The 113,357-nt window shown below is 43.4% G+C and overlaps 5 protein-coding genes across 10 annotated transcripts in view; 2 read left to right on the top strand and 3 right to left on the bottom strand.

The window, feature by feature from the left end:
- Positions 1-29,929: 29,929 nt before the first annotated feature.
- Positions 29,930-56,601, bottom strand: FBXW2 (F-box and WD repeat domain containing 2). Of its 5 annotated transcripts, none has more exons than XM_054726734.1 (8): positions 56,547-56,601; positions 56,067-56,440; positions 51,150-51,567; positions 44,866-45,060; positions 42,644-42,777; positions 40,281-40,367; positions 39,290-39,459; positions 34,248-34,936 (listed from the first exon to the last, which is right to left on the bottom strand). In XM_054726734.1, exons 2-8 carry the CDS (start codon positions 56,130-56,132, stop codon positions 34,648-34,650), a joined length of 1,359 nt encoding a protein of 452 aa, XP_054582709.1. In that variant the 5' UTR covers positions 56,133-56,440; positions 56,547-56,601; the 3' UTR covers positions 34,248-34,647. The 5 variants fall into 5 exon arrangements, with proteins under 5 accessions (XP_028017235.2, XP_054582710.1, XP_054582709.1 ...); XM_028161432.2 differs by having other exon boundaries at positions 56,332-56,440; positions 56,547-56,595; XM_028161434.2 differs by lacking the exon at positions 56,547-56,601 and having other exon boundaries at positions 29,930-34,936; positions 51,150-51,659; positions 56,067-56,135.
- Positions 56,602-60,763: 4,162 nt separating this feature from the next.
- On the top strand, positions 60,764-61,867 carry B3GALT9 (beta-1,3-galactosyltransferase 9). The gene has a single exon (XM_008152155.3). The coding sequence runs from the start codon at positions 60,893-60,895 to the stop codon at positions 61,865-61,867; it is 975 nt and encodes a 324-aa protein (XP_008150377.2). The 5' UTR covers positions 60,764-60,892.
- A 1,737-nt stretch (positions 61,868-63,604) lies between these two features.
- Positions 63,605-79,361, bottom strand: PSMD5 (proteasome 26S subunit, non-ATPase 5). The gene is made up of 10 exons (XM_008152124.3): positions 79,122-79,361; positions 76,364-76,508; positions 75,211-75,324; positions 74,665-74,793; positions 73,880-73,989; positions 71,757-71,899; positions 69,252-69,443; positions 66,931-67,040; positions 66,402-66,542; positions 63,605-64,054 (listed from the first exon to the last, which is right to left on the bottom strand). The coding sequence occupies exons 1-10, from the start codon at positions 79,295-79,297 to the stop codon at positions 63,797-63,799; spliced, it is 1,518 nt and encodes a 505-aa protein (XP_008150346.1). The 5' UTR covers positions 79,298-79,361; the 3' UTR covers positions 63,605-63,796.
- Positions 79,362-83,365: 4,004 nt separating this feature from the next.
- Positions 83,366-98,171, top strand: LOC114235349 (protein CutA homolog). Of its 2 annotated transcripts, XM_028161442.2 has the most exons (6): positions 83,366-83,472; positions 87,568-87,716; positions 91,336-91,395; positions 93,160-93,205; positions 93,466-93,515; positions 96,274-98,171. In XM_028161442.2, exons 1-6 carry the CDS (start codon positions 83,404-83,406, stop codon positions 96,374-96,376), a joined length of 477 nt encoding a protein of 158 aa, XP_028017243.1. In that variant the 5' UTR covers positions 83,366-83,403; the 3' UTR covers positions 96,377-98,171. The 2 variants fall into 2 exon arrangements, with proteins under 2 accessions (XP_028017243.1, XP_054583506.1); XM_054727531.1 differs by lacking the exon at positions 91,336-91,395.
- Positions 98,172-101,839: 3,668 nt separating this feature from the next.
- The window catches only part of PHF19 (PHD finger protein 19), a 13,751-nt gene continuing 2,233 nt past the window's right edge, over positions 101,840-113,357 (bottom strand). Inside the window, exons 3-14 of the mRNA XM_008152126.3 lie at positions 112,027-112,122; positions 111,425-111,525; positions 110,824-110,972; positions 109,728-109,823; positions 108,954-109,022; positions 108,658-108,778; positions 107,027-107,094; positions 105,662-105,823; positions 104,993-105,080; positions 104,241-104,326; positions 103,828-103,923; positions 101,840-102,216 (exon numbers count right to left, since the gene is read on the bottom strand). Of these exons, the coding sequence (XP_008150348.1) occupies positions 101,874-102,216; positions 103,828-103,923; positions 104,241-104,326; positions 104,993-105,080; positions 105,662-105,823; positions 107,027-107,094; positions 108,658-108,778; positions 108,954-109,022; positions 109,728-109,823; positions 110,824-110,972; positions 111,425-111,525; positions 112,027-112,122 (1,475 nt within the window). The 3' untranslated portion in view covers positions 101,840-101,873. The remainder of the gene's footprint in view (positions 102,217-103,827; positions 103,924-104,240; positions 104,327-104,992; positions 105,081-105,661; positions 105,824-107,026; positions 107,095-108,657; positions 108,779-108,953; positions 109,023-109,727; positions 109,824-110,823; positions 110,973-111,424; positions 111,526-112,026; positions 112,123-113,357) is intronic.

The following is a 113,357-nucleotide window of genomic DNA, read 5'->3' as shown; positions in this document are numbered from 1 at the left end:
AGAGGATATGTACATACCTGTGTATAAAAGCATAAACAGCCTTGTGAGTCTTCGTGTATGAATATTATATGTAATTTGTGTGAGCTTATGATATGGAGGCCATTATCTATTTGTGTATGTTGTGTACTAGTATGTGTTTTATGTGTATTTTCTGTGTTTGTTTCATTTGTGAGTATGAATGTTTTGGTGGGTCGTCTGTGTATGTAAGGGTGGGAGGGCAAGATGAGGGAGGTGGGTGTGGGTATTCTGGTTTCAGAGCAATATTTAGCAAACACAAATCAGGATTGTTTTTACCTCTCTCAGGACAAACACAACATGCCCCTCCCAATATTCTCTAGCTGATTCTTCCTCTTCCTCAAACCTCAGCCAAAGTACCATATCCTCCAAGACTTTTGTGGTTCTCTGAGTGAGAATTAGTCTCTCCATCCCCGTTTTCCCACTGTCCTTTGTTTATTCATTGATTACAACCCTGATCTATCAGTCTATCTCTCCCCTGCCTCTTCCTGAAAGGATTAAGGATGGCTTTCAGAAATACACAAGATAAATTGAACTTCTCACATGGCTTTATTACTTCTCACAGGCATGCATCTGCCTACTACTAAAACTACTAGAACTTGGGACTTAGGTCTGTCTCTGTTATTAGGCTACTCTCTCTGTTCTCAGTCTAGCAGGGGTAATACATACATGTGAGTGTTAATCCATGTTGGTTAAATTGATTTAAACTGAAAAGTAATCCAGTGTGCTATGGGAAGAGCTTGTATCAGACAGATCTGGGTCATGACTCTGCCAGCTGTGCAACCTTAGAAGAAACTTTACACCTCTCAGTTTCCTCATCTATAAAATGGGACCAATAAATTCTGTCTTACTTAGCTGAGTTAAGTAAGGATGGTAGAGGATGTTTTTATAGAGCCTGGCACATGGAAGATGCTAGATCCGTGTAGGTTCGTCTTCCAGTGCTGACTTTGAGCCTTGCTGGCTGAAGAACCACAGCAGAATCCCTGTCCCGTAACTTCCCCATCAGGAGACGTGACTTGACAGTTGCCCTACCAGGTAGTCCCAAGGGATAGCTGAAAATGCCGGGTTGACCTTCAGCTGTGCTACATCCAAGATTCTCTGGCAGAAGGAGAGAATTGCTGATGCAGCTTCTTTGCCTGGAGAAAGACTAGAAGACCTTGCCGAAGTGATCCAGGCCAGCTCTGGGCCTCACACAGGGATCATCCATACTTCTACCATGGGTTAATTACTGTGTAATGTGTGCAGAGATATTAATTTCTTTTGAAAGGCAACTTAAGTGTATTAATGTTATTCATTCAACATTTAATTCTTAAATTTCTTGCTCTGCCTTTAACTCTAAACTGCAAGATGATTTTTAACAATTTTCTTAGGGATAATATTTTACTCTGTTTTAAAATCAGAAATACCTTAAATATCCAACATCAGAAAAAAGTATTGTATCTTCAATTTAATCATATAAAGTCATTGTAAGAGTGGCTAAGAAGGCCATATAGCAACTAGTAATACTAGATCATTGATCTCTTACTAGGTGCTAATCATTAAACTAAGAGATACACATGAAATATTTTGTTGAATTCTAAGAAAAACCCCAGGAAGTAGATACTGTTATTATTCCTGTTTCACAGATAGAGAAAATAGGGCACAGAAAGGTTAAGCCACTTGCCCAAGCTCACTTAGTAAGGATGGCTGGCTCTAGCGGTTCCCTTAACAACTGTCCTATAAAAGAAAAATGCTTATGATACGATGTTAAGAAGAAAAGAGAAAATAAAAATTATAGTCGTGACTCTGTGTAACTAAATGTTGCCTGGCACTTCCTGTTGCTCCAGAATTGCAGCTAAGGCTCAGGCCTCTAAAGAGAGCTGTCAACCCACCCACGACACGTGGGCCCAGGACTTAATGAGCGGCCACAGAACAGCAGGGGTCAGGGAGGGCCTTGTCGGAGTCCATGAGCAGCCTGACCTTTTCTCCTGTAAGGCAAAGGGCCCCATCTGATTCCTCTTTGTACACTCAGCACCTAGCACCGTGTCAAATACACAGAAGTGGCTCAAGAATTGTTTATTGAACTAAATGGAATCGTATGATGGGACAGACACTGTTCCAGGAATTTTGCATTGGTAAAGCATTTATTCCCCAAAGGGAGGGCTATCACCGGTACTTAAAAGAAAAGGAAACCGAGCTTCGGAAAGGTTAAGGGACTTGCCCAAGATCTGCCCAACTTCAAAGCCCAGGCTCTTCTCTAGACCCCACAGTCCTTTCATGTGGCCACTGTGCAGCACAGAGTAGGGGGCTGATGAACACATACTGAAAGAAAGGATCCATGCACACCAACTCTAGCTCTCCTGCTAGAGCAGAATGGAAGAAAAGAGAAGCTTGGGGAGTAAGAAAGGAAGGCATAATAATATAATAGATGTGGCTCAGCAAAATAACTTCATCTCTCAGATTCCAGTAAAACACGAAAACTTTGCCCCTTCTGGTTTCATTGAGACAGCAGTGCTGACATGGACTATTTCTAATCCTGCCGGAGCCCAGCCACATATCAGATGTGGCTAAATTCAAGGTTTGGCATCAACCTTAGGATTATTAGGGCCACTATTAACAAAGTCTGCCCGGAAAAGGACACTAACAGACAACTCACAGGGAAATTCGAAGCATGAAATACCTGTACTGTACATTCAACTTAAGTAATCAGAGATTTGCAGGTTGAGATAACGAGTTATCATTGTTTAACCTATTGGTTTGGCAAACATTTAAAACAACTGGTAATACTTGTTGCTGGCAAGGGAGTGCCTCACGCTGTTGGTAGGAATGTAAAGCGATAGAACCTTCCCAGACTAGAAGACCTTGCCAAAGTGATCTAGGCCAGCTCTGGGCCTCACACAGGATCATCCACGCTTCTACTGTGGGTCCTGAAAAATGCTTGTACTCTTTTGACTCACTTCCACTTTCAAGAATATATCCAAGGGAAATAAATAAGCAGGTGTAAATAAAGATTTATGTACAAAAATGTGCATCGAAATGTTATTGATAATAGTGAATATTAGAAAAAATCTAAACTGATAATAAGGGATAGGTTAAATACTTTGTGGCCTATGGACTCCCTAGGTTGGACTACTATACGTCTATAAAAAATGATACCCACGAAGGGAACTCTTTGTGAAAAAATGGGTTACACTATACATCTCTTTGAATGATCAAAATCTGGACACACTGCACCCAAGGAGGACCAGTATGTAGAGCAACAGGAACTCTTATTTATAACTTGTGGAAAGGCAAAATGCCACACTACTTTGGAAGACTCACCATATGATCCAGTAGTTATGCTCCTTGGTACTTACCTAAAGGAGCTGAAAATGTATGTGCACGCCAAAACCTGCACACAGATGTTTACAGCAACTTTATTCATAATTGCCAAAACTTGGAAGCAGTCAAGATGTTCATTAGTAGGTGAATGGATAAATAAACTGTGGCACATCCAGACAACAGAATATTATTTAATACTAAAAAAAAAAAAAATTAGCTGGCCTGGCCATTGTGGCTCAGTGGTTGAGGGTCGGCCCATGAACCAGGAGGTCACGGTTTGATTCCTGTTCAGGCAGGGCACATGCCCTGGTGGTAGACCTCAAGTCCAGAGCAGGGGTGTGGGAGGCGGCTGATTGATGTTTCTATCTCTCTATTCCTCTCCCTCCCTCTCTCTAAAATAAATAAAAATATATTTTAAAAACAATTAGCTATCAAGCCATGAAAAGACATGGTCTTAAATGTATATCACTGAGTGAAAGAAGCCAATTTGAAAAGGCTGCATACTGTATGATTCCAATTATATGACATTCTGAAAAAGGCAAAAACTATGGAGACAATAAACAGATCAGTGGTTGCCAGTTTTTGTGGGAGGGGGCAGGGAAGGATGAATAGGTGGGACACTGAGGAATTTTAGGGCAGTGAAAATGCTCTGAATAATATTATAATGATGGATATGTGTATTATACATTTGTCTAAACCCACAGAATGTACAGCACCAAGAGTGAACCATATCGACTTTGGGTGAATATGATGTTTCAATATAGGTTCATTAATTGTAACAAATGTACTCTCTGATGAGGATGTTGATGATGAGTAAGGCTATGCATGTTTTGGGGCAAGGGGGTATATGTACTTTCCTCTCTTTTTGCTATGTACATAAAACTACTCTAAATTTAAAAATAGGTTACATGACTGTGTATTATGTAAAACAATGTGTGACTATATATCCTATATAATAAAGGCCTAATATGCAAATCGACCAAACAGCAGAACGACCAGCGGAATGACCGGTCACTATGATGCACACTGACCACAAGGAGGCAGATGCTCAATGCAGGAGCTGCCCCCAGCCCATAGGTCCCAGGCTAGCCAAGGCAGGTGCCAACGGGGGGCCCCCCCAATTGCCCCACCAGTTGCCCTGCAGAGGGAGGCGATCGGTGGCAGCAGCAGGGGGCAGGGCTGGCAAGCAGGTGGCGCCAGGCTGGCCAAAGCAGGTGCCAGCAGGGGCCCCCCTATCACCCCACCTGTTGCCCCACAGGTCGGCCCTGATAGCTGGCCAGGCCTAGGGACCCTACCCATTCACGAATTTCATGCATTGGGCCTCTCTAGTCTTATATAATAAAAGGCTAATATGCAAATTGTCCCCTGGACTGGGAGTTCGACCAGGGGGTGGGGCCAGCCGGCCAACTGTTCACGGCCCCTCCCCCCAGCCAGCCCAGTTCAATGGGCCGCCCCACCCCCCATCAGGGCAGGCTGGCTGGACTCCTCCTGTGCATGAATTCATGCACCGGGCCTCTAGTATTAAATAGAAGACCAAAAGAAAATACACCAAAATATTAACAATCTTGTCTCTGAATGATTGCATTTATGGGTATTTGCATGTTTTTTCCCTTCATACTTGTTTGTTTGCATTTTCCAATTTTTTTTACAATGACTGCATATTGTTTCAAGAATCAGGAATAAACAACAACATAACTCTTAGGTCTGGAGGTAAGTCTGCCAACTACACAATTGATCTACCTCCATGGTACCTTTTTAAGATGATGAGGAAGAGAAAGCCTTAAGTCATAAATTCACATTAATCACAAATAGCCTTCCCCAAACAATAAAGCTAAATATTAGAATCCTCCTTCAGAGACCTTCTGGTCTAAAAATAAGCTCAGAAAAGCATCTGTTGCAGTTTTTGGAGATCTGCTGTAGGACGTCATTCACAGTGGGCACCCAGTCAAACCCTTGCTCGTCATCAGTGTTGGCTGCAAATCAAAGAATTTTAACCATTGAGGGGAGGAATGGAGCCAGAGCTTCACAAATAACTCTCTCCCTTAGGTTGCTATAATTGTAACAAAGGGGATTTACTGATAGGTGCAAAAGACACGGAGGTTTCCCAACCATTATCTCAGCTAAGCTTTGCAACCACTCTGGGGGGAAGGTAGTAATAACAATAATCGTGACTAACATTTACTGAGCACTTGTTATATGCCAGGCACCAATGCTAAATAATTCATGCACATTATCCCCTTTACTTTTATAATATAAAGTAGAAGGAATGATTGCCTCCACTTCATATGTTAACACACTGCCACTCAAATAAGTCCAATGATTTGCCCAAGATCGCCAAATAAATGAAAGAACTAGAATTCATAGACATTTATTTAGACCTCAAGTCCAGAGAAATGTCCACAACTGCTTACTGAACTTCTTCAACTTTTTTTTTAATTCACTAAGACCAGTCTTCACTTGTGGTCTTTTTTTTTTTCTTTTTTATGTTTTTATTGATTTCAGAGAGAGAGAGGGATAGAAACATCAATGATGATAGAGAATCATTGATCAGCTGTCTCCTGCATGCCCCCCACTGGAGATCGAGCCCACAGCCCCAGCATGTGCCCTGACCAGGAATCAAACCATGACCTCCTAGTTCAAGGGTTGACGCTCAACCACTGAGACACACCGGCCAAGCTGAACTTCTGCAACTTTTATTATTTTTATTGTTATGCTTATTAGGAGTTTAACAATAGAGTACTGTGTTCAACCGTGGTCTTTCTAGCTGTATAACCTTGGACAAGTCACTTAGCTTTGTGTCTCTACTTTCTGTCTCCTCTGTATAATGAAGGTCATAATATCTATCTCATAGGACTCAAGGTCAAACAAAACAATGTATATAAAGTGATGAGCCAAAGCCTGCCCCACAGTAAATGCTCAAAAGACATTGGGACATGCCTGATTTTCCTAAACCTCGTCTTCTGATAAGGCCAGGAAAGTACTATGTCCTTGGGGTTCAGTGCTCAGAACTTCTAGATTCTCAGAGGAGCACCACTCCTCAACCTGCTTCCCTGACTTTGCCCTCTTGAAGAGCCTCCTTCATTGGAGTGGGTACCTGTCATTGAAATGTGTACCCAGCTTCTAGGGCTGTGACAGGAATGGCCACTCGACTCCTCGAGTGCCCCTGAGAAATCCGGGCCTTTAGGTCTAAGATGCTCTTTGTAGAACTGTTTTGAAGTAGCCATGCTGATTTCATGCTAGCTTCCTAGGGCTGGAGGGTATAGAAACCCAGTCCTAAAGGGGAAATTGTTTCTCTGGAAAAGGCACAGAAAGAGGAAATATCAGAGCTGGATTCAAACCTGTCCTTATGCAGATGACAAACCAAGACCCAAAGAAAAGGGCCTTGACAAGGTCCTCACCACACATCAGCAGCAGACCTGACATCAGATGCAAACCCTCTGACTCGAGGGCCACCATCAGAACCAAATCACGCCCTACAGAGGAGACAGGTGAGGGTCAGCAAGGGACCTACAGTCGGCTAGCTGGAAATCCAAGGGCCTGTCTTCCCAGCCACAACACTGCCCTCTGACTTCCCAACCTGGATTCTCATGTCACCGGGCTCCCTCTCCAGGAACTTGCCTCCTGAACTCACAGAAATGGTGTCTCGCTGCCAGCTTTTGATCAATGGCCAAGGCAGTATTTTAAATGATGGCAATAATCAGGGTCTGCTCTCGGGCATCAGTCAGGAACTCCGGAATGGCAAAATCTTCCAAATTAGGCCACATTAGTGTAAGGGAACTAGAAACAACATCTTTCCCATTCCATTAGGCCTAAATTAGAACAGCCCTGAAGAGGGTCCTGGGAGAGCAAGCCTGCTCTCAGGCCTGTGGGTCTGATTTCCTTTTTCACACAATCGCTGCACTTTTCTTACGGCCGTTGGGTGTTTATTGGGTGTGTGCAGTGCCTCAAGTGCAGCCCAGAATTTGTAATTGGATGTAATCCTGAGCCACATACTGGCAGCACTACTTCTTTCTTTATTTTTTAAAGATATATTTTCATTGATTTCAGAGAGGAGAGAGAGAGGGAGAGAGAGAGAGAAACATCAATGAGGAGAATCATTGATTGACTGCCTCCTGTGCGCCCCCCACCGGGTATCAATCAACCCTGCAACCCAGGCATGTGCCATTGACCGGAATCGAACCTGGGACCCTTCAGTCTGCAGGGCGACTGAATGACTACTGAGTCAACCCAGCTCGGAAAGCACTAATTGTTTAGAGACAAGAACCTTGGGATGTCTGCCATCTGCCTACATGTTGGATAATTAGTCTATGAATCAGCTAAGCCGGGCTTCCAACCCCGAGTCTGTCTCCCTTCAAGGTGAAATGGTCTTATGGGAAAAGTCCATGATCTAGTGGGCCTGGTGCCCTACTTCCAGCCTATGTGACCGAAGGCAGCAATCAACCTCTCTAAACTTCCGTTTTGCCAGCTATAAAGCGTGCATACTTGTTTGGGCTACTCGTTCTGTGCTAGGAGGAGTCATTCACTCATCGGAAATGTATTAAGCACCGATCTAGAAATACTCTGGTGAACAAGACAAAAAGAAATGCAGAAGAAGAAAAAAAGAGAAGTGTATCCTGAACTTGTGCTCACAATGTATTGAGTGGGAAAATCAATTCACATATTAATGGGTGAACAAGCAAGGTATTTACCGATTATGGTAAATGTTACAAAGGAGATTAAAAGGGTGTTGTGACACAGAATAACTGGGAGACGTTCCCTTAGGGTGATCAGGGAAAGCCTCTTTGAGGATGTAACATTAAACTTGAAATCAGAAGAAGCTGGCTCTGCAAAGACCAGAGGAAGAGCCAGTTCGGGACTATGAGGCAGGAAAGAACTGGAAGGGAGACCAGAGCGGAGGAAGTGTACCAATGATGGAGAGAATGGTGCCGGATAGGGTAGGAGCTAGTTATGCAGAGCTCTAGAGCCAATGTCAGTAGGCTAGATTTTCTTCTAACAGCAATGAGATGTCAAGGGAGGGTTCTTGGGAGGGGATGAAGGTGGATCACAGGGCGGCAGGACCGGAGCATGGGAACCAGTGAGAAGGCCAGGTTGTTCAGGTGTGAGAAGATGGTGGCCTAGACTGGCCTAGAGGCAGACTGAGGATGTATTTTAGACGTAGAATTGTCAAAACTTCCTCTTGGATTGGGTGTGGGTGATGGAAGGAAAGAAATCAAGAATGATTCCTAGATTGGTGCATCAATGGGATCACTCATTCATTCAACAAACATCAATTAAGCACATATATGTTGCAGATAAATAAGGGGATGAAGTTCAAAGCTTAGTCATGGGGAGAAACCAGAAAATAGGCAAATTTCTACATTTAAATAGGAGCAGTCAATGTTAGAAAACATCTACCTCTGTTCAGGGAAAGGGATCAAAGAACTCTTCCTAGGGGAGGGGAATTTTAACTGAGTCTTGAAGGAGGGACAGGAAGAAGGAAAAGGCTTTGGACCACAGAACAGAGTTCTGAAATAACAACAATAATAATAATATAGTCATGGTAGGAGCTGAGATTTGTGAAGTCCTAACAATGTGCTAGGTATTGTTGTGAGCACACACTAACTCATGTAATCCTCACGTGGGAACTCAGAGGCACAGTTAACCTCTGTCACAAGATTTGCCAAAGGCCACACAATCTTGCTCCAGGCTTCAGTCTCGGGCAGTTTGGCTCCAGAGGCCACACTCTAACCATCCCACAGCCTGCTTCTCCGTGGGAGAGATGTGCACCTTAAGGGTTGGACAAGGGCAGAAAGTGTAGGGTGTAGGAGGGTAGAAGTTGATGAAGGTGAGATAAATGACATGAAAGTATTTTTCAAACTATAAAGTACCGCCCCCAAGCAGATTATCATCACTATTATTAAATAACCACCTTGCCCTCTGTGGGAAACAGGTTTCTCAGCAGTGTCTCTGGATGTTTGGCCTTGGAGGACAGTGGCTGCTTGGGGGGAGAGGGGAGGAGACAGGGGGACATCTCAGGAGAGGATGGGTTAAAGTGAGTCGGACTGTGACTTGGGAAGCAGCAAGTGTGGGTTCCAGCCTAGCTCTGCCCTAACTTATTACCTGGTCTTGGGCGAGTCTTTTCTCCAGCCCGGTCTTCCCTCTCCAGAAGATGGAAGGAGGGAGGAGTGGGGATTCTAAGGGCTTGTCCAGCCTTCACATTTTGAACAGTTGCTGCTGCTATTAGTGCTCTGCTTCTCCGCTAGACAGAAAAGGAATGTCTGTTTGGGGTCCTTTACCAAAGCAAAATGCCACCTTGGATGGAAGTGGCACCTTCCAGAAGCAAGACCCTGTCTGGATGGGCAGCCGATGGCTTATGTCGCCTGAATCCACGGATCTCCAAGTTAAACACCTCTCAGCCCTCCTATCCCTGCCAGGACACTGGTCTGTCTCCAGGCCCCTTAACGCCAGCCCTTCCTGTCCCTTTCAGTTCTCCAGGGGGAGTCTGAGCAGCACAGCCTTCTAGACATGATGCAGTCAGAAGATGCATGTGCTGTGCACATCCTAGTGGGTCCTGTTTTGGGTTTTCTGTGAACCAAAACCCTCGGCTTTCTCACATGCACTGCTTCATCTTGTGCCATTGGTTTTGGATCCACTGCCCAAGAAAAAAGGTGTTCACTTGTGATGCGGCATTGAATCTTTCTCCTCGTCTCGTAGGATCTCCACAGTGAGAGGAGACTCCTGGGCCTGCAAGAGAACCTCTTCCAACAGAGCACTGCTATCCAAACTCATTGGTGACATAGAACTTTACAAACTGGAAAGCACTTTCAGACATTATTAATTCACATATTATTCCTGTTGCACATCATAAAGTCCCTGAACTAGTTTGGACAGAGGTAGGGTTGCCAGATAAAGTACAAGATGCCAGTAAAATTTGAATTTCAGATACACAGTGAAGAATTTTTAAGTATAAGTACGTCCCAAATATTCCATGGGACATACTCATACTTAAACCATTATACCTTGCATATCTGAAATTCAAATTTAACTAAGTATCATGTACTTTTATTCGCTCCATCTAACAACCCTAGACAGGGAACATTAACTCCATTTTGCAGAACTAGGGCTCAGAGGGTAAAAAGATTTATGCAAACTCTCTGAGAACAGGGACCATGTCTGATTCATTTTTTTTTTTTTTTTACTTTTAGTATTTATTCTTTATTTTTTAAACAAGTATATTCCCTTAAAGCCAGTGTATCCATCCTTACAGTGGTATCTACAAGATTTGTTTCATGAAAAGCCTATTCACCTGAGAATCTATACCGTGTGTTTGTGTAGGTATATATATATATATTGCACAGAGCATTAAAAAGCTAATGGTTCATTTTTAATTCCTGATTCCCAACCTGGAGTTAGCACAGAGACGATGCTTGAGAAATGTTTATTCAGCTATTGGACTTTCTGAGTCTTTCGTTCCTACAGGAACTCTACAGAGTGAAAGAAAAAGCTGGCTCGGGAGAGTGGCCCCAGGAACTCAGTCTTAGGCTTCCTGTTCTTCCTGTGTGGTCGTGCCTCAGGTTAATTCAGAGGAGTTTCAGGAAAGCAGCGTGGAACTACTATAAACATCATGCAATTATCACAGGGCATCATGGAGAGGCTCCTTTTCATCGCAGGGAGGTCTGCCCAGGGCTGCCACATCCAGGGAGGTCTTGGCCAAGATGCTTGCTGCCCACGGGGTGTCCACATGGTCAAAGTCAGAGGCAAAAAGTCCCTCTCCTGACCTCCAGATGAGCAGACCAGTCTGGGTGCTGGTGGGACCGCCTCCAGGTGACTCTGGACTAGATTCAGCTCACCTCTCTCATGATGGACATCTCCAGCTCTGTCCACTGACAGGTCACAAACTGATGTCACCTGCCCAGCCAGAGCTGCGAATAAACACAGACACTCCAGAAGACTTGGACTGTTGATGGGGGCCAGGGGTCTTGGTTCCTTGCTGGGCTGTCAACTAAGAAGGATGACCTGCTGAAGAATCCTTGGAGCTTGGGCACGAGCACTAGGATTTTCACACCTGAGGTTCACTGGTAGAATCCTAGAATGCTAATGTTAGAAGAGAGGCCCTTAAGCCTTGGCCAGTGTGGCTCAGTTGGTTGGAGTGTCATCCTGTACACTGAACGGTCCCAGTTTCAATTCCCGGTCAGGGCACATACCCAGGTTTCAGGTTTGATCTGGGTCTGGGCATGTATAGGAGGCAACCAATTGATGTTTCTCTCTCACATGGGTTCTTTCTGTCTCTCTCTCTTTCTCTTTCTCTTGGCCATCCTCTCTCTTAGCATATCCTCAGGTGGGGATTAAGAAAACAAAACAAAAAAAAAAACACAAGGCTCAGAGAAGGAAAGGTCTTAGTCAAGCCCATGCGTAACCCGGCAGCAGACGCAGCCTGGAGCTCATATTTCCCCTAGGTGCTGCATTCCTGATTCAGACCGTCAGCTTTCAGTTCAAAGCAAAGAGCAGGTGGGTCAGATGTGGTTACTAGCCGGTGTACTGGCCTGTGAGTCACTGAGCATTAACGCTGGCATGCCATTAGCATCTTAACCCAATCTGTCACCCTCCACTCCCTGGAGGCCCTGCTGTCCACAGGCTGCAGATTAGAAATGAACTGCTCTCGGCCAAGCCCCTGAAACTGGAGATGAAATGGCCCACACAGATCATCTGATCGAGTTCCCCAGCGTCTGTGCTGGAAAATAGGCCCAGGAGCCAGTGAGCTCAGTGAGCCAGCAGGTTGGTGGGCAGGCCCCCTGGAGGCAGAGGGTAGGGAGCAGGCCACAGAGGGATGGACAAGGTGTGGAGCTGGCACAGGTGAACAGCAGCACTGCCCTTCTGTCTCCCGTCAGCTCTGTTCAAAAGTTCTCTTCATATAGAAGTAAAGACTTTCTCTATGAGCTTCTGCCCACTGGGTCCAGTCTGCTCCACCCGCAGACTTGGGTAGGAGGTGGTCCAGGTTACAGCACAGGTAAAACTGCTGAGTTGGGCAGGAACCCCAATCTGCATGCAGCCCAGCCAGGGCTCCCTCTGCTGTCAAGCCCATATGCACATCCCACTGAGGAGCCGAATGAAGACCAGGGAGGGCCACACACACAGATGCTGGCGTCCTTCTCAGCTCTGAGCAGAGAACAGAACAGCCCTTGTCACTGTCCTCTTGGAACTTATGTTCTAGTTAAGGAGTCAGACAATATCTGGGTAAATAAGATCATTTTTGGAAATGACAGTGCTAAGAAGAAAACACAGGCTGATAAGGGGATAGCAAATGACTCAGCGGAATGACCTCTTGGGAAAAGGTGCCCATCAAACTGAGGCCTGAATGAGAACCAGGGGATACATGGGAAGATCCAAGGACAGGGACCCACACATGGCGAGTCTCTCACATAGGAACCAGCTTAGTGTGTTTGAGGAAGAGAAAAGGCAGGATGGGTAGAAGATAGGGAATGAGGGGAAGAAGGAAGGAGACAGTGGTCTGAGCCGCACTGGGTTTGGCTAAAGAATGAATCGTAGTGATGAGTCCAGGAGACAGGAGAGCCACACAGGAGTCACGGGTCATGTGTGATGTGAGCTACGCAGACCAGGGGCTCACACACAATGTGGCTGGGGTAGGGTCACTGGGCAAATCCACGGGAATATGTGGCCAGTTCTCAAAGCTGACAGGAAACATCCATCCCAGGTTTCTGTCCAGGCCAAACAACCTCAGGAAGGCTCTGTGCACTCCCGGGAGAGCTCCCCCACCACTCCCCCACCTCCCGCCCCGGCCCGGGTCCGAGGCGACTAGAGAAGGAAGCCTAGGTGCTGAGTTTTTGTGAAAGGCTAGACTGAGCTGCACCTCCTTCTTGGGGCTCGTTCCCTGCTTTCAGAGTTTTCATGGGGCCCTTCACCTCCTCCCCCACACAGGCCTGTTCACCCTGGGTATGAACGCACCATGCCCTGTCCCTGGTGGCCTGCATGGTATCGAGTCAATGTCCCTGGTCAAAGGAATGCATCTAGAATTGTGAAATGTCAGTAATGTGCCACCCCTGTGACTGTGACAGGGAGGGCCTGCTGAGTCATCTGTGTGACGGCAGGGCCCTGCCTGGAGCCAGGTCTCCTAAATCCAGGGTCAATGTAGAGCTCCCTCCACCAGGCTGTCTTACCTGGTTCAGGTATAACATTTACTCCCACCCACCACAGGCACTTGACTCTTGAGAATTTGTGGGAGATTCTAGAGAACACCCATTCTATACCGACTGCCAGGATACAATTCCTGCCGAGGCGCTTGAGGCTGGGGTGGAGTGGCCCTGAATAAGCTGACAGAGCACTGGGATTTCAGTTGACGGCATTCTCACAGAGAAGCCCAGCCCTTCCACCCGCTTCCAGAAAATTCTGCCTGGCTCAGCTAATTGTGTTGTCATCTCATTGGCACTGCTTCCATATTCCTTGCCCATTTCAGAACAGGAGAGAACACGTGTGAGTTGGTTTTATCTTTCTTGAGGATGATCTAACCTTAAATAACAAGGCCAAGGAACTCTATTCTTACCTGTTGACCCCTCAGTCTGCTTCTAGGGATTTGTTCTAAAGAAATATTTCTAAAGATATATAATAGCAGAAAATTGGAGCTACCCAAGTGCCAAATGAAGGGTGGAGGGGCAAACCCTGCCCCATTCACTTGAAGGAATACTATGACCAGCTTAAAAATGACAAATATAGGCCCTGGCCGGGTAGCTCAGTTGGATGGAGCATCATCCCAACACGTCAAGGCTGTGGGTTCAATCCCTGGCCATATACAAGAAGTAACCAAAGAATGCATAAATAAGTGGAACAACAAATCAGTCTCTCTCTCTCTCTCTCTCTCTCTCTCTCTCTCTCTCTCACACACACACACAACAATCATTATATTTTTAATGACAAATATAAATCTAGTCAAGACATGGAAAAATCTATATGAAAGAATGTCCAGCGAAAATATTAGAAACCAAAACTGCACAAGGCTATCTATCTGCTTCTTTCCTGGAGTCCTCTACATGAAAACTGGAAGAGCTCAAGAAAGACTCAATACACAATGGAATACTATGCAGCTGCAAAAAAGAGGGATCTCTTACCCTTTGGGACAGCAATGGATGGACCTGGAGACTATTATGCTAAGTGAAATAAGCCAATCTGAGAAAGACAAATATCACTGACCTCACTTATTTGTGGAAACTAATGAACAAAATGAATTGGCCAACAAAATAATACCTGAAGCGTGGAGGTAGGAACAGACCGACATACCTCCATGTCGGGGTGGGAGGACAAGGAGAGATAAACCAAAGAACTTATATACTTATATGCATAGCCCATGGACACAGGCAATAGGGTAGTGAAGACTTGGGGAGGGGGGCATGGTGAGGGGTAGGTAGGAGCTGGGTTGAGGAGGGTAAAGTGAGGGGAAATGGGAGACATCTGTAGTACTGTCAACAACAAAATAAAATTAAAAAAGACTCAAATAAGATTTTTATAAAGCCCATCTTTTTTGTGGATATTTGTGTGCCCAGATAATATTAATAAAATCATCCTTGTGAAATGCTTTCTAACTTTTAAATATTGTTCAATATCCAATTATGCACTTTCTTCAGAAAAACAACACAATCCTGCCCAGCCAGCGTAGCTCAGTGGTTGAGCCTCGACCTATGAACCAGGAGGTCATGGTTCGATTCCCGGTCAGGGCACATGCCCGGGTTGCAGGCTCGATCCCCAGTGGGGAGCATGTAGGAGGCGCTGATCAATGATTCTATCTCATCATTGATGTTTCTATTTTTCTCTCTCTCCCTTCTTCTCTGAAATCAATAAAAATTAAAAAATATTAATAACACAATCCTGTGTTGGTGGTTGGGATGGAGAAATGATTATGTGTTACCTGGGATTCAGAAGAGTGGGCATAGTGTCTTGACCAGGCCTCTCCGTTCTCAAGGTTACTCCAGAAATTGAGACCCAAAGGAGAACAGCACATGCGCACACACAAAGTTTGGCATGCCCCAGGGTCAAGGGCAGAGAAGCGGTGCAAGGGGTCAGTTTCTCAGACAGTACTTGTCCTGGACCAGGGGAAACCATCCATCTGTCCCAAGTGACCTGTCTTCCTAGAAAACTTCTCTGCTCCCCCAACCAATGGCATTAACTGTATGTCAGGGTTCTTAGCTGCAAACAACAAAAATCTGCTAGGGATAGTTTAATAATTATTGTTGTCATCATCATTAGTGTCACTGTTGTATGTGGGCACTGTGCTAGGTGTGGTGGTCAGGGTTTTGTATGCATTATATCTTTTTTATCTAGAACTCTGAAAACGAGACAATTATTCCCTGGTGAAAAATGAAGTAACTCGGGTTTAGGAAGATGGAGAAACTTGCCCCAAGGTCAGACTTCACAGGCGGCAAAGGTGGTTTTCAAAGCTAAAACTGACTGCAAAGCTGCATGTCTCAACCACCAGGTCCTGCTGCCTCTACAGTGAAGCCTCGGCAGGGCTTTGGCAAGAATCCAACAAGCTGGCGATGGGGCCTCCATCCTCCGTGGGCCTCTCTGGCCTTCATATTTCAGGGTAATTTCCAGATTGCTGGCTAGAGTCGCTTGTTGACATTTAAGAGCAGGGCCACGAAGCCGGCTTTCCCGGCAGCTCACATGAACTGGCAAGCAGCAGAAATGCTCTCATGGCCTCAGGAAACATCTGCAAGTCCTCAAGGAGGCACAGCCTGCCCCTGTATCGCCTTCTAGGACAGATAGCAGGCCTGTCCCTTCAGCAGGGAGAGGACAAACATACTGCTTTTACTTTCCAGGCTGGGTCCCTGCAAGTGGAACAATCCACTCCTGCTGAACTTTAGGATCAGGCTCTGGGGAGCAGAACCTCTACTGGGCAGAAGGTCGCAGTCCTGAAATCAGAGCCATCACCTGCCTCGGGCAACGGTGAAGACAGAGAACCGCAGCATCTGCAACTCAAGGTGACTGGTGCAGGAGAGGCATGTGGTGCAAGGGGAAAAGTCTGAACTTTGGAGTCAGAAAGATCTGTTGCTTCACATCCTGGTTGTGTGACTTGAGGCAAATTTCCTAACCTCGCTAGGTGGTTTCTTCATCTGTAAGAAATGTAAATAATTATACTTCTATTGCATAACTCCCATGAGAATTAAAAGGAATGAATATATCAATACTTAAAATTGCCTAGTACACAGTGGGTGCCCACTAAATGATAACTACTAGTATTAATATTACTAGCATTATTATAAAGATGCTAATAGGGCCATTTAGAAATGGTGTTGCTAAGGAGAAAAGAACAGAAGGCACATATGAGCTGGGTTTTGACAGGTGAGTAGGAGTTTGTTGGGAGGCTGATGGGCAGAAAGTGTTTTCTAGTTAAAAACAACAGCAAGGGCAGCTTTGTGAAGAAGTGAGGAATGTTCAAGCAGCATGAGTAGACCAGGTAGGAACTACTGGAGTATTCTCATCATACCCTCAGGGACTAGCTGGCCCTTAGTTAGATGACTCTCTGAAATCCCCATCCTTGTGTCCTCAAATAAAGGATTGTAAAGGACCTCTCAGCATAAAGCATAAGCCAGCATTCTTGTAAGCTATGCTCACTGAGGTGAAGCCGCCTCCACGCCCCTACCCGGCCAGTCCACAGCGAACAAATGAAGCTGAGGACGAGCCTCCAGGTGCCCAGGCCTCTGACTCATCTTCCCTGGAGTTAGGTAGACTTGGTTTTGACTTTCCTGGCTGAATAACCTTGGCAAGCCACTTGTCTCTCTTATCTTTCAGTTTTGCATCTGAAACTACATTACATAGAAGTCATTGTACATGATCTCAGCACCCAGCACATAGTAGGTGCTCTCTGCTGTCCAACCAAAGAGGCAGAGTGAGGATGGGACCAATGTATTCCTGGGGAGGCCTCACAATCTCAACCACCAAAAACAGAAAAAAACACTTTCACCAAAATGGTATATTTTAGATATTGCTTTTCACTTTGCTGTTTTTCAATGAATGACAAATCATGTCAATATAGATTCCTCATTCTTTTTTTTTATTCACATACCCTAAAGTGTACCATTCAGTATTTTGTTTTGTTTTTTTGTATATTCACTACTAGCTAGTGCCAGAGCAATTTTATCACCCCAAAAAGAAACCTCATAGCCATTAGCAATCATTTCCCATTCCTCCCTCCCACCACCCCCAGTACTACCTATTTCCTGTCTCTATGGATTTGCCTAGTCTAGATATTTCATAAAAATGGAATCACATTACATGAGGCTTTCTGGATCTGACTTCTTTCACTTAGTATAATGTTTTCAAGGTTCATCTATGTTGTAGCATGGATTAGAGCTTCATTCTTTTTATGGTTAAATGATATTCCATTGCATGGATATTACACCATATTTTGCTTATCTATTCATTGGTTGGTGGACATTTGGATTGTTTCTACTTTTGGGCTACTATGAATAATCCTCATTCTTTTTAATGGTTGCATTGTATTCCATTGATTGGATGGAGCATAATTTATTTAAGTACTTCCTACTGAAGGATATTTCTGCTTTTTTCCATTTTTTGCTCATGCAAAATGCTAACACAAAAGAGTTTGCCACAATATCCTTCTAGTTTTCCATAAGATGCAGTCAAAACTTACCCCATTTCCTGAGGCAATTATCCATCCAATGAAAAAAGTTCTATTGACAAAGATATTAATTACAGCAATTTTTACAACACAAAATTGGAACTACTAAATCAGGAGCTAGTTAGATAAATTCTATTATGTGATGAAGTAATATACAGTCAGTACAAATAATTATGAAGGCAATGCAGCATCAAGTGAATTGCTAATGATGGTTTTAAATGAAAAAACAACAAACAAACAACAACAACAACAAAAAACACCAACAACAAAATGTAAACTGGCATCACTCACCCACACTGGTCCTCACAATAGTAAGATGTGGAGGGGGAAAGCACACCCAGATCCCCTGTCCTCGAGTGTCCCATCTCTGCCATGTCACTGTGAGCAACAGAAGCTGGGCTTCCTCTACGGGGTGGGCTGGGGATCACTGCCAGACTGTACTGCTGAGGGGGCCATGTGAGGATCCACTCAGAGGAGGAGAGAGGGCTCTCCTCCCAAGTGACAAGGAGAAGCAGCAGTCTCATTGCAACTCCTTCGGTGCTCAGAGGGTGGGTCGCAGCTGGGCTATGTAACTGTGATGAGAATCACGGACCAAGGTCATCATGAGGCCATGGATCCAGTCATTCATGAAGGCAATGGGTGACCTGTGGGATGGGTATCCTCTGCACTTGCTTGTGTGCCTTGCTCAAATCTCTTGCCAGCATTCAGCATCTTGGACGAAGGCTGACTTCTTCGAGTACTGCCTGATACTGCACTTCCCAGAGTAGAGGAGCAATGTGAATGCATTCAATTGAACCAATCATGTGAAACATTTTCTTTAATGTATGCTTTCTATTGTTCTACTACAACCATTGTCATTCAAAATGCACAGTGCAGCAAAACCAATGATGAACATGCAACCTTTAAATATTAATGGGACAGTCAGCCCCAATGAAGGATGTTGGTCATATGCCTGTAATTGTGATTCTTGTGTTGGGTTCTATCAATACACTTAGATGACATTATACATACATAATATAAAAATATAATATAATAAATAGAATATAAGTCATAATAAATAATAATTTAGATTATATGTATTATTTCCAAATATCCTAAAGTTAAAATGTATAATTTTTGTTAAATCAACACTTATAGGAAGGAATAATAAAGGCCAGTATTCTATGCTGTTCTGTGAAGAGCACAGTGACTCCCAAGTGCTGTGCCCCCAGAGCCTAACCAGCCCCATGAAGTGTGAAATGGTATTCAAAGTGTCCCCAATCTTACAGAGAAGTCTGCGGTTGTAGTTGTTGGGTAACAGCTAAGCTGCTGTCACAAAAAAAAACCTCTAAAAATATAGAGGGCCAAACATCATCCTCATCAATTAATTTCTCTCTTAAAAAATGGAACAGCCAGGCCAAGTTGGTGAAGTGACTGCTATGAACAGGAACCAGGCTCCCTGCTGCTCTGCCATCCCCTGGGGTGTCCTCATTTGCTTAATTAAAGTTGGGTAGCTACTCCTGGGAAAGAGGAAAGAACCAACATCCAACAGAAAGAACTTAAGTTAGAGATGACCCAGAACGTGTGCACATCACTTCCTTTTATACCCTATTAGTCCACCCCTAACCACATGGCCAGATGCTGCTGCAAGGGAGGCGAGGCAATGTGGTCTCCACTCTGCCCAGGAAGAGGAAGAGGAGGGAATAGGGGGGACAGGCAGCCATTGGCTACAAAGAGTGTTTTTTACTTTAAGAAAATGTGTAACAACAGAATTATATCAGTCACATTAAACAACTACTGACAATTCTGTATGGCCCCTCCCACATTCAATATGTACATGTATTTTTACAAAGATGTAAAAATATGTGTATGCAATTTTATCTACTACTAGAGCCTAACTAGTATGAAAATTACATTAGATTAAAACAATGATGTACTATTTTTCACCTATGACATTAAACCACAGTAGCCAACAGGAGGTAGTGGAGAAATGGTCATTTTCAAATGTTACTAATGAGGGTGTCCATTTGTACAACTTTTCTGGAGGGCAGTTTGGTAACAGATCTCAAAAGCTTTACAAATTTAACTCATGGAGGGGGAGGGAATTCAGAGATGTGAGTACAGATTTGCATAAAAGGCTAGCCAACAAAGCCTTATCTGTAACAGTAAAATAATGGAACCAACCTAAACATCCAACAACAGGGAATTGTTTAAATGAATTGTAACCCATCCATCCATACAACAGATGACTACTACACATCCATGAGAATCAGCTTTGGAAGAATATTAATTACATAAGAATTCTGATAATATACTAAGTGAGAAAAGCACATTGCAAAGCAGTATATATGTTCTGATTCCAATGTATTGCTTAACATTATTCAGAGATATAAGAAGGATTTGAATATTCACCCGAATGTTAACAGTGGTTCTTCTGGGTGAGTGGTATTAAGAGTGGTTTTTATTTCCTTATTTTTCTTAGCATTTTCAAAATTTTTTGCCATGAATATATTACTTTTATAATAAAGGGATTATTTAAAACTTTGAATTTGACTTACAGAATCCTATCACATTAGGGCAGAATGGATTCTCTGCAAAAACTCCCTTATATTCCAAATGGGGAAAGTGAGGTTCAGAGAGGGTGAGTTGCCTAAAGGAATACCATTAGTCAGAACTACTTGTCAGAACTGGGATTTGCACAGGTCTTCTGTCTGCAGGGCTAGTATTCTTTTCATGATGCCATACTAGAAAAAAGGTTCCTAAAAACAACTTGGCCCCTGGCAACTTAGTGGTGTTAAGGTATATGCAAAACAAAATGTGCCTGGAAGTCTCTGGAGGACTTAAAACACACACACACACACACACACACACACACACACACACACCCCAAACTTCTGAAACAACCAGTGCCAATAAGGAAATGCACATTGGGAATACAAACATTCACCCCAATAGAGATAGGCTATGAGAACTTCATTCATTCATTAAAAAAAAAAATTATTGAGCACCTACTATATGACATTTTCGAGGCACTATATCCTGGTCATCAATGGTGAGCAGACATGATTTTTTTTTTTTTTGGTGCTTGCAGTATTTAAATTCTGCTAATGGTTGTTGAGCATCTATTTTATACTCTACATTTTCAGACCTTTTTGTCTGTTGTCTTACACCAATCGTATTAACCCCCAGTTAATTGAGTTCGAGTCTGTTACGCACTGTAACTAGGCACTATTCCCAATCTTACAACAACTCTATGAGAGAGCTATCATTCACCTCGTTTTACAAAGGAGAGAACTGAGAGTCAGAGAGGTTAAGTGAATTTCCCAAGGTTACACAGATACTAAGTGGCAGAGATGTTTTCCAATGCATGTCTCTCTGCACAGCAACTTCACCCGCCAATACCCACTCATCACAAAACCTAAATAAAGACCTAATCTCAATAAATTTGGACCACCCACACTTACTGAACTTGCTGGGATGGTGTTCAGGAATCTTCTGTTCTTAATAAGATCCCCAGATACTTTACATATATGCTAACATTTAGGAACCACTGTCTTAATTTGTCACCTGGAATCCTACAGTTCAATCTTCCAAGAAAGGAACTATACCCAGGCCCCAGGTTGCAAGTATCAATCCTCACATTCCACTAGGGAGCAGTATAAGCCAATGTGTCTAGAGAAGCAGTACTACATTGTTGAAGGGAGTGGAATGAATAAGTGATGACATTCATTCATTCACAGGCCCAATAGCGAGAGCCTGCCAGGTGCTGGGCCCTGGGCTGGGCCATGGTGGAGAATTCCTATAATTCTGCTGTTTACAAACGAGGAAAGCTGCTTTGCAGCAATGTGTAGATGAGAAAACAGGTTATAATATTTTGCAGGTGAAGTTTATTTCCCTGCCCCTTGATTCTCTGTTGGCCTTCTGACTCGCTTTACCAAGAGAACCTGGTGGAAGCAACTTGTGGAGTTCTGGAGCCTGGACCTTAAAGCCTTGCTGCTTATACCTTTGGCCTCTTGGAAGGTCTCTGTCATCAAGAAGCCCAGGTTGAAAGACCATGCGGAGAGACCCAGCTGCCCCTGCTCAGGTCCCAGATGTGTGGGTGAGGGAGGCCATCTATGACCATGCATCAGCAGACCAGCCACAAGCGACTGCAGCAGCCCACCAAGCCCAGGGGAGCCCCACCGACCCAGTTAACCCACTGAAGTAATAAATGTTGGCACAAAGACCCCAAAGCAGGAAAAATCTTGGTACACTCAGAATACAGCCTGGATGCAGTGGCATTGGCTGAATGCAACATGTTCTAGTTTGAGATCACATTTTAACTTATTTAGAATTCTTTACAGTTCAGTTTTCCCACCACTCAGAATAGGGTAATGCCAGCCACTCACATTCACTAAACACTAACTCCAAAGAATATAGTCCTAGTCAAAATGTGTTTCAAAAGTTATTTTTCTGGCTCTTGAATCAGCAAACTATTTTCCACTTTTCTGTAGTTATCATTGTCATTGGTGTTTTCTTACAATGTTCAGAACCTGATTTTCAGATCTAGACTAATCCTCCAATAATATTAAATGGTTTATAGTCAGTTAGAAATAAATGATGGTGTCCCTAATAAGATAAACTAACACTGGGTATTTTCTCTCTCCCTCAAAATTCATCCTGGGGAAATGAAGTGAAATGGAAGGATGGAGCTTTAGAACTTGCAAAACAAAATATAAGGAGCGGCTCTGGAGAAAAGTCTGTCTGGGATGGTGGATGTGCTCGGGAGCGGGTGCCTACAGCCAGGGGAAAGGCTGATGGAGGGAGCAGAGAGGGGGAAGGCTGCAGGAAAGGCCTGGAAAGTGGTCATTGCCTCACCCATTGCTGTTTGGGGATAAACACTGCCTGCCCCTTCCCTTCAGAGACCAGCATCACAGGCAGGCCACATGTTGGCAAGCAAAAAGCCCCCATGAGAAGAAAAGTAAAATGGAGCTAGAGATTATGCCCCAGAGAGACTGCCTCCTTCCAGGGCTGCTGCTTACTGTGAATTTAAGGACAGTCCCTGAGCCGAGGATCAATCCCACCAGAAAAGTGGGATTAAACCACAGGGATGGTCCTGAGGTTCTGTGACTGGGGGCTTTTCCCCTCCTCTCTCCTTAAACTCGGTGAGAAGGACAAAGACTAGAGCCTGGTCCTCAGCCCTTCCCCCAAACACTGCTCTACAGAGGAGCCCATAGCCCAGGGGAACGTGAGCTCACAGACCAAACTAACTAATTAGCCACCTGAGGAGCGCAACCACATAACAGGAGGACAAACGACAATAGGAAACAAAACAATTGGGATAGACTGGCCACTAATGGGAAGTGAATTTAGGAAAATAAGGATTTGAAAAGTAAACCAAGAACAAGAAATCACTGTTTACAATTGTGATGATGTATCATTTAACATAAAATAAGCTGCCCATATTGAAAGTGTCCAATTTGATGAGTTTTGACGTAAGTATACATCTGTGAAGCCATCACTATAATCAAGATAATGAACATCTCCATCACCAAAGGTTCCCTCTGGTCCTTGTAATCCATCCTTCCCTCCACCTCCATTCCCAGATAGCCATTGATCTGCTGTCACTAGAGGTTAGTTTTACAAAGAGAAGTAGGCATAAATAGACATATAGTTTGCATTCTTTTGTGTATGATTTATTTCACTCAGCAAAATAATCTTGAAATTCATCCATGCTATTGTATGTATTGTTAGTTTTTCCTTTTTATTGCTGAATAGTATTCCATTGTGTGGATATACCTAAATTTGTTTATCGGCTTACCAATAGTAAAATACATTAGCTAAGATACTCTTAAAACTTTTGTACATTCTGAGTTCAGTTCTTCTAAATCACTTTTCAAGTCAAGATTGTCAATGTCTGTGATTTCCTATATATCTTTTATATTATGAAGAGTACTGCTTATAAAGCATTTTTAAAAATAATTTTATAAAAGAAATGCCTTTATTGCTGAGCTTTGCAATTACATGTGATGCTAACTTTTATGTAGTTTTTTAATGTGGTAAAATATATACTAGATAAAATTTGCCATTTAAACCATTTTAAAGTGTACACTTCAGTGGCATTAATCACCTTTGCAATGTTGTGCAATCATCACCATTATCTATTTCCAAAAATTTTCATCGCCCTGAACAGAAACTCTGTATCCACTAAGCAATAACTCCCCATCCTCTCCTCCCCCAGCCTTGGTAACCTGTGATCTACTTTCTGTGTCTATGCATTTGCTTATTCTAGATATTTCACAGAAGTAGAATCATATAATGTGTCTTTTGAGTCTGGGTTCTATTCCCTAGCATGTTGAGATTCATCCATGTTGTAGCATGTATTAGAACTTTTTATGGTTGAATAATATTGCACCATATGTATATAGCACATTTTGTTATACATTCATCTGTTGATGGACACTTGGGTTGTTTCCACCTTGTAAATAATGCTGCTAAGAACATACAAGTATCTGTGAGTTTCTGTTTTCAATTCTTTTGGTTTTATATCTAGGAGTGGAATTGCTGGGCCATATGGTCATTCATCAAAGTGTTTTCCATAGAAGCTGTACCATTTCATATTCCCACCAGCAATGTCTGAGGGTTCCAATTTCTCCAAGCTTGCCAACACTTCTTATCTCTTTAATAATAGCCACGCTCATGAGTATAAGGTGGTATCTCATTGTTGTTTTAACTTGGTGTGCTTTCACTGCCTACCAATCATTTTGCTCCCTCTTAGGACTCTGTGTTAATAACTTTGTATGGAATTTGGCCTTGATAGTTTTCTATTGTTTATTTTTATGTGAAATTATTTTTCCTGACTTTTGGAATGAGGTTACATTCAGGAAGAATTTTCAACCTTCACAGAGCCTCCTCTTTTGCTGTTTTTGTGTGGCATTTAAAAATAAGGCAGCTCGCCCAGCCGGTGTGGCTCAATGGTTGAGCATCAACCTATGAACCAGGAGGTCACTGTTCAATTCCCTGTCAGGGCACATGCCTGGGGGTTGCAGGCTGGATCCCCAGTGGGGGGTGTGCAGGAGGCAACCGGTCGATGATTCCCTCTCATGATTGATGTTTCTGTCTCTCTCTCCCTCTCCCTTCCTCTCTGAAATCAATAAAAATATATTAAAAAGTAAAAAAATAAAAACAAAAATAAGGCAGCTTGCTTTCTGGGACTTCTTGCCTCTGGTTCTTATCCTTGGTTAGATCAGGTCCATCTCTTTCCTTGCCTTCAAATTCTGATAGTGTTGTACATGTTTCTATATGGACTATAAAGACCTCCATGAGAGAAACAGTCTCCCCGCCCCCCCCTCATCTCTATCCTGCTCAATTTTTATTTTAGTTCCAGTTTTCCCTAGTGTGGGGTCCTGTCCTAGAGGACAGCAGGTCAGTCTCATGAGCTTACCAGGGCTGCCCTGCTCCAGCCCTTTCAGGTGTTCTAACCTTAGGCCCTTGCACCCACCCACAGTTGCAGGAGACAGAACCTCTCCCAGCTTCAGCTGATATTTTTAAATTGGCTGCCCGACTCTTCAGTGCTCAATATTTGGGGTTCTCCTGTTCTCAGGTCCATTACCTATTATCTCTGTTCCTTCCTTCCCTTTTTCCTATTCTTACAGAAATGCTGTTCTTGTGGAAGTGTTTGGTTTGACCCATTTGCTCTGTTTTGGGGTTTATGGGGTTACCTTGTCACCTACTTTTCTCAATATTGTCTGGGTTATTTTGGTTTTGCTGTTTAGTTGATTTTAGGTGAGGACTCGGAGATTGAAAAATTATGCTGCTACCACCAACAACCTGCTACATTTGTGTTGAATTTTGTTGTTTAATGATTTGCCTTCAAATTCTGGCAGTGTCTTATATGTTCCTACATTGACTATAAAGATCCCCATGAGTAACAATACAATCCTAATACAATCTAAAACAACAAGGATGAGTTTATGCAGACTTCCTGCTGATGTCTTGCCATGCCATGCCCTATAACAGCTGGGAATAAAGTAGAAGGCAATTCCAGTTTTAGAACGCATCCAGAGTGGCTGTAACTTTAAGTGTAAGGAAGTCCCTATGTATTCAAATAGCAACGGAATTCAGCCCAGCTCACAGCCAGATGCTATTCCCAAAAGTGCCAGTAGATGGCAGAATGGGTTAGATAATAGTAGTGGTTCTCAACCTGAGTGGGCATCACAAGCACCTGCCAGACTCTAGCCTGAGTTTCTGATTGGTTAGGTCTGGAGTGTGGCCCAATATTTTGCATTCCTTTCAAGTTCCCAAGTGATGCCAATGTGCTGGAAGGAAACCATGCCTGGAGAACAATGGATTATGGGAGTTAATGTAGACTAATCCACAGCCCATTCACTCACACATCCATCTGGCCCCTCCTTCTGAGTTTACTGTGTACCAGTTCTAGATGATATGGGTATAGAGAATAAGATACAATTCCTGTTCTCAAGACAGTCTTGTGAGGGAGGAAAAGAGAAATGAAGAAATTAAAGCTTAGTCTTCTAATGCTTACTTATGTCAGCCTAGGCCCTAGGCTAACACACAACTTCGAACATGCTTTTGTTTGCTTTACTGATTCCCTCTCATTTAATGTTCCAGCTTTGTGCCCTTAAAGCTTGAATGATCAACTGGCTCCAGAGTGGCCTTACGTGGCTAAATATGCTGAACTAACAAACTCAGGAATGTTTGCTCTCCTGTGAAACTCTCACTGATGGAAAATCTCCTCCCTGAACTCAGAGATGCTGGACATATAAACACACCTAACACACCCCTTCCCTGACTCTGCATTAATGAGTAAAAATAAAACACTAGGATTACTATGTCCTCGGAGTCTCATTTGGTTGCCCTCTTGATGAATCCCTCATTTTAAGATTCAACAGTTAATTTTAGAAAAAATAAACCTTTTAATTCTTGATTCTCCATATTTTCCTTTAAATATTATTGATCACCTGTGATATATCTTCATTAGGAAAAGTTTAAAATAAAGATACAGTTTTATATATGCCCAGTGCTATTGATTAGCTCTCTTCTGAAGTGCTAGGTCTTAACAGGACTACTTTAACAGGCAATGCATAATTTGCAACATATCGCATTAATTACTGAGACTTAAATAGGAATTGTTAATAGGTTTGTTTGACACAAATCCTTTTTATTTATATAATGAAAGAAAATTTCAATGCATGCTTTGTGTTGAATTATTATATCTAAATTAGTGATGCCTAGAGTAATGAAATGGTATTTGAGACTCTTGTCTCAAACTATGTTTTCCATAGTACTTGAAAATGTAACAAAAATAAATGGGTAAAAAATGAAGACAGAATTCAAAAGAAATATAAATGAGCACACATACAATATCTGTCTTCACATGTTAAAGACATGCCAATTAAAGCAACTTTGAGATACCTTCTTTATACTTACTAAATTAGAAAGCACGTTTACAATAACTGCTCAAAAGTGATGGATGTTGTGTTGAAACATGCACACGCCAACCAGCAAGATGACAACATAAGTCCCTTTAATCCATTTGGAAGCCACATGATAAATATGAAGCAAAAGCCACAACATGTTTCTTCTTGGACACAGAGGAGGTTTCTGAGAAACCAGAAATGTTCTTTCTTGACCTGAGCAGTGGTTAGTTGGGTGTTCATTTTATAATTATTCAGTAAACTGTGTGTGTGTGTGTGTGTTTTATGTGACCTTCCTTGTCTGTAACAAAAATATTAAGAAAAAAATTTCCTTTGCTTTTACCAATAAGTTCATCTCCTGGGAACACGTTCTAAGGAAATATGAGCAAAGAACTTCTCTATAGCATTATCTAAAAAGCAAAACTGGAAACTACCTAATTATCCACCAAAATAGGAATGGTTTAGCAAATTACAGGTAGTAAAGGAGCATTACAAAGTATTGTGGTAATTGCAAAGACTCAAAGCACATTTCTGACAGCAGAATGCAAAACAAGGACTTGCAATCACATAAATCTATACACATGTGCATAAGGATTAGATGTGAATATTAAAAATCATTACAATAAAGGAACTCTGGGTAATTTTCTCTGTAAATTGGTGTTATCGTTATTTTACCACAAAGAGAACAGAACATGTAGTTAAAATGCAAACAAAGCACAAGGACCTTCCACTGGCAGACTACTCATGTCTAATCAAGAGTGATCATCAAACATTCTGCCCAATGTACACAGAACACTGTAGATGTTTAAAGATATGGCAGAACAAGGAGACCTAAGAGAGGAAGAACTGTGTGTAATTGGTCTTTCATTTTGCTTCAGTGCTGATATTCTCAGTCATTTTTTCTCCATAACACATAGCCCCTAGGATAATCCATGAAATTTATTAAAATACCTCATTAAGCCGAAACCAGTATGGCTCAGTGGATAGAGCATCAGCCAGCGGACTGAAGGGTCCCAGGCTCGATTCCGGTCGGTACATTGGTTGCGGGCACATCCCCGGTGGGGGGTGTGCAGGAGGCAGCTGGTCGATGTTTCTCTCTCATCGATGTTTCTGGCTCTCTATCCCTCTCCCTTCCTCTCTGTGGAAAATCAATAAAATATTTTAAAAAAAAATAAAAATAAAATAAAATACCTCATTAAGAACTTACTGAGCATCGGGTAAGAACTCAATCTTACAGTGGTGCTGGGGAGACAAGGTATTCACCCAAATTGTGAAAAATGTATGGATCAAGGGTGAAAGTTAATGCTTTGCCAACTGCAAAAGGTTCTTTGGATGAATTGCCAAATACATTGCACAACTACAGTAGACATAGAGGTTGAGTCAGTGGGGGATGGTAGTTAGCAGAGTTTCAAAGGTAGTGGGAGGTCAACTAGGTCCTAAAGGCTGACCCTAAAGGCTGGCCCCAGGACAGGTGGAGAGGCACAGAGGGCATTCCCAGGAGGATGGGGAAAGAGCCAAAGTGCAAAGGCAGGAAAAGAAAGAGCAAGAACTGTCTGAAGAGATGAGCTGGGGCTCCATTATGTTAGGTTAATAAATGTGGATGCTCCCTGTTGACCATGGGGAGTCAGTAAGGTTGTTAGAACAGAGGAACCATTCACTTCAAGGAGTGGTTGGGGCCCTGACTGGTGTGGCTCAGTGGATAGCGCATCGGCCTGCGGACTGAAGGGTCCCAGGTTCGATTCCGGTCAAGGGCACATCCCCAGTGTGGTGTGTGCAGGAGGCAGCTCATCGATGTTTCTCTCTCATCGATGTTTCTAACTCTCTATCCCGCTCCCTTCCTCTCTGTAAAAAATCAATAAAATATATTTAAAAAAAAAAAAAAAAAAAGGAGTGGTTGGGGAGATCCCTGAAGGCAGAGTGTAAGATGGTTCACAGGTGCTCACAAGTGCTGAAGGAGGAAGGCAGCTGTCCAGATTTGGATGGGAAACTTGAAAGGGAGAGATGGGAAGGGAAACAAAAAATCCAAGTCTGTGAAGGCTGAAAATCACAGCCCCAGCTTCAACCTCACATTTACTACTCCTCTAAGCTAAGCAATTAGCCACTTTTCCAAGCCTCAGCTTTCTTATTGGTAAAAGAGGAATGATAATCTGCCCTACTTTTGAGGAGCAAAGGTACAGGACCATGTCTGGTGACAAGGAGTCCTACAAATTTAAATTAAGAAGAAAGAATGAACCAACTTGGGCATGTGCTGAGTAGAGGAGGACAAAAGAGAGGAAGATGATTCCAAGGTCTCAAACTACATAATGGTACTTTTTTTTTTCTTTCCATTTGCATCTACACGTGAGTGTCACCAAAATTCCTTCCTTGCATTTTACTTTTAAACATATTCTTTTCCCTCTTGGATCTCATCCAAAATCAGCATATTGTCGGGCTTATACTCGTGCAGAAAAAGTAAAGGAACAGAGCCACTTCCCATTACTAGAGGCAGTTCCATCTCTAAAAACACATTCTAAAACAAATTCACTTCTGAAAAGTCCCCTCTGAATTGGTTAGGTGGGGAAGGGGAGACAAGAAAATAGTCTTAACTACAGAATGTATTTTTAAGGAAATGCAGCTTTATTATTTTCAAGTACAAACAATAACTTGAGCGTGGCTAACCAAATGTTGCCTAATTGAGGAACCTGTTTTAATGTATAGATATAAATGACTTACAGTTAGCACGATCACTCATGGGTAAAAGAAAGTTCTCTGATGTATGAAAATAACGTGTCTTATGGAGACACCTTGTACCCCAATCACTCTACTACTTAAGCAATTCCTACTCCCCCCTGCCCCACAGACAGTTCAAATATAAACTTCCCCTCATTCCCTCTGGATCACAACATACATCAAATTAGGGAAACATGAGCTGATGAAACTGGCCACATTGCCTAGATGTTGGATTGGTGAGACCAGCCTTTTTCAACCTGAGCCTTCTCATCGAGAGTACTACATCTAAATTAGTGAAATATGTCTGTTCACAATGTGAGTACAGGGACTCCAAAAAACTGTTGAGTTTGTATCATCTGAATAATTTGCCTGGTTTAAAAATGCAAACACAGCCCTAGCCAGTTTGGCTCAGTAGGTAGAGCATCGGCCTGCAGACTGAAGGGTCCAAGTTCTATTCTGATCAAGGGCACATGCCTGGGGTTGCAGGCTTGATCCCCAGTAGGGGTGTGCAGAAGGTAGCTGATCAATGATTCTTTCTCATCATTGATGTTCCTCTCTCTCTCTTCCTCTCCCTTCCTCTCTGAAATCAATAAAAATATATTTTTTAAAAATGCAAACACATTTTTATTTGAGCGCATTCCTGAAGAGAAGTAGCTGATTCTTTTCAGCTATAATAATTCAGTGGGTTTACACTGATCAGGCCTGTAGCACTAATTTTAAGCAAGGAAACCATCTAGAGAAGTCTGGCAACACACTGAAACAACTTGACAGCAAAACACCTTTTTGCAGGAGCATGATCATTCAGCCTGATTAGACTGATGGGAGTGGCCCAAGACTATTCAGTCACCCACCCACATAAGGACTGATTCTGAAAAAATTCACAGGGAACCTCTGATCAGAGACCCTGCCAAAGACCACTAGTGGGCATTTCTGTTCCTTTTACCAGACACTCCATCTGGGGACTGAGTAATTCTCAACAGTGTCTCGGCTGTCTTCAATATCCTGTCAACCACCAGCATAACCAGATACAAAGGCTGAGTAGGAGGACAGACCTAAAAGGGCTTCTCCCCTATCCTGACAACTCCATGTCCCTAAAGACAAGGGTGACAGTGTGCCCTACCCCAGGCTGCATCCTGGAGCAGTGATCTGATTCTGCACATTTCCCTGCAGAGAAAGGAAGGTGATTCAGTCACCTAGGCCTGCAAGAGGCCCAGAAAGCTAGAAGTGACGGTGGGAAGACACAACCCGAGGGTCCCAAGAAGCCAGGGCACGCAATCACAGCTTCAAGGAGCTAGCTGGCTGGATTTGGCCAAAGCAAGTAAAGCCAACTCCACTATCCTTAGCCTCTTTTGCTTGGGCAAAATGTGTAATCTAACAGAAACAATTTCTTCATGTCTAAAATAATACTGTTTCCAAATATATTTCTTTTCTCCCCACGATATTTTATAAATACAGATATTTTATAAATGCAGTGGTCATTCTCCTGAAAGCAAATACTAGTATAATCACACAATACTCAATTACACTTTACACTAAGCGTTTTCAATGGCCAGAATAATTTTTAAACTATGAAAAATTAAGTGCAAACCTTAAAACTGAACAACAGTCCCCACCTTCCACTCAGAAGCTATCCAAACATATGAACCTTCCTGTGAACTTCTTCAAAGTGGAGCCCCCTCTCTGAAGGAAGTTAGAACCAGTTTTGACAACAATGATGGCTTCAAATAATAGGGCCAGGCTTCCTTTGCAATGGGAACAAAGTTGGCTACAAACTTCATGCTCCCTCAGCTGTCCTGGACCCCTGCACCCTGGAGCCTGGGTTGTTATGTGCCTGTATGAACCTGAGAGAAGCCCTTCTCTTCCACCAAACTCGGGGTCACTCAAGATATCCAATGTGCATAAAGAAAGATGGAGTCCATCTGCTCATGACTTTGGAATTTTTCAAAAATGAGAATTTCACAAAAGATGCAGCAAAGGCAATCCCTTGCCTCCAAGCTAAGGAAGCAGATGTCACCGTGTGTGGAAGGCAGCCCCCTAACTCAGTGAAAGAAAGCTAAGCAACCAGAGCTTCTTATCCCTGGGCCACTTCTTTCACTGACTCCCCACTTTGTTCGATCTTTTTAAAGGATGAGTTCGTTAGTATCCTGTTTTTATAAAAGCTGGCAATAGTATGACTAAATCTAGCATCTAAAAAGCAATTAAGTAAAATGCCCCGGTGCAATGAAGGCAGCTGTGAGGACGACTCCAACCCCTGCCCCAAGGACTACTGTCAAAATTGGCCCCACTAAGCACCACCTTGAGAACTTCGGTATTCACACTGAACTCGGAAGGAGAACACACCGTACAAGTTTCAGGTTTGTCATTTCCAAAAAAAATTCCCCACAAATGACTATTAATATGAATTACTTGCTCTTTGAAGCTACTGAATATATCTCAAAATGAGGTGGGAGTAGGAATGGTCATGAAATCAGTAATCTGTTTAGCCGCATTAGAGGGAAAAAGTCATTTACCCTCATTGCCCAGTCTCCTGAAGCTCCTGCAAAACCGACTCCAGCTGCAATTCCATTTCTTTAGAGGACCAAGCAGAGCTTACACACAGAACTCAGTATGAGATGGATGAAGTATTGTTCTTTTACTTAATTCCTTCAGTGTCAACATGGATATTAACTGTGGATATAATAGTGTCAACATGGATATAAACCTGTCCTTGAAACTGACCATCAATTCTCTAAACTTCACAGCAGTCAGAGGTCCAAAGTCAGGCTCTTGCTAATGCGGATTCTGGGAGAGCTGTCCCGCCCCACTATAAAGTTTGTCTCATTCTCAGCTCTGCTGGGAACCCCTTTTCCCCACCTAAAATGGATATGTTTTATATTATAGTCAGCAAGAAGAATGAGTAACTCATGTTCCCAGGCAGAAGCACTCACTGAGGTGCTAGTTCCTGTGTTGTCTCTAAACTACTTTCCTGTCTGTGAATGAAACACGAGCCCCTCACTCCTCTGTAACACAATGGGACAGTTGAGTGGTCAGACAATTATGATAAAACATTTCCACTGCTGAAGCACAGTATTCTTTAACTTTACAGTAATGAGAGTTGGAGGACACCAACTGACAGCCCAGATACAATTTGTTTAGCACACTGTATTTTAAATTATCTTAAATTAGTTGGAAACATTTTTTAAAATCAGGGAATTTCCAATAAAATTCTGGATTTCTACTTCCTCCTGAAAAATCAGACATGCCAACATTGAGTTCATTTATGCGTAACACTTGAGCTGAGTAACTGCCCTATTCAATAAGCTTTCCATGGTTCAGCACAATCCTACCCAGCATGCATCACTCATTTATGTTATCTGCATGGGAGTTTGTGAACCCTAATCTAGGGCAATTCCTTCATTGTAAATCTGATTTAAAAAAAAAAGAGGGCCCAGGGACAGAAAGTTAATCTGCTTGAAGCCACACATCAAGTTAGAGGCAAAAGGGGAAGATACCAGGGCCAGGTACCTTTCTAATGTAGCACATTGCCTTTCTACAGAACCACAACTCCTATAAGCATTTCTTCCACCAATTATTTACATCTTCTAAGTGGAATATGTGCATTTTCTACATTCTCCTTTCAGCCATCCTTTTCATATATTTGATTTCCTTATAGATGACAACTTTGTATCAGTGATTTCATTTATATATTATCTCCAACCCCAAAGAAACAAATGAATCAGGAATCAGACAAAACAAAAATGTCAACTTCTGCACAATTCAGCAGATGCAGAACCAGAAATAATCTTACAAATCACTGAGCTTAACAACTAGCTATACAGACAGGGAGAACGGGGCCAGGGGAGTGACATGCCTAGGTTAAGAGAGCCAGTCTTCAATCTTCCACTCCACTATGTCACCTCTGTGCAGTCACCTGGGAGACCGAGAATCAGCTTGCTCCAGATATAAACAGAAATGACAGAACTCCCTCACAGCTCAGCTGTGGCTAACCTTGACTCTGCCAAGAACCAGAGATTAGACTATATTACAATCAATCAATTTATAGACCTGGATTTGTACTGGAAGACAGATTTTCTTTAGAACTGGTATTTGGTGGAAAGTTTTGAATGTCACAGGACTTGGTGGTCTTTTAACACTGGTTGTTATAAAAGCAAAGCTCCATGTGAGAAAGTTGCTGTAAAACATCATAGCACCGTTGCTTCAACTTCAAAAGAAAAAAGGCAATGGTAAAAAGCTTTAATAATAGACTGAATGTGTTTTTATAGGCAACCAATTAGCATATTAATGAACCATTTAAATTTCTTTACTTAAAACCAATATTCAAGAAAGATGAACCCAAAATGCATACTCTTATTCTGACCAACATAACTAAATACAAATGAAGTCAATGGTGTATCCCATTAGCATGCTGTGATGTATGTCAATAAAACGAGCCCTCCCCACCCAGAGCCCTGGCCCCCTGGCAAACATAGATAAATGATTGTGCACTGCGTGATGATACCATTAGGTGAGAACTTTGGTTCATGCAGTCGGCTGCCATAGAGGTTGCACTCAAACCCTGCAGCCCCGGCACCCAAAGTCAGTCAGCGGTGGTGGCTCATGGCATCAGCCGTGCTCCTTCCACAACACCAGGTGAATACTGTGATCAGGCATGCTGGTGGCAAAGACCAAGCCCGTGTCATTGTGCCCATCCAGTCCATTCAGCCAGGAAGCTTCGCCTGCCAGGAAGCTTGAGCCTCTCTTTGACTTCCTGTACTCTGGCAGGGGCCAGCGGCTAATCAGGCTCTCTGTCCGCAAGTCCATGATATATAGGTAGCGGTTGTCAAACAGCAGGGCAAAGACATCTCCAAAACCAAGCAAGGCCAAGTTTGCTATCTCGGGAGTCTTGATAACTCTACAAGGATGAGAATAAGTAACATAAACCAGAAGGTAACTAACTTTGCTTTTGTTTATGCTACTGTAATCTTTTTCTGGAGACATTTAAAAGCAATATACAATTCAAGCAAATTTAGAGAGTTAAATGAAAGTTTTTGATAAAAAGGAAAATACAAGGACAAAAAGTTCAGCCTACTTTAAAACGAGGGGGGAAAAGTGGGTAAGAGTTCATAATCATATGATAACACAGGCATGTAAGGAGAAAGGTGGTATTTGATGAACAGTTGTAAAAGTACAAATGGTCATCCAAGATGGAAAGGATCTCTCATATTCTCATGTGACATTTTCATTTCCAAGACGTAAAGACTAAAGTCCAGCCAGGATAAATATACTTTGTCTAACAATTCACAACTAATCAAGTACCAGACAGAACTCGAATGTAAGATTCAACTCTTACCACTAGGTGAAAAGATTTATTCATCAAATCCTAGAACACTAGCCTAGGAGCTACTCTCAGCAGGTAGCAAACACATAGGTTTTTCTTTAAAACAGTAGAGACTAAAAATATTAAGTTTCCCAAATAATCCAGAAACATTAATAATACATTCATAAGAATTTGCTAGAGAATATGGGGAGTTGGAAGGACAACCTTAACCTTCTCAGGTTCACAGTTCCCAAAACATCAATGACAAAGGTACAAAATTGAAAAGATCTAGGTAAAGGGTAGCACAGAAAAAAACCTTAAGTCTCTGTTGTCTATACACTTAGTGAGGTAAAAGATGGACAAGAAAAGTTGACATTATCTTTAGAGGCCCAAGGAAAAGAGCTACAAGAGAGGAATCTACAAATTCTGCCCTGGGCAGTAAGTTTGGGCCCCATGAGAGGCCGGGTTAGCCTATGATTTAACAAGGATGCTACCATCTAGTGTTATGTCCAAGAGGTTAACCAGATGGCAGGACCTGGTAACCAGGAAAAGTTAGAAACAGCTGAAGGAGATCGGCTGAGAGGGGGAGAAAGAGAATTGGCAGGGACAGAGAAAGTATACATGACCATCACCTTTAAGGAGTAAAGGATGTGTGAGAGGCAAGACATTGCAAGCTCTAGAAGAGAGAACTAGGGCCCAAGGGAAGAGAGTTACACAGAAGCAGACTTTAGTTTGGTATTAGGGAGGGGATTTAGTAGTGAAGAAGGCCTGTTTCTTACACTCAACCTGTCCAGGACTGAACTTATTATTAACCAAACCTGTTTCTCTTCTTTATATCCATGGTTGCTCATTCACCCAAGTTGCTCAAGCTAGGAAACATGGCAAGTATCCACCTCTTCTCCTTACTGAAACCATAAATTCAAACACCAAGATCTACTGATTTTATATCCTAAATTTTCCCAATTTATTTACAACTATCAGAATTGCCACAATTCTGAGCTAAGACATCATCTTTCAACTGCACTACTGCCAAGTGTTTTCAATTGGTCTCCCTATATCTATTCTTGGCCCCTTTCAATCAGTTAAGCTCACACTAAAATCTAATCCTATTACCATCTCATTTAAATTTTTAAACCCTTCTATGGCTCTCTACTGAACTCTCATCTTCAGCCACAATGGCCTTCTTTCAGTTCCTTAAACGCACCGGGCAGGCTCCTTCAGTCTCAAGGCCTCTAACCAGACTGGTCTCAGTCTACAATGCTCCTCACTGTGTCTCTGGCACTGAGTCAATGCAAATACTCATCCTTAGAGCTCAGCCCAAACTTCTTCCTCAAGGAAGCTTTCCCTTATTCCTCAAACTAGGTGAGATCTCCAAGTACCTAATACTATGTTGCTCTTATCATAACCATCAAAACATCTACATGTTATTAGCTATTTAATGTCAGTCTTCCATTCTGCAGGCTAGTAATTTCCAGTTTGGTAAGTGTTTCTGCTAGTTCCCAGGGTATATCACAATGCCTAACACAGGGAGGTACTCAATAAATATCTGCTAATGAACACAGACAAATAAAAATTCCTACAAAAGAGATCCGAAAGAAACTGGGAAAAACAGCAAGAAAATCTATTTAGTCCCACATCAATGCAAAGCAGGAAATATCAGAAACTTAGAAAACTAGGGGATAGGACTTGAGCCTGGTAAAGGTGAGGTGAGGTGACTCCGAAGACTGAAGCACAAATATGCTAGAGAATAGAATAGAGGTTTTGACAGGCTCACAGTAGCACCTTTTGATGACTTGAGAATTATAAAAGGACATCCCTGTGGTGCAGTCCTAGTTCAAGTGACTGCATCTTAGATGAATTGAACAATTTGCTGCCCTTTGTGCTTTCCTGTTTTCGGTTTGCTTCTAAGAGTAAGTAGCCCTACCTGGTCTTGGCAACTGAGGCCACAGGATTTGTACTAAGATTTCAAAAGAGGTTGATTTATTTGTGTTTGAGGGGAAGGGGAAGCAAGAGAAAAAATAGCCCCCTTCAAAGAAAAATCTGAACCTATCACTTCCTAGCAGTAAACAATCTTGTAGATTTACTATTTAACCCTTTGCACTCGCTTGCTTTTTTCTCGATTCCTTTATTCTACTCGGGATTTAATTTTTTAAATACCCCAGATTGTACAAAGTGCGGTAGTAGAATAAAAAACTGGAGTTTCTTTTCATACAAACTTATTTGGATTTTTTTATATTTCAAATTACTGATACATTCAAAGAGTATAAAAAGAGCTGCTATCAATGCTAACCGTGTCGAGTCACACTCAACATCCGAGTGCAAAAGGTTAAAGCTAGTGGCTCCAAATACCAAAACCTAAAAGAACTTTCACCAGGACGCTGGACTCTTTACTGTATATTCTGAATAAGAAGAATACATGAGAAAGGATAAAATTAAAACCTTTAGAGACTCTAAGCATTTAAAAGACGGTGATATCTCTATTTTATCTTACATTTGCATCATTCCTTCTCCAATTTTAATTCAAAACATAAACAAAATTAAACTGTAAATGATCTGATTTCCCCATGATGGCTAGATTTTTTTCTTTGTTAGAGTATCAAGTTCTTTCAAAAGTTCCTTCTCTATGGCTTACTGGTATTTTAAGCACATGCTTGCTATATGACCCAGCTATGGATAAATGGATGGATGGATGGATGGATGGATGGATGGATGGATGGATAAATGATGGATGCTGAACTAGGGTGTGCTGTGGGATATTGGGCAAGGCCCCTATACTCTCTCATCTTCAGTTTCCACATCTATAAGATGAAGAGCTTGGACTAGTTTCCCAGGATCTGTTCTTTTTTTCCTCAAAGCATAGACAGCTTGAAAACCTAATTGATTAGAAATGTAGGTCTGCCTTCAGGGAGACATAAATGGGGTTGTTACAACCTTTATGAGCAGAGACAGGGCCCATCAAAGTCCTGTTGGCTAATAGGCTCAGATCCCATATGAGCTGACCTCAAACAGTCATGCATAAAAACAATGAAGAGAATGTTCAATTTTCTCTACTTCCCCAAACCAGCATTTCCTGAACCATGCTGTGGAACACTAACTCTTGTGTGCTGTTAATAAGTGTTCCTCAAAGAAAAAAAAGGAGCTTTAGTACTATGAATGTTAGGTACAGTAGGTTAAACAAATTCAAACAGGTTTCTTTATGTAGGGCTTCTCAGAGCTATTAGTAACAAATACCTAACAGGTCTTGTGCTAGGTCATCATTATAGGCATTTCATTTACTCTTTATTTTACAGGTGAGAAACTAAGGCAGAGAGATTAAGAAACTTACATAATATCACACAGCTCAAAGCGATGGCACTAGATCTTAAATCAAGGTTTGTTTATCAACAAAGTAAGTTCTCTTAATCACCATATGGTACTGGCTTCCATTAGCCTCCAAATACTAACAGATACCACCAATCTCCAAGAGGGGTCTCACAAAATTATTTGTCCATGGACCTTTTCTTATTTATTTCTCTGCAAGTCTATTTTTCTCTAAATACCTGTGTTTCTACTAGTCAACAGAAGGCCACTCAATCTTTCAATAAAAAATTTCAACTAACTAGGAAGCAGAAATTAAAATATTAGAACTAGAGGAGATGTAAAAGATCTTTCCATCCAAGACCCTCATTTTCCAGAAAAGCTTGTTAACTTCTGAAAGAGGCAGTAACTCAGAGTAAGGGGAAGAATTAGATCCTAGGTTCTAGCATATAAACCTTTCTAATTATGCCTCTAAAACATTTTTATGTCTGAGGTTTTCAGCATATAACCCTGTTTATAACTATGTAAAGGTTTCCCCAAAGCAAGTGACTGGTTTACCCAATATTTAGTCTTGTCTACTATTAAACTGCAACAAAAAAAATAAAGAAACCGCAAAGAACTGTCAAAGGTAAAGGTCCAAGGAAACATTACCTGAGAATATCATAACTGGCAAAGTCCCATTGGTAGAGGCCCAGTGCTGAACTACAGACGATGTATTTGCCATCAAAATGAAGTCTTGGCTGCAGGCAGATACTTCTATCCTCAGAGACAGACAGTGTCTTTAAGCACTTGCAGTTGATTTCTCTCCCAATTGGCCAAATCTACAGATAAAAGAAAATCAGGAGAGATGACAGATGCATCACCATAGAAAAGCATGTCCCCTTAATGTGGCTTTTGCCTGCTGAAGTCAGATACAAAGTGAAGTAAACTGGAAAAACAGGTTTTACAGTTGAGTTCAAACTCTGATTCTGCATGTATGTGCTGTGCTGTCTTGGATAAAATACTTAATCTCTCTGAACCTCAGTTCCCACAATGAGGATAATAATGCCTACCACATGGAACAATTTTAAAGTTGCACTAAGATTGCTCTGTTAACTTTTTGCAATTTTTTTTAGTATACAAATAAATGTTTATGTTTTCATAGTTCAGACCTAAGAATTAAGGAGGGTAGAAGATACATGTCATAAAAAAACAGAATACATTAAAGATTATTTTCTGTGGATTTTCTTTTCTTCATTTAAAAATTAGTTAGCCCTGGCCTGTGTGGATCAGTTGGTTGCGCATTGTTCCATGTACCAAAAGGTCGCCAGTTCGATTCCCAGTCAGGTTGGGCTCGATCTCCAGGAGGCAGTGGGTGGATGTTTCTCTTTCACATTGTGTTCTCTCTCTCTCTCTCTCTCTCTAAATAAAAAAAAAACACACACACACACACACACACACACACACACACACGTAAAACAAATAAAAATCAGGGTTAGAAACTGCCCATAACATAGAGATAATGAGTAATTCCCCTTGCAATGAGTTTCAAATGTCTTGGACTAAGACATTTCTGTCTACTTTTAAATTTCATTTTAATTTAATTTTAATGTTCTTATACTGGCTAGTCCTTCTTTGATGACAATAGAGAAAAAAACCTTACCTTGATCTCATATTTGTCTGCACTTAAGAGGATGTAGTCTCCAGGGCTATGCAAGAGAGACTTAACTTTGCACTTCTGCAAAACCACCTAGAAATATAAATATCCACATTACAGAAAGATCTTTTTAATGCTATTGCTACATTGCTTTTTTAAAAAATTAAAATATGAAAAAGAGCTTGAAATGATATTGTATGCTAAAGTAGCTGAGCTAAAAAAACTCTATGACCAAGTTAACCTCCACCAAGGGTTTTACTACAACCAGAGTCTCTAAATTATCAGCAGAATCTAAAATGTCTAATGTTGGCAGCATTTAATTTTGGCTTTAGTCTGGAAGCAAACATTAGGACTGGTTTTAAAAACTGTAAAATGTTACTTTATAGCAGTGGTCGGCAAACTCATTAGTCAACAGAGCCAAATATCAACAGAACGACGATGGAAATTTCTTTTGAGAGCCGAAAACCGACTTCTGCGCATGGGCCATGAGTTTCAATCGCACTGTACGTGCACGCCCACACGTGGTATTTTGTGGAAGAGCCACATTTAAGGGGCCAAAGAGCCGCTGTTTGCCGACCACTGCTTTATAGAAAATGTGAGGAACAGAAAAAAGCCCACAGATATAGAAATAAATACAAATCATCTGTTTTCCTAAGCATGTGCATTATAAAGGAAAAAGCACTGGACTTAGGACTCTCCTTTAGCTCCACCTATTTCTGAAAGACACAATCATCATCCAATCTAAAACCCACTAGTCATCTCTGACTCTTTCCTCTTTGTTCCCTATGAGTCAGTAAGTTTAACTGGCTTTTCTTAAAGACATGCCCTTCATGTGTGCCCTTCTCTTTCTTTATTGCCACAAAACTCCAAGCTATGGATATTTTTTGCTTAAAATACTGCAAAAGCCTAAATGGCCACCTGTATCCATCTGTGCCCCACTCAAACCCACTTTTTTCTTAGCAGTTATTTTCTTCCTATATGTGCCCTGACAGGGGATTTAACCTGCAACCTTGGCAAATCAGGACAATGCTCTAACCAACTGACCTACCCAGCCAGGGAGCAGTTATTTTCTTAAAATACAAATCACACCAAAACCTTTCACAGAATTCACCAAATCTTTCTACTATACTTGTGATATCCAAAATCCTTAATATGGCCAAGTAAGGCATACGTGATGGCCACTGTCCTACACCTCCTCCAAGAACAGCACAGCTCCACTGGCCTTCTAGGTCATCAGGTGTTCTCTGTTCTTTCCCACACCAGGGCCTGTGCCATACTGCACCCTCTGAAACACTCCATTACACAGCTACCTCCAATTTATTCTTCACATTTTGTCCCTTCTCAAAAAGCTTTCCCTGAGCAAATTAGATACCTTCCTAGATTTTTTTCTCAGACAACACTACACTTTCCTTCATAGCACTTAACACAATGTGTAATTATGTATTTACATGTGAAGTTACTATTTAATAAGTATTTCTCCTACTAGACTAACATTTGTGTCAAGCCTCAGTCTGTGTGGCTCACTCCTGCAAACTCAGCCCCTCACAGAATAGCATGGCAGGTTCAAATGTTTCTGCATGACATTTCCATCATTAATACTGCATTCCAAAGAAGCATCGAACAGACTGTCAAACTACAGTGGGAAGATAGGGGAGGGTTGGGGGGGAGGAGGGCGGTGGTAAGAGATCAACCGAAGGACTTGTATGCATGCATATAAGCATAACCAACAGACACAAGACACTGGGGGGTGGGGGGAAGGGTAGGGAGACTAGGGGGAGGTCAATGGGGGGAAAAAGAGACATATGTACTACTATTTGTAATACCTGAAACAAACAAAAAACACAAAAAAGTTGGGGGGAAAAAAACAAAAAAATACTGCATTCCATCTTCACAGCAATCTTTTATTGAAAACTAGAAAACATTACAATATTCTTCTAAAGATCCTATACATGTTTATTTATTCTACTTCTTGCAATTATTTTCTTTTTCAAAATGAAAGTGGCTTTTCTGATTAAAAAAAGAAATACACTTATCCTAAAAGGAAAAAAAGCACCCACAATTCCACAAGAAATAATAGTCTTCAACATTTTGGTGCAAATACACATTCAGAAAATGGTATCATGTTCTACATAGTTTTTTGTATGTGACCTGTTTTATTTGCTCCCTGTACACACCTATTATATTGTGGGCATCTTTCCATGTCCGTAAGTCATTCATATTTACAGTGTCTTTTACTGTTGTACACTATCATGCTTTGTGGTTGCATTTATTCCATCTTATGGCTTACCCACCACTTCTAAGGCAGCATGCACCATCCCGTCCCCCACAAAACCTGATGTTAAGGAGATTTCTTTTCCAAGTCTTCCTACCTTGGTAACCCATTCCGTGTGCCCGGTGAGTGTGTTCAGGCATGTCCCAGCAGATAAAGCCCATACTTTCACAGTGAAGTCTGCAGAGCCACTCACCAAGATATCAAGTTCATCATTGTAGTCGACACTAAATACTAATATATAACAAATACAAAATTAAAACATGCTTGTCTGAGTCTTTTATAATAGAGTTTAATAGCGTTTATTCTCCCTAGCTGCCCAATTTTATAATTTCTCAACCAGAGTACAATAAGAATGGTACCACTCAACTAGAAACTTTATGAAAAAAATATATCCATTTCAAAATTCTTGTTATTGTTTATTATTCTAAGAATGGAAAAGTCTCTGAACTAATCACCTTTTATGCTGTGTTAGCTTCAAAGTGAGAGGCAAAACCAGTGTTGGAGATAATGCAATTCTTCTCAAGAATGTCTGCCTGACACTACACAAAACTTATCTAGCTTATGCAGGGAAAATAGAACTCAGGTGGCCCTAGTCATATTTGCACTATTTATTGCAGTTAGACAAAACGTCAAGAATATAAGCTGCAAACAAATATCTATACTCAAGAAAAGCCATTGTAATGAGAAAACAAAATGCAAACAATGATATCAAAGGTCAGACTAAGCCATTCTCTCAAAATTGTCTGCATTTCTTCACAGCTCTACCTCCAGCACCTAAAGCAGTGCCTGAGTATATAGCAAGTGCTCAAATATTTGTTTTTCAATGTCTACCAAACTCTAAAGGTATATTAGAGACCCAAAGATAAAGACATTGGTCTTTTCTTTAAGGACCTCAATCTAAGTAAGCAGTGGAGGAAGTGGGGGGAGGGGGGGGGAAAGTTACCTCTTGCTAAGGAAATACCAAGGACTAACTCTGCCCAGGGGTATCAGGGAGGACTTCAGGGAAGAGGCAATATTGAAGATGGGCCCTGAAGGATGAGTAGAGTTTATTAAGAAAAGAAAGAGAACATTGCAGGTAGAGGGAACAGCAAAGGCATGGAGTTAGGAAAAAGCCACAGCAATGTCTAGGGAACAGCAAGGAGAAAATATTTTGGAGCAGGGCTCTCAAAGTTGATCAGATATAAAATTACCTGGTAGTCAATGTATACCTTGACACTGTGGAATAGTACCCTCAGTTTAACATATAACTTCAAGGGTAAATAATGTATCTTCAAATACTAATTTCTACAATAAACAAGTAGTAGCAGAGAGTAGAGGAAAAATGTATGGGATGACAAACAAAAATGGGAAAAAATTTTGCTTTTAGCAATAAAACAGCTAGGTTTACTTTAAAGAATTACTGAATACCAGGTATGGTACAAGGAACTTGGGGACCTTAGGATGAAGGAGACAGGAAGTATCCTTGTCTTTTTGGAGCTTATGACCTGGTGAAGAAATCAAGATTATCATACTTACTTGTATGGTGAGTGTTATGACAAAAATACAGATTATTGGGAAACCTACAGCAGACTCAACTTGTTAGGGAGTCTAGGAAGGCCACTCATAAAATGTGATGCTTACGAGCATTATCTGTGACTTCCAGGGATGAATGCAGTGTGCACATGGAGGAAGGGAGTTGCTGTACAAGAGGTTGGAAAACAGCTCAATATGATTTCTGCACAAAATTCCAAAATACAATGCACAGAGGAAGATGCTCAGGTCTCTAGACTATCATCAAATCCAGCTTCTACAAATTAAGGCTGCTGTAAAATTATTAGGAAATATTCAGGTATCTGTTTCTTTCACCTTATCTCTAGGCCGTGGCTTGTTATTGTCAACCGAGGTCCAATTCAATATAGTATATGTAGATCACAGAAATTTGGAATGATCATCACTCCAATAGATTTTAGCTCTATTTCTACAAATAAAGTAGACTGAATATATACCAGTAAGTGTAGGACTTACTCAATTTGGAGGTAAGGAACCTGATAAAGGCAAAGGGGACTGACTGTTCAACAGGATATAAATGAAATAGGAGAGAAAAACTGTCCCCTCACAGCATAAGGGTATATAGATAGAGAAGAGTTTTAAAATGGGACATGGAAAGATACCAAATAATAACAACTTGAATAAAGAGATTCATTGTCATGACTGAGAAAGGAGAGGGGAGAGTGCAAGTTAAATTAAAAAACAAAACAAAAAAGTTACCACATTCTTGCTCCTGGCTTTACGGAATGAGATTAAAATAACTATGTAAACCCTTGGAAAAGGGCAACCCACCAGCCCCTGTGTGCCCCCGAAAGTGCTGGGTCCTGGCTCCGGAACTCCATTCCCAGCAGGCCACAGTGTTGTCAAAGGAGCCTGTCACAAGTTTCTGCTCATCAAACTTCACTGCTGCACAAGTATGAGTCTGTATGCCATAAACGCACTGCCCTGTGCTCACATCCCACAGTTTTGCAGACAAGTCATCTGACCCTTCAAGAGAAAAACAGAGTGATTAGTAAGAAAACAAACAATGAAGAAGGAAAATCAATTTCCAAACCATGGTATTCTTAAACAAGAATCTCTGGGGACACTTCCTTTAGCATTCCCACTTTATAGCAGAGAAAACCAAAGCATGGAGAGTAACAGGACTTACTCAGAGTCACCAAAATGGTGTTAACAACATGGGGGCTGAACACAAACTTTTGGTTTAGTCCTTTCCCCGTAACTGTCCAGATTATAGAGAAGTGTTAGACTAAAGCATCCCTTGGTGCTTCCACTTATAAAATATCATAAAATACCTCACCATCCTGAGCTGATTTGAGTTTGAAATCACAGGCATTACCTATGATGCATGTGTACACTTGCATGTTTGTCCATTACCCAACAACCCTGAACAAATAAAGAACGCTGTTAGTAGAGCTGTTGCTAGAACATGTTCTACTCTAAGGCAAGTCAAAGAGGAGCCCCAGATCACAGGTTAACTTCTGAGAAGTTTAGCTGCTAATTTCTTGGGCCATCTTGAAATGTGTAAAGGAACCTCTAAGATAACCAAGGATAAATTATTACCAGGCATTCACAACCACCCAACAATGAGCGTATAAAGCCTCTTAAAATTCTGTAGAAAAAGTAGTTTCATTTCTGCCTCTGATGACAATATTATACTGATCACAGTGACAATTCAGAATTTTGCTTTAATTATATTTAAAATCCCAATTACTAATTAATATCTCATAATTTACCTTTAGAATAGAAAAGTAGTAATAAGAATCGAAGGGCCCTAGCTGGTTTGGCTCAGTGGATAGAGCGTCAGCCTGTGGACTGAAGGTCCTGGGTTTGATTCTAGTTAAGGGCACATGTCCGGGTTGCAGGCTTGATCCCCAGTAGGGGGCGTGCAGGAGGCAGCCAGTCAATGATTATCTCTCATCATTGATGTTTCTAACTCTCTCCCTCGCCCTTTCTCTCTGAAATAAAAGTTAAAAAAAAAAATCGAAGGAAATTTTGAGGACACAAATATAATCACTATGACAAGGACACAGTAGTCTAGAGAAGCACCAAATGACCCATTGCCAAAAACCTAAAATGACTAAATTAACGCCAGCCACAATTCTACCTTTAAGGTTTGGTCAAGAGCCACTGTTTCAGATAATGGAAAAAGAACTATCACTATGAAAGAAGTAGAGCATGAATTTTAACCTAGGCAAACCCTATGAGAACACACTGAAATGGAAACTTTACTGTTTAGGGACTGTTTCCTCTCTATACTTGGTTGGTGGTTCCCAGTGGGGATATAAGACATCAGAATTATCTGGGGAGCTATATCAAAGCATATATGCAGGGCCCTACCTTCAGAAATTCTAAAATTACAATATCTGAGGAGTCCAATAATCTTAAAGCTTGCCAAGTGATTCTAATGAGCAGTATGCTGAGAACCAATATTCTAGAATAGAGCTGTTCAATAGAAATATAATGCAAGCCATGTTAGTATTTTAAAATTTTCTATTATTGAAAAAAAACTTAAAAATTTAATATAATTTAACAATGTTAAATTATCATTTCAACATATAATCAATATAAAATTATTAATAAAATATGTTAGCCCTAGTCGGTTTGGCTCAGTGGATAGAGCATCGGCCTGCAGACTGAAAGGTCCAGGGGCTCCGATTCTGGTCAAGGGTACATGCACGGGTTGCGGACTTGATCCCCAGTAGGGGGCGTGCAGGAGGCAGCCAATCAATGATTCTCTCTCATCACTGATGTTTCTATCTCTCTCTCCCTCTCTGAAATCAATAAAAAATATATTAAAAAATAAATAAAATGTGTTATATCCTAAGTCTTTGAAATCCAAAAATGTGTATTTCACATCTCAGTTTGAACTAGCCACATCTTAGTCCTCAAAAGCTGTAAGTGCTAGTGGCTAGCCGTAAGTGTTATTGGACAGTGCAGGCCTAGATAATCTTTAAATTGGGCATTTTGTGACTGTATTCTTAGGGAGCTAAGGTAAAGAAAACATTTTAGGATCTATCTGACCACACACCCAAAATTTGTTGCCAAATCCTGTCAATTCTATTTCAGTGGCTGCTCTTTCATTCAACTTCTTTTTAAAATCTCTCTACCCTTACTGTCCTAAATCTAGGCCTATTTACCCTCATCTAAACTGCAACAGGTTAATCCTTTAATTTGGAACCTCTAGTATTCTCTATGTCAGAGTCTCAGCAAAAGTAGGATCATCTCCTAAGAGGACATGTTAGAAATTCTTTGGGGTGGCTTCAATTGTCATAATGATTTAGGGGGTGGAGGGTTATTACTGGCATCTCCTGGGCAGAGGCCAGGAATGTTAGACATACTGCAATGATTGGGACAGTGCACAAAAACAATTATCTTGTAGTATGCATGACATTCGTAAAGGTTTGGCCAGATACCCATAAATGGAAAGCTTATTTAGTTATCTAAGCCTAGAACCTGTTTTACAAAGCATATTTGCAGTTTATTCTGAATTTTCTAAGAGTATAAATACCAGGTAAATTGAGGAAAAATATACTTTGCTTTGTTGGGAACTTGCTAAGCATTTTTCACCATTTGAGAAATAACACCACTGATGATATCTGTGACAAATACAACGTTCTGCACTTATAGCTATCATGTTCACGGTCAGTACGTACAGACACAAACACCTGATTACATTACTGTTTTCTAGCATAGCTATGCTTGAGCACTGTATGTTTAATGTGTATTGTTTTAAATTACAGCCTTATTTCTCCTCTGAAACAGAGTTTAGGCATTATATTGATTTTTAAAATATATGTACATGTAGATAAATTATTTCTATGAATTTTATTTTAAGATGAAACTACTGTAAAATATGTTATAAAAAGAGGCCCTGGGTCTGACAAATAATAAACATTGGTCTACTTGAAGCAGAAAACTCTGATCCTGGGCCCTTTCCTGCTCAAAAATCTTTCAGTTTTTTTCCTACTGCTTATAGAAGAAAACTGTCCAAACTCATGTTCCCAGCATGCAAGGCTTTCACAACACAGCTAAGCCTATTTCTTTACATTCTAAGAGTCACTTAGAGAGTCCCTATTTATATCCTAGACATCCAGCTAGCATGAATTTTCTTCCTACATTCTCTATGCTCAGCCCTGTCATGTTTGCTAATGCCGATCTTCCTATCAGAAAGCCTCTACTTTGAATCTCCTCTCTCTAAAGTCTACCCATTCTTCAAGACTCAACAGAAACCACTGCTCAATTTTCTCAAACGGAAATCACTACTCTGAACAACTACATGAATTTCCTTTTTACACATTTCAACTAAAGCATCTGATCATACTTCTTTTATAGCTCTTGTTTTTCTTTGACTATAAGCCAGATGTCATAATATGGCAGCTTGCAGGCTTCTCTTAAGTTAGATCTGACAACTCTGAGCCTGAATCTCACATGGCAATAATTCACTACAGCGGAGCAGCAGCTACCCTCTCTAGGACAGGTGTTCTCTGATTAGCCATAGTCCATGTGGAGAGTTCTACTTAACCAGGTTACCTTCTTGATCCCAGTATGTGTATTCTCTGCTCTAACTTATTTATGTATTCCTTTATATTGTCTTTTACATAGAAGGCATTTTATAAATAAATGCTTACTAAACAGCACAAAGTTCAACAGATCCCTTTCTTAACATTTCAAAAATTAGCACGAAAATTACCTCATTCAATCTATTCCATGTTAACTTTAACATTAACCATCAATCTTTATGGCAATACCATTTTATTGCTGTTCAAAGGGCTAATCTGAGAGACACTATAAGCCTATTTCCAAATTTAGAATTTCCCAATCCAACCACAGTGAAAAATACAAGCTCTTAAGTGATAAGATGACATAAACACTTACAGGCATAACTAAGAGATATTGCAAGTTTGGTTCCAGGCCACTGCAATAAAGTGAGTCACACAAATTTTTTGGTTTCCCAGTGCACATAGAAGTTCTTACACTATACAGTAGTCTATTAAGTGTGCAATAGCATGTGTCAAAAAAAAACACACAATGTACATGCCTTAATTAAAAAACACTTTATTGCTAAAATACACTGAGCCTTCAGCGAGTCATAATCTTTTTGCTGGTATAGGGTTTTACCTTCAATGATGCTACATTAGAAAAAATTAAATAAATGCTTTGGATTACTTTCAACAGACACAGCATGACTTTCAGTATGCAAACCTGATTAATTTAATCAGAATAAAAATAACAGAACATAGAGACCCACTTACAGAATAACCGCAAAATGCAAGACTGGGCCCAGTTTTTATAAATATTAACTTTCTGGGTAGTTAAATAATTCAGTGAGTGTGTCCCATTTACTTCTGCTTCAAGTAAGTTAAGTTTTTATTGTACTTCAAAAGTAAAGTTTGAGCCCTGGCTGGTTGCTCAGTCGTGAAAGCGTCGGCCCACGGACTGAAGGGTCGCAGGTTCAGTCGCAATCAAGGGTACATACAATTGAATTATTTATTTTGGTTGCAGGCTCGATCCCCAGTGCTGGTGGGGCATGTGCAGGAGGCAATCAATCAATGTTTTTCTCTCTCTGTGTCTCTCCCTCTCCCTTCCATTCTCTCTAAAAATCAATGGAAAAAATATCCTCAGTGAGGATTAACACACAGAGACAAATGTAAAGTTTGATGAGATTTTTTTAAAGCTAGAAGTGGTTCTGGAAATGAGTCAACTGCCAGTATTTACCTAAGTACGAGTGAGTTAACACTGCATCTCAAGCTTTAAAAAAAATTTTAAAGACCTGCCATTGATTATGAGGCAAAAAGGACATGGAAAAGCCATCACCACAACTGGGAAAATACATTAAAATATAAAGAACAGATGATGTTCCAATAATCAGACTTATAGGAAAATAGCGTAAGCATGGATAACTTCAGTATGACAAACAAAACCAGGAAGTGCCTTACATTTAATGTTTATTTTATAAAACAAACTATTTGGGGTAATATAACAAAATGTATATCCTCAATGAGTTAGAAATAAAATTTTAAAACAATCATGAGAAATAATATATCTCTTAACTATTAAAAATATTAAAATTGGCCGGTATGGTTGAGTAGTTAGAGCCTCTTGATTCCCAGTCAAGGGCATGTACCTGGATTTCATCTTCAGCCCTGGTGGGAGTGCATGTGGGAGGCAACCAGTGTCTCTCTCACACTGATTTTTCCCTCGCTCTCTCCACCCCTTTAATATATATATGTAAATATTTTTAAATAAGTATTAAAATTCAATCTGGTAGAACTCTGAGGGAATAGCAGGTTATTTAAGAATGCTGTAGGCATGACATCAATTCAACCTATCTGGAAAGGATACTAAGAGGAACTATAAAATCATTCATATTTCTGGATCTGATGATTCTACCTTGAGACTTCGGCCCCAAATAAATAATTCAAGGGGAAAATATGCAAACAAGACATTGAATATGCACTAAATGGAAATGGCTACATAATGATGATATATTTACACAAAAGAACAGTATATATTATGAAAAATAGTTTAATAATTTAGGTAATATTCAAATATTTATTAGAAATTATCTTGGATGAAGAAAGAACACAGAGTATCCCTATATATTATACACAATGAAAGCGAATAGGTATTGGGATCATTGATAAGAACTGCTGAGAGTCATTTGAAACACTAAGAATTATTTACAATGCCTGTCAAAATGTACTGCTTAAAATGTGGGCAGTGATTATAATTGTATGTAGAAACACATACCCATTATAATTGGAAGATATACATAATCTTAAATTTTAATGATATTGGTTATATAAAGTTACTTAATTGCCTAGTTAAAATATCCACTGTATTTGTTCCCATGCCCAAACTCTTAACCTCTAATTCTTCTTAGCACCACAGGAATTTAAAACAAGAAAGACCTCCCTTCCTAACCAGGACAGACAAAGAAGGAAACAAAACACAGAAAGGTTATGTAATTCTTCCAAGATCTAACTACTCGCTTGGACTAAACTCAACTCCATTGGTTTTTCCCCAAAATCACTATTGGGAAGGAAAAAAAGAACAGTTCCAGGGTCCCTTACCTGTACATAGAAGTCCATCTTTGTAATAAAGTGCATACACTCTGGCACTGTGTCCAATTAATGATGAGGTTTCAAAGGCTTCATGGTCCTCCAGTTGCTTCATTCTCAAAATAGCCTTCAAATAAACCTTCTTCCAGTGCAAAGCGTCCTGAACAGAATCATCTATCTGCCAGCCCAAATTTTTACACGCAATCTGCCACACCTCTGTACAGGCACTTATCACCTTATTCCACTGTTTAGAGACGAGGCAGCATGTGAGTAAAGTCTGAGGATCGAGCCATTTTAACAAATAAAAACTGAGCTCCAAGGGCAGGAGTTTGAGGAAGTCCCGCTTGAGGAGAGTCTCCAGGTTATTAGAGAGGTGCCTGAGCTGGACTGCCCCACTCAGACTAATCAGGTGATCCAGAGTTTCATTTTTCTGCAAGTCCGTCAGAGAAAGAAATGTAACAGAAATGTTATCAAGCCATGTCTCAAAGTCCTTTCTCTCCATAAGGTTATGGAAAAATTTACCTGTGGCACATCAAAATATTGTATTAGTTCTGCTCAAAAGACCGTTCAAGCAAGACTACTAACAAATGAAGTATTAAAAATTAGTATAAAAATTTTGGCATTACAACTTTATGCTTAGTTACAACATTACAACTTAACAGTTAATACACTATATCAACATTTTTCCATGCACACAAAAGAAAATACATTTGAGAAAACATTCTTTAACAAATCATGATTTCCAAAACATGTCAATGAAACTTATGTTGATGTGTGTGACTTGCTCCTTTTGAAGTCTAGCACATGCGACATGCATTTTCACAAAGATTTACAAAGCATTCATTCATTATGAAAACAATGTATTTTATATAATACACCCCTCCTTCATCAAAATCATAACATGACTCCCTTAATATACTCTATTTAGACATTAAAATCACAAAAATAAGCACCATGATGTGACAACCAGAAAGCAAGTCTAGAGCAGTAACCTGACACATTAGTTATCATGCTAGATACAACCTGACCTGTTACCAAAACCACAGAACTCATTACTGGCTTTTGTAATAGATGTACAGGCATAAATGTTTGGGGAAGAAAAATAAGCAGATTTAATAAGTTAGGTAGCTCAGGTATTCTGGTTCTTCCACTTCCTTTATGGCACTGCCTGTTAGAACATGAATTACCAAAAGCCTTATCTGGCCTTACGTAGTCTATTTTTTATAAGCCTCATGTGAGTTGGTGACAACTCTTAACCATGTGCTCCAGAGTTGTGTGGGTCTTAGAAGTCTGAACAAATTAGTATTCCTGATGCTTACAAAACACCAAAAACCAGGTATCGTCATCTTCACTTTGCAGATAAGGAAGTTACAGATCAGAGGAGATAAGTGATTTGCCTGTAGTCAACAGAGCTAAAGCAGCAGCAGAACAGACTGGAAGCCAGTGCTCTCAAGATCAGTAATTTTCCAACCAGATCAAGCTGTCTCTCTCTGAAGTCAGCTACAACCAGGAGCATCACAACCTTGTAACACGATCTGGGGGCACTGTGCCTTTGTGATTATACCACCTACCCCCTTAGGACAACGACAAATTGCTCCAGGGCTAACTGGAACAAAAAAATTTGCAGTATCCAGCAATACAGTGTGTCAAAGTGTCAAATCACTCCTAACAATGGGGACTAAACTAATGGAAAAAGAACAAAAATAAAGCGAATCAGTAAAAACCATTTTTCCCAAGATTGGCCATATGTTGATAGATGTTAGTGCTGGGTGATGAAGATTTATTATTCTCTTTATTTTTACATGTTTAACATTTCTATGATTAAAAAGAAAAAAAAAACATTCCTTCTAATCTGATCAATTTTCCACCAGATTATCAGACTAATTTTTAAAATGTATGTCCAAATTAATATGGAAGAGGAAAATAAATTCCTTCCTATATATCACCTAGATCAGGTCTATACAAAAAGCTAGATCTCGTCTTCTAATTTTGTTAATGCAAGGTGTGTAAAAATCATTTTTCTTAATTTCCCCAACATCAAGTTTGGCAAGAATGTTATTGGGCAAAAAAAGTAGAAGCAACCAATTATATAATCTAGTTTTGTTTTTTAGAACAGTGAATAGACTTTACAATAATGCTCTTGAAGTCTCAGGGTTTGGGCTAGGTAGGATTTATTAATTTAAGGATTTGTTTGGCTGCCAAAAAATAATCAGTTCACCAAAAGTTTTATCAACTTAAAACAAGATAACAAGCCTCTCAATCCTAACAATCAATCTCCAACACTTCAAAAAAAATTTACTTTAAAAAAAGCATTCACAGCAAGACAAAAACAACTCTTTTTGATGAACATTTATACAATGTCACAACAGCTAATAACTTAATATTGGCCAATTAAAAACATACATCAAAACATATGCCAGAATAATTTTTTAGTGAAAAAGGGAATAGAGTATCCTCTAACACCTACACACACAAAATTTTCTACAAATCCATTATAAAAATGCTTACATATATGAAAACTGAATTGTTGTTTAAATGGCCACAAGACAAATTTATAATACCCAGGAAAACATGGTCAGGTTCCCATTATTCTTATTTAAGAGACATCCTACAGCATGCCATGTGCCCATGGCACCACAGAAGACTGAGGAACAAGATTTTCAGTGAGCACCGTTATTAAAAAAAACACCAGCCATTTCTAAGAATTATGTATTCTCCTAACTCAGTGATGGTGAACCTCTGACACGCGTGTCAGTGCCATTTCTGATGACACCCGGCCGCTGAGGCGGCCACATGCCAAGTATGAAACATTTATGTTATTTAAACTATAAATATCGCGAAATAATGTTTTTTCCTCAAAGTGACACACTACCTGAGTTATGCTCAGTTTTTTGGCGAAGTTTGACACACCAAGCTCAAAAGGTTGCCCATCACTGTCCTAACTCCTAAGAAATTTTTTCCCCCAACGCTTACTATTAGAGCGTGCCCTTTAAGCTACTAAACCCCTTATGGGTGGCTGTTTTTCAGTTCTTCATCTCTGATTGTCATGAAAAATAAAAAGAATCTTTATTTTAATAAAGCAAGCCCATTAACTCAGCAGAATGCATGATTAAAAAAACACCGTTGTGATTTCTTCTAGAGCTTTTCCAGAGACAAGAACAGTTTAGTTTGGTATCCCTATAGCTGTATATTGAACTGGCATTCTATTTATTAAACACTGTCTGCATCATGAAAAAAACAAAACACCAGTTTTTACTTTTCTAAAAAAATTAACTAACTTTGGAGGGAATTTTCTTAAGGCCACAGGCTAAACTGAACACTTTTAGAAGAAAGCTTCTAGGAGTTTGTATTATGTACTGGCAGCATTAAGGCCCCAAGAGGAAAAACTTCAGGAAGTGGGATTTCAATTCAACGTGAGGCGGAGCTTTTAAATCATCAGAGCTTTTTAATAATGAACAGCTGCCTCCAGAGTGGTGAGCTTCCCATTACCGGGAACAGTCAAAGACAACTGGATACAAAGGCAGAATGAAAATGCTTTAAAGTCAGTCAAAATGTTTACTGATTCAGCTATCATTCACGCTGAGAGTTGTGAAAATCAGAAATAGGGCAGGGACATGCTTAGCACAGAGCTCAGTCTAGAGTAACTCAAATGGCACTTCTGTTAGTTGTATTATTATAAACACCTAGCAGGAAAGTTTTTAGTGACCCTGAGGCTGAAAGGGTCGTGAGCACTAACATCCCTTTGAACTCTATGATCTTATCACAAAGTTTCTCTTAAAATGGCTTAAGATATATGGAAGAAAAACTCAAGGGCTCAAACTTACTGGGAATTTAATTTTAATAATTAAAGGCAGTTATCAATTTGGGGCTAGTTTCTCACCAGGTGTATTTTTCTCTCCACTCTACCCACACTCATGCCATCTTGCCCTTTTTCCCCCCATTTAAGACTACACATTAAACTTGCCCTCCTGCCCTCAATATTAACAATCACAAAGCTCTGAAATGGGTGGTGTGATGAAAAGACTCCTAAATTGGGAGATGGGAGACCTGGGTTTGGTCTCTGGTTCTGACCTTAACCCCCTACGTTCCCTTAGGCAACTCTCATATTTGTTTTGGTTTAATGTCTACTCATAGACATTACCTCATCTGGTTTTCACAACCTTGTGTAAGGTATCAGTACTACTGCCCTTAACTAATAAATGAGGAAATTTATGGCCCAAGAAGTGGAGTGACTTTCCTAGGGTCCCACAGAAAGCAGCAGGCTCAGTATCTTGCCCTGCCCCCACCCTCCCGAAACAAAAAAATCTCTGCCTCTAGGTCTTATATAGAGATATGACATTCTGGGTAAAACATGGTGAATGCATTTTCCTCTCCTCCACCAGCACCTGGCCTAGTCAAGAGCAAAAGCAAGACCTTTGTTTTGGGGGAGGAGGCTTCATCTTCCTCTTATCAAGCACAGTCAGCAGTTAAGAAGTACAGAGGCTTTCACACACACAGAATATCTTTTCAATATTCAAGAAGGTGGTAACACTGGGTGTCTCCAGAGGAAACTGAAGAGCTGAGGAATTGGAGTAAAGGGCCCCTTTTTTTGAATTGAAAACTACGTGAACATACTATCTATTTAAAAGCTTTGAAAGAATACAAATAGAATAAAAACAAGGGCTCTGCAACTCCACTTGTTGTCGGGTGACCCTGGGCAAATCACGTCACCTGTTGCAAAAGCCCAGTTTCCTCACTTGTAAAATTAAGTTGTTGCCACTTGTAACCATGAACAACACTGCCCACAAGGGTGTTTGTATATAGGATAATGTATGTGAAACGTTTAGCACCGTGCCTGACACACTGGTAAGCCCACAAGAAATGCCAGTAACCATTCTTATTAGCATTAATACTGTTACCTTTATTTCAAGCAGCACCCCACATACACACCTGTTTCCATGGCATACCCACAACTATGGCGCAGTCCCTCACGTTAGTACAGCGCTTGCACTTCATACACCACCTCTCCACACTTCATCTTTCAACCTCAGGGCAGCCCTGGAACGTCATTGCTAACGCATTTCGCAGCCAAGGAAACTGAGGCAGTAACTCCGAGGCTCAAGGTTCCCAAGTCTAACATCAACTCCAGAGCCCTTCCACCCGTCCGTCGCTCCCAGGTCCCCGGCTCCGGGAGCGTGTTCCGCGCGGCACTGACCTGAGCGAGCGCCCCAGGGCCCGGGACCTCGCGCGGGGCCCACACCGACCAGGCGCGCTCCGGCCGCCAGAGCCTCGCAGCGGCCGGGCCCGCTCCACAGCCATGGCGCCTGCAGGGAGAGAAAAAACAACGGCCGGAGGTGCGGCGGGTCAGCAGAAGCGCGGGCAGCTGCGAAACCCCTCCCCGACCGGCCCCGCCTCGTATAGAGAACAGACCTGGACCCGCGGCCGCCGCTCTCGGTCCGCAACCTAACCGGGGAGCGGCTTCCGGTGCTGCTTGCGTCATCTCCGCGCGTCCCTCCGCCCGCGGCGCCCAGCGGACGCGGCTGCACTTCCGGCCCCCGCCTCAAGGGGGAAGCAGCAGGCTGAGGAGAGCGGCGAGGGAGGCGGAGCATGCGCAGTACGGTTCTCTCGACAGTTGTGGAGCCTGGACCTAAGCTTATTTCCAGAATATCGGAATATAGCCAGCGCATTTATGTTCCAATCTGATCTTGCTCCAACTCTGAGGCACTTTTTCTGTTATTCTCATTTCATGGAGGAGAGGGAGGAGAAGTTAAGAGACATGTCCAAAGTCAAACAATCTACTAAACACCTATTATGTCCCAAACACTGTTCAAGGGGATAGGGTTAGTGAACAAAAAGCACAAAAACCCTGACCTTATGGGGCTTATCTCCTAGTGGGAGAGACAGACAAATAAACAAGACATGATGCTAACTTTAGCAAGTGCTAGGGAGAAAAATTAAGGTTGGTGAGGGAAAGAAAGAGATTATTACTCAAGATTATTACTTGAACCTCAACTCTTACACTCTCTGGCTGTGCCCACAGCCTGGTCACTTAACCTCTGGTTTTATTTTCCTCATATGATCATTCTGAGAACTAAAGAGATAAAACAATCTTTAGTATCAAGCTACTTTTTATGTTATAGCACTCAATTCCCACCACAACCCTACATGCTAGTTACTATTATCAGCTCCATTTTTAGAGATGGAGAAACACAGGTCAAAAGAATGTTTCAACATAGGCCTCCTTCAGAGCATAAGTATCCTTATCTCTCTGTAAGGGCTCATAAATCTCATGTACATGTGTAAACACATACACACACACAAACACATACATTACATGCATCTTATACCAGCAGTGTCCAATAGGACTTTCAGCAATGGTATTCTCTATCTGTGCTGTCCAATAGGGCAGTTAGTAACCTCTGGTGGCTCTCAAACACTTGAAAATTACCTAATGTGACTAAGGAAATAAAATCTTAATTGTATTTAATTTTAGTTAATTGAAGTTTTGACCCTGGCTGGTAGCTCAATTGGTTAGAACACCATCCCAATATGCATGGTCTCTGATCAGGACACATATAAGAATCAGCCAATGAATGCATAAGTAAGTGGAACAACAAATCTCTCTCTCTCTTTCTCTCTGCTTTTTTGCTCTCTCAAAAGCAACAAAAATAATTAAATGGTCAGTGTGAGCCCTGTGCGAGGTCCCGGGCCCTGTGGCGCTGGCATGTGGCTTATGGCTACTATACTGGACAGCTCAGTTGCGTGATATAGGCATAACACATAATATAGATGTAAGACAGTCACATATACAGTTAGTGGTAGAGCAGGGCTCCAAATAGCCTGAGTCCATCTACAGTACTTGAAACACGGGAAATAAAAAATGACTGTGTGGGGTGGAGCCAAGTATGGTGTCCTGAAAGTCAGGTCTCAAGAGAGCAAATTTGATTTAGGAGGCAACAGGATGACTCTGCAGGCTTCTAAGACACAGAGCCACTGTTGACAACATTATAAGAAAATTTAGGAAGACATGAGTACACAGATCAGATAACCTCCATGAAAGGGAAGGCAGTACTAAGGTAACCAGAAAAACCAAACACCTCTATATGTTTCCAGCAAATGGTCTCAATCCAAATATGGTAGGAGTTTGATGACTAAAACTGGAAATTCCAGATGGAGCTGCTCCAGAGGCAATATATTGTGTGAACCTGTTACGGACGAAGAAACCAAATTCTCTAAGTTTAAGCTCAGAGGAAACCCAGGAGAAAAATATATGGCTCTAAAAAAATGAAAATTGCAAAATAGGATGTTTTTAATTAAATACCTCTAAGACCTATTTAATTGTTAGATTTAGTATATGTAAAAAATCCCTTTCAGTTGAATGGTTTTCCAACTTTGTAAAAAGTTCCAATATTAAGCAATGATTGTTGAGAAAACATAGACAACTTTAAATGCAATGAGTTATTCCTAGTCAAGTAATTACAAAACCTGACATGAATAGCCAGTAGGAAGATCAACATATGAAAAGAAGAAAGAGGAAAAAAAATAGCCTGGTCTGATAACAGAGTGCTCAGTACAACTGCTTCTGTGACAGAAATATGAAAATATGCTGGATGTTGTTCTTTCCTGAAAATAAACTTACTGGTGGAAACAATGCTTGAGATAATTCCTACATATATATGCTCTAGGAAAATAGCTAATGCTAAATATCAAATGCTCAGTCTCTTCAATTCAGGCTAAAATAGACTACACGTTATTTTCCATTCTGGGCTAGTTACCTGGGAGAGGATAACATGTAATTGATTTAGTAAAGCTCTTCCATAGCCTACACTAGGAATTCAAAATCCTTCCCAATGAAACATACCCCAAACCTCACCATTTGTTTATATGGGGAGAAAAATTGCACCCACTGGTATGACACATATTCCTGGATGTTTATTACCTTTCTTGCACGTGCATGTGTGGGGGGCATGAATTACTTCAACTGTTCAGTTGCGTGAGATGCACTCCAAAAACACTCTATGACATTTCTCCTTGTGTGATGATGCTGTGGAGAGGTGGTGTGGGTGAACTGTTCTTTCAACTCCCAGGCATACTTCATCAGAAACTGGCATGAAGACAAAAGGTCAGTTTCAAGAGGTACAGAAGAGTGGAAGCATTTGAAGAGGTTTGCTTTTTTTTTTTTTTTTTAACTCTTTGTTCTGGATTCACTCTAGCTGTAACATGATCAGCACTTGCTCTCCTATACAGCCAGCAGGTATTCTGGGACAAAGCTCAGGTCGATTGGCTAGAAACCTTATCCTTAAAGTCTGAAGCACAAAGTACTTTACTTCAATTGCTGTTAGACTGGCTTGATCCTGAGACACATTTGGGCATAATTTGGCATTTGGACTCAGTAATTTTCAAAGCCCTGAAATTGCTCACAGACAACATGCAGGTAAGTTTCTTATAATCTCTGAAACATTTGCTATCTATTACAATAGCCTTTGAGGTGGCTGGAGTTTCTTCTATGTACAAATAACCAGCACTGAGAAAATGGAAAGGAATTCAGATTCTAATATCAGGACTTTGGTTTGGGTTTTTTTTCCTATTCAACAGACATGGAAAAGTAAAAGATAGGAGTCAGGATTCTCTAGTGGTTAAGAGTGAGCTTTGGAATTTGACATATTTGAGTTCAAATCATGGCTGTACTTCACCCCCTTACACATTGAATGATCTTGGGCAAATTACTCAACAGCTCGATGCACAGCTTAATTTTGAAAAACCTAGCTGAAAGGGATATTGCCATGGCTAAATGATTAAGGCATGCAACTGGCCCATGACAATTGTTCAATGAGAGGTACCTATTATTATGGAGGTTTTGTTGATGGAAGTGCCAACGAATACAGATTTAATTCCTATAATGTTTCCTGGATCTATTATATTACAGTACTGCATATACTCTTCTAGATGGAAATTTGCCATCTCCTTTGATAAAGTGACGGAAGCTTGGCACCACTCCGTCCCAGATCTCTGAATGGGATGCTAAGCAGATAGCAGGAATATACCCATATGGACAGACATCTCAGATGGATTAAGGAACATTGTCAAAACAGACAATGTCAGAATTAAGTATTAGAGTAAGTTGAAAAGTCATACTGGAATAATGTAAATGTTTGATAATAGCCATCGTGCAGTGGCCAACAAAAGCAACCTTGTCATTGAAAAATAGCCCTTGACCTTTGTAATTAGAGAAGAAACTGATCCAAGATCTTCAATTCCAGAAAGAACATCATGTATTTTCCTATAGGCTTTTAGCACAATGATGCCACTTGTTACTTTATATCCATGTGCCTACGTGGGACTCTTCTTTGCTTTGACACAGAACCTTGTATATAGTAAGCAGGCTCTCATCCAAACAGGCAAGAAAACCAACATTTTATTCAGTTTCCACTTTGTGCCAAACACTGAACTCAGCACTACTGGAGAAGAGATAAGCATGATGCCTGCTGTCCAGAAATGCCATGATCTAGCTGGGGACAGATTAACAAAAACAAACACTTAAAATAGTGTACCACTAAGTGTTGTAAGAGATATAGTTAGTGTTCGATGGGGGCAAAAACAGAAATGGAGATGAAAGTTGAATGAACATGTGTCCTTTTCTTATTTAGGTGACATTCTGCAGACTTCGGACTCACCAGTGGTGTTTCATTCTGTTTAATGTTATCCTATTTCATGCCCTGTTTTTTGGGGCTGATTTTGTGGAAGAATACTTTCTGCATGCTTTGCCTTATGTAGATATGAAAGTTCTTGAAATTAAGGATAGGGCAAGAAAATTGAACATGGAGCCCCTAAGAAGTAATCTTTCCAAATATTATGTCTTGAGCCAGTCGGAGATGTGTAAAGGGAAGAACATATTTTTGCTCTCTCTTATCTTCAGTAGCCCCGGAAACCGAACAAGACGTGACCTCATCAGAAAAACCTGGGGTAACATGACCAGTGTCCAAGGGCATCCCATTCTCACACTGTTTGCTTTGGGAATGCCTATTTTGGCAACTACCCAGCAAGAGATAGACAAAGAGTCCTATAAGAATAATGATATAATCGAAGGAATCTTTTTGGACAGTGCCGAGAACCAAACTCTAAAGATCATCACAATGACGCAGTGGGCTGTGACTTTCTGCCCTAACGCCTTATTCATTCTCAAAGTTGATGAAGATATGTTTGTCAATCTACTAAGCTTGGTAAATTACCTTCTCAATCTGAAAGAACACCTTGAAGATATCTATGTAGGAAGAGTTATCCAACAGGATATGCCCAATAGAGACCCTACTAGCCAAGAATTTGTCCCTCTTATTGAATACCCAGAAAAGTACTACCCAGATTACTGTAGCGGTGAGGCCTTTATTATGTCCCAATATGTGGCTCGGATGATGTATATAGTTTTCAAAGAAGTACCCATTATAGTGCCTGCCGATGTGTTTGTAGGAATTTGTGCCAAGTTTGTTGGCCTTATACCCATCCACAGTTCAAGGTTTTCTGGGAAAAGACACATCAGATACAACAGATGTTGCTATAAGTTCATCTTCACATCTTCAGAAACTACTGATGCCGAAATGCCCTTGGCATGGAAGGAAATTAATGATGGGAAAGAATGTACACTGTTCGAAACTTACTCTGGACTCATTTCCTGCAAGCTTCTGACATACCTTGACAGCTTTAAACGTTTTCATATTGGTACTATAAAAAACAATGCCATGTATTCTGGTGATTAGGATTTTTCTTATACGTGTGTTCTTTTTAAATTAACCTCCAACCTTGTTACAGAAAGCACCCCTCCTACTTTGTGTTTTATGTAGTTTTAATTGTACTCAGAAAGTTGCAAAGTGTTTTTAGTGCCCTGATACACTCTATCATATTGAAATCTCATTTTAAAGAATTTAAGTTGGTATAGTATGACTCTTTTTCAAATAAAACCTCTCATCCAGAAAAGTTAGAACATTAAATTTAATTACAACCAAAAGTCTTGTTTCTTTACAACTAGTGAATTTTAAAAAAATCATTTTCTTATAAAACTGTCATGACTCAAGTGATAGCAGAGGTGACTAATTTTTGAGAATGCTGAGTTAAAGAAAACACAAAATAAGGAATTTAACAAACAGGAAACATTTTAGTAATCTGGGTGGCGGATTATATTCAATTTAAAGTTTTAGCTACCTAGTATATATTAACTTAAACCTCACTAGTATATAAAGACTTGGGCCTCTTTTTGTGAAACCATTTTCATTAAGTACTAATTAGAAGATGATTTGTAGGTGGGATGTAACCAATTCTTATTTTGTTACGTATATACTCTGTATTAGTTTCCTAGGGATGCCATAACAAAGTACCACAAATAGGGTGACATCAAACAACAGAAACTTACTCGCTTGAAGTTCTAGAGATTAGAAGTCCGAAATCAAGTCGTCAGCAGGGACATCTCTCTCTGAAGCCTGTGGTGGAGAACCCTTCCTTGTCTCTTCTAGCTTTTGGTGGTTGCCAGCAATCCTTGGCTTACAGATGCATCACTTTAATCTCCGCCTCCGTCTTCACATGGCTGTCTCCTGTGTGGCTGTGACCTCATATATTTCCTCTGTGTTGTATCTGTGTCCAAACTTACCTTTTATTCTAAGGACATCAGTCATTGGATTAGGGCCCACCCTAATGACCTCGTCTTACCTTGATTACTAGGAGTTTGTTTCCCTTTCTCTGATCAACTCAATATTGACTTGATGAATTTGAAAAACTAGAAGCAAAACCCTCAACGAGACCCACCAATATATAAAGTCTGGAGACCTTTCTGAGTTAGCATGTTATCATTCCTCTCCCCGCACCCACGCGCCCAAAAAAAACCGCAACAGAGTAAAATCCATTGATAAATATAAAAAAAAAGCATCAAAGAATACTAGAAACATTTTTTAAAAGTTTATTTTTCAAAGGAAATATAGCAACAACAAAAAAGAAAAAGAGACCTTTTCAAAGTATTTATTCTTATTATAGAGAACATAATTTTGAGATCCCATTTGGCTTGATTTTCAGAGAATACTTTTATCCAAGACTTTGTAAATAGAACCAAAAGAGAGCAAAAGGTTAAAAAAAAAAAAAATGGCGAAGAGAAACAATTTTGGTTCTATTTTAGTTCAAGCAGATTTCATTTATTTATTTGTTTATTTATTCTCACCAGCGGATATGTTTATTGATTTTAGAGAGAGGAAGGGAGAAACACTGATCGGTTGCCTCCTGTATGCAACCCAACCAGTGATCGAACCTGCAACCCAGGTATGTGCCCTGATTGGACTCAAACCCGAAACCTTTTGGTGTACAGGACGACACACCAACCAACTGAGCCACCTGGCTAGGGCTGAAACAAACTTAAAAAAAAAAAGACAGTAAGTCCACAAAAGTTTTCTGGGAGAACAAAACTTCCATCTTCTTGCAAACAGTAAGACAGTCAAATGAATGTGAAAAATATGTTTCAATTATAACCAAGTTTGTGCTTGGTTTCATATTGTACTTTATGTAGAAACACAACAAATGCTGGTGATAAAATTAGGTTCAACACTCTATGATAATTCTGGGGGGAGAGAAGTCTCTGTTTAGTAAAATACAGAAAGTCAAATGCCTTAGAAGTTTTGGTCCAAAATTGATTTAGATTCTAGAAGAAATCACTCAGCTCCTTCCACTGCTGTTGTGGAAATAGGTTTCACGTAGTATGGACCTTCACTCACATAAGTTCTGAGTCTCAAATAATTTGGGTTCCCAAAGATTTCTGCAACTGTCTTGGAATTGGCGAGTGCTTTCACCAGTTCATATTTGGCATCCTTTGAAGCTTTGTCATGCTCCATGGACCGGTCCATCACATACTCCACAAAACCTGGACTGTTAAACATAAGTTTCTGAGCCCAGGGTTGGTTTGCAATGGCCTGGAATGAAAGGCAGAGAGAACACAATTCCTTTGAATCTTAAGAAATTAAGTTTGTTAGTCGATGGCACAATCCTTTGGAAAAAAATTTGGCAACATGAACCTTAAAGATGTTAATGTTTTGCCCAAGTAAATTCCCTCCTGGGAATCTAATTTAAGAAAATCTAAATGTTAAAAAAAGTCTTTGTACACAAAGATATTCATTATAGCCCTAGCCAGTTTTGCTCAGTGGATAGAGCATTGACCTGCGGACTGAAGGGTCCTGGGTTTGATTTAGGTCAAGGGGGCATGCAGAAGGCAGCTGATCAATTATTCTCTTTCATCATTTATATTTCTCTCTCTCCCTTCCTCTCTGAAATCAATAAAGATATATTTTAAAAAAAAGATATTCATTACAGTGTGACAGTTACAATATAAATGTCTAACAGTGAGGGGGTGGGTAAGTAAATTATAATATATAGCAATACAAAAATGAAATAAACATTAAGAATAATATTTATTAAAAAATAGATAAATTGGTTATATGGTAAATGCTAGGACTACAAAGATACATCAGGTATGGTTCCTATTCTCAATAAACTCTGTTTAATAGGTCAATAAATAAACATTTTCAACATTCTATATCAGTGGTCGGCAAACTGTGGCTCGCGAGCCACATGCGGCTCTTTGGCCCCTTGAGTGTGGCTCTTCCACAAAATACCATGTGCGGGTGCGCACATACAGTGCGATTGAAACTTTGTGGCCCATGTGCAGAAGTCGGTTTTTGGCCTGGGCGAGTCTATTTTGAAGAAGTGGCGTTAGAACACTCAAGGGCCCAAAGAGCTGCATGTGGCTCGCGAGCCGTGGTTTGCAGACCACTGTCCTATATAATAAAAGACTAATATGCAAATCGACCAAACAGCGAAACGACCAGTATCTATGACATGCACTGACCACCAGGGGGCAGACGCTCAATGCAGGAGCTGCCCCCTGGTGGTCAGTGCGTTCCCCTGAGTGCTGCTCAGCCAGAAGCCAGGCTCAAGGCTGGTGAGCACAGCGGAGGTGGCTGGAGCCTCTCCCACCTCCATGGCAGTCAGACATCCCCTGAGGGCTCCCAGACTGTGAGAGGGCACAGGCTGGGCTGAGGGACCCTCCCCCCTCCGAGTGCACGAATTTCGTGCACTGGGCCACTAGTAATGTAATAAATAGAACACAGAGGTATAATCCTTACCACAACTCTAATTATATAATGAACTATACAATTATACTTACTATCTGGGTCCCTCAACAGACAGTGAGCTACATGAAAGGAAGGTCTTTGTATATTTTTGTTCACTATTGTATCCCTAGCACCTAGCAAAAAAACCCCACCAAAAACTCAATCAATATTTGCTGAATGTGCCCAGCTGGCATGGCTCAGTGACTGAGAGCTGACCTATGGATCAGGAGGTCATGGTTCAATTCCTGGCAGGGCACATGCCCGGGTTGCAGGCTCAAACCCTAGTAGGGGCTGTGCCGGAGGCAGCCAACCAATGAGTCTCTCATCATTGGTGTTTCCAGCTCTTTCTCCCTCTCCTTTACTCTCTGAAATCAACAAAAATATATTTAAAAAGTTTTTTCTGAATGAATAAATACATGCAAAATATGAGAGCCAACATTTATTAACTCAACCTTGTGGGTTTGGGCAAAGCTCACTGAAGAGATACTTGATCAGTCCTTGAAGTATGAATAAGATGTTAACAAGCAAAGTCAGGGAAGAATGTTTAAAGCAGAGGGCACATGAAGGCCCAGAGATATGAAGCAAGCAGTTTGGTATCACTAGAGCATTAACCCTTTGCACTCGCTTGCTTTTTTCTCTATTCCTTTATTCTACTCGGGATTTAATTTTTTAAATACCCCAGATTTTACAAAGCGCGGCAGTAGAATAAAAAACTGGAGTTTCTTTTCATACAAACTTATTTATTTGGATTTTTTTATATTTCAAATTATTGATACATTCAAAGAGTAATTTTAATCTCAACATCCGAGTGCAAAAGGTTAAGTGCCCGAATGGGAATGGCCAGAAATAAGGCTCATGAAGAAGACTGGTTAGGACAATAAGGGCTTACTTGATAGTAGATAAGGAATCTGGAATTAATTCTGTGAACTCATAGTACTCTGTGCTCTGCCACAACATCTAACACCATTTACTGAAACTGTATGTATACACATCTGTCTCCCTCATTAGTCTATAGTAATAGCAGAGGCCAGAAACTACTATGCACTTGTGTATCCCTGGGACATGGCAGAATGCCTGGCTCACTGAAAGTTCTCATGTGTTGAACAGACAGAGTCCCAGAAGGACCTGTGGAAAAGAAGGGGTTGCCTACCGTGAACACTTTTAAGGCACCACAGTGTAGTTCAGGAAAGGGTTGATTACTGATGCCACGGAAGAGCTCCAGCGGGTCCCGATATAAAGAAGAGAACCAGGATTCTGTCATTCTCAGGAGGTCATCAGTCTGCTGCTCAGGCTACAGGACAGAAAAGAAAAATCGCAAGACATCTGGAAGTCAGGAAACACAGCACTCTGTCATTAACTTGCTGTGTGATCTCTGCCAAGTCTAGAGCACTTTTCCCCAAACTCAACCCAGATTTTATCAGGTTTTTAATTTGTTTTTTAATGAGGTTGATTAAGCAATATCTAGGGTCTGGTCCAGTTCCAATACTCTATGATTCCACTTTAACTTTAAAAATGTCACTAGTCATATAATGAGGATTACACTCTTTTACTAAGAGTAAGAAAGATGGCATTTAACTGATCAACATTTGTATTAAATTAATCAGTATTATGTTAACTCATACAGATTTATTCTCCCAAGCACATCTCACTATGTTTCATTAATTTCCCACTCTACTTACTGGTAAATAAAGAAGAGATGAAACTGCATCCAAACACCTAATTCTGAGCTCTGTTGAGGCATTCTTTGCTTGATATCCTATTCTCTTTAATAAGCGTTCAAATCGAGTTCCTTTGAGGGATAATGAGATAGTTTTTATTGTCATAAAATACAAATAACATGAAATTTACCATTTAAACTATTTTTAGGCATATAGCTCAGTGACATTAAGTACATTCACACTGTTGTGTATCCATCACTACCATCCACCTCCAGAACTTTTTCATTATTTCAAACTAAAAGTTGTACTCATTAAATAATAACTCCCCATTCCCGAACGTCCCCACTCCCTGGTGACCACAATTCTACTTTCTGTCTCTGTGTATTTGCCAATTTTAGGTACTGTATAAGTGCAATTATACAGTATTTATCCTTTTGTGTCTGGCTTATTTCACTCAGCATGTCTTCAAGGTTTTTCTTTGTAGCATGTATGAGAATTTCATTCATTCATAAGGCTGATTAACATTCCATTGCATGTATATACCACGCTTTATCCTTTCATCCATCAACGAACATGAGTAATTTCTACCCTTTCTGGCTATTGTGAATAATAGCTATTAATGAACACAGGTGTACAAATATCTATTTGAGCCTGTTTTCAATTATTTTGGGTATATACACAGAAGTGGAATTGCTGGGTCATATGGTAATTCTGTTTAATTTTTTGAGGAACCACTACAGTTTTCCCCAATGGCCACACCATTTACATTCCCACCACATATATACAAGGGTAAAATACAAATAACATAAAATTTTCACATCCTTGTCAACACTTATACAGCATATATAAGTCAAAGTGTGGATGATTAGGAATCAAAGGATCTGGATTTGAGTAGCAGCTGCCACACAGTCTGTATGATCTTAGAAAATTTTCTTAACTTCTCTGAGTTTCAACTACCTTATCTATAAAATGAGAATGACAACGGTATGTTCTTTGAAGGATTGTAAAAGGGTTCTATGTCATAGGAAAATGCACTTAGAAAAGTACATATAACAAGGATACTAATTGTGATACACAACGGTATATTACTTTAAACATACACTCCATACAAGGGTTTTACAAGTGCCACCAAATTAATTTTTTGTGCCAAATTCAGTGCTTTCAAGATACGCATGGATGTTCGATAAAGTGCCACTTTTTTAAAAATGGGTTTACTGATTTTTTTTTAAAATATATTTTATTGATTTTTTACAGAGAGGAAGAGAGAGGGATAGAGAGTCAGAAACATCGATGAGAGAGAAACATCGATCAGCTGCCTCCTGCACAGCCCCTACTGGGGATGTGCCCGCAACCAAGGTACATGCCCTTGACCAGAATCGAACCTGGGACCCTTGAGTCTGCAGGCCGACGCTCTATCCACTGAGCCAAACCGGTTTCGGCGGGTTTACTGATTTGAGAGAGAGGAAGGGAGAGAAAGAGAGAGAAACACTGATCTGAGAGAGAAACATCCACTGGCTGCCTACTGGGGATCAAGCCAGAAACCCAGGCATGTTCCCGACCAGGAATTGAGCAAGCGACCTTTGGTGCACGGGACAACACTCTTCCAACTGAGCTACACTGGCCAGGGCAAAAGTATCACTCTTAACATCTTGTAATTTTTTCCCCAGTTCTTGACATTACACGTATAAAAATGTGTCTTTTCATTAAATATTCATAACAACCCTGAGAAGTAGTTGTTATACCCTTTTTTAAAAATTAGGAAAATGAAATACTTTCAACAATAAAGATTTGGAAAAAAAAACACCAAAAAAACAAGGAAAATGAGGCCTAAAGTAGTGAAGTAAATACAATTAAAAAAGCTAAGTCAGTGAAAGAACCCAGTTCTTTCTGACTCCAGCCCATCATCTTTTTACCATGAATACTATTTAAGGAAGATGTAGCGGGAAAGAGTGCTTGTTCCAGCTGAGTTCTAAAAAAATATTCACTAATAATTATGAGACTTTTTAGGAATGAGTCCAAGGTCGTGGTAAAAGATTGCCCTATATAAAAATAGTTTTAACAATGCAATTAATGTACCAGCCAACAAACTTACATATTGAAGCCTTGTCAACAATTAAGATATCCCTGGCCTGGCCGGTGTAGATCAGTTAGTCGAGCATCATCCCCTGTACTGAGAGGTCACCAGTTTGATTTCTGGTCAGGGCACATGCCCGGACATGCAAGAGGCAGCCAATCGATGTTTCTCCCTCCCTCCCTTCTTCTCTCTCTAAAATAAATAAAGACATATTAAAACTTTAAAAATTAAGATATCCTTAAAGAAAGCCAAAACAAGTCATACCAACCTGTCTTCTGTAAAACCTGTTTTCCTTCAATGTTGGATCCCAGGATTCCAATTGTGTCCACTGCTACACCAATCATGGTGGGGTCCTGACTTTCTGTCATTTCAAAGACTTTTTCCACAAAAACTGGAAAACGCTCGCAGATCTGTTGAGGACTATCCATGATGGCCAAGTTCCCAAAAAACTTCACAAATCCTAGAGATATTTACAAAAATATATTTTAATAGGGGAAGAAGACAGCATAAACTGCAGGTCCTATGTTTTCACAGGGACAGTAATAAACTATAGGCCAGAAGCATCCCTGGGTCCGGGTGAGACCATGTGTCCCAGGATCCGGGTGAGGCCTCGTGCACCTAGGCCCGGGTGAGCCCAAGTGGCCCTGGGTCTGGGAGAGGCCAAGCGTCCCTGGGTCCGGGTGAGACCATGCGTCCCTGGATCCGGATGAGGCCTCGTGCACCTAGGCCCGGGTGAGGCCACGTGCCCCTGGGTCTGGGAGAGGCTAAGCGTCCCTGGGTCCGGGTGAGACCATGCGTCCCTGGATCCGGATGAGGCCTCGTGCACCTAGGCCCGGGTGAGCCCAAGTGGCCCTGGGTCTGGGAGAGGCCAAGCGTCCCTGGGTCCGGGTGAGACCATGCGTCCCTGGATCCGGATGAGGCCTCGTGCACCTAGGCCCGGGTGAGCCCAAGTGGCCCTGGGTCTGGGAGAGGCTAAGCGTCCCTGGGGCCGGGTGAGACCATGTGTCCCTGGATCCGGGTGAGGCCTCGTGCACCTAGGCCCGGGTGAGCCCAAGTGGCCCTGGGTCTGGGAGAGGCCAAGCGTCCCTGGGTCCGGGTGAGACCATGTGTCCCTGGATCCGGGTGAGGCCTCGTGAACCTAGGCCCGGGTGAGGCCACGTGCCCCTGGGTCTGGGAGAGGCCAAGCGTCCCTGGGTCCGGGTGAGACCATGCGTCCCTGGATCCGGATGAGGCCTCGTGCACCTAGGCCCGGGTGAGCCCAAGTGGCCCTGGGTCTGGGAGAGGCCAAGCGTCCCTGGGTCCGGGAGAGACCATGTGTCCCTGGATCCAGGTGAGGCCTTGTGCAACTAAGCCCGGGTGAGGCCACGTGCCCCTGGGTCTGGGAGAGGCCAAGCGTCCCTGGGTACGGGTGAAGCCAGATCCTGGGTCCGGGTGAGGCCGTGCGCTCCTGGATCCATCCGGGTGAGGCTGGGTCCCAGGCCCGGGTGAGACCACGCGCCCCTTGGGTTTGGGTGAGGCCACGTGCCCCTTAGTCCGGGTGACGCCGTGCCCCTGGGTTCGGCCGAGACCAAACCAGAGGGAGTCGGACCTCCGTTACCACCATTTGTCCACCATCCAGAGCTGAGGGGTCAGTGCTGACATGTACACATAAGGAACTACTGGACATCGAAATTGGGTCTCAAAAGAACTGTTGGTTCAGGGGGAAGCTCGCTACAGATTGATTAATTTGCCTGTCAGCATAAATATTATTGCTCGTCTCACATTCAGTTCTTATTAGTATATATCTAGTGACATATGATCTCGTTCATCTAGAGGAAATGATGAACAACATAGACTGAGGAACAAGAACAGAACCAGAAGCAAGGAGGCATCGATCGGACTATCGGGCCTCAGAGGGAGGATAGAAGAGGGTAGGGGGAGGGTGGGGGGAGGGGGAGAGTTCAACCAAAGGACCTGTATGCATGCATATAAGCCTATCCAACGGTTAAGTTCAACAGGGGATTGGGGCATGCGTGGGGAGAGGGGTGGGATGGGAATGGGGGGATGAGGACAAATATGTGACACCTTAATCAATAAAGAAATTTAAAAAAAAAAAAAAAAAAAAAAAAAAACTATAGGCCAGAAAAAGAAAGGCTATAGTACTATGTTTTGAAATCAGACAGACCATGAGGAAATACTGAAGGACCTAAAAAGAGTGGTCTCCAGGGTGTTAATGGAGCTGGATTCAAAAAGCATTGTCACAAGCAAGAGGGAGAACAAAGAACAAGGATCAGTGGATACAAACCACAGGAAGGTAAGTTTGGAGTTATTATTAGGAAGAAATTTTAAAGCAGATTTTCTTCAATGAAGTAATCTAGGCTACCTAATGGAGTAAATCTCCAATTTCTGAAAATGCTCAAGAAGAACTAATCAATCATGTCATTGAACAGAATAGCTGGAATAGTTCCTATATTAGCTAAAGATTACAACTCAAAAGATTTGATGAATCTGTGAATATACTGTAAATATCACTACTAGTATTTTAATTTATGTTTCTTTTGGCTGAGCTGCACAGGAAAAAATCCTAATGATCTCAACAGTAGTATTTCCAGAAAATCAGAATCAATAGTGCATGGCTCCCAGAGCAATAGATTCTACCTCATTAAGAGGCTATGAGTTGGGTATCATCTCAAGGGAATAAGCTCTAAAGATGATGATCCCTGGTCTGCCCTGACAGCGATAACTCAGACACAAAACATGCACCATCATTTCTACAGGCATCAGTATTTCTCACCTGGTAAATAGAAGCTAGAGAAAGGGTCTGAATCTGCCCCAATAATCATATTAGATATCTGATCAATCACTCCTTCTTGAGCAAGGTACTGTCGTCCATGATGAGTATATGCCATTGAAGTCACCATTTCTATACAAGTGGCTCTGAAATGCCAAGATTTTGCACATGATTAGCATGGTTTAGGAATTGTTTTCATGTAGGTTATCTTATTTAATTCTTCCCACGAAATCTGAAAGGTCAATAATCCTGGCTCTACTTTTCACATGAGGGTAGGTACAGGATGAGAAAATTGCAGTGACTTGTCCAGAATCACATCTTTATTACAAGGTACAGTTTAGACTTAAATCTTGATTTTCTGACTTAAGGTGCGCTTATTATTTATACTATAATAAAGCTACTTCCTAAGAGATTTTTAAAAAAAACTTCTGTTTTATCTTGATATGTCAAACATATACAAAAGTACAGAGAACAGAACAGTAAGCCCCCAGGTAACCATAATCCTGATTATATAGTTATCACGATTTTGCTTTACTTATTTCATCTATTTTTTTCTCTACTTTTTTGCTGAATTATTTTAAAACAAGTTCTAGTCATTTTGCCATTTACCCCTGCATACTTTAGTATACATCTCTAAAACACATGTTTTCTCACACAATTATAATGCCTTTACCACATATTTAAAAATTAACAGTAATTCTTTGGTATCACTTAATACCCAAACATTATCAAATTTCCCCAGTTAACTAAAAACTATTTGTAAGTTTTTTTCCTATGTCACAAAATCTGATACAGAAATAAAAAATTAACAAAATTAATTTCCTTATTAAAAATGCTTTGAAAAAGTGTACCTGATGACTGATTTTTGCATATGAGTTTAACAATTTTAGTCACATTTAAAGAACACAGGACAACCAGAAAATCACTTAAGGAAAACAAACTTCTGTATACACAAAGAGAACTATAGTGCTATTATAACAGCAAAATATTTGAAGCACACCAAGTGTTCAACAGTGAAGATATATTGGTATATTGAAGAATATCAACAAGGAAACATTTGACAAGGGGGTTTGGAGAGTAGAGTACTGGGAGTGAAAAGATTGGAATTAAAATTTCTTTGAGGACCTATGTCAGCCACTGTCTTGGTCTCTATGATAAATGCACTTAATCCTCATATTACCTTTATAGATTTGTCATTGTTCCAGTTAGATGAGGAAACTTGAGGTGCAAAATGGTTACAATAATTTGTACAAGGTTAATCAGCTAATAAGCAGAGATGCATGTAAGCCCAAGTCTTACTCTGTTTAAAAGTCCATGTTTTCCTATCATGCCATAGTGCTATTTATTTAACAACACCAAAAAAAATGTGTATGGTAGCACATTAAGTAATGCAAATGGCAGTTATAATGTGATTACAAATTTTTAAAAGCAGACAGGAAGCCCACCTGGTGTGACTTAGTGGTGGAGCGTTGACCTGTGAACCAGGAGGTCACAGTTCGATTCCTGGTCAGAACACATTCTTAGGTTATGGGCTCAATTTCTCCAGTGTGGGGCATGCAGGAGGCAGCCAATCTCTCTCATCATTGATGTTTCTCTCTCTCTCCCTCTCTGAAATCAATTTTAAAAAATATGTTTTTGTTGTGTGTTTTTTTAAAGCAGGCATGTATGCCTAAGGACAGGGAACACAGTCATTAAAAGTAGCTGTATTACCCTAGCTGGTTTGGCTCAGTAGATAGAGCGTCAGCCTGCAGGGTCCCGGGTTCGATTCCAATCAAAGGCACATGCCAGAGCTGTGGGATCAATCCCTAGTAGGGGGCTTGCAGGAAGCAACCGATCCATAATTCTCTCTCATCATTGATGTTTCCATCTCTTTCCCTCTCTGAAATCATTAGAAAAATATATATTTTTTAAAGTAGCTGTATTTTCATATGAGGCTACATACTAAGTTCCAGTATGTTGTCACAATATCACTTGAGCAATTTTCTAAAGGCCCTTTCTTCAGAATATACTTTGTCATGAGACTGCAACCTAGGCACAAGCTCCACTAGGGGAGATAAGTCCCAAGTTTGTTTTCTGGCCCTCCAAAGGAGGACATTTTGCTCTAAGAACTCTCTCAGCCAACATACCTGACTAGCACGTCCTCTCCAGTCAGCTCTCTGAGGAGCTGGGTTACCAACCCACTGGAGGAACAGTAGTTTAGAGATTCTGGTGACACAGAAGAGATCTCCACAATTAGCTGAAAGAAGAGAAAAACAGAAAGGTCAAAACAACCCCAAATTTGTTAAATCTCATTTTATGATAAGTGCAGGATGAGGCACTTTATAAGAAATTTTTTAAAAATCTATTACATGTATTTATCTCCACAAGTAGGAAAATTTCACTGAACAAATAAGAAATTACTTTGGGCCCCGACCAGGAGGCCCAGTTGTTTGGAACGTCATTTCATACACCAAAAAGTTACAGGTTTGATTCCTTCTCAGGGCATACACCTAGGTTGCCGGTTCAATTTCCAGTTGGGGCACGTATGGGAGGCAACCGGTAACACTCCATTATATCTGGGTGTATCTGCACTTTTTACAAAAGAAATTATCATCAAGGTACAAAAGCCTGAATCAGCAACAATAAAAAGAATGTAAAAACCATTCATTAATTCTTGCGTGCATTCTGTCAGTCATTCACTTACTCATTTATCAAGTATGTTCTAAGGGCTTAGTAGAGGATTTCAAGCAGAGAAATGACAGAACCAGATTTTATTTTTTGTTTTTAAATCCTCACCTGGGGATATGTTTATTGATTTATTAAGAATACTATATACTCAATAAATGCATGTTAAGTGACCCATCTTGCCTTCCAAGGTAACCCTTCCTGAATTCTGAATCGTAGGCATCAGAAAGTGAGATTTTCAACTTACCTCATAGACCCTATATCGAACAATGTCATTTGTTTTCATTACAGTTTTCAAATCATCCAGCAGATTGCTTTCAAATAAAGCCTCCAATCCAGCTTGGGTCAGTGATATTCTTGACAGGGATTTAATGGCCTTATAAGGAAAGAAAATATATCTTAATTCATAAAAATACAAAATAGTAATATCTACTGCATAAGACTGATGTGAAAATTAGTGTATGGAATGTACCCTGTCCCATGAGCATTCCCTATGTTTTAGCTATTACTATTTATAATTAGAAAAGCTACATAGCATTCTCAACAGAAAATAATTATGTAAGTTTTGCTTCTTAGGTAGTAACCCAGTATAAACCCTATGACAGAAAACTTAGATCTGTGTACTATAGGAAATAGAAAGAGTTTACTAGTACTTATTTGACACCGTCTGTATGAAGCTGCAATTACACAATCATCCCTTCTAAACGTCCACCTCTCCTTCCAGAAAGCCTTCTTTGTCTTCTAAGACACAAATACCTCTGCATGTTTCAGTGGATTGTTGCAGCTGACTCACCGCTTTAGCTACAGATAGATTCTCTCCACCAATACAATAAATGATTTGTTTTAGTAATTCAGGATTATTTAGAACCTCAGTAACAGCATCAGAATTTTCAACAATTCTTCCAACCTGAAAGAAAAAAACAATCAGAAATACTCTTCCAAGGTAGGGCAACAAGTGAAGCGATGATGGTCAAATTACCTTAGTGTGCAGTTATTTTAAGAGCTACTGATTACAACTGTAAGACAAGTCATTAAAAATTCCAAATAATCCAAATTCATTAAAGCCAAGCACACAATGGCATAGTCATGTCTATGAAAGAAAAATAAAAAAATAAAATGGGTAAAGAGTTGAGACACCTCAGTGAGTGAAAACAATAAAAATTCTAGTTCTATTCATTTTTAGCTAAACTGAAACCCTAGGCCAGGGGTTGGCAAACTCATTAGTCAACAGAGCTGCAGTTTGCCGACCACTGCTTAAATAACTTCTCTGAGCCCAATTTCTTACCTGTAAAGTGGGAATACAATACTTAAGTACAGGATAGTAATGAAGATTAAATGAGACTAAGTAGGTAAAGCACATACTACAGTGTCGGCACATAAATGATAAATTGATACTTTCCCCAATTTGTTGAATAAACACTTTAGAGGAGAAAAGGAAAAACAGTAATTGAATACTTACTGGATAAACTAACTGCTCAGATCCTAACATTCTCAGCAGCAGTTCTTCACCCAAATAGTAGCATGTTTTGATTACCAGATTGATAAGAACTGTTTTAATTTGTTGGTTTAGTAACCTTTACAACAGAACTTTGTTCATGCCAGTGTAATAACATGACTTAACATGGCAATCTTTTTCTCTAGACTAGGGGCTCCTCTAAGGAAAGAAGTAAGTTTTATTTACCTTGGTAGCTCTAACAGCATATGGTACAGTGCCTGGCATGTAAAAGTAACTCAGTATTTGATGAATGAATACTGCCGATGGTACTTAGAACTTCTTACTTTAACTTGTATCCCCCTGGTCATAGTTATGTACACTCAAATAGACTAGACACTCCCTAGGGACAGCGAGAGATCATGTTTCCTTCATTTCCCTGCACAGAACCTCGCCCAGAGCAGGTGGTCACTAAGGGTTGGTTCCCTTATTACGTGCTAGCAAGATTTCATACCTGGGATAGAGTGAGGATTTTTACGGAATCATTGGGGTGAGTCAGTCCCCTCTGCAGGTCAACCCTGAAGTTCCGAGCCACGTGAACTGGCTCCAGAGCCTGGAGCAATCTCTCCAGAATGGATACACACAAAGTGATCTGTTCCCTAAAGGAGATACCATAGACCTCATTAGTTCATGTCCTTTCAGGTAGAAAGGAATCTAATAATATCTGACACCTGGCTCAATGAGGATCTCCACATACACTTCTCTTCAAAACATCAGCTTCTACTTTAACATTAAATGTTTATTAAACATTTACCAAGTACCTATTATGTGCCATGCCTGTGCTGGGGCTGCAAAGAATGATAAAATATATTCTATAACCACAAGGAGCTCAGTCTAATGGGAGATACAGAAAAATAGGAAACTATAATCCCGGTAGATAAACGCTAGCTTAAAGCTGGAAGCTGTGGGAACTCAGTAAAGAACAAAGGGTACAGGGTATACCTGAGCAAATTTTTAAGTTACCCAAGGGAAGAAAGGTAAAGGGCATAGTAGCACATGAAAAGGCACAGAGTGTTATGCATTCAAGGAACCACAAGTAACTTTGTATGACTGGGATCAGAAAGGGAGAGAAGTGGGAAGAAGGTAAAAGGAAAAAGATGAATGTCAAGAAATGAAATTTAAAAAAATGCATAGCAATCAGATTTTGATTGGTCTTTTCTGTTCTGCTATGGAATTTCACCTTTTCCCAGACGGCAATGGCAAGTCAAGATGTGGTTTTAAAGCAGAATTAACATGATGAGATCGGACTTCTAGAAATCACTCTGTCAATGTTAGAGAAAGAATTTTCAGTTATAAGTTTATTGTGAGGTGATGAAAGAGTGCAAGAGGTTCAAGAGCTATTAAAGAAGTAAATTAATCAGAACTTGATGACTACCAGATGTACATTCAGAAGGTATTTCAAGAACTTCTTTGTCTCTTAATAGGCCGTAAAAGCAACTGAGCACTCATACATTGCTAATAGGAAGCACACTATTAAATTGGTATGATCTTGCTAAAAGGCGATTAAGCAATAAATAGCAAAAGCCTTAAAAATGAACATATCCCCAAGATCACTGAAAACATGCTCACACAAAAATTTGTATACGAATATTCATAGCAGTGGAAACAACCCAAATGCCCATCAATTAAATGCATAAATGTGTTATATACACACAAAGGAATATTCCTCACAAAAAGGAATGAAGTACATGAACCTTGAAAATACGTTAAGTGAAAGAAGCCAGACACAAAGGCTTCCTTTTGACAATGATTCCATTTACATGAAATGTCCAGAATAGACAAATTCAGAGACAGAAAGCAGATCACTGGCTGCCAGAACCTGGGGAGTGGATGAAAGGGGGCAGAGACCGCTAATGGGTTTCTTTTCCTTAAAAAAAAAAAAAAAAAAAAAAAAAAATTGCGGTCCTCACTAGGTAGCTCAGTTGGTTAGAGTGCAGTCCCCATATACTGAGGTTGCAGGTTTGATCTCCAGTTAGGTCACATACAAGAATCAACTAATGAATGCATAAATAAGTGGAACAACAAATCAATGCTTCCCTCTCCAAAAACCAATCAATAAAAAAATTGCAAATGTACATACCATAAAATTTATAATTTTTACCATCTTTTTAACTGATTTCAGAGAGTGGGAGAGAAAGAGAGAGACAGAAATATCAATGAGAGAGAATCATTGATGGACTGCCTCTTGCACGCCTCCTATTGGGCGTGTACCCTGACAGAGAATCAAACTGTGACCTGGTTCTTGAGTCAGTGGTGTGACCAGGCCCATTTTAATCATTTTTTTTTCTTTTTAAAAATTTATCTTTATTATTGAAAGTATCACAGATGTCCCCTTTGTTTCCCCATTGACCCTCTCCACCCCACTCCTAGGCCTTCACCACACTATTGTCTGTGTCCATGGGCTATGCATGTATGCATGTAATTTAATTCCCCGATTAATCTCCCCCTACCACCAGCTATCCTCTGAAATTCCTGTTTCCTGCTTCTATGTTTTAAGCATTTTATAAGTACAGTGCTGTGGCATTAAGTACATTCACATTGTGCAGTCATCACCAGGATCAAACTCCAGAACTTTTTCATCTCCCATTGAAACTGAAACTCCGCGTCCATTAAACACGAACGCCCCATTTTCCCTTTCCCTCAGTCCCTGGCGACCATCATTCTACTTTCTCTATGCATTTGACTACTCTAGGTACCTCATATAAGTGGGATCATACAATATTTTCAAGTAGAAAAATTTTGGATCACAAATATTTTTAACTCTTCTAAATTATGAAAGAGAAAGTATACCTGCATGTTAAACTACTGGATCAAATGCTATATGAATCTAAAACGTTGATGGATTTAGCAAAATTGCCAGGATAGGACTCCCTCTGGGGAGAAAAAAAAGTCAAGCACTTGTGCACTAGAGTGTGGAGTCCCCCCTGCAGGTGGGCCACCTTGCTTCCCCGCCCTCAATTCCTACTTTCAAGGATGAAGGCAGTGAGGCCAGGAGATGGTCAGGGTGCACAGCTCCGAGGCTGGACTTGCACCCCATTTCTTGCCTCTCAGCCTAGGGTCCTTCCCTCTCTGAAATTTCAGTTCTTAAACCTTTATGTGCGACTGGGTAAAGCCCTCCCTCCATCCCACCCGCTCCCGTCTCCACACTTGGCGGAGTCTCCCTCTCCGCCTCCTCCCACCCCCACGCCGCTCAAGCTGCGGGGTCCTCTCACCGATGGTTCTCATTGAGCAGGGAGAAGAGCGGACTAAGGCGCAGTTCCGCCGCGTGCTCGCGGAGCTCGCTGAGCGGCACCGCCTGCAGCACCGACTGAAGCGCGCGTAGCTCCTCCAGCGGCGCTTCCAGCCGCGACACATCCCGCAGCAGCGCCAGCGCCTGGGCCGCCATCATGCCTCCTCCGGCAGGCAGGCGCTTGATTGGCCGCTTTCCCGGCTCCCGGCTCCGGGCTCCCGACTCCCGGCGGGCTTCTCCAAGTCTCGCGAGATCTGACGGACGTAACCTCCCTTCGCTGAATATTGGCTGTGACTGCGAACCGTCCGGCCTCAGCAGTAGCTAGGCGGAGCTGGCGGACCGCGCACGGTCCCGGTATTGCCAAGCCTCGCGAGATGTGGGTCCGTTAGAGCCAAACCAATGATTGTTTGTGGTTGCGGGGTCGCAGAGCGGCGTCCTCTCCGGCGCTGCTCCATTGGCCGTGCAGCCGTACGTTTCCCGGCGGCTTGCGTATTTCCCACGGAGCGCGAAGGCTCCACAAATGCCTGGCAAGCGGAGTAGTGAGCAGGAGGACCAACTGAAGGTTAAGCGAACCGCCTCCCGGCTCCCAAATCACGCTCTCGGCTACGGCCAGGGCGGGCGTGGTAGTGGTCCCTGCGACCTGGGCGGAGCGGAGGCGATGGGCATCCTCATCCCGGGTTAGACACGCATCCAGAGGAGGCGGAGAGCCATGCCTCTGGAAGACATGATGAAAAATCTCTAGAAGTTCAATGAAGGCGTAACGCCGACGTGGGGCGCTTCTTTGGGCGTCAATGAGTCAACGATGCTCTCACTATTGAGAAAAGCAAGAAGGCCATCATGGAGTGTTTCGCCCCTCTTCTCTACTGCACTCCCCAGGATGTAAACATCAAGAAGATGGAGACCGAGTTAACCTTTTGGGTCAAGGACGGGATCAGATGGTAGCGGGTGGGAACGGGAGAGGGGGCGGTGCGGGGGAGGGAGAGAGAGAGAGACAGTTCTGAAGCTGAAGGCCATCTGTAGCCATCCCAAATGCATTACACGTGTCTGGTGGAAACCACTAGGAAGGGCAACCCAGATAAATTTCGTGGGGGAAAGGGATGGCTTGGGGAATCTTTACAGTTTGCGAAATCAAATGTCCAGTGGGCACCTACGTACTCCAGGCAACTCCAGAAATTGATTAGAGCCGGAACCGATGTGCCTCACCGGGTCTTCCAGGCCCAGGGCAGGAGCTTGCTTGGAAGTTGCACTCTTAGTGTACTTTTAGGGGAAATGCAATCTAGAAGTCTTAGAGGAAGCTAAGAACAGGATTTTCCTCATTTTGTTATGCCAGTGCTGCAAGTGACAAAAAGATAAAAATAACTGCTGCTTTATAAAGACCCTAATCCCACTTGTCTTTTGGAAAAAGATGAAAAAAATTCTTCCTGTTTGCTGACAGTCACCGGACTATCAGTAACCGCTGCCTGCTTTTTGGATTGGTTTCATAATTGTTTTATCCATCAAGCCCAGAATTATTTAACAGAAAAAAATCTTGAATTCAGAGTGTTGCTAATTTTGGGCAGAGGTCCCAATCACCCAGGCTTATTATGTTTTGCTTATCCTAGTATGATACTGTGTTTCTCCCTCTGGGTGGCACTGGCTATCATCCGCCCTTGGATCAGGGAATAATTGAAGCATTCAGGAGGTATTACACCAAGCATGTGTTTGACCACTTTGCTGACTATATTGAAAAAAAAAAAAAACCCACCTTGCCTTAATTTGAAGGAAACATGGCAACAAGCACAACATTGCTGATACTTTGGTGGTGATAAAAGAGGCAATGGATGATTTAAAACCAGCTGCTCTTACTAAAGCCTGCTGGAAGCTTTGGGATGATGTTGTGAATGATTATGCATGTTTCCCTAGAAGAACTGGGTGGGGGGGGGAGGGGGAATCAGAGTCCGCAAAAATGGATGCAAATGAAATTAATAAGCTACTCTAGTTTCAAGTTTTGGTGATAAGAGTATAGATAAGGAAGAAGTCCAGTCTCCAGAATTAGAGGTAAAGATGAACCTAAGGAAATTGTACTGTCTTACACTCTGCCTAAGTCTTCATTGATACTGCAATTAATATGGATCCTTTCCTGGATTGAAATAGGCTTTTAAAAAAGGTTTTGATAAATTGTTGTATACCTATAAAAAGGCGCAAGAGCACCTTCAAAATAAAGGAGTTGAAGAAAAGGAAGACACATAGAGGAAGTGTGGATGAGGAAGGTGGATACAGAATGAGTCTGTAGGGGAGTCTGAATTTTAATCTGAGCCTGGGTCTAAAGCCTATTAGGAGGAGGAAAAGTTAGAATAAGAAGCCCCAGAGGAACAGTCTGGGCCCTCAAGCAGTGGCAGTAAGAATCATACTATATCTGAAAAGCCTGCCAAAACCAGAAATGCAGGATTGGACTTCTGGAATCTAACCTTGGAATGGAACTTGGAAAGAGTAAAGGTGCCTGAGTTGAAGGAAGAAGAGATTCCAGAGGCAGTTTCTTCCAAATAACAGTTAATTTCTTGCCTTCCTTGCGCTGTTGCCCCAACATCACCTTCATTATGACCATTATTATAATCACCAGCCACGCATCCATATCATTTAGTTGTTAAACAAGCATTTATAAGCCTAAACAGTGTGGGGTTTTGTGCTAAACTTGGGGACATCATCTCAGGATTTAAGGTAAATGGTCATTAACCAGGGGCCTTTCTTAATAAGTTAATAGGTATCCAAGATCACAGTCTTGAATATAAAAGTTTTCTTAGGACACTTGGCCTCATTTACTGTAACTGTTTTTCCCCCCAGATATTAAGTTTTTACATTGCAAATGGAGATTTTCTAAGTTAACAATAGTTACCATGAGAATACTTGCTTTTGAAATGCTGACATGGTCTTACATTTTACAAAGCACTTTTACATTAATCTACTCTGTTAAGCCTCACTTTAGACCTATGAAGGTCTATTAGCCCGTCCTTTACCAAGCCCCCCCACCCCCCCCAAAAAAAAGCTCAGAGAGGTTAAGCAAGCTGCCCGAGTCTGCACAGCTAATTACGTAAATGATAAGAGTAGGGCTGCAACTGATTTATTTACTTTGTCAGACACTGCTAGGAAGTGCATCATTCCTTTGAGAATTCATAATCCCAGGGAATGGGACAAAACAGGTGAACAGGTAATTTAAAACAAACAGAGGCTGTGAACTGGCAGCCCACAGGCCAGGTTTGGCTAACAGATGTGTTTTGTTTAACCTGCTTAGTTTAAAACAGTTTTGAATTGGTTTCCAGTGCCCCCCTAATGCCTTTCTGTTTCAGGTACTATTTACACACAATACAATTCACCAATTAAAGTGTATATTTCGTAGAATTTTTTTAACACTTGTGTAACTATCACCACAACCAAGATATAGAATAGTTCCCTTAATTTAAAAAAGTTGACTTGTGCCCTTGTGCACTCAACCCCTTCTCCCGCCATAGGGTATTTCACATTAAAAAGCTGGATTAAAAAATTGGAAACCCTGACACCAGTGGCCTCTGCATTCCTGAAGGGCAATGCTTTGCTTATTTGTTTGCATCTCCCCATAGTTGATGTTAAATATTGCAACAGAAGTGTGTACCAAGTGCCTCGGGGGAACAGAGGACCGTGGGATTAACTCTGGGAAAGGCCGCAGAGCAGCTGGCCTGGAAACATGAGTGAGTTCATAGGGAGAGCAGTTGGGAGCCAGAGTGTTCTAAACCCAGGAGGATGAGAAGGGAGATCCTGGGAGGGGGAGCTGGTATGGGGGACAGGAAAGCAGCAGAGTGTATCTCGCTTCTTGTTGGCGGGATGGGCTGTGTAAAGTGGAAGAGTTTAGTGTATGTGTCTTAGTGTTTGTGTGTTTTGCTTTCTGAAGGTTTTGTATACCCAAGTCTTTTTATCTGTACATCTCTGGGGGTTTTAAGGTATTTTTGTTGTTGTTGTTGGCATGAGAAGGGAAATTTCGTATTTTATTTTTGTAAGGGTTATAGGTCTGCATATGGTGCTTGGATTGTCTGTCTCTAGGGATAGGGTTGTCCAGAGAAAATTTCTCCCTCTTACCCCGCCCCCTCCACTATCTCGTTCCAGCCAGCCTGCCTGGGGCGGGGCAGTAGGGCAGGCAGCAGGTGGGAGGGTGGGGGCAGGGAGGGCGGTTTAGGCCACAAGTTCCCGCCCCCTGCCGGCAACTCAGCCAGAGGCAACATTCGCCGCTGCTGTGCCGCTCAATTACCAGCGACGCCATGGATAGGCTGGGCTCCCGGTGTCCTCTGCCAGGCTACCCTCGGCCCTCTGTCCTTCTGTGCCTCCTGGTGAGTGCCCACGCTACGACGTTACCACCCCCCTTAGCCCTAAACCTGCAACCTGGGAACTGAGGGAAAAGACACTCTTCCCTTTACTGTTCTTGGCATTTTGAGCTGGGGGCAGGCAGGTAGGGGATGGACAGGAAAACCCCTGGAGGAGACTGTGGTGGGGTTCTGAAGCTTACTAGCTCCCCTTCCTCACTCTGTGAGCAGGGGTGACTGGGCTGCGTTTCATTGCCAGGGAGGTGAAGGGGTGTCTGGTGGTGAGTTCTTGTCTAAGGGTCACTTGATAGTTCTTTTCTTTCTGTTGCAGTTACCATGTTGCCTTTAGGGGGGCTTTGTTTCTGTCTTAGAAATATCTTAAAATGTTACGGTTGGGAAGTGACCATTTACAGACTATCTCCAGTGATGGAGGTGGTTCAGGAGGAGGTGGAGAGAGGCAGAAGCCTAGGGTCTAGCCCAGCTCTGATGATCACTTTTGGGTGATTTCTACTTCCTTCCAACTCTTATTTCGTCATCTGTAACAGTTGGCACATATCAGTGGCTCTTACCCTTTTGGGACCTGTAGGTTTTCTTGTTTGTTTGTTTTCTAGAAAGAACTGGATTTGTACACAAGGAAACTGTATAGATAAACACAATGCTGTAGACTTTCAAAATATGCATGGATTTCTTCAAACTAGGTGGGTTATAAATTTAGTTGGATTATAAACTAGGTGGATTATCAATTTAGAACCACTAGGTGGTTTCTGAGGCCCCCTTTCCCTTAACACAGACTATAGTCAACCATAACCTTTTAGAGGCGATGCAAATATTCCAGGACAAAAAAAAAGGGGGGCGGGGGAAAAGGCAGAATAAAATGCAAAAATAACTGAAAGAATACATAAAATATTTTAAAAGAATGTAAAAATAGAAAAGGTATGTAGTAAAAGACAAATAGGAAAATGTTGAACAGACTTAAAAATTGTATCTTAAAATGATCCTATTAGGGAATATTGTGATGTGTGTATCTTCCATCACTTTTGCACTCACATGTCACTTTCTAATACATTGTAGCCCATCCTTGGTTCCAGGTTGACCTTTCATGCTGCTGACACTTTGTTGATATGGTCCACAAACATGTCTCAAGCCCTTACTCCCTGTCAGAATTGTAAGGTGCTGGGAATACAGAAATGAATGAGACTGAAGAGCATATGTCCAGTGGAGGAGACATGTAAACAACTATCTGTATTTCAGTGTGACCAGTGGTACAGCAGGAGGATGTTTACAGCAATTCTGGCCTCTACCCAATAGATGCCAATAGCATCTCTTCCCCAGGCATGACAATAGAAATTGTCCCCAGACATTGCCACATGGCCCCTGGGGGTACAAAATTGCCTTGAGAACCATTGGATTAAGTGAAGCTGAATCGACCCCACTATATCAATTCCTAGATGTATTCATAGTGATTCCAAGAGCCCTGAATGGAGGCAGGAGTCTTGGATGTAAGGTTCTAAATGTTCTGCCTCAGTTACCTTATTTGTTAAATTTGGGGTTACCTTAGATAATACTTGAGAGCACAGCTCTCCGTTTCAGTAGCACAGGTCACATTGCTTTAGAAGTAGGCTACTTTTTCCACTAGCCTCTCCACGGTGCCTAGCACATATCATACACACATGAATGGAGGGGAATTAACTCCTCAAACATCAAGAGATGTAAGAACTTAGTATTTTGACTTGGAGTTCACCTAAGAGTTTCAGTGCATTTTGGGTGAGCTTATATTGAATCTTATTAGCTGTGTTGCACTGCTACCTGCTGACTGGAATGCCCAGATCTTCCCTCAGAGTGGCTTTTTTGGTTGGGGGACAGGCCATTGTTCCTTGTGTGTGGAGTCTGTGCTGGAAGCTACCATAGAGTCATGTAGTGGACTCCTTAGAGTGTTCCAGTCTGCCCAGTTCTCTGTTAAAAGCACTGCTAACAAGACTTGTATTTTTCACAAGACTATTTAGTCTTAATAACAACATCTTGCTGGTGTACTAATTCACTAGTCTGCAAGTATTTATTGAGAACCTGCTGCGTGCCATGAACTGTGCTGGGGATACAGTGGTGAGCAAAGCCTGAAATTCAATTTTATTGAATTTGTGATTACCAATTATTTTTCCTATCTCATGTGAACCCATAGCAACTGAGATAGGCAGCACAGTGTCATAATCTCCAATTTCTAGATGAGGTTTGCAGAAGGAGAGGTGGTAACTTGTTGAAGGCCACAGGCAGCAGTACTCACACCAGGATTTAAATTCTACTGTGCACACATACACACATACTAAAAGCTTTTGAAGTCTGGGGTTTTTTTTCTTGCATGGTTACTGGTTTAGTTCAGTGGACTAGTATGTTGAATTGGTGGTTCGGTGGAGGTAGTGGGAGGGAATGAGAAAACCCAACCCTGACAGGCCTGTAGTCTAACTGAAGCTGAAGACATAAAAACGCTGCTCAGGCCCTGCCAAGAAGTAGGAGGCAGGACTTAGGCAATAGCATAAAAGGAGTGGGAGGACAGAGGTTTATTTGAGCAAGAAAGAAGCCCTGGGCTGGAGGCAGGAGAAACACCCTCTTGTTCAGCCTGGCTTAAGTCACAGTGGGACTCCTTGCAAGCTGCCTCTCTCTGTTAATGACTCCATTATATTCCCCAAGCAGAGAACCTGGAAAGGAAGGTTTTTTTCCCCAGTTCTTTTTATTTCTTATTTTAAACTAGAGGCCCGGTTCACAAAATTTGTGCACTGTGGGGGGGGGGGACGGGGGGGGTCCCTCAGCCCAGTCTGCGCCCTCTCGAAGTCCAGAAGCCCTCAGGGGATGTCCGACTGCCAGCTGAGGCCCGCTCCTCGGGGGGACCGGGCCTAAGCCGGCAGTTGGACATCCTTAGCCCTGCCGCAGAGGCAGGAGAGGCTCCCGCAACTGCTGCTGCACTCGCCAGCCATGAGCCCGGCTTCTGGGTGAGTGGTGCTTCCCGTGGGAGAGCACTGACCACCAGGGGGCAGCTCCTGCATTGAGCGTCTGCCCCCCTGGTGGTCAGTGCGCATCATAGCGACCAGTTGTTCTGCCGTTTGGTCAATTTGCATATTAGCCTTTTATTATATAGGATGTTTATCATTAAAATAGTAAGAAAAATATCTTGAGTGCCTTTTCCTTTCATGTTGTCGCTGCTATCATCTTAGCTTTCAAGTCTTTTTCCTGGATCATTGTAATGACCGTGTAAGTAGGCTATCTCTGGTCATTCTCCCTCCTCCCTCCTGGTACCCTACTCAGCTTCACTACATTATTACTCTGCTACTTAAAACCTCTAAAAATACCCTACCACTTGAGTACCAACTCCAGACTCCTTAGCCTGACCCTTTTCTCTATAGTTCTAGCCAGTTTCATTTCCTCCTGATCTCACACCCACAGACTAAGACCCATGCAGACTATAACTCATCTATCCCTTAATACCTCTTGAGTTTGTACATATTACTGTTTGCTTAGCATGTGTCCCTCTCTTATAATCCTACTTATCATTCCAGATCAACTTAGATGGTACCTTCTCTTCCAAGCCTTTTTCTGCTCCCTCAGGTAGAGCCTTCCTTATGGTCCCTGAGCGCTCAGTTTAGTAGCACAGGTTGCATTGCTTTAGAATTAGGCTACCCTTTCCACTAGTCTACCCAGTGCCTGGCACATACACAAATGAATGGAGGTGAAGGTAACTCCTCAAACATTAGATGTAAGAGCTTATCATTCATTATAATCTCCACAGGAAGATGATTCAGTGGATGCCAGTTAGCATTACCTCCATCAGAATGGATTTCACGTCATCCAGACTTGAGCCCTAATCCTGGCTTCACCAAATAAAGCTATGTGATTTTGAACAAGCTTCTTGATTTCTGAGCCTCTGTGTTGTTTTTTTTTAATCATCTGCAAAATGCAGAGGTAAATATCTAGACAGAACTTTGTTGAAGTACTAAAGCTCAGGATCCCAGGAATTGTATTTTGGATGGGGAATGGGTATGAAAAAAAGATGCCCAGCCCTGGTTCCAGTCTGCTTGAGCAGGAGATAGCGAATTGTCATGTCACTGCTGACTTGTGCTTTCTCCCACCATGTAGATCCTGACAGCTTCTTTCCTGACTTACCCCATGCTCAGGACCCTTAGCCTGCAGCTCCATTCAGCTGTCACTGGCAGTTATGTCTCCGGCACTTACTCCATCGTCTTTGTCAACTGTCCCAACGAGCAAATTGCCAGAGATATTGCCAGGTATGGTAAAGGGGCTTAGGTGCTGCCCCAGGAGGCTCAGGGAGCTACCAGGATGCTATCAGGGGTCACATTTAGGCCCTTCTTCTGCTTCTGATAATCCTGTCCATCTAGTGATGAACTACACAGCTGAATGATTTGATGGATCCTGCTGCTGGGCGTAAAATGTTGAGTGGCGTGGGAGGGAGAGGGGGGGCGCATATAAGGAGACGAGACCCAGAGGGATGTATGGCTTATCCAAGGTGTTAAGGGAACAGTGGAATCCTACCTGTTAATTTAAGTCTCATTCCTGGCCCATCTGTCTTCCTTCTTGGAGATACTCTCTTTGCTCAGTCCCAGAGGTGCTCACTATGACAGTGAGGAGGAGGAGGAGGAGGAGGAGGAGGAGGCAGTCATTCCAAATATTTAGAAAATTTCTAGAAGCAGTTGTGGTATGGTGGAAGAACACTGGACTTGTAAGCAGATCAGAGTTTCAGTCTTGGCTCTACCACTTACTGTGTTAACTTGGGCAAGTCACTTCCCTTCTTTATGCATTAGTAATTTGAATGTAGTAGGTGCTCAATGTTTGTGGTATCTGGATTTTGCCCCCTTCATTTCTCTTTATAGATGCAGCTTTGAAGAGGGTTAGTGGGACTGGAGGGTAATGGATTTGGCTCCTTGATCCCTTTCTTCTTGATCCACAACTCAGCATTCTTGAAGTTAATGATAGACTAGGTTATAGTGTTTTCAAATGTTGAATCTGGTCTTTGGGAGCAAACAGCCTCCACATTGTTGGCCACAGGTTAGCCTTGCATTTCATTCCATCTCTCTTTCCTCCAATCAGAATGTGTATTTTCCCCTTGTTAACATTACCTTTGAAGAACAGCTCCTACCTAAAAGAACCTGTAATTACTCCAGAGATACCCATGGTATTTAGTAGCTAGGAATTGAAATCCCTCCTGATACTCCTTGCTATACCAAGGTTCTGTACTGAACTCTTTTCTCGGGACTCTTGAACCAGCCACTCTGGGTCCTGTTAAGGAACAACTTCAGCTGACATCTGTGAAGTTTGGTGTTGGGAGGAAAATCATTCTAATGCCTGGATTCTAACTGGTTGAAAGGCCAGTTCAGGTTAATGGGTCAGTATCAGCTTGGAGAGAGATCTCTATTATCTACTTGCATCCAAGGTTGTTGATGAGAAGTCAGGTGTTTATCAGGGGCTCATTCCTTTGTAGGAAATACTTTTTCTCTCTGATAATTTTTAGGATTCTCTGTTTATCTTAATGTTCAGCTATTAATTTGTTAACTATTCTTTCTATAGTCTTTCTATGTCTGTTCCTTTATTCTGCATACTGGGAGAATTTCTGAGCCCATTCTTCTCTTATTTGTTTCTCATTTGTATCTATTTTGCTAGTCAGCTCTTCTATTGAGTTTTTTGTTTAAACTATTAGTTTTCCTTTTCAGGATTTCTAATTATTCTTTCATAACCAACTACTCATATTTCATAAATATCTGATCCAATAATCTGATTTAATTTTATGGTTGCAATAATCTTGCCTTATCTTTCTGTAGATATTAATTATACTTATTTTTAATTTTTCCAGCTTTATTGAGATAGAATTGACATATAACATTGTGTAAGTTTAAGGAATACACATGATGATTTGATACATGTATATATAGCAAAATGATCAGCACAATAAGATTAGTGAGCACATCCATCACCTCACACAGTTACCTTTTTCGGGAGTGAGAACTTTTAATGTATACTCTCTTAGCAACTTTCAGGTAGAGGTAATTATGTGTATAATTATAGGAATCTGAGATTATACTTATTTTTAAATCTTGGTTTTGAATGTACTGTTAGCTGGTCCTCTTACGTAAATTCATTGGTTGAACTTTTGTTTCTCTTGGTATTGGCTTTCCTCAGATGCTTTGTGACTCCTGTGTGTAACCTCTCATCTCTTTAGCTATGCTGATGGGGAGTCACGGGAACAGTTGCAAGGAATGGTATTAGCAGCACTGTTTCAGTGTGAGTGTGGTTTGGGGGGACATTCCACAGACTGGGGTGCCCTAGTGACTGGTCCTCTGGGTGTGAATTCTCCCTTTTATCCTTGGCCGTCACCAGCTAGGACATTGTTGTGCCTTTTCCCCCAAAGTGCCTACACTTAACTGCTCCTTCCTGGAGACAAACGCCCCATTATTGCTGCGGGGCCATGGGAGGTTTGGGGCATCCACCTGCTCCTGCCGTGGCATTCCGGCCGTGGCATTCCGGCAGTTCACCTTGCTGGCTGCCTCCAGTTCCCGCCTGCTTTGGTTCCCATCGCCCCAGGTACAGACTGTTGCTCTTTTCTCTGGGGCAGTCCCCCTGTGTGCTCCCTCATGTGTCTCGGGGCTGCCTTTTATTCTTTGGGGCTTCCTCATGGTTGCCGGTATATGAAGCGTTCTCCTTACTGTGTTCTAAAAATCTGAAGGGGAGTCTTTGGTGATGTGGGTATGAGGCAATGGATTTTTTTTCTAGAGGTTTAACTCACTTCCTGTGCTTGCATGCCACCTTCAGAACTAATAAAATGTAATTTCTCAGCAAATGATTGAGGGAGCAAGACTCGCAGCAGTTGCTTAAACACATTTGTGCCTTGTGCCTCTCCTTATGGTCAGGGATTTATTTAGCTCCTAGAACTTTGCAGAGGAATGAGGTGGTGGTGATGCCACAGTACTGTGGAGCCTTAAATAGAGAGCACTGTTTAACCTGGAACCCAAGGGGAGAGAAAGTAGGTCGGTTCTCTTGGCAGCAGCTGGAGGAAGGAGGGGTCAGTGAGCAGAGCTCAGATGAAGTTTATTTGGCAAGGCCTGATTCTGAGGGCTTGAGGTTTTGATGTCTGGGGACACTTCTTTGCATCCGTGACTTGGTGGTGCTCCTATTTCTATGACACCTGTACTAGCTCAAGCCCTTTTTATTGTGTTCACCAGGGTGCTGCATAGGAATCTGAGATGATCAGACCAGGAATTCCAACCTGTGGTCTGTCCAAAAAAAAAAAAAAAGTCTTAGAGGTCTGCAAAGGTGACGATTGTGTGCTTAGGGCTATGATAGAAACCTTTACAAAAAAAGGTGAAACGAGCCTATATTTGCCAAAGGCAAACACAGTTATGATGCTTTTTTGTTTTTATGTGGAGCTGTGGGGTCACATGGGCATCTAAAGATCAGAAGCACCGAGCGCAGCCTGATACCTACCTGTGGGATAGAAGCAGAGGTGGCATCATGAAAGGAGTCCTTGGTGGTGAAAGGGTAGGAAGCTGCTGGTTGAACCATTTTCTCGTTGTACAGCAGGAGAGTCAGGTTGAGTGAGGGGACATGCCTGTCTTGGAGAGGTGCTTGAATACTTATTCCTGGAATGAGAAAGAATTTGCGTAAGGTCACACAGCCATACTACTGCAGGGCCAGGAATGGAACCAGGTCTTCTTGTTCTCTGTCCAGAGTTAATCCCTCTTCCCCAGGCAGATTAGGCCTGTCATTAAAAGTGCCAGGAGGTGGGGAGGGGGGACATTCTAAATGATTATCTAGCTCCCAGGAATGCCTATACCTTGTTCCTTCTCTTAAGGTCCTGGACACTTGCCCCAGTGACTGTCACTCTCTTTGCTTTAGGGCTATACTGGATAAGAAGCTGGCTGCCTCCGTGAACATCCTGCCCAAGGCATCCTCATTGTGAGTTTTGCTGTGGCCGGTGGAAGGTCAGGTCCTAGCTGGTGGGAGGGGTACTGAACTAATGGGGAATTGTGAAGGAACAACTCAGAGGCATTTAATTAATCAACACTTCACTGTTGATTTGTATTCAAAGGAAATGAACCAGTGTGTTTATGTCATCCTATGAACAAAAGCAAAAATGTGCTGTGTGTGTATAGAGAAAGGAGGGAAGACCCTCCAGTTTAGGAACAGTGAATCCTGCTTGCACATTCTTTGTTTAAATTAGTTTGCTATTAGCAAGGAAGCCAGAATGGGCATTCCATCCCCGAGCAAGGCAAGTAGGGATATCAAGGAGATAATCTCCATTGCTTTTAGATTCTTTGGGAAACTGAGAGTTTGGCATATGTGACAGGCTGTTTCTGTGCCCTACCTATCTTTCATTTCATAGACACCTTTATTTTAGTTAAGCCTGGTCTGTCCCATTTCTTTCATTAAAATAGTTTAGCATCTCACCACAAGTTGTGCAGGATTTGTCTTGTGCCTTAAACGCTCTGATTAGCCTGTTCCTCATCTTCTTCCCTCCTGGAAAGAGAGAGAAAATAAGAGCATGGGGTGGGGAGGGAAGGATAGGTGGGGAAGAAAATAATATCTACTCTGAAGGTCAAAATAGAAAAATACTCTATATTTAAAGCTCCTCCCCCCGCTTGCCAACATTGTCATTGCCTCAGTGGCTCACATCATTTATTGCTATGGCTCCCAAGTTTGGCTGTGCTTCCAATTCCTGAGCTCCATTCTAGGTCTACTCCATCAGTCCCTCTGAGGGTGGGGCTTGGTTCTTTGGATTTTTAAGAAGTGGAATAGGTGATTCGCATAAAGCCATGCTTGGGACCTAGAACAGAATTTCAGCCTGGCATTCCCTTCAGATGGCTTATAATTGATCCTTTACCATGGCTCTGTGAGGCAGGGCCAGTGGCTTGGGTCATCTTAGATTTCCCCTGGATTAGTGTAGATATTCTCAGGTCAAATTTCTTTGCCTTCCCTTCACATGATGCTGTTCTCATACTCTTTTCTGAATGTCATCACTGACTTAACCTTTGGACTTGTTTCCATGTCTTGTAAGGCTCACTTCTTCCCTGAAGCCTCCTCGGCTTCTTATTTATCCTTTCATGGGCACTCAACATTGAGAGTCAGTGGTACAAGTAGCCCCATTCCATAGGATGGGGAGGGGCCTGGAAGCCATGAGTATAGAATAGTGTTGAAAGAGCCAGAGATGCCCAGTTTGGAGGAGAGAAAACATAAGAGTTTCTGTACAGCAGGAGAATCAGGTTGACTCTCCTGAGGTGGTTCTCCATATGGAAGTTGGGGAAAACAACTGGGTGGCAGATGTTGGCACACCACAAGAAAAACCACCTCATGTGAAAACCTTTAAGGTTGATGGACTTCTTCAAGCAATAGTGAGCCTCTCACCTCCAGGAACGTTTAGGCAGATGCTAGAAGCATGCATTAGAATGATTGGACTAGATGACCTGTCATGCCTTGGCCAATTGTAGACTTCTTTATGTGGACTTGGAAAGATTTTATTTTATTTTATTGTTTAAAGTATTACAAATAGTAGTACATATGTCTCCTTTTTCCCCCCATTGACCTTCCCCCGGCCTCCCCTACCCCCCGACTTGGAAAGATTTTAAAGTTTCCATCTCAGTAAGTCACCTAACTGGGCCAGGTTTGACATTTCAGTGGGATTGTTTTGGGAGCATCATACATTGGTCTTGTCCTCGTCTCCAGGTACTTTTGGAATGGAGAAATAGAAGAAGCCACTGAGATCCTGTTGGTGAGTGAAGTTGGATTTGGGGATGGGCATTGATACGGGAAGAGTGAGAGCATGGCCTTTTTCCCAGGTTCCAATGAAAAGTTAGCAAAGATCAACTGATCGAGGTTCTTGCCCCACATAGATGCCTTAGATTTGTTTGCAAGCGAGTGGCAGGGCCTGGTGACCTAGAGGGAATGCTGTCTCCTAAACAGCCAGATGAGAAAAACGAGCAGCTGCAGAGCTGGGCTGAGGTAAAGCGGTGATTTTTCTTTTCTTTACAGTTAATAAAGACAAAGACTTCCAAGGTCCACATGCTATCCAGCTATGTCAGGTAATACTGGCGTCTCTTCTCAGCCAAGAACGTTCTAGGTATTAAGTGAATGAGCTTGGAAAGCAGGAAACCTAGTCACAAACCTTCATATGACCCTGGACAGGTGCCTGTCCCTCAGATTCTCCATATGTAAAATGAGAGGCTAGAGTGAGTTAGTTTAGACCAGCGGTTCTCAAACTTTTGGTCTCAGGGTTCCTTTACACTTTAAAAAATTATCAGGGACCTAAAAGAGCTTTGTTTATGTGGGTTATATCAAAGTTAACTATGTTAGAAATTAAAACTAAGATTTTTTAAAGAAAATTAACGATAATAAAACCATTACTTATTCATGTTGTAAATAATGCATTTTTATGGAAAGTAACCATATTCCACCCCCGTCCCCCAAAGTGAGAAGAATGGCATCATTTTACTTTTTTTTTTTTTTTTGCAAAATCTGGCTTAATAAGCATCTTTAAGTATTGGGACACTTGGAAAGCTCATGGTGATAAATTCAAGTTTTCCAAACTTCTGATTTCTGCATGAAAACATAACTTTTTAAAATTGGCAACACATGATGTAAATTGTCTTCATTTGAGTGATGGACTCACTTTGTTCAAGTCTGAGACAGTGTCTCTACCTAATCCTCAAATCTGAGTAACCATAATTTGTAAAAATGACAGCTTATGGTAACTCAGGCTTAAAAATGGTGCTCCATGAAAAAGTCTGGTTTTAGCTTGTGACTCAGTCAGACAAGTGTAGGACATACTGAATTTAGGCACACAGCACAGTGCTTTCTGTATACTTCCCATGTTGTCACACAGGGCTAAAAATACATGTACTCAAGGGTCAAAACTGAATAAAAATTGTAATTTTTACCACTTTATCAAGGATGTTCTTAAGTGAATTTGACTTTTTGCAAGTGCAGGTGTGTGGTGAAAAATACAACAGTGAGTACAGTTTGGTGCCATCGTCTTGATGCATGTGCTAAGGTGCCAGCAGTTTTACCCATCATCGCTTTTGCATCATTAGTGCAAATGTCAACACAGTGAAAAGATAAATAACAAATTAGCATTATTATGAACTAATGGACTCATGGAACTCCTGAAAGAACCTTGGAGTTGCCCAGGGGTCAATGGGCCTTACTTGGAGAACCACTGGTTTCAAGCCTTACCAATCAAAGTGTGGTTCTGGAATAATTGGCATCTCCTGAAAGCTGAATAGAGCTGCAGAGTCTCATGTTCACCCTAAACCTATTGAACCTGACTGCATTTAACATGATTCCCAGGTGATTCCCATGCACGTTAAAAGCTTGAGAAGGACTGGTCTAAACAATACTGGCCAATAACTATATCCCTTGGAGGTGTCTTTTAAGTTACCAATTTAAGCCCCACTTCAGATTTGGACTTAATTGATCTAAAATGGGGATCAAATATGTTCTTCAGAAGCACCCAGATTGACTCTGATGTGAGGCTAGGATGCAAGTTACTTACTGGATGATGAAACTCTTTTCCTTCGCTTCAACCAGGATCCTGTGAATAGATGGCTATACCCGGGCCTCAAAGCTAGTGGTAGAGAAGGCCCTGTGTTACCACCTTAGCAGAGGTGGGGGAATAGGCACCTTTGGTAGAACCAGCACTACCAAGAAATCACGGCTTATCTGGTGAGGGACAGCCTCATGGTTAAGATGGTGAACCCCAGAGCTTGACCTCCAGCATCCAATCTTGGCTCTACTTGCTAGGTGTAGCCGAAGTGCATGCAAATTAGTTAGACTTTCTGTGCCTCAGTTGCCCATCTATAAAATGTGGGCCATAATGGTCCCTTGGGATGAATGTATGTGAGGTAGACCCATGAAGTGTTGTACCAGTGGCAGCTCTTACTGCTAATGTGTTACAAATGCCCTACTCTCTCTGAATACTGTATGTTTGCTTATAAAAACACATACACTGGTCCAGTGGTCCATGAAATAAGAAAATTCATTGTCCTGGGGCACTGGATAAAATTACCCAGCTTAACCCTAAACGTGTAAGCACCTGGACACATGCTGTGATACATGTGTCTCAGGAGAACTTTACAGGGTCTCGTTCTGCAGGAAGCAAGCAGAGGATTATGACTCCCTCTATCAGATGGGAAACTGAAGCCCAAGGCCTCATGTTCCTTTAGTCTGGAAAATGAAGAAAACTTGCATGGTGTGCCGAGGGCCAGGTGAAAGAAGGGGGAGAAGGCAGAGGTTCCCTTGGGTTTGGATGTCAAGAGAGATCCCTTAGAAAATGTCAATGGTTGTTTGGCCTTGAGGGATAAAGAGGCTTTTGATTGATGAACAGGAGCAGGGAGAACTTTCTAGGTGGAGCAGAGAATACAGTGGTATTGGGTGGGTGGTGTTTGGGGTGGAATAGAGGCAGCAGCTAACATTCAGTGAATGCATACAGTACCAGTCAGTGTACCAGCTAAGTGCTCTATGTCCTTGTCTCATTTAATCCTCAGTGATCCAGTCATGTAGGTGCCATTTTCATTCCCTCTTTTGTAGGGCCTTTAGAGAAATTAAGTGATTTGTCCATGGCTACATAGCTAGTAAGGGGCAGACTTAGAATTTGAACCCTTGTCTGTGAGACTGTAAAGCTATCTGGCCCAGCTCACCACTGTAGACAGAGGTGGTGGGTTATGGAGGTGGACAGGGGATGCAGCAGATTGCAAAGGCCTCAAGGGAGGCTGGCCTGCTGGGTTTCATCGCCTGACTGATCCTAATCATAGTCACTCACAGGACTCTGCTCTCTTCCCAAAGGTTGGTGCATCCTTTTGAGATCCCAGAGGTCTTCAGTCTTCCCATGGACCAAGGAGATGTGCACTATTTGAAGTGGCTGGAGGAGGGCATGGAGGAGGACTGAGCGGGGCGGCCTTCTGTGGATCCTGCTGGCTGCCGCTAGCCTTCATCAGCTGCACGCTGGGCCTCCCAGCATCTCTGGATTCCTTGTTTTTGTCAGCGCAGAGGAGCTAAGTAACTTGTGGAGGATGAAGGGCCGAGGCTCCTGAGGCTAGAAGAGGATGCTGGGCCAGTCCAGGCCAAGCAAGAACCCAGTGGAACTTGTCTCTGAGTACTTCCTGCTAATAGGTGGCCAGGGGATGAGGGCACGGAGGGTTGTGTGTAGGGGACAAGGGGAGGTGGCAGGGAGGGTGAGATTTGTCATCGGCAGCTGTCACTGGGCTACCTCAAGTGTCGGGTGGAATTACTCTCCTGGTTTTCAGGAGGAGAAATAGACCTGGTGATCTGTTTACCTAGAAGTGTGCGGGTTGAAGGTCACCTTCTGGAGGAACTGGCAAGCACTTTATTCAAAAGGATGGATTGTGAATGGTGCAATTTCAGGGACAAGCAAGATTCTCTCTCCTAGCTGAGGGTGGCACTTGTTATTCCTGAGGCCTGAGTAGTGGGTCCGGGAATGAGCTTCAGGAGTGTGTGTAGGAGTGGGGAGATATTAGCGCTTAGACACAGCTCATGGGTTGGGAATAGGTCTAGACCTTCCTAGCCTGAATATGACCGGCATCAGGAGGTTCTGGTGCCTTGCTCAGTGGAGCACTGAAACTGAGCATCCTAAAGCAGAAAGAACCCTGGGGAACTTCCAGACCAGTGTTTCTCAGACTTGCCCACAGAGCCCAGAGGTTGACAGGAGGCATGGGGACTGCCTGCCCCTCTCCGCCACCTTCAGCCAGTGCAACTGAACTGTGTTTTTTTTTTTTTAATGTATTGAGTTCTCATGAGATTTGTGGAGCTTTTAAAAAAGTTTTCTTTGTCAAAAGTTGTAAACCAGTGGTCTAAGCCCATCTCCACTTTATAGGTTAAGTAGAGGAAATTGAACTGCACTGAGGTCCAGGGAGTGGCGTGATGTTATAATGGGACAGCCAGACTGCCTGCCGTGTCTGGTGTGCTCCTATCCCTGCTCCTCCAGGTGGAAGAGGGCATGGAAGGCCGAACCCCCAACTCATTCTAAACTTGATGCTTTTTACTGCCTCTTCCAAAGAGGTTGGAAAATATCCTTTTGTAGACCAAAGACCCAGAGAGCCTGCTGCAGCCTATTCTAAAGGAAGTTTTTAGTTCTTCATCTATGTGGTAAGTGGGCCTGGGACTTAAGAACATATTGCATTGCTTAATCCTACCCACTGATCTGGAGGTAGGTGAGAGTATCTTTATTCTGAACATAAGATGATAGATTTAGAGTTCAGTGATTTTTAGGGTCTGCATGACTCCAACTTGCATGGTTTGGCCTCTACCACAGTTCTCCCCGAATGGTGCTGTGGAGCCGGGGCCGGGACCTAGACCAGTGTTTCCACGTGGGATGCCTTCCCAGCATTTCTCAGGACATGTATGTGTTTTGAATCGGGAATCTCTAGAAAAATCAGTTCAGTGAATACGGAGGCCTAAAAGCATAGAGACATTACTGGTTTGAAGGAATCCATCAAATAAAAAAATAAGAGCAAGACACGCCAGCATGCGGAGCCGAAGGTTAGGAGAAGCAGTGCAGGAGCATGTCGGAGATGGCTACTGTCTAATCAGTCTTGCTTGTGATTGTTGTGTCATAAGTGTTACCTTGCAAATAAAATAAGTTTATACAGAGTATACTTTATACAAATTCTCTGAGCAGTGTACCAAGGTACAAGCTTTCAAAGCAAAATAAATTCTTAATTTGGCATTTTTGACACGTGATTCTTACACTGTTCACCTTGCCAGGATATTTGAATGTTACGTGATTTGAAAAGTATCCAATGACGGGGTTTAAATATTCCCTCTAGGCTCCAGTTCTTTGTAAATACACCTAAGCTTGATAGTCCCATTTGTTAAATACCCAGATATCTATAACAATAAGGAAAGAGTATAAAGAATGAAGTAGTATTTTAAGAATAACTTGATGATTTAGGGAATTTGAGAATTCTAATTTCTTGCTCCTAAGTCCAAAGATTACTATTTGTTGTAGATTTGTAAACACTAACCCAGACCACGAAGAACCAGGCCCTCTCCAGCGTGGGGAGGACCACTGTTCTCAAGAGGGTCTATTTAGCTGCTCACTGTAGAACTCGAACTAGAAGCCAGGTCTCTTGACATCTGTGCCATTCACCTTCTTTCCATTCCATCGATATCAGCTCAAAGAACAACCCTACACCCCCCACAACCCCCCAGCTCCAACTGTGGTTTTGTCCCAAGGGCAGTTAAAAGGTTGACAGCGATGGTAGATAAAAGTGGAAGCCATAGTTAAGATTTTTAAGGGCAGATGTGAACACTTGTGGGAATTAACAGGCTACACTTGACCCCTGAAACTACAGAATTCAGTTAGATCCTTGGTCTTCACCTCCCTATAGCTGACTTTTTCTCTCTCCAAACTTGCCCAAATGTAGAGTTTATTTAAAGTAATAACTCATCATATTTGTATGTGAAAGGGTTTTCTCTCAACACCAGGGAACTGAATCTAGCAGGGATTAGCTCTGCCAGGAAAGGGAGAGGAAACTGAACCAAAGGACTCGGACCAAAGTGGTGCAGGTTCAAACCAGCAGAGCCACGCCCAGAACTCACTTTGCATCACTAGGCTGTGTGCACTGTATAGCTTCTAGTGCCTGTACTGACGTATTTTAATAGGAGCAACTTCTGAGTTCACGTCCCATCCTTTATTTCCCTGTGGCCCTCACTAACGTCTTTTCCCCCTGATGGCCAGATACTCACAGTAGAAAAAAGGTTCCATATCCTCTTGGTGGTGAGGGTGAGGATACTGCTGAGAGCATTTGTAGGCAGTGGCAGGAGTGGCAGGGTGGCCAGGGAGAGGGTGGGTCCCACCATTCCTCAGTCTCCAGGGAACCAAGACCAGAAACCAGAGCCAATTCCTCCTGCTACCCAACTGCTGAGAGTTCACTGGGGGAAGACAGGCAACTTTTCAAAGGGAGCTTTTGAATTGTAAGTCAGACACGTTTAATTAGAACTTTAATATAACACGTTATTAAAAGCAGCAATTCAAAACCATAAATCTTTAGAAGGTGCACAGGATTATCATAAGGTCAGTTGGCAGTAATGCAGCTATGATCCGGCACAAATGAAAGGCTGGGGTACGGAGTCAGGGCGACCTTGCGAGACCGTATCCCGACTTCCCAAGTGGGGAAGACACCCTTCCCCTCCTTTTCCTTTTCAGCTCAGAGCCTCTCTGAGCTCAAGTAGAGACGGTGCATCTGTGACAGGCCTGGCTCATCCTGTGCTTTCTCAGAAGCCCGGAGAGCAGGCCTGGGAGGTTGCTATGCTCTCTGAAGCCAGGCAGGAAGCCACAGATTGAGCAGGGTGCTGCCTTCTCAGCTCCCCTTCCACCTACCCCCAGTTTGGGGTTTTGGTGGCAGCAGCTATGGGGCTGAGAAGGGGGAGACCTGGGCCCAACCTCAGATCATCCCTGTCTGGTCCACGCCAGGGAAACCACCTCCAGGCCACCCCTGTCTGGTCCACGCCAGGGAAACCACCTCCAGACCACCCCTGTCTGGTCCACGCCAGGGAAGCTAGGGGAGGTGAGGTCCCATCAAAAAGGCACTGTAGAAGCTGAGGCTTAAGGCAAGGGGCACCTGCACTATCCAAGGGACCCCTGAAGGCTCACAGGTGGGGAGGGGGTCAGCCAGAATGGAAAAACCATCCTCTCCCTGTTCCTCCACCTTCGCTTAGCAGCTGGCCGCCTGCAGAGCCCAGCCAAGCTGAAGGCCATGCAGCGGCTGGCAGGTCCAGTCCCCATCCGGTGCACGGCCCCCACCCCGAGTCAAGGCACGTTTTTCCGTTTTCCAATCAAGTGAGTCAGTTTCTAATATTTCTGGAAGCAGCAAAAATGAGGGGTCCCCTCCCTTTTTTGGTTTCCCTCCAGATTGGTATGCTTTTTAATGTTGGTTTTAAGAATTCTTTTTCTACTCCCACTGACAAGGGCTTCTCTTTGAGGGGACCGAATGACACAGGCCCTTTAAAACTCCCAGCCTGCCCCAGAAAGTGATTGTCAGTTCAGGGTGGGGCAGGGGATACAGCAGAAGAGCCAGGGGGTAAGTCCCCTGTGCTTCCCAATGGGGTCAGAGCTGGGTCACGGGCTGAAAGAAGGGGCAGGAGCTGGACTTTCACATTTAGTTGCAGCACATGGTCCCTGGAAGAGGGCCAAGGGAGAGCCAAAGGCAGGAGCCAGGCTGTCACTGGAGGGAGTGTGTGTGTGTGTGTGTGTGTGTGTGTGTGAGAGAGAGAGAGAGAGAGAGAGAGAGAGAGAGAGAGAGTGTGTGTGTGTGAGAGTGAGTGTGTGTATGTGTGTGTGTGTGAGAGAGAGAGATATATAGTGTATGTGTGTGTGAGAGTGTGTGTGTGTGTGTGTGTGAGAGAGAGATATATAGTGTATGTGTGTGTGAGAGAGAGAGTGTGTGTGTGTGTGTGTGTGTGAGAGAGAGAGAGAGAGAGAGTGTGTGTGTGTGTACCTGGAGGCAGAGCCAAATGCTTGTGCCTGGAGGGTGAGAGCACATGTGGCTGGAAGCTTGTGTGAGGGAACGTGTACTCAGCTGCGTGTGTGGCGGTCTCGGGGTGGGAGGTGTCAGAAACAGTCTGAGGTTTAGCAGGACACGCCTTCCTTTCCTCCCACCCCCCCTCCCTGTCCCTCAGGTTTTCAAGGCCACCCCTATTCCAGCAAGGCCAGCCCACCCCATGGTCACCAAGAGGGTGTAGCCAAGGAAAGGAAAGGAAACGGGGACCCCAGAAGCTGACACCTTGGCCTTCACAGGGCTCTGGCGCTGGTGCCTCCGAGGCAGAGACCTGGACTCTCAAGGCCTGAGGCGTGGAGGCCGGTCTCTGCCTCACAGGCTCTCAGAGGCCTCCTATCCTCACCAGCATTTCCAGGGTTCGGGAGGGAGTGGGGGGCGGGCAGGAAAGTGGGAGAGAAAAGCTCCCACCTTCACCCACTTTCTCAGAGGTTCTCGTTCTGCCCTCATCTGGGCTCGTGTGTGTAGTTACACAAGGGACAGCATGCATGTGTAGCGTGTCTACACACACACACACATACACACACACACACACACACACACACACACACACAAAAGGGGTGAGAGAGGTAAGTGACACAAAACTGGGGACAAAGACAGATTCAGGCTTCAGGAAAAAGCATCCCAGAGCCAGGGCGACACACACTGAAAGGAACAGGTGAACAGTTTGGGGGAGTGCAGAGTGTGTGGGGACACTGCGACCTTAGAGCCGGAGGGAGAGCGGAGATGGAGACGCAGGAAGGGCCTGGGCCAGGCGCCTGCAGCTGCCTTGCTTCCCTCCCCCGCCCCCCCCTGCAGAGAACCTGGGAGCCTGTGGCTTCCAGTCTCCCGTCTTTGCTGCCAGGGCTCCCGGCACCCCCTGCGGGCTAGTCAGTAAGGGGTGGTCCCTTCCCACTCCACCAGGTACTGGACCTTGCCCTCAGGCGTGACCCTCCGAGCCAGCACCTGGTACTTCTCCCCACAGGCCAGCCGCCCAGCCGCGCCAAAGTAGTTAGTGATGGATGACTTGAGGTGGGACAGGGATGAGTCGTCCTCGCTGATGCTCTCAAACGTGTGGCTGTCAATGCTTTCGTCTGCCCGCTCGGGGCCCGAAGCCCCCTCGGCCCCACTGTCCGAGGGGCAGCGTCCACTCAGCTCGGCTGCCCGCCGCTTTGCCCGCAGTGGCGTGTACGCTGTGGCTGCCAGCTTCCTCTTCCGGCTGCCCACTGTCCGTCTGTCAGGGGGGGAAGAGGAAGTGGGAAATGAGGGGGAATCCTCACAGGCCTCCCCCTGAGCACTCCCCTGGGCACAGGCCCTGGGCCCGCCCACCCCCCCACACACACACACCAGCCCACTGGAGCCTCACAACAGCCCCATGGGAGGGAAACAGGCTCCAGGGAGAAGCCACCAGTCGGGCGGAGACAGAGCCAGGATTCAGACCTCGGTGTGTCCGGCTCTATACTTAGGAAGCCCTGCACAGGGCCGGGGCTCCATCCTCTGTGCCTCCTGACATCAAGCTGTGCAGAGGCCCCGCTTACACTGCCCTCCCTCGTCTGGGCTAGACAAGTCCAATGGGGTCGGACGGCAGTTATGGATTACAGTACCCCACATCCAAGAGTCTGGATTGGAGACAGACATGTGCATACACACGGGCAGAAAGAGGCAGACTCGGTAGAGAAGTGGCCACACAAGAAGAGGTACACATTCAGACATTTGAAGCAGAAAGAGCCGAAGAGCTAGTGAGAAGAAACAGGAAGAAATAAGTGAAGCCCTAGCCCCGTGGTCGGCAAACTGTGGCTCGAGAGCCACATGCGGCTCTTTGGCCCCTTGAGTGTGGCTCTTCCAGAAAATCCCACGGCCTGGGCGAGTCTATTTTGAAGAAGTGGCGTTAGAAGAAGATTTAAGTTTAAAAAATGTGGCTCTCAAAAGAAATTTCAATCGTTGTACTGTTGATATTTGGCTCTGTTGACTAATGAGTTTGCCGACCACTGCCCTAGCCGTTTTGGCTCAGTGGATAGAGCATCGGCCTGCGGACTGAAAAGTCCTGGGTTTGATTCCGGTCAAAGGGCACATGCCCAGGTTGCGGGCTCGATCTCCAGTGGGGGACATGCAGGAGGCAGCCGATCAATGATTCTCTCATCATTGATGTTTCTCTCCCTCTCCTTTCCTCCGATTAAAAAACAAAATAATTAAAAAAAAAAAGAAATAAGTGAAAATACAGAGGCAACAGCAGAAGAAGGCACCCAGACAACAGAAAAACTCCCAAGATACATAATTCTACTTTGCAGGGGCCTCCGGGACCCCAAAGTAGAGCTAAAGGAGCCCTGAGTTCAGAAGCTCACCCTCCCTACGCCGCTGAGGACGGCTACTGCCAACCGGGTTGGCCCCTCAGCATGGCCTCTGGGGTTCTGTCCCCCTCCCAGACCCCACACCCTGCAGGCTGTCATTCTCCTCTCCACCAGGCTCCCAAATCCACGGCTCCTTTCCTCAGAGACTGGAACACAGAACTGGGGTCGGGAGCCTGCGGTCAGAGGCACAGACATGCGACCTCCCGGCGCGCAGAGGCCAAGAGCCCCAGAGAAAGAACCTCTGGGCAAATGACCCTGCGCTGGAACACCAGAGAGAAATGCCACCCAGCAATCCAAGCGGAGCCACCTGGAAGCCCCACTCAGCCAGAGGGCCTCAGACCCAGGCTCACAGCTGCAGAGGGCCAGGTCCCTCAGCCCGAGACGCAGATGCACAGCATGAGCCACATGGCAAGAAGTGGGAGGAGGAGGTGGGTGGGGGGTGGGGGGTGAAGGTGGGGGAGTGGCGGAATGGGAGTCCAGGCTGCCAGGAAGCTTACCTGGAGTCATAGGAGAGGCTGGTGGAGGCGGAGCCAGAGGTGCTGGCAGCATCCGTGGAGTCCAAGTCTGAGAAGAAGGTCTGGCCTGAGCTGGCACTGAGAGGGAGGAGAGGGTGAGCCTGCTATAGGCTCTCAGCACAGTCCCCCCTGCCCCCCCCCCACCTCTCCAGTCGTCTCTGAGCCCCTCGGACCTCCCAGCAGGGGCCCCCGTTCCCATTGCTGCCACCACGCCTGCCTCCTCTCTGCCTGTCCATGTCCTACCCTTCCAGACTGCAAAGCCCAAGGAGTCAAGAGCCTTCCCTGGCCACCTCCCCTTTCAGGAGCGCTCCCGCTCCCTCAGGCGGCTTTCTGCTCGGCACTTGCCAGGGGATGCCTCCGCTGCTGGGGTGTGGAGGCGGCTCCCTCACTGTTACCTCTTTAAACTCTGAATTTCATCCAGCGTGAAGTCAAATATGCTGGCCAGGTGGTGGTTGGTGCTCCAGGCCGAGGTAAAGTCGCTCTGTGGACACAGAGGAGGGAGCAGGGGCGAGGGAGCAGTGAGCCTCAGATCTTCTCCAGCTGTGGCCGCACCGCTGCCTGCTGGTACAGCCAGGCTTCTGAGGGCTGGACCCTCCCAGGGTAAGACTCACTTCCTCTTATTCCCAGACCTGCCTGACTAGGGAGCAGGTCACCCAGTCCTGGCTCCGTCTCTAGCTGACTGCATGACCTTCCCGTGTCTGGGTCCCAGTGTCTCAGCTGCAAAAGTGGCCCATGAGCCCTGGTGTGTTCACTCCGAGGTGTGGGAAGACAGCAGAATGGGACTGCGGTGTGAGTGTGAAGAGCAGCCCGCCGCGGGTGGGCAGCTGAAGGAAAAAGCGAGCCCTGGAGCCTGGGTGCAGGCTGGGCTCTGCTGCTACCTGAACTGTGACCTCAGGAAAGTCCCGGCCCTTCCCTGGCCCTCAGTTTCCCCACCTGGACAGAGGGAACAAGGATATTACCCACCCTTGCCCCCCCCTCAGGTTCTGGAAAGAACTTGGGGAGATAAAGGACTGGCCTTGCAGAGCCTGGCTCTTCCTGTTTAGCTGTAATAAGAGCTGGCTTCTCCTTTAAGGGACCTGGTACAGAAACCCCTAATACGTGCTGACCCTGCGTGTGGAAGTAGAGAGTAAGAAAATGAGAAACTAACACTGGGAATAGCATCTTCCAGCAAAAACTTTGATCTTTTTCTTCTATAAACTCGCCTTTTCTGCTGCTGGAATTCGTGAGGCAACAACCTGTGGAGACAGAAAAGGGAGAGGGTGGCCACTTCAGCGCCTGCAGGCCCCTGAGGTTGCCAGAGGGAGGAGTGGCAGGGGCAGGGCTGGGCCTCAGCCGTGGGGGTGGGACGGCCGCCTTCACGACTTGGGGAGGAAGGGGGAAATGGCAGCAGGGCGGAGGGGATGGAGGCGGCATGATGGGCAGGAGAGAGAAGGTGCCTTTTCAGGCACATGCATCCGGATACTCTGCCCCCCACGCTCAGGAGGAGGGGCTCCCCTCCATCAGGAAAGCCAGGGACCCCTCACACTCATTTTTCTGCCTAAGCCCCCATCCAGCAAGACTGGGTCCCAGGATCTGGCTTTTCCTCCAAGCCAGTCAATAAGGGACTGAGGCAGGAGGAGTCCCGATGTGGGACCAGCCCTGGCTCAGCCAGACTGGCCCCTCAGGGTGCCTCCAGCGGGACCAGCAGGGGTAGTCCTCCCTGCCTGCCTGGACTCTAGCACACTCCCTGGGCCCATCGCATGGCGTGTGGCTGGGGCTGGGAGCTGGGATCCGGAGTTTGGCTGCAGCCCTAGTCCCTGGGTCTCCAGGCACTGACCCAGGCTTGCTCTTTCCTCTCTTACGCAGCTCAGAGGAGGTGCCATACTCAGTGGGCACCAGGCCCTTGTCAGGCAGCAGCTTCCCTGGCGGGTTGGGCGGGACGCGGATGCGCAGGCGGAAGATGCACTTCTTCTTCTTGATCTCCTTGCCACAGAGGAACCTAGAGGTGGGGAGGGGAGGAGAGAGCTCTGGAGTCTGTCGGTCCATCCTCCTGGGGAGCAGAGTCAAGTGTTAAGACTACTCTCTTCGCTTCCCTGGACCCAGAGCTAAAATACAGAGTGGCCCGAGGAGACGCCGATTCCTCAAATCCTGTGGGATCAGGAGTCCCCGGCGGAGGCTGAGGATGGGGCTGGTGGTTCCTGTTCTTCCACTGCCTGTGGTGGCTCTTGCTCTTCCTCTCCCTTTTCTTCTCTGCCTCAACCAGCCCCAAAGCCACCTCCCTCAGGAAGGCCCCCTCCAGCCCCGAGTGGAGCCCCGTTCTGCTCTCTGCTCTCCACACGGAGACTGAAAGCACCTCCAGGCACTGCCCTCATCTTTCCAACACCCTCTGGGCTGCTCGGAGGCTGCAGAGGGGACTCAGTCGCAGCCCTACCCTCAGGAGACTGTCCCCGGAAGGAGAGGAGCCTCGTGGACTGAGTAGGGCTGTGTCTGGGCCCCAAACCATGAGAAGGAGGGAGAGAGAGTGGGTAAGTCTGCCTAGCGATGTCTAGAGACAGCGGCGGATGGAAGCAGGGACCAGGGCTTATCCTCACTGTGTCCTCACGCCTGCACAGGGCTGACACAGAGCAGCAGTTCGATAAAATAGTTGTTGATGGAACAAATGAATGAAAAAGAAGAATGTGAGCAAAAGCAAGAGTGGGAAAGCAAAGGTTTCAGGATGGCTGACATCCAGAATAAATAAGGCAAAGGGCCAGAGGCAGAAGGCATGGCAGGGTCTCATAGGGGCCATGAGTGCTGTGCTAAGGAGCCTGGCCATTCCCTGTGGTGGTAGCGAGGGGCGTGGCAGCTGTGGGTTCTGAGAAGAACTCCAAAGTCTGGCTGGGAAGCCACTGACTCACCTGAGAGGTGGTGAGTCAATCCTTCAGAGCCTGGCCCAGATCTAGATGGCTAGGGCAGGAGGGGCCCTCGGATCAGGGCTGCAGCCCCCAGACAAGAATGTGTCACGCTGCTGGCGGGGTCAGGGGAAGCGTCACAGAGGGGGTGGGTGTCTCCCTGGATCTTGAAGGACAGGTAGGATTTATCCAGTCAAAGGGAAGGGGCAGGAGACCCAGGCAGGGAGCAAGCGTGAGCAAAGGTAGGAAGAACCTTTAGATTGAAATCCCACCTGTAGGGGGCCCCACGCCACTCCCTTCCCTGCACGCACCGGCTTTTGTAACTGTTCAGCGCATTGAGGAGATGCGGTCCTCGGTCCGTCACGGGGGTGCTGGTGAGCTACGGGGGAGCAGGCCAGCAGGACAGTCAGACCCTGGCATATGACATCTGGGGAGGCCTCCACCCAACACCTCCCTCCCCCAGTCTCCTGAGTCCTCCAGGTGAGAACCAGCGACTTATTGCACGACCCCAGACAAGTGTTTTCACCTGAGCTCAGTTCCCATCTGTAACTGGGGAGAGTAACTCCTGTCCTAAAGGTATCAAGGGCTTTAAAGATGTCCATGCCCTTGACCCGGTGATGCCACTCCATGACTCCACCAAGCGGACATAATATGAAACACAGACAATGCTGGGCCAATGGGAAGGAAACGGGTAAACTACGATGGAAATCAACGCTGCCTTTAAAATGTTTCTGAAAACTCTTTTCATGATATGAAAAGGTATTTATGATATAATGAAAACTGTAAAAGGGTATTTACAATACTGTGTAACCTAAACCACGTAAAAAGAAAAAGTACACAGAGAAGAGAAGATGGAAGAAAATGTGTTAACAGCAGTTGTCTCTGGGTTGTGTGATGTGGGAAGATGGATGGCTTTTTTGACAAGCATACTTATGCTTTTTGATACTTTAAAATTGTTCTACTAGGAACATGTATGGTTTTTTTATAAATCAGCAAAAAATGTTGTTTTAAAAATATACCAGCTCTACCTATCTTTTAGGGCTGTATAACACTTATGTCGTTTATAAATGATCAAACATTGTAAATGAAGATGTTATATGAAAATCTTTTTTAAAAAGATTTTTTTTCAAAAAAAGCCCTGTCTCATCAAAGAAGGGTTTGGGGCAGTCAGGAGAGAAGATGCCTCACTCTGTGGTGGAGAGGATTCTAAGGGTGACACGGCCCTACCGTGGAAGTGGCTGGGGAGGCCCTGGCTCCAGTTTTGGCTCAGCTCCAAATGCCCTAGACCAGTGGTCGGCAAACCGCGGCTCGCGAGCCACATGCATCTCTTTGGCCCCTTGAGTGTGGCTCTTCCACAAAATACCACGGCCTGGGCGAGCCTATTTTGAAGAAGTGGCGTTAGAAGAAGTTTAAGTTTAAAAAATTTGGCTCTCAAAAGAAATTTCAATCGTTGTATTGTTGATATTTGGCTCTGTTGACTACTGAGTTTGCCGACCACCGCCCTAGACAAGTCACTCTCCACCTCTGACATGCAGAAACTCCCGAGGTGCCCACTCCTGCTATTCCAAGTAGGACCAGCAGGGGGCAGGCCCACTTCACTTTCCATCCTAGCCAGGTAACCTGGAGTGGGTCGAACAGCTCGGTCCTGCTTCAGCCAGACTTCATCCCTTGCTCCCTGCAGCTAAGTCTGTGAGGTCCTAATCTGCCCACTCTCAAAATCTCGGTCAGGAAGCCCCGTGCAAGGCACAGGCTCAGAGGTGTGGACTCAGGGATACAGCAGCTCAAAGGCTCTGGGTCTTCATCCCAGGCAGCAGTTTAAGAGCGAGCGCTCAGAGACCTGGATCCTAACCTGCACTGTGTGACCCTGGGAAGCCTCTCGGAACCGTGGTAACCCCACTGTGGCATGGGCTCTTGCCATTCTGCCATCCCACGTCCTGCCTACCTTGCCAAGCTGCAGGAGCTCCCAGTGGTGGTTGACAAAGGCCAGAATCTCCTCAAAGTCAAAGTACTTCTTCTTGCTCTGCACCCCCAGGTTGTAGAGGGCCAGGTGAACTACATCCACCCTGGGCAGGGGGCAAGGAGGTGGGGCTGGGGTGAGGCAGCCGGCCAAGGTCAGGGCTCGAGGGTAGGGGCAAAGCTGGGGCCTGATGGTTGGAAATGGAATTGTTCCTGGAGGAAGGGGGGAGGGGAGGAGCCAGGACAGACAGGGGGTGCCTGGGCCAAGCCCCATCCTCTCACCATCGCAGGGGTAGCCTCTCAATGTATTCTGGGCCCTGGTTACACACGGAGCAGAAGAACAGGTAGAACCTGTGGGCGGGTGGAGAGGGGGCCTGTGGTGGGCGAGGCTCTGACACCCCACCCTAATCTAGCCCCCTCACCCCCTCACCTCCCACTGCCATCCCATAGTCAGCTTGTTCTCATTCCTAGGGCTGGAGGCCCAGGGGGGCAGGGGTAAGGACAGGGCAGGGCAGAGACCAAGTAATCCTCCCCTACCCCCTCTAACCCCTACCTCAATCCCCTTCCCCAGTGTCACTGCCCTGGAGTGTGGCTGAGTTCAGAGAGAGTGGGTCGAGCTAGGCTGGGCTGCAGTGCTCACGCTCTTCCCCTCTGAGACTCACACTCACAATCACCACGGCACACACATCTGGTTGGATGCACTTAAGCCTCCCATGAGCTTAGCCCCACTGGTTAGAAGCTGAATCAAGTTATCCATTCACCCAGTGGTTCCTACAGCACCCCTGGGCAGGATGGGGCAGGGCTTGTGTCACTCCCCCTTCCCCAGACACTGAAAGAGACCAGGGCTTAGAGAAGGTAGGGCTCTAAGATCCCCCATAAATCAATGGCAACTAGGATGTGGTCCAGAATATTCCTCTACCGGAAGTTTTCCCCCATAGAAACCCCCCGCTCCCTGCACTTTACTGGAGCCTGGCACGTAGTCTGAAGGAGTTGCCACTGCTCTCCCCGTCTCCCCACCTCACACTCAAGGCTGAGCCAGATCAGATTAGCACCTACCGGTCTCCAAACATCATGGGCTCATTGAGGCACTGGGTGCAAGCCTCGTGGAACCACTGCCTGCACCGGTAACACTGCAGCATCCGCAGGTACCACCTGGAGAGAGAGGAGCCAGGGTCACCTGGGCCCACACCCCCAGCCAGATAGGAGCCTCAGCAACCTTTCCCAACAGAAACTTGCCCTCCACTGGGGTGAGGGAAGGCACTCAGTTACCGAGCCATAGGCTGTGCCAGGGGAGGTCCTGTAAGCAGGGCACATGCTTTCACTGGGGCTCAGGATGGGCCACTATCCCCATTTTATAGATGAGCCAGGGAATAAATGGCTTGCTGAGTCAGAATGCAAGTGGTGGATGGCAATTCAAATCCTGGCCTGCCTGGCTTCAAAGCCCTCTTCCACCATGCCACACCGGAGTCCCCATCTCTGGACTGCGCCCCACACACTTCTTCCCAGATACCACTGACAGGGTCAAGGTTGCTCAGGGGACTTCATGGGAGAATGATGGCTCCTGTAACCAACAGGGCAGCACTATGCCTGGTTTTTCTCGCCTGGTACTGCACCTGCCCTATCATGTCCATTCAGCAACCACTCACTGAAGATAAGCTAACAGCAGAAAGCTATTCCCTGAATGACAGTCAATGCTTTGTTCACACCTTGTCAGGTGTGGTCCATGGACCACTATCATCAGAATCACCTGGGGTCTAGGTACACCGCAGAGTGCTTAGCCCAGTGGTCGGCAAACTCATTAGTCAACAGAACCAAATATCAACAGTACAACGATTGAAATTTTCTTTTGAGAGCCAATTTTTTAAACTTACACTTCTTCTAATGCCACTTCTTCAAAACAGACTCGCCCAGGCCGTGGTATTTTGTGGAAGAGCCACACTCAAGGGGCCAAAGAGCCGCATGTGGCTCGCGAGCCGCAGTTTGCCGACCACGGGCTTAGCCCACTCAAGAGGTCCGCCCCCAGGCGGGTGGCCACAGCCACCGTGGGTGGGGGGTGAGGGTGGAGGTGAGGCCCCCTTCCCGCCCCCCCTGCATCACATCCCAACCTTCCGGGAGGCTGGCCCGCCCCACCCGCCCGGCCCGGCGGCCTTACTCTCCGGGCCCGCCGCAGTAGCAGTAGCATTGCTGCTGGTTGGTGCGGTGGGGCGAGTCCCACTCGAGCTCCTCGGGCTGGTAGGAGAGCACCATCTTCACCGCCTGCAGCGTCCTGGCGATGGCGCCCTTCTTCACCGCGCCGCCTTTCTGCGGGAGAGGAGGGTCCCGGTTGGGCCACAAGGGAAATGGCCACTAGGGGGACCCGCAGATACGCCAATATAGACTGACGCAGGGAGCTTTTCCCCAGAATCCGAAATCCATCCCCTCTCTTTCCCAGGTTTCCGTTAATAGTAATAAGCACAATAAAAGTAACAACAATAACTAGTGAGTGTGGGCACATACATGGTTTTCTCTTTTAACAGTAAGGCTCCATTTATTGGGGGCCTCCTACTCCTGACACCAAACCCGCATCCATTTCACAGTTGAGGAAACCGAGGCTCAGAAAGGCTAAGGAACCTGGCCGAGTGAGTGGCAGAGGCGCTGGCTGCCTCCAAAACGTTGACTCTGTGACCCCGAGTCAGGCCTGAGCTCAGAAAGTCGCTGGACCTGGGACTGGAGAGGGGAGAGGCAGGGACTGAAGGACGGGGGGGGGGGCTCACCCGCACAGCCAGCGCGAAGATGCAGCGTCGGCAGAACCAAGGTGTGAGCAGGGACCGGTCGGCACTGCCTGCTATGGGGATGTGGCACTGCTGGTGGTAACCTAGACAGAGGAGAGTGGTGGGTGCCCACAAGAAAGCGGCCGCGGCCCCAGGCTGTCGGCCCAAAGGCGGCAGGGCAGGGGAGGGCTGCAGCAAGACCGGGGAGCTGGGTGCCTGCCAGCTGCCAGGGGACTGGCTGGTCATGCTCTCACCAAGGCAAGCCAAGTTGGTGTCCAAGCAGGCGACTAAAAGGCTGCCGGGGCCCCAGGGGGGAGGCACCAAAGTCTGACTTCAGCCTCTGTGCCTCCTCTCTCCCACCTATGCTCTCCACCCAGGGGGGCTCGATTTCATAACTCCTCTCACTTTCCGAAGCCCCAGCTCTCTCCAAGGGTGACCTCCCTGGGACCTCACTCCCAGAGACTGGCTCCTGCCACTCTGGAGCTCCAAGAGAAGCAGGAAGCCAGCTGAGGCCCCAGCAGTCTGAGGCACTGCCTGTCAGGGACCAGTGTGTGTGGGGGCGGGGGCGGGGGGGGGGCGGGGGGGAGCTTGCTCATCACACTCACCCAGGCCACACTTGCCACAGATGAGGATCTCATTCAAAGGCCCTGATGTCTTCCCCAGGCAGATGTTACACTTGGGCTCCTCCCCCGGAACGCCAGCTGAAAGAGAGAAGCCCTGTGGGTCTGGCTGGCGGGAATTGGGAGTTTTAAAATCACAATCCAGGTGCTGAGCCTCTGTGCACTGGGCCTTGCGCTGGGCCTTGAACCGGGCCCCACACGCCAACTCACGGATTCTCCCCAACCTCTCGGAGGTGCCTGCTGTCATTACTCCATTCTAAAAATGGGGAAATGGAGGCTCAGAGATGTTAAGTCCCTTGATCCGCTAGTAAGCAGGAGAGGTGGGATTCAAACCCGTATCTGTTTGACATCAAATCCTTTGTTCTTTTGACCATATCATGCTGCCTCTCCTGCCTGATTTAATTTCATTTGTTAAGCAGTTTTTTATGTTAAATAATTTTTAAAATTTTTATAAATGTTATAATTTAACTCTGTGTTCTAACAATTATGAACTCATGGGCAATCTTGTTTTGAAAATATTCCCACTCGCTTCCTGCTATTATTTTGCATCAAGTCCCAGATACCCAATTATTTCCATAAATATTTCAGTATGTATCTCTGAAAGATTAAAACTCTCTTTTTAAAAAAATCTAGGACAGGATCTTTATTGCAACTAAAAATTAAAAATAAGTTCTTTATATCAATACCTTCCGTTAATATTCACATTTCCAATTGTCTCAAATAAGAGTCATAACAATTTTGTTTGTTCGATTGCTTTTAAACTATAGGTTCCCTCTCCATCTCTTTTTTTTCTTTGCATTTTCTTGGTTTCTATTGAAGAAACATGTGTTTATGTGTGAAAGGTGTGAGTGAATACATTAAATACATGTTAATGTGTGTTTCTGTCTTATTTCCACTAGCAGACTGAAATGGTATCTGTTCATCAAGGTGTCCCCAGGACCTCATACAGTGTGTGGTGTATAACCCATGTTCAATGCATGTTTGCTGAGTAAATGCTCTCATCTCTTATTCCTCAGTATCTGTACACTTTGTGGGTCTCAGTAAGTCCTGGGCTTCCTGAAGCGATGGATCAATACCTATGATGTGCTCAGCTTTGTGCTCCCATCTTGGGAGATGCCCCAGGGGCTGCCGTCCTGCCCTGCCTGCAAAGAGCAGGTATCTGGCGGGAGCCAAGTGATTCCCCAGGTGAGCACACAGTGGGGCTCCTACTCGTGGTCTGCTAAAGTGAACTGTCTTCCCTTAGCAGCTGGCTCCCTGTGCTTTCAATAAGAGGGTAACAAGGAGAGGAGGTCCTTATTGCTTTGGATCTTTATATG

Source organism: Eptesicus fuscus, chromosome 15, assembly GCF_027574615.1.
Source record: "Eptesicus fuscus isolate TK198812 chromosome 15, DD_ASM_mEF_20220401, whole genome shotgun sequence".
In the NCBI taxonomy this organism is placed as follows: domain Eukaryota; kingdom Metazoa; phylum Chordata; class Mammalia; order Chiroptera; family Vespertilionidae; genus Eptesicus; species Eptesicus fuscus.
This window is presented reverse-complemented; position numbering and strand designations above follow the sequence as displayed.

Bases quoted from the DNA above. Each gene is read 5' to 3' on its own strand.
- FBXW2 (XM_028161434.2), bottom strand. The intron at 45,061-51,149 runs GTAAGGGACCCT...TTTCTCTTGAAG, and splicing joins AGATGGACTTCTATGTACAG to GGTCAGATGACTTGTCTGCA. The intron at 34,937-39,289 runs GTAATGTTTCCT...TCATCCTTGTAG, and splicing joins GCCAGTTATGATATTCTCAG to AGTTATCAAGACTCCCGAGA.
- B3GALT9 (XM_008152155.3), top strand. From the start codon at position 60,893: ATGAAAGTTCTTGAAATTAAGGATAGGGCAAGAAAATTGAACATGGAG.
- PSMD5 (XM_008152124.3), bottom strand. From the start codon at position 79,297: ATGATGGCGGCCCAGGCGCTGGCGCTGCTGCGGGATGTGTCGCGGCTG. The intron at 75,325-76,363 runs GTATGAAATCTT...TTTTTCTTTCAG, and splicing joins AAATCCTCACTCTATCCCAG to GTTGGAAGAATTGTTGAAAA. The intron at 69,444-71,756 runs GTGAGAAATACT...AAATATCTCTAG, and splicing joins CTCTAGCTTCTATTTACCAG to GATTTGTGAAGTTTTTTGGG.
- LOC114235349 (XM_028161442.2), top strand. From the start codon at position 83,404: ATGGATAGGCTGGGCTCCCGGTGTCCTCTGCCAGGCTACCCTCGGCCC. The intron at 91,396-93,159 runs GTGAGTTTTGCT...CCTCGTCTCCAG, and splicing joins CTGCCCAAGGCATCCTCATT to GTACTTTTGGAATGGAGAAA. The intron at 93,516-96,273 runs GTAATACTGGCG...CTCTTCCCAAAG, and splicing joins ATGCTATCCAGCTATGTCAG to GTTGGTGCATCCTTTTGAGA.